General features: G+C 33.1%; 1 pseudogene; it reads right to left on the reverse strand.

Moving 5' to 3' along the window:
- Nucleotides 1–4,100: 4,100 nt before the first annotated feature.
- LOC148758460 (cleavage and polyadenylation specificity factor subunit 5 pseudogene) lies at nt 4,101–98,884 on the reverse strand (annotated as a pseudogene).
- Nucleotides 98,885–144,179: the final 45,295 nt, after the last annotated feature.

Raw genomic sequence — 144,179 nt, forward strand, 5'->3', positions numbered from 1 at the left:
GGGGAAGAGCCAGAAGTCACATGGTGCCAGCCCGATGAATAACACGGATGAGGACACACCGTAATGTTTTTATTTGACAGAAATTGCCTTACCAGAAGTGATGTGTGTCACAGAGCATTGTCATGATGGAGGATGAAATAAAGACGCTCACGAAAGAGGACTTCTGGAACTGCTTCAGAAAGTGGCAAGAACAATGGGATAAGTGTGTTTAAAGCGAGGGGGAGAATTTTGAGGGGGATTAATGGCAATGTGTCTTTTACTGTAATAATTTCTTTTATTTAAACTTTCACCGTATCTTTTGATCACACCTCAAATGTGTACTATTTCCAGGTTAGTATATTAAAAACAAAAACAATTTATTTATCATCAATATGTCATAAAAGTAATATCAAAAAGACCAGAAAAGCAACTGCAGTAAAATAACTATCAAATCATAAAGACTTAATTTTTAAGAAACACTCTATCATCTTCCTTGCTTCTCTAGCTTTGATGGAAACTTTATCATAGATTGGAACTTTTTCTAAGACAGTCAGGAATTTAGGAACCACAGTTTTGGCTTCTCTTATAGTCAGTCTATAAATATTGAATACTACACGCATTATGCCTTAAACATATATATGTGTTACCTGGCATCATTTATTGAATTTAATTATTACATAGGAACTGTTTTTATATTCTATGTCATAACTTTAACTTTTAGAAAATTAATCAAGCATTGTTTATTATTTTTTACTTTTTCTGTTGCTTAACATATGACTCCATCCTCTCAGTTTTGGGAATTGTAGCTTTGCATGATATATTGTGTGTGTAGGATTGATATAAATTTAACAAAATTACTTAAAAATAACTGCTCTTAATGATTTACTAGGTAAGTAAATCCAAGGAAAAATAACTGGAGATTTGTAATGTATAGTAAGATCTAGAACTAAAAGCATATATTTAGTGAAACTGCTTCCATTAGGTAGACACACTGAGAAGACATGACAAACCTTCACCTGTTTTATACCCTATGGGCAACCACTTCTATTGTTTTCCTATGGATACTTTCAATGTTCTTTTGCAGATATAAGCAGAATGCATGTTCCATATTTTATATGCTGATCTTTCTTACACAAAGCATGAAACTACAGACCTTCTTATGTACATTTTTATCACTTAATAAAAATACTTTAAAGATAATTCCATATCAATATGTAGACAATAACTTCATTCTATCTATTTTCAACATTTAATTAAGTGTAACAAGCCTAGAGAGGTATAGGTTTACACATTTTATGGAAATGAAGTCATCAATTTGGTATTATTGTCTGACAACATATATATTGGATGCCTTTTTAACACTTAAATGTTCATGTTTTATATATCAGTCCAGGAGAGTTGTTTTTAATATACTATGGTAGGAAGAGTTCCAATTTCTTATTGTTAAAGGTAAAAACAATTACTCATTATACAGTTACATGGTATTTCCTGTAAACCCGTATTAAATGTATTCTGGAAGCAGTGACACAAGAGTCCTGTAGATCTTGCCAGTAATGATGAGTAGGCACAGACATACAATATTAAAATCAATGGAAATAACTAAGAGAAGCTAATAAGTTCAAATGTTTTAAAATCCTAAGTGTCATTTTATTTAGACTAATGATTTCACATTAACTCAGAACATATGCCCTATTTACAAAACAATTTCACACTTATACCAATGATTCACATTAACAGTCCAGAAAAGGCAGAGCGGACTCCTAGCTGAAACAATTATAGCTTGTCACTTAGGATTCAGGCTCTGTGTCTGATACAGCTTAGTTGTATTCCAGGAAAGTCACAAACAAGTGGTAGAACTGGAGGAAAAGGTATATCCCTTCTAAGCTCCAGTTGTCTGATTTATGAAATGGAAACCTATTTCATCATATTATTGCTGTATTTAAATGAGAAATATATGTTTAAGAAATAACCCTGATAACAGTATACATTCAAAAGAAACTTAATATGACAGTGATGACGATAATGATGATGATGATGGTCAAAGCCCAGTGAGAGCAAAAATATTAACAGAAATAGAGTTAACACTGTAACTAAATTGTGTATAAGGTTTAACTCTCTTTGAAATTGGCATTTAAAAAAACTAAACTTAACCCTTAACCTTTGTTCAATTAAGATGAAAGTCAATTTCTATCATATATTTTTAATATAACAAATATTTTATTGAAGATTTTCGTGATGATATTTCTCAATGTAATTGAAATGTTTACTTTGTAAAATATTAATTTTAATAATGCTACTTACAGGGATGCTAAATTTTATAAAGATATAAAAATAATTTAAAATAAATAATTTGAAAATGAATGTAAATGTAATAATTCATAAAAATAACATATGCTTATTAGGTATATGTGCTTATATATATATGTGTGTGTGTATAAAACTTTAGTTCTGAGAGTGAAGACAATATGTGACAGAAAAATTTGAATATACCAGTGTGAGTTTTGTTAGACACATTGGGAGAGTAAAGTATTTATTTTAGATCTCATGGCTTTAGCATGCTATATTGTACCACAACTGCTTACAAAACTTAAAGAGATTTCTTAAATGTGCACCCAAGAGCATATGACAAAGTGCTGAGAAATGTATTGTATTTTTCATTCATAATTTGGTATCCATGGATTTAGGTATCAATTGCACATATCCAGGAAAAATATTTATTTACTTTTACTATTTTGAAAAAAACAAATTAATAATAAAAATAATAATAATATTGCTGTCCCTTACTCTGTCCCTTCTTCACGTGATCCTTCTCTTTGTACAACATCTAAATCTCACATCCAAGTGCTTTCAAACTCCCTAGGTATAACTTTACCATTCATTACAATTGCAATAGCCACTTAATTTATCTGCATTTTAACTCATGATCTTGACTTAATAAAATTACATCATTTGCATATGAAGTGTTTGCATACATTTCAGAAGGCTTACTTGATAATATCTGGATTGTCATCACAGTCAGTTTTTTAAAGGGAGAGGGAGTTGATATTTGGCAGAACTAGGTTAGACTCTCTCTTCCATTTACGAGTTGAGTGACCCTAAGTAAGCTATTTCAGCTTATTCGCTCTTGGAGTCCCAATCTGTAAAATGAGGCATTTTGTCTCAACTCATATCACTGTTATAAAGACTCAATAAGATGATGCTCATTAAGCTCCCCACACAGCTCCTGAACAGAAAAGTAATTTGGTGCATAGTAATTTTTACTATTATAGACATACCTTGGAGATATGGCAAAACTTGGTTCTGGAGCGCCACAATAAAGTGACTATTGCAATAAAGCAAGTCACACATTTTTTTTGTTTCCCTATACATATAAAATTATGTTTACATTATAGTGTAGACTACCGTGTTTCCTTGAAAACAAGACCGAGTTTTATATTAATTTTTGCTCCAAAAGACACATTAGGGCTTACGTTCAGGGGATCTCATCCTGAAAAATCATGCTAGGGCTTATTTTCCAGTTAGGTCTTATGTTCGGGGAAACATGGTACTAAGTGTGCAATATCATTATGTCTAAAGAAACAGTGTACATACCTTAATTAAATATACTTTATTTCTAAAAATGTTAACCATTACCTGAGCCTTCAGTGAGTTGTAATTATTATTATTATTTTTTTTTTTTAACTGGTGGAGGGTCTTGCCTCCATGTTGATGGCTACTGGTTGATTAGGATGGTGGTTGCTGAAGACTGGCGTGGCTATGGCAATTACTTAAAATAAGACAACAATGAAGTTTGCTGCATCTTCCTTTCACAAATTATGTCTTTGTGGCATATGATGTTGCATTTTGATATCTTGATAGCATTTTACCCACAGTAGAACTTCTTTCAAAGTTTCAGCAAATCCTCTCAAACCCTGCCTCTGTTTTATCAACTAAGTTTATGCTATATTCTAAATTCTTTGTTGTCATTTCAACAATGTTCACAGCATCTTCAGAGGAGTACTTTCCATCTCAAGAATCCACGTCCTTTCCTCACCCATTAGAAGCAACTCCACATCCATTAAAGTTTGATCATGAGATCACAGCAATTCAGTCACATCTTCAGGCTCCACTTGTAATTCTAGTCATCTTGCTATTTCTATTTCCTCCACATTTGCAGTTACTTCCTCCACTGAACTCGTAAACCCCTCAAAGTTATCCACGATCGTTGGGATCAACTTATTCCAAACACTTGTTACTGTTGATATTTCAACCTCTTCCCATAAATCACAAATGTTCTTGATGACATCTAGAATGATGACTTCTTGCCTGAAAATTTTCAATTTGCTTTGCCCAGATTCATCAGAAGAATCACTAGCTATGGCAGCTAAAGCCTTATGAAATGTATTTCTCAAATAAGAAGATTTGAAAGGTGAAATTACTCCTTGATCCATGAGCTAAAGAATGGATGCTGTGTTAGCAGGCATGAAAACAATATTAATCTTGTACATCTCCATCAGAGCTTTTGGGTGACCAGGTGCAATGCCAATGAGCAGTAATATTTTTAAAGGAATCTTTTTTTCTAAACAGTGGGCTTAAAATATTCAGTAAACTATATTGTAAATAAATGTGCTGTCATCCAGGCTTTGTTGTTCCATTTAAAGAGCACAGGAAGACTAGTTTTAGCAAAATTCTTAAGAGCCCAAGGATCTTTGGAATGGTAAATGAGCATTGGCTTCAACTTAAAGTCACCAGCTACATTAGCCCCTAAAATGAGAGTCAGCCTGTCCTTTGAAGCTTTGAAGCCAGCCATTGATTTCTCCTTTCTAGCTATAAAAGTCCTAGGTGGCATCTTCTTCCAGTATTAGGCTGTCTACATTGAAAATCTGTTGTTTAGTGTAACCACTTTCATTAATTATCTTAGCTAGATCTTCTGGATAACTTGCTGCAGCTCCTACCTCAGCATTTGCTACAATTATGTGCATTCATACAATTATGTTCTGGAGTGATGAGATTTCCTACTGTTTCAATTGGTGGAGCAGTCAGAATAAACATAACATTACTGATTGTTTATCATCTTATATGGGTGTGGTTTGTGGCATCCCAAAACAATTACAATAGTAACATCACTGATCACAGATCATCATAAAAATATAATAATAATGAGAACATTTGAAGTATTGCAAGAACTACCAACATGTGATACAGAAACACAAAGTGAGCAAATGCTGTTGGAAAAATTGCCCTGATAGACTTACTTGACAAAAGGATGCACAAACTTTCAATTTGTAAAAAAAAAGTATTAACTGTGAAGCACAATAAAGCAATGAACAATAAAATGAGGTATGCTTACATTCATACAATTATGTTCTGGAGTGATGAGATTTCCTGCTGTTTCCCTGAAAATAAGATCTAGCCAGACAATCAATTTTAATGTGTCCTTTAGAGCAAAAATTAATATGAGACCTAGTATTATATTATATTATACCCAGTAGTACATAGATTAGATTAGAATAGATTAGATTATACTCCGTCATATTATAGTAAAATAAGACTGAGTCTTATATTAATTTTTGCTCCAAAAGATGCATTAGAGCCGATTGTTAAGCTAGGTCTTATTTTTGGAGAAACATGGTACTTATTGGGGTGGGACTAATCTGTTTTGTTAGGTTAGAAGGCTCCCTTCACAAATGACCTAAGTAGAAAAGATGAAGAATGAGTGCAGAGGAAGCAACCAAATGGGAGTACAAGAAATTTATGTTGGGAGTAGTTTATTATTATGTGTCATGCATCCAGCAGAACTGAAAAATCAAATGTATACTCTCTATTCAAATTGTTGTACAAAATTTTAAAGATGAGTTTACTTTTTGTTAACTTTAGATAGGTATCTGTTGAATTCAATTTTTATGACAATTTACTCATAGAATTATGAGAATGAAGCAACTTATTTATGGTATCTCTCCCTAGAATTGATTAAGTGATTTGTGTTGGGTCTACTCTAAATAGCATTTGATCAATAGAATTCTATCATTTACATTACTACACTGGTTCATAGCTCAGTGGAGATAGAGTTAGCCCACTATAGACTATTTCTGTCATTGATTACAACTGAAAACTATAAATTAAATACATAAAGACACTACCCAAAGACTCTAAAAAATCTAGTAACAGCAGACATATTGGGGTGGAAAGTCAATTCGTGAAGAATGACAAGTACCGCAGTGAGTTTTCTGTTCTCTCCTTATAGATCTCAGCTTTGACTTGAAGGTAGCTGAATCCTAGAAATGCTTTTGGGCGTCAGTCTGTAAAATCTCTGAGAGAAACAATCTCTTTCTGACCAGAAGTCTGGGGAAAAGGCCTCCATGAGACTCTGAGTGTAGGGTAGGGAGGAATTCCTTGACTTCCTTGGATCTCTCTTGCAGCAGAGCATCCCCAAGCATCTCCAATGTCAAAGTCCCACTGCTGTTGTGCCAGGGATGGTAGCACCCAGACATCTCAATTCTTTCTATCTAAACTAGAAAAGGGGATTCTGATGTCAGAAGTGTATGGGAGGAAATCCTTGTTATGTTTTTTCCTTCTTGTCTCTTGCTGCTTCCGCCTGAAAGGGACGTTAGTTATATTAATGTCTTCAATCATACAAGGAGCTAACATCTTAAGTTAAACCAATTTTTCTGACCAGCATGCATTAGGAAAAGAGGCCTCTGTGATCTGGGGAGTCTGGAGAGGAAGAAGCAAGGAACTGGAAAAGGGGACACGCTAAAAGTACACCTGAGCTGAGGTCTCAGCCTTACTAAGCAGCACATAAATTGAACAAATAACTAGTAATATATCAAAGGCTTTGAGGATGGACTACAGTATGAACTCAAGTCTACCCAACAAGAGCACTATCCTTGGCTATAAAACAAACTTTATTAAGATAGCATACAAAGCCTGCTATCTGACAATAATGGAACTAAACTAGAAATCATTTATTCAAAAATATCTGGAAAACTAACATTTGGAAATTAAACAAGGTACCACTAAATAATCTATGGATATAAAGGTAATCCCCAAAGAATATTAGAAAATATTTTAAACTAAAACAACATGAAAATATATCAAAATCTGTGAGATTTTGGAGTTAAAAGGTTGCTTATAAGAAAATATAATATATACCAGCAAATTCCTATTCGAGAAATGAAGAAAGTTCTCAAATAAATAATCTAAGATTTCACTTCAAAAACTAGTAAGAGTACACTCAATTCAAATCCAGCAGAAAGAGATAATATTAATGAAGGTAAGAGCAGAAATCAAGGAAATTAAAAGCAAAAAGAATAGAGAAAAATCCATGGGATACAAAACTGCGTAAGTAGCAAATCATGGCCTAATGACAAAGCAAACAAGAAAATAGTAAACATAGGAGTGAATGAAAATATTGCAAGGGGCACAGAGAGAGTGAAAGTGATTGGTAGAGCTATCCCTTTCCCGGGGGAGGAACTCTCACTTTAAGCTGACATTTACAGAATCTCATACAGAAAGAATTCATGGAGAAGGAAGTTAATTGGATTGGGGTGGGGTGGAGAATGCAGTGAATATAATGTTCCTGAAGTAGGGGAGAGTGCAGTTTGCACAAGAATCTGAGGATGGTTGCTTACTGAGTGACAGGGATCATAGTACAAGATATGGGAACCGTGCATTCAGTCTTTTATTCAAGAAATATTCACTGGGTGGTACTACGTATTCTGGGTGCTGGGATTAGAGTAGTAACAAAACATTCAAAGCAATTGCTCTCACGGAGCTCGCAAATGTGAGGAACATGGTAACAAATAAATAAGAAATACATAATTTGTCCAGTGGTTATGAGGACTGTGGATAAAGTGAAGTGGATTAAAGAGATGGAGAGTGTGAATGAAGGGTGCAAAGTGTTATTTTAGGGTCCATGGTAAGGGAAGGCCTTTTTGATGAGGTAAATTTTGAGAAAAGATCAGAAAGAAGGGGAGTTAGCCATGAAGATAACTGGCTGAAAAGGTTTCAAGGTGGAGGAAACAGCCAGTGTAAATGTCTTACGGTCAGTACAGGGTTGATGTATTTAAGAAGCAGTAAGGAGTTGAGTGTGTCTGGAGGAGAGAGAACCAGAGAGGGGAAGCAAACAGCCAGATCACAGAGGGCCAACCAAATGGGCTGGGCTAAGACTCTGGCTTTTACTATAACTGCAGGATTTCTAGAGGAGAATCTGAGTTACATTTTAAAAGGCCCCTTCTGGCTGCTATGTGGAAAATAGACTGGGGAGAAGTAAAGGGTGGAGGGGAAGTGAGGGGAAGAAAACCATATTGGAGTGGGAACCATATCCAATGGGAAATGAAAGAAGTGTAGACAGCTGGCTTAAACAACTTTTAAAATCACTTTGCTGTAAATGGAAAAAGGAGAAGTGGGACAGCAGCTAGAGCAGCATGTGGTATGAAGGGAGGGTTATTATTTTCAGAGAGAAAATATGTCTGCAAATGTATATGTTTAGGGAAATGATCCAGCTGGAATTAGAGATGATGCAGAATATGGAGAGGGAGAATATTACTGTAGTTCACAGTCGAAGGGTTATCAAGAGTGGAGGGATTGGCTGGAAATACAGGCCCGGGGAGTATATGTCTGGCTAAGGTGAAAAGACAGATGCCGGTGGATTGTCTGATATGGTGTAGGGAATGTGTGGAATGTCTTTTCTGATTGCTTCTCTGTGTTTGTGTTTGTCCCCATAGAATTGGACATAAGTTCATCTGTTGAGATTAAAGTGCATGGAGGAGATTTTGGAGAACTGAGGTGAGATAAAATAATTTTGTTTAGAAGAGTTAGAGAAAACATTTAGTAGAGAAATACAGTATGTATGTGATTGTAGGTATACCGCAGAGGCTCTGAAATCAATATTTCTGGTTGCATCCTGGCTCTATCACTTAAGTGTCTGGCCCTGGGCTAACTACTTAAAATTCCTACATTTCAGTTTCTTAATCTATAAAATGGGGATAAAAATAGTACCTGTATCACAGGGTGCTCTGGGGATTAAATAAGCTACCTTCCTTTCCTCTTCCTCCCCCACCACCCCACACACACTTTCAGGAGAGTTCCTGACATACATAATGTGTTCAGCAGTCATTTCAATTTATTATAGTGAAGTTTGTATTGTAATAAGTCTTACTATTTCTGTGGTGATTTTTTCCCCCCTATGTCCTAAAGCACTTCCAAACTCACTATTTGATTTGAACCCCTGGGGAACAAATGGAGGTAAAGTTAGTTGGAGTCTCCACAGATCCATGGAAGAGTTAACGTTACAGTCTCAAGTCTGATGGAAGTCTGGAGGCAGAATTCCTTCTTTCTCAGGGAACCTCAATCTTTTGTCTAGGACCTTCAACTGATTGGATGAGGCCCACCCATGTTCTGTAGAGTAATCTGTTTTACTCAAAGTCTACTGATTAAAATGTTAAAAAATAAAATAAATTAAGAAACACCTTCATAGTAACATCTAGACTGATGTTTGACAAAAAAAAAAAAGTCGGTACCATGGTCTAGCCCACTTAACACTTAAAATTAATCATCACATGGTACAACCAGAAAGGAGGCTAAAATCTCAATCTTCTAGTTCTTACTCTTTTGTTATTTTCCCTAGTACATGTTCTAGAAAGCCAAATCAGAGTACTTGGTATGCAAATTTGGGCTTTCCCATCATTTCACAGAAATCTGTCTAGTAAATTTTCATTTTGACAAAAAATTAATAAAACTATCAATGGTCAATGTAGTGCAGCAAACATGTGGAAATTAAAACAAACATCTGACACATAAATAACTATTAACAAGGTAGTCTTACTTTATATCATGTAATCTCCAATTCCAACTGAAAAATTTAGTATTATGAGTTCCATATTATAGACAAGGAAGTAGATGCTATGAGCGTATATGATATACGCTCTACAGCTCACCTGGTGAGTCTGATATTCAAATGTGGAAATCTGTGATTTCTGAGTGTAAGCTCTTTCTATTCTGAAATGCTCTGCCTCCTGGTGGAAGTTGAAAACAAGAGGCAAGTTTGAGTTCAAACTCTACCAATGACTCACCATATTACTTGGCATATCTTAACTGATGTTAACAATTTCCCTCTTTATAAACGATAAAAATAATATCTGTCCACCGTATCTGGCAGTACTTTTTGAGGCCCAGATTTTTGGAAATGTATGAAAATTTTTTTAAACTTAAAATTATCAAAATCTTCACATGTGAGGTCTTAACTATTATTATGGGAAAGATTAGCACTTTCCTGGTGTACATTGTTCTGATGAATTATTTTAAAACTGGAGCTACATCACTACTTCCGATCTTGGAAACACACATAATTTTAAAAATAGAGTGCCCCAGGGTTTTGCAATGTATACTGATTATCGTTACCTTGATCATATTTTAACAAAGAAAAGTAAAAATTAATTCAATTTAAGGTAGGAAATGTTGACTACTGGTTAAAAATTCAAGTTTGTGTTCAATAAAGCACAACATTGCATTTCGACCCAAAGAAAAATACTAACAAAACACATTTTGATTTGAAAAGACATGTTTTCGGCTGGATGCTTATACTCTTACTCTGCTGACATACACCTGCCACATAATGCCGGAAGCAGAATTGGACTCGTATGATTAATAGATACATCTCACAATCATGTCTAGGGGATGGGCCTGCTGGGCTCCAGTCATTTGGGATTTATTTAACCTTAGTTCTGTGACAGGCCAGCAAGAGCCAAAGATATAAAGCAGTGAAAATGATGACAAAATTCTACAACTTACTTGAGGAGATTGTTTTTAAAGTAACTTTCATTTCCTCCAACTATAATAAATATGTCAGAGACTATTCTTTATATTTTATTTCAGTAATGAAATCCATAAATTACTAAATTAATAAAGTCATTCAGCAATAGAAAGTACAAGAACATTCTATTATTTGTGGTTAATGATACTTTCTGTGGTCAAAACTTTTTGTCTATGCAAAGAAATTTAATCACCAGATGGGATCATCTTCTTATTCTAATTATCTTCCTTAAGACAATTTAGTCATTCTGATATAATATGTTCAGTGCTGTGAAAACGAAAATTGGGTCATACACATTGGAATTTCTATATTTCCTTTCATTTCTATATTTTAGTTATGAAAATTGTATTTCACCTTTTCTGTTATACATTAAACCATATTAAACTGTATTTAGTTTACACACACACACACACACACACACACACACACACACTTCCATAAGGAATAAAAAAATCTAAAATGTAACTTAGGACAAGTGGGTAAACTCCAACAATCTAACTAATCCGGGCCTCTTTTAAACTGTGAACTAACAAAAACTGAATTTATGCTTGGTCATTTGCTCATCAATATATAAGTGGGAAAACATCTCATAAGAATGTGAGTGACATTCTACTGTAAAACCTCCTTCTTGGTGTTCTTTTATTTGTGTTATTGCCCTATGTATACAGAGTGTTTTATATACTTTTAAGCTATGCTTTATGTTCCATCTAGCTGGTATTTTTTATTATTATTATTCTTTTGGTAGTATAGATGATGCTGCAATATTCTTTTTGTTTAAATTGTATTTTTAATTTCTTTTTCTATTTTGGGTAAATATGCAACTAAAGAGTCTTGTCTTATCTTCTCTACTAACTCTTACCTTACAAGACACATGCATTTTTTTTTTTTGAGGGCTGAGTTACTTGAAATTTTATGTTATCACACATTCACCTGGTTTCATATCTTGAGATGGTTGGTGGGTCCCGATCTCTACGACTTTTCTTTTCCACATTGGTCCTGAGGTTTTTCTCCTCCAGGCCAGTGACTCATAACATATATATAATGACATAACACATATAGATATATAATATAGATATTTAGATAGATATTTAGATATATAGATATCTCTATATAGCTATCTCTATATAGATATCTATATAGAGATATCTGTAGATATAGCTATAGATATAGATACAGATACAGATACAGATACAGATACAGATACAGATACAGATATAGATATAGATATAGATATAGATATAGATATAGATAGTCTATCTGATTATAAGGAGGACTGAAAGTCTCATCCAGCTCAAGCAGAGATAGGATTTACAGGCACTTAGAGAGTCAGCTAGTAAAACACATTCACATTCTTGTCATGCTAAACCTCTTGACTTACCATGATATGTTTTTCTAACTTTATAAATGCTTTAGTAGCCCACCCTACAAGTAATCTCTGATGTCTGGCCCATACAATGATTCTTCTATAAAGATACTCAAGTCACATTTATAAAATGCAAATCACATTAATCTTCATCTGTTCTTTCATTAATTTAATTTTAATTTAACTAATATTTGTCGATCAATGGTGACAGGTGATTGAGGTACAAACCTGAATTTAATAGGGTCAGTGGACTTAACAGCTGATGGTTTAGGAGTAGATTCAAGAACACATACAGAGTCTTAAAAAATGTGGTCAATGTTATATACCAATCTTTCTTTCTTCATTTATTAGATCAGTGAGTATTGATTGAGTACTTAGGATATGTCAGGCAATGTGCTGGTAAAGACCTTGAAATTTAAGAAAAATATAAACACAGCTCCTAGTTTCAGGAGCAAACAGTCTATTAGGGAACATAAGCATAAAGAGGCCATTGGAATGCAATTTAGGAAATTCAATGAAGTGTGCCTATTGATTAATTAATTAGTCAATTCTATAACACAAATAGCTTACTTTTTATAGAGAATGGATTTAGAGGCAAACAGTGAGCGATATGTGTGTTAGAAAAATAAGTAAAGTGTTATTCTATCAATCAATAAAATGGTTAATAGGCATTGGATTGAACAGAAAATGAGCAATAAAGAAGTGTAGGCTACTTTGTGAAGTGTGTGGAAGAAAATGGCGAGGAACAGATTGAGGGGAGAAGCGAGTTAAATACAGTGATATTTATTTTATAGGCAACAGTATTAATAAACCAAGAAATTGTTGTGGGGGAAAAAAATTCCTTGACTTCAAACTCATCTTTGTCAGTTCCTTGGTGTGTGACCCTCAGCTTGTTACATAGTCACAGTTTTTATTTTTAGGGTAGGAAAAAAATATCCCCTCTTGGGCTACTGTGAAGAGTAATTAAGAGAAAGTAAGTAAAATATTTGACACAATCACTGACTCTAGGAAGAACTCAAAGGCAGACAAATAACAAGGAACTTAATGAAGATGATGAAGTATTTTGCTCTTTGAACTATCAAAACCTCTAACCGAATTCATTATTCACTTAATATGTCATACAGCTTAGTTTGTTTTTTCATCCCTATTTCTTGACACCCCTTCTTGACCTACTCCATTTCTACTGACCTGTGGGAGTTTCCCGGGACATAACAAAACCATTTTATGTCAAAACATCTCTAATCACATGGTTACTTTTATCTGGAATTGTCTCTCCCCCACTTTTGCAAAACTCACACCATTCACCTTGAATTCAACTTGGTTTTCAATAACTGTGAAGTCCTGCTGAAGCCCCTCTACCCTAGTTAGAACTCACCATCACTTTATGTTCTTCCCAATAGCACTCTACACTCATCTTACCAGCCCTATATGGTTTCCTTCCATTGTTTTACTTAAATAACTACCCCCTCACTTATCACTACCATAACAATAACCTAACCATCAAGACTTACTCAGTTTTCCAGCACAGTACCTAGTACACAGTAGGGCTAAACATTTCATTTTAATAAATAAAGAACTTTGTGTAGATTTGTGCAGTTACACTTACAGAAATTAATAAAACGAAAGAAACATAATGCATGAAAACAACATGATTGAGGAGGAAAGCCGAAACGAACCTGAGCAGTTTCAGCAAAGACAGGACAAAGAATCTTCTGCAACGATACACATCACCCCTCTTGATCACTTCATGCATGTCGAATCCATCAATACGTATGTAAATTCTAAACTTTACATGTGTCACCAGTCTTTTTTACTTCACTCTTCCTCTGCATTCATTCTATTTGGAGTGTTGCAATATCTTGCGACTATATTTTCCAGGTGACAATCTCACTCATTTGTCCCCCCAAACCTGTATCTCCACATAAAACTAGGGTGAATTTTATTAAGTGTGTATCTATCATTCTTAGGCCATGTCATTCTCCTGCTTAAAGACCATCATTGTCCATAAATGGTGTCTAGGTGAGCAAGAATAAAATCTACATTCTAACCAGGGCCTACATAGTCTTTGCTTACCTCTCTAATTCCATCTTGCAATGTTCCCTATTCTACATGGCAAATACTAATGTCATGAAATACATTCTGTAGTTCTTCCTAAGTGTAGCTTCTTCTTGACATTGAAGTCTTAGTTTAAATAGTTTTTCCTCAGAGAGACAGTTTTCCTGAACACCTCTTAGGACTGATTTTGGCTACATATAACCAACACAAAAGAAAACGTAATAAATAAAGATATGAATAAATAAAAATGGGCTTCTCACATAATATAAGTAGGCAGGGTAGGATTGAGGTGGTAGCGGGTCTGTCCTTCACTTACTATTTGAGTGGATGGGGAAAGATCCTATGTTCAAGGTTATCTCACAAGGAAGAGGGTACATCGATCTCCTTCCACAAAAGGCCCACATAACACTTTCAGTATTTCTCATTGGCCTGAACTTAGTCTCATGGTGAAGTAAATTGGTAAATACAATCTTTGAGCTTAGCAAATTAAGTCAGAGGGCTTTAAGGAAAGAAGAAATTAAAAGCACATGTTAGGTCAGCAGCTGGCAGTATTTGCCACAATTCTCTGTATAAATTTTCAGCATTTCCCACCTTGTGCAACTATACATACATCTTACAGTCTTATTTTATTTCTTGCATAGAACTTATTAATCCCTGAAGTTAGTGCATTTATTTTTATATTATGTGACAACCTTGAACCACTACCTCCCCAAGGTACATATCCATGAGAACCAGGGCCTGTCTCTTAATCCACTACGGTCCCCAAGTGCCTAGGCCATTACGTATATCTAGCAGGTCTCAAGTCCTATTTCATAAATGAATAAATAATCTAATAAAAACGTTGGATAATCTATACCTGAGATGGTACGTGACTTTTTGAATATTTTTGTTGCTTTTTAAAATTTATATTAACTAAAATGAAGTTTTTAAGTAGTTCCCTACAGTGCCTCAATTTTTATAACTAATTTTGTTTTGTTGTTTTTCTTATAAGTCCTCAAAAAAAAAAAAAAAATACTTCTCACTCTTTGTTACAGAAAGAATACTTGGTGCCCAGAATGTCAACACACATTTTATTCAGAATTTGGCACCTGAAAAAAGGATGTTAGTTTATTTGTAAGTTATTGAAATCCTATTCTGACGAATTTGGACCATAAAAAATAATATTACATAATTAATGAAGGGGTTGGAAAACCTAATTACAGGGAGAATGGTGTGGCTGCTGGGACTCAACATTAACTAGAAATGGGGACTTGAATTCTTTCGTGACCTCAGCACTAAGCTATCATTCTTTTGACCAACAAAAAACTTTCTCCTCATAGAGTTATAGGATTTCCAACAGGTTCAAAAGTTGATATTTTAAAACTTTTGCCTCCTATTTGAGAAAATAAAATCAAAGAAACTTATTCAATCATATTCAGTGTCAGGATCATGTAAGAACAAGAGGGTTGTCCAGGATTCATATGGTTAGAGCTTAGAAGAGAGCAGTTGTCAGAATCTGGGGAAAAAGAGGGAGACATCGGACAAGTGGATGCTGACCCCAGAACAAACAGCATCATGACGATGGACCGTATGTGAATACACTACTATTTTACTTAATGTTAGCTCATGAAATTATTGAAAGAGGGTATACTGATTCTCCATAAAGCATTAGGCAAATGCGTCAGAAACATGTAGGAATATAAATAACATGCCACTGGTGTATATGTGCCAAGGCATGGATTGAGTTAATTTGAAACAATGAATGTATAATGACGAAGCAATTATAACAGTATCTAGTAGTAAATTGTATCTAGCTGTATAAGCTAATATTGAGTCCCTCTCACAGAGCTTATGTTTGCTCTCATTTCAAACATACATACACACACACACACACACACACACACACACACATACACACATTCACTAAGAATAACACTACTTATCTTTTTGAAAAAAAGCCTGTGTTCTCTATTGCAGCAAGTTGCCTAGTGTATTTATTTGACTCCTGTAGCTATTTTACAGCTTTAAACTCAAGAGAGAACAGCAATATTAACATACAGTAAATGCAAGTTTAACTAAGCTAAGTTTACATAAAATTATTAATGTCAGTGTATAGTGAGATAAAATCTGTTTGATTTTGTCAACTGAGAATTAAAAGCCTGATGATGTGTAAAAAGATGTGTAAAGATGACCATTAGATTTTTATTAGAACATTGAAAGATTCAAAATAGTTTTCTAGTGTGTGGCTATAAAATATTTATATATGCATACTATACAGTGTTCTTAATATTTCAGTTTAGATATTTCAGTAGTTCGCGCATATTAATAGTATATCTGCATTTCTTTCCTCTGCTTCCAGCTATGAGCTCAAGATTGTTTCCTTCAGGGAACAAAAATTCCTTCCCAGTACTTTGTTTGCTTCCCCCCCACCCCTCATTTTATCACACAGCTCAGCTTGCTAAGAGATCAAATCCATATTTAAATACTAATGTGATAAAAAAATATATTTATCAGGGAAAGAAAGGGATATCCTTCATATTTGAATTAAAATTGCTAAAGACATTTCAAATTTCATCTAGCGTAAGAGAGAATACTTTGCCAATAACAAGTTGGAGAAGTCTCCAGAGCATACTGGTATTTGCCAACTGGAGGCTGGATTGAAAGAATTAGGGAAATCACCATGTGTGTGCTAGAAATGTGATCTTCTTACTCTGCACGTTACTGCTACAGAGAACAAATCCAGAAGGCTTGTCTTCCAGGCACTTTAAGATCTACCGTCTTGACTGAGCCATGGGGAAATTTTTCCTTCAGCTGAGAGTCATGTTGGTAAAAGTGAATCATTATGAGGAAAAAAGTCATGTTGGTAAAAGTGAATCATTATGAGGAAAAAACAAAATTAACACTCTCCTCATGGAAAAGCAAAACTTCTAATGAGCACAAAACATTAGAGCCAATTCACCCCTGCCCACCCCCATTTTCAATCACAGGATGTGGCATAATCTTTTTATAAGTCTACGGTGTTTTATCTTTGCACAGGTCCACTCAGGATGGGAGATATTAGGAATGAGGTAACGCTAAGGAACTAGACATACCTCATTGTGACGTATTTAGAAGTCTGGGGGGTCCGATGGGGGAAGAGGAATGTGCTGTATTTCCAACTGACTACCTAAAATTTTGGGCTATCTGAAGCTATACAAGATAACCAAGATAGATGAGAAATTTATCAAGTCCTGCCTGCAGTATCTCCTTGAAGTCTAATTATATCAAACATGTTTTCAAACTGGAAATACAATGGCCAGCTATGAAATTAATGTCAATACTTCCTCAGCTTGAAGAAATCCATTTGTCATGATTCTGGTGGCTTGATGGACATAATAGGAAACTTTCTTTTTATACCAGCTTGTCATTTTAAATCATTATTTATATGGATTTTAAAAAAGCTATTACAGTTTTATTTTTATATTTCCCACTTATTTCTTTACTTATGTGTCACATATAACCACCCACTTACAGTTTACGAAGTGTTAATAAAATACTTAGCAACGCAAACAGCTTCTGCCTCAGTAAGCTGGTTTTTGTAGCTAGGACAATGACTGTTTTCAGAATGTTATTGGGAAATAACTCAGAAAGGAAAGATAAATAGCGCGGACTTATTTGCCTCCTAGCCCCTTCTGCTTTTACGGCATACACATAATTTTAGCACTCTTTTCTTCCATGACAGCTTGTGACATGAGTCAATCAATACTGGGCTCATCTCCACTTCCTTGTTTGCTAGGAACTTTGGAGCAATTGTACAACACAATTGTATTGATCTATAAATAAATGGTAAATGGCTTGACTGGCAGTTTTCTGGTTCTGTAGAAATTACAAAATGGACCCAAATATTCCAAAGTAGCATGCCTCACTGAAGAGTAGATGTTTAATCCTCAATGGATACAAAAAGGAAGTAGAACCACAAGACCTAAGATTTTTCTTAAACAATAATTATATCTATAGGCCCACATGTTACAATTTTTAACAGGTATAATCTTGTTTAAATATTAGAATGTTGATATAGGTAATATTACTTTTGGTAAAACAATATTGAGGAAAATATGACACAAAAATTATGACTAAGTAAAATCCTAGAACCTACTACTCTAACAGCTCATACCGAGTTAGGATAGATGATGTATACTGTTGAGACCCTAAATAGAAAGTGGTGTATAAACAAGCAAACAAACAAACAAACATAGACAAGAAAATTCTGATACATTGATAGCTGAGGTAAGAAGGTTACAGGATGAGAAGGTAATACACCTTCCAGCTTCCACACATCGCTCCCCACCCTCCACACCCCAGGAAAGAAGTTTGTGGCTTTCAACACCAAGGAATGAAATGTGTCTACATAATTCCTATAAGTTTCTCAGACAAAGTGATTTTCATTTTCTATGATGGGTTGGTGAGTGGTATGTCTGAGGCAAAAGATGGCAGGAGAACTAAGATTATATAGGCGATAATAAAAACTGAAAGTTAGGTAGAGTGGTTTTAGTTTCCTTATCGAGATAATCCATTGTAGTAATTTACATAAGCTAAAGGAATTCAAAAAAGTAATTCTGTAAAAACCAGTTATCACAAATGTCTGCAGGAAATCCAATGTCCTGTTGTCGGCTTCACTAAGATTCTTCTTATCTGGTTATTGTTGAAAGTATGTCAAGTGATGATACACCTAATGAGTGTATATTTTTAACCCTCCCTAATTCTCAACAGATTATGAGATGAGATACACAAAAATGATATCACAAACAGAGGTATTAACTCAAATAATAAAAAGTGAACAAATTATATGTTTTGACTCTGGAAATTATTCATTTTTATTCTTCAAAGAAGGGATTTTAATTTCTGTTTTTTTCTTTTTTCAAGAACAATTTATGGTGTTTAGTACAGAATCTTCATCCTGAGATAATATTTTGTTGTCCAAAGATTAATTATGAAATTACTAATGCTTCATTAGTTAAGTTTAATATGTATATGTGTACATTCATGTGAATGTATATTAAATATATAGCTATGAACCATGTGGAATTGCTCAGCCATAATTTTTGACCTCCAAAATGGAAATTTGTATAATTCAACCTGTAATTGACAAGTCCATAAAATGGAAAGGAATTATTTTTTTCCATTGTTGCTCCTCAGTTTTCTGGCACATGGAAAGTGTTTAAAACTTATTAGTACTTCCAATTCAAAGGAAGCGGCCTAACTCAAACACATTGTTAGCAATGATGAACCTGACCTTCCCTAGCAGGTAGTTTGTCTTTCCACCAAAAGCAATGCATCTTGTCAACTTTCAAGAAGAAACATCTTAGAAATAAAAATGTTTTATTTCTCTTTCTAATATGAGTTTGTAGATGTGAACTTTTGTTGTTGTTGTTGCCACTATTATATAAGTATCAGTAATATTCTGGCTCTATTTTCTAGTCTGTCATCTTATTCCTCTAAATTACTGTGGTATTAACTTGAACAAAAGTTGAGAAACATAAATTTTCAAGTGTCAGTTAAATACGAATTGATTACAGATATTAATATCTGTAACTATTAAAAGATACAACATTCTTCCTATGAAATCACAGAATATTAGATTTGAAAGGAATTTATAAACAATTTACCTCAAACTTCAAGAAATTTATAAAAGAGAAAATCTAGAAATGATAGGAGATTACCCCAAGATCATGAAGCTAAATAATGGTTGAAATTTTCTGACTACTACCTAGGCAAACACGCTACCTACCATTTAAATGTATTTTGGAAATTCAAGTAAAGTATTTCCTCAAAAAGCTCCAAATTCTCAGTGCTGGTCATAGTGGGTGTATGTGTTTAAGTTTATTTTACTTCTTCAACAGTGATCCCATTCACTCCCCAACAATGATCAAGTGATTCCAATTCAGGTGTTTGTTCAACAACCTGTAGAACACAGCTTATCTCCAAGGCTGTGTGCATAATATGTAGTCTGCCTATCCCAGATACTGGTAAATCACTTCCCAATTACAGAAGGTGGGGTTCAAATGTCCACATGACCATGTAGGTAGACATCCCAGGTCTGCATGTCCCAAGCAACATTATATAATGTTATACATGTTTTATGGTAGAAAGAATCAGTGTTTGAATTCAGAAGTCAAATGCCTTTCCATTCAAATCAGATACATATAGTAAATACACTCTCATGTAAGATATCCAAAACAATCAATAAATAGTTAATAATCATAGGGTTATATATGTAAAGCTCCATGTAGCTATTATTTATTTAGAAAATTGCATTTCAGCTAATGGGTAGAGGGGAAACAGTCTAAAATTCTCAGATTTCAAGGAAATTGTCTAACCCAACTGTATGTATCAGCAATGTATGACTACCCTTATAATGTATTATTTCCTCTTTCAGAATAAAGGTATTTTAGCAAATTTGAAAACTCTTTTCTTCTACATAGCCATAGACTATTTCAATAACAGGTTGTTTTATTAACTTTGTTACATATTTGGGATTTTTTGTCCATTTTAATACTCTATTTACCAGTTGGCTATCCAGAATATGGACAAACTTTTTTTTTTTTTCCTAAATGGGAGAGAAAGAAAGAAAGAGAGAGAGAGAGAGAGAGAGAGAGAGAGAGAGAGAGAGAGAGAGAGGAGATGCAGAGCAAATAAGTAATTTCAATCATAGTTCTATTATTCAGAATTCTTTTCTTGCCTAAAAATCAACCAATGCATGAATTAAATATATATCAAATTTCAAGGCAAAATGTTTCCTCAAGGAAATTTCTTAATTTTCCCTGGACAAATGGATACATAGGCAAAGATCTTTTTTATAATTAAAAACAAAACTTGAAAAAACTGGCCATTGTAATATTAAGACCATATAAAATAATATTAATATATTCCATCTAACTATAGAATTAGTAGGGATAGGATTATACTTAGCATTAAAGAAAACTTCATTTTTTTTTTTTACAAAGTTGCAGAGGTCAAATTGGGTTTGTCAATTGTTAGTGCAAGGTTTCTTTTCCATTGAAAAACAATGACCCTAAGAAGTCTCTGGCCACTGATTTTTAACTATTTATTTCACAATTAACACATAGACAACAGCAATAACAAAAGGAGTCTGTCATTTCTTTTGGTGTATAAGAAAGAAGACAGTTGTTAAAATGAAAACTATTCTTAGGAGGTTAATTTCTTGATTAACTGAAAGTCCTTTGTATCTTAGCTCAAAATTTATTAACAGTTTTAAAATAAAGCAAGTATCAGAGGGAATTTTCAAACTATTTTGTTTTGAGAAATAGAAAGTTTCATGGAAAGCTCTTATGGCCTTTGAGATAATTAGCAGCAATTCTCTGTTTCTAAGTCTGTTTCAAAGTTATTTTTATATATTCCAAAAACTCAGGGTGTCACTTCTCGAAAAACAAAAAGGTTTGATAAGCCCTGACAAATTAGTCACTGTCACACTCACCTTAAGCAAAAACGCAAGAACAAGAAATACATCTTAACGATGATGGCTCCCAAGATTCACTCATTGATTCCAAGCACAAAGTGACCATTTAGTGCATGGAGGCACTATGTTTGCTTTGTGGATATTAAAAATTGAATGCATCACAGAATCTTCTCTCAAGTTGCTTGCATTTAAATATGGAAGATGTGCCTTACTCTGTCAATTTTACTAAGTTGATAAACTTTCCATCATTGAAATCTTATCCCCATTACAGGATTACTCCTTGATTGAGATCCTCAATCAGTTGATAACAAAATATAATTTACATGTCAAATTCAGTCTCCTGCTTCTTTGTGTATATAGCACGTGAACCAAGAATGCTTTTAGATTTTTAAATAGTTGAAAAGAATCAAAAGAATAATCAAATTTCTTTGTTCAAAACAGTTTTATTAGAACACAACCATACTAATCATTTTAGAATTTTCCATGACTCTCTCACATTTCAAGATCTAAGTAGTTGCGACAGAAAGTGATGAAATATCCTCAATTTTGCCTCTTCGCCTGCAAACCTTAACGTATTAGTCTCCAGACCCGTATTTGCTTAAAAAGTTTGTTGAGACCTGGCCTAGATTTTGAACTATCAGGTTATTCTCTGGTAGAAAGTAAAGTTTTGAGATTCTTTGCAGTTCATGTAATTTACATCAATAAAGTAGAAACCATCTTCTCTTCTGAATATCAAGTTATATAGGTAGTGAGGTTATATCTCTGACTCTTTCTTTAGAAAAATGCCGGCTAACATGCCCCAGTTTTTAGAAACGCTATTGTACCTACCATTTGGAATTCAAAAATAAATTATATTCCAATATTTATGTCAGGTATTCATTTCCATATTTGGAATGCCAATGACTATGGATATTAAGCTCAGCACTTCAGAAGCACTTCAATAAAGATTGTGTAAGTCTTGTATGTGTGTGTGTGTGTGTGTGTGTGTGTGTGTGTGTGTGTTTTCACTCCAGTTTTTTTTTAATCCTTAATTTCCTTCTGAATATTTCTTCTTTTCTTTCTCTTTAGAGAGTGGTTTCTGACTATAATTTCCTATTTCTAAAATAATTAAAACTATCTTTTTTTTTTTAAAGAACGTAGCTTGAACCTGTATGTTTTATCTATTCATTTCCTTAAGTTGCAAGTACAAATCAAGATAAAGTAAAATCTGAAGTTTTTTGCACCAAAAATATATTTAGAGGTATAGATAACAAATACCATGTTTTAAATATTTATTAATTTTCTGCAAAATTTAATTTTAATAATTTTATACATTTGTAAGACAGAAGAGGAAAAAAAATAATTTCAAAAAGAAAAAAAGAAAAAAAAATATATATATATATATATTTTTTTTTTCTTTTTTTCTTTTTTTCTTTTTATGGTCCAGGGGTGTCCAAACTTTTTTCAACGTTTTTTACCAAGGGCCATATGCGATAAAATACACAAACAGCTCGGCCACTCATTCGAGGTGAAGTACGTATTGCCTCACCTGGTTTTATTTAAGTAAACTAAATATATTTTTGGAATTTGCTGCGGGCCAATTAAAAATGGATTGCGGGCCGCAGTTGGCCCGCGGGCCGCAGTTTGGACACCCCTGCTCGGGCGTTCTGTAAGAAGAATTAAGAAGGAAGGTCACATTAAAATTGTATAATTATTTAATAATAATAATAATAGGCTACTAGAAAAAGTTGAGCAGTGGGTTTTTTTTTTTCAAATGAGTACATATGGATATAAGTATGCATGTGTCTGCATACGTGTGTGTGTGCATGTGTGTATACTAATTTTAAATATAAAGACTAGTACTTGTCAGGGAAAGCATGCCAAACAAAGGAGAAAAGAAACACTATGAACTTAATTTTAACACCAAAAATTTAGAATGTATTCCATTGTGTTTTTCAGGTAAGATATCATATACAATGAAAGGGACAATTTGGACACCATTTGGCAAAAAATAATATGACAGCGCTCTCTAATCACTTCTGTGATTCTTTTTATTTTTCACATTTAATATTATTATAAATTCACATATAAAATGCAGATGTCCATGTGGACAAAGAGATTCAATAAGGATATTCATCACTGTGCTATTTTAAAAAACAAAGCTCGCCCCAGGATTCCATTCTCCAGGGGTTTCTCAAGCAGAGCACTGTGTTCAGACACTAAAGGCGGATTCCAGAATGCTTGTGGTCAGGAGGTGTGTGGTGAGGAGGGTCTACTTAAAATTAAAACATGTATATTAGATGACTAGGTTTGAGGAGTATGAAGACATGTCCTAGTTTCTACTCCTACTCTGCCGCTGTAGCCTGAAAGCGGCCATAGACAATATGTAAATACCTGAGAACAGCTGTGTTCCCCAAAACTTTAGGATGGACATTTACTTTCAAACTTCACATCATTCTCACATGTCATGAGACATCATTCTTCATTGGATTGCTTTTTAACCATTTAAAAATGATAAAAATCAGGCTGTACAAAAACCCTGCAAAGGCCAGATATGATGTATGGGCCTTAGTTTGTCAGCTTCTGCACTAAAACCATGTTTATCAACATGTACTGAAAAAACATTACACTGAGTGAAACTGGTAGGCTCAGAAAAAGAGGTGAGTCATCTTTCCCCATGTTATGCTGAGATAACAAATAGCCTTCAACCTCAATGTCATTGCAACAACAAAGTTTATTTCTTTCTCATTCATGTCACACTTCAGGCTGCAGGTCAGTGCCCTTCTACGGGACATTTCCTCTATCCTGAGACCCTGGTTAAAGGAGCAAGGCTTACCATTTAAAATAAGCAAATGAAACAAAATAGATATCTAGTTATATATGCATTTAGTAAAAAATAGAAAAATATTCACTATAATGCGATCAACTTCAATTTGGGTTGAGAAGTAAGGGAATGGACTTGGAAAAAACAACTAAGTAAATTGTAGCTTAATAATCATTTAAAGCAAACATTTTGTTAACTTTTATTATTTGTGGCAAGAGTTCAGAGGCATTTGTCATAGAAAAATCAATGTTTTATTTTAGTTTCATATGCTCTTCTATTAAACCAGTTACTGTATTTATCAACTTTACTTTTCTATTTCTACAAATTTTAAAAAATTGCATTATGTGAAAAAAGAAATAATTTACGTTGCACCATAATTAACTGAATGCTGTGTAGGTTAACTTTACTAGGATTAAGTTACCTTTACTAAGTTGTCTGAATAAAAGATCTCTGATAGCTTTATCTTACCATTTTGTCCAAGATTGGTTTACAACTTCCAAGAATTAGCGGTAGAAATAATGTTTAATAAGAGGTATCACATGTGATTAGTATGGGGCATTTCACCACTTTTAATTTGTATTATTCTCTCTCCATATGATCCTATCCACTATGTCATTTCTCTTAACTGGCCAAAAAGAGAGCTTGAGTGGACTTTTCCATATTACTTTAAAATATGTGTAAATAAAGTAGTGATGTCCTTACCAAGGCTGAGTATGCATTTCTTTCCTAATAATTTAAAATTAATGAAAACAGAAACTTGAAGGTTATTATCAGCTATACTATCAGCTAAATATTTAAAATATTCAGAGCACTCTATAATCATCTTTCAAAGCAGTGTGTTCTTTAAAATTCCTTCAGAAAACGGATAATCTAGGAGCACGAACAAATATTATTTTTCCAGATCTTAGAAGGAAATTGTTCCCTCTCTGATTGAGTCTGGAAATGGCAGTTTGTGGCACTCTCTTCTTCAAAGCATTAAATCTCAGTTTCATAAAGAATCTTGAAAATAGTATGCTAGTGTGAATTGCGAGAGGTGGTATAAAAGCAGCAATTTTCTTATACACAGGATCAGATTTTCATTCAATTTTATACCAACCATTATGCTCCAAATGTTAAAGTTTTTATAAGTGATTTTAAAACTTGTTTTTTTTATTTTATTGTATTTATTTATTTAGTTCGATTTTGCTGCTGTCAGCTGAAATACCTGATCCTCTACCCCAATTGATCCTAGAGATAAATTATTCTACTTCCCTTCAGGAAAACTAGTGTCGTAGGAAGCACCAATCCATAAGTCCCACAACACGACATGGGGCAATTCAGGCCCAGTCTTTCCTCTCCCATCGTTTCACTCCATACCTTATTTCACTCAAACTCAGTCCCTTATTAGCCTACATGCAGCTGGAGGTCTCGTCTTTGCATTTGATTTTGCTCTTTTGCTTTACCATGGTGCCAGAACTCAGCATCACAAGTAGCATATTAAAAGTGCACAGCAACTATAAATATTTGAGGACTAAATGAATGGTTCATTCTTCACCTAAATTTACTACTCTTTCAACAAATCAATAATGAAAAAATTGTTCATGCATGATTACACACCCTCCTTTCACCTGTTACTAAAACTTATTTGAAAATTAGAGCATATGGGGCAGATTGAATATTATCTAATTTTAAGATTGCTATCAGTTTCTTAATCATTAGTTATATAAATAAATCATCTTAAGATTCAAAAAGCCTTAAGTCTTTTGAAAGCATCAATCAATAAACTCAACCAAATGAAGAAAATTATTGTCCTCTGAAACAAATATTTAGGAAAATATTTTCCAAGGAATACTTTCCAAAGTCATGCTTGGTTTGTATATAATGTGCAGGGATTTTACTTGTACTCAGCAAGAGGACAGTGAAAAGTATGTTTATTCCATCTCCCTGGAATGGAAGCTCCCGTGTATTGAGTTTTCATGTTGTTCATGGACTAGTTTTCTTTCTGTATGAAAGAGTTCCTTTTGCAACATAACAACAATTTAATTCAATCAAATTTTAAGATTGGATTTTCTGCTTAATTTGGCATAGGATTAAAATTATATTTAGAAATTTCATGTATGTATTCAGCCATTGGACTATTGAAACTAAAGTCTGTAATTTGTATGCAATGTTGGTTTAAGAAATGCCCTTTTGGATTATGAATACTTTCTTTCAAGTTGTTATAATAAAAGTTTCATTTGTAACTTTCATCTTAAAAAGAGTAGAGACCGCCTGATAGCTTTAAGGTTTTGCAAACTCTGGGTTTATTGTATGTTTCTGAAGCTTTCTGAATAACTTATTTAGCAGAGCCATATAGCACAGTAATCTTTGAAGCATAGAAGCTACATCAAGGAGTAACTAAATGTTATATATCTAATCAACATTTTCTTAGCTTTAAGGAATTAAGAAATTTAAGAACTGGTTTTGCTAAGACACACACATTTGCCTAGAGTCTTAGGAATAAACAATTAAATGACCATCCTAATATATATTTTAAAATATATTAACAACTAATTATATGCTTGGTAAGATTGTCCATTATAAAAATAACATCTATAGCGTGTCATTCAGAGCAACTAAATATTCCCTGGAAGTTTATTCAATAAACAAGAAAATGAAATTAGAAAAGTCATTTTCAATGAGGCAAGGGTGTCAATGCATGCATAATTCAATGATATATTGATAAATCAAATATGTATCTCTCAAAAATGAAGAGCAAAATGCTTCCAATTACTGTTACGCATTATGTTAATTGTGAAAATTTTCAGAATTAGTGTGGTGTAAATGATTGTGTCTCCATTATGTCAGAATGGTTGCTTACAAAATAAAGCATTCACTAATCTGCTTTTTTTCTTTAATTATTAATGTCAATTTCAGTAAATAATCTGCATTAATTTTATATTTAATGAAAAATAAAAAATTTGCCTTTGTTTTATACATTATAAAACAAATATCAACAAAAAGTAATTAAAAGATATCAACCTCACTATTATAAAAATGTAGCAATATAGCATCATAGTAATGGCATTGATTCAACTTAGCAATTTATTATTTAACAATGCTATATGTGATACTGGTTTTGAAAATGAAGATTCATTGTAAAATTGTGAACATCTGTGGGCATTTTAACTGACTAAGTATTCTTCCTTTCACCTCCCAGTTTGCTAATTTTTTATCATGAACTATCATTTGAATTTTATTAAATGTCTTTCCTGAATGTATTAATTTATAACTTGATTATTGCCCCTTTATATTGTTAAGGTACTGAAATGCATTGATTGACCTTTAAAAATGATAAATCTCATAAACATTATTCTGAGTAAAATAAACCAGACTCAGTATACTATAAAATGTATTGTTACATTTATTATATTTCCAAAACAGGTAAAACTAATGTAAGCTATTACAGGTCCAGGTGTGATCAGTACCTTTGGAGAGAAGGAGGTAGTGATTCAGAGAATGCAGAGAGACTTCTAGTTCTCACTCATGATTTGTATTCTCATGATTTGTGTTCCTTTCTGTATACATGTTATAAGAACTTAAAATAGTTAATACTTAAGTAAATGTGGATTAATCAATTATGGTTTAGGGAAGAGTAAAAAATTCTCGTAGAAAATACACACGTTATATTTTATGATACTTTGCATATGTTAAAAATGCATATTTCATTTCCTTATTCAGTCTTAAAATGAACATTAATGATAAGAAATAAATGGCTTAACTGTATTTATCTTTGCTTTTTAGGATATGGCCAATATGAATAAAATTGTCATTTCCAAAAGTGAAAAGATGGAATATTCCTTGAAATGACAAAAATCATCAGATTTCTCTAGGTCTACTTTTAGGAATATCTACATGAATTATAAATCAAACTAATGAAATCAATCAATAAAGTGTTTATCCAATCAATGAATAAGTGTTCCTAAACTTTTGAAAGTACTAACATCAATCAAATTAATTATTTTGCCCCATTAATTGATTTCAAGTTTATTTTTCAAAATGTGTCAGAAATCGACAAAAAACAAACAGTTGATATTTTTACTATTTTATGCATTTAATAATAACAATTTGAACTGCTTTGTATATAAATGACATTATTTTTATGTATAAAAATTTTGGATATATTCATTTGGATATATCCAACTGTCATGGAAAACGGGTTAAAATTACTTCAAATTAAAATTGCTAAGTTATTAGAAGTTAATTCTGGCTTCACCCCTCACTCTAGCTGTGTGACTTTAAGCATATTTCATGATCTCTCTGATCCTCTATTTCCTCACCTTTAAAATTAAGATAATAATATTAAATACCTCATTCTGTCACAGTGGCAACTCAGTGAGAAAAATCCATGAAAAACAACAGCAACAGCAGATAGCCTGCCCTATTGTGAATGTCAAATAGATGAGAAATAAATGGAACATTTATGTTTGACTGTATATTCTCTATCCAGATTTTAATATTATGAGTATAATAATAACTTTATAAGGAACAATCTATAAACAGATACCTCATTAAAATTTATCGCAGTCATTAGTTTGATTTCCCTAATCTTGAAGAATATGAGCAGATGAAGACCTTCTTGATGCAGAAGAAAATAAAGAAATAATTACCACTGATTTTTGGTCTCATTTTTATATAATTCTAACAGTCTTTTTTGATTTCTGCAAATCTTTCTGTTTTGTTACTACCGTGACACCATCAACAAATACTGAAGGAACAAATTGAATAATCACCGCTTTGCTTTCATAAAGAATTAGGCATTAACCTAATTCCTTAGAATACCAGAATAGCTTTAAACCTTGATTTGCACATTAGGTAGAATTTACATTTCCTATTTCAATCTGTCAAAGGCAATCATTCAGAATTTACATAAGAGGAAGACATTAGGTTGGTGTAAAAGTAATTGCGGTTTAAAAGGTTAAAAATAATTGCGAACACCGCAATTACTTTTGCACCAACCTAATAAAATACAAGGGCTTAGCAGTGCTGGTCAGTATGATAACAATACCAGTCATGTGCTTCATAATGATGTTTTGGTCAGTGACAGACTCTATACACAACAGTGGTCCCATAAGTTTATAATGGAGTTGAAAAATGCCTATTGCCTAGTGATTTGCAGTGGTGCAACACGTTACTGTTTCGTGCTGGTGTCAGTCTATCAATAGTAGTGCTACTGGCTAGAAATGCCTGGGGGTCACTCACCTGGGCACCAGTGCGTTTCCCCACAAACATCTCTCCTTTTTAAACTAATCTTAGAACTGAACCGACCCTGTGGTTTTATTATGATTGCAATATGCCCTTTAGGGATAGTCACTAGAAAACTTTGAATAAAAAGAGTTTATTACTTACAGGGCCTGAAGTGTACAAGGCATGTCAGAGGGCACACAATAAGGTTGAGGGGAGAGAGAGAGAGCTTGAGGCCTAGCGTTCTGCTTCTACTAGGTTTGGGGGTAGAGGCCTAGAGTTTTAGGGACTCACTCTTTCTTTGGTGAATTTAAAACAATGGAGCAGTGTCAAAGCAATCTTAAGAAAGAAGATGAACGTTGGAGATATCACACTACAGATATCAAACTGTAGTAGTCAAAACAGCATGGTACTGATATAAAAAAAGACACATAGATCAATGGAACAGAACAGAATAGGGGGCCCAGAAATATACCCACGCATATACAGTGCATTAATCTATGACCATGGAGGCAAGAATATACAATGGGGTAAAGACAGTCTCTCCAATAAATGGTGTTGGAAAAACTGGACAGATGTCACACACACACAAAAATGAAAGTAGACCATTTTCTTACACCACACACAAGAATAAATTCAAAATGTATTAAAGACTGAAATGTAAGACCTGAAACCATAAAACTCCTAGAAGAAAACATAGGCAGTAAACCCTTTGACATTCTCTTAGCAATATTTGTTTGTGTATGTCTCCTTGGGCAAGGGAAACAAAAGGAAAAATAAACAAATGGGACTACGTGAAACTAGAAAGTTTTGCACAGCAAAGGAAACCACCAACAAAATGAAAAGACAGCCTACTAAATGGGAGAAGATATCCTTCAACGATGAATCCGAAAAGGGGTTAATATAAAAAATATATAAAGAATTCACACAACTTAATACCAAAAAATAAAAAAAAACACACAATCCAATATAATAAAATGGGCAGAGGACCTGAATAGACATTTCTCCAAAGAGGACAAACGGATGTACAACAGACACATGAAAAAATGCTCAACATCATTAACCATCAGAGAAATGCAAATTAAAACTAGAATGAGAGATCATCTCAGAATGGCTATCATCAATAAATCAACAAACAAGTATTGATGTGGTGAAAAGGGAACCTTTTTGTTCACTGCTGGTAGGATTGTAAATCGGTGTAGTCACTATGGAAAACAGTATGGAAGTTCCTCAATAAAATAAAAACAGAACTACCGTATGACCCAGCAATTCTATTTCTAAGTATTTACCAGATTAAATTCAAAACACTAATTCAAAAAGAGCTAAGCATCCCTATGTTCTTTGCAACATTAATTACAATAGCAAAGATATGCAAGCAACCTAAGTGTCTGCTGATAGATGATTGGATAAGAAAAACTAGTACATATATACAATGGAATATTACTCAGACATGAAACAGAATAAAATCTTACCATTTATGATGACACAGATGGACCTAGAGTGTATTATGCTAAGTGAAATAAGTCAGACAGAGAAAGACAAATAACATATGATTCAACTTATATGTGGAATCTGAAAAACAATTAAACAAACAAAACAGATACAAACTCATAGATGCAGAGAACAAACTGATGGTTGCAAAATGGGACAAGCATTGGAGGCTAGGTAAAAAAGGTGAAGGGATTAAGAAGTTCAAATTGGTAGTTAGAAAATAGTCATGGGGATGTAAAGTACAGCATAGGGAATATACTCGTAGTCATTAATATTGTAATAATTATGTATGGTGTCAGGTGGGTACTAGACTTGTCGAGGGGATCGTTTTGTAAGTTATATAAATGTCTAACCACTACGCTGTACACCTAAAACAAATATAATATTGAATGTTAACTGTAATTTAAAAAATAAGAAAAAATTAAATACAACATAAGAGCAGTAATTAAAACACTGGAAGAATAAAAAACGAGTACCCCAAATGGTCAGTTACCTATAATCAACCAAGATCTCTACAACAAAGGAGCCTCAGTGGGGGGAGGCACCCTAGATCTTTATCTATGCTTGTGGCTGGCAATGTGTTTATTCTAGGTAGCCTTTGTTGAAGTCATGCCTCTTGAAATGGATGCCTCTTTGGAGGGGATGCCTAGGCAATCAAAGCTTAAGTCAGACACTTGCATTACAAAAAGAAATGCCAACTCTCAGGACTTACACTACAATTACGTTTATTTTGTTATTGGTGACGTTGATGTAAACAAACTACTCTGCTGTCAGTCCTATAAAAGTAAAGCACATACAATTATAGTACTAAGCTATACATACCATCCAGTTTTGTGTTAGAAACTCGGATGTTTGCACAATGACAAAATCACCTAAGCACTCATATCTCAGAATATATTTCCATTGTTAAGCAGCATATGACTGTACTATGAAGGAATTTTTTCCAAGGGAAAAGCATCACTATTTGATCTACTTGTTTAAAATATTTCATAACTAAGATGGTCAAAATATTATTTGTCTTAATTTGTGAGCGTGAACCCTTGGTAAATATGGATTAATTGGATGCATATGTAGCATTATTAATTTAATAGCTGGAATTAAAAGACTCCTATCCATTTCCAAGAACAGACATGAGTCCATTAAAAACAATAATCAGAAATTCTGGTACTAATTTTTCCAGTGAATGTGTTACACCTATTTAAAACTATGATGTTTTTCACTTCACTTCATAGCCTAGATCTACTGACAATAACTCATCAGCTTGGATGATTATATGATTATTACTAAATTTTAATGAATAATTTATGAAGTATGTTGAACTTTGGTCCAATTCATCTAATTAAGAGGAAGCTGAATAGAATCTTGAAGTTACTGAATTGCTCTATGTAAGCTAAGAAAACTATATTAAAGCAATATTCCCTTTAATTAATTGATGTATTTGTGGCAAAAAATTAGTAAATACAATGACTAGAAGTTTCATTGTTACAGTTGTAAAAATACATAAAAATCTGTAAATATAATACGAAAAAATTCCCATATTTTTGTTTACTTATATATCGCAAGTTTTAACATTTCACACACACACACACAATAGACATACGTAAAACATCATCAGGTGGTCTCTTTCTGAATCATCTGAGAGCAAGTTGTTAATACTTCAATGACCCCCAAAGCAAAGACACTTTCTTAAGAACACCCCATATCACAACATTAATACACACTATCTAATCCATAGACCCCATTCATATTTTGCCACTCATTCCAACAGGCATTTTTCCTCTCTGGTTTAGTATACTTTTTAGGAGCACGAGTTATATGTAGTTTTCTTGCCTCTTATCTTCCTCCAAAATGGAATTGTCTCTCAATTTCCCCCCCATTTTCATGTCTCCCATTATTTTAAAAAATACAGGCCTATATTCTGTATCAAGTCTCTCAAACTGGACCCACCCACTGTTTCCTCATGACCAGAGTCCTAGCCAAGCCATGCTTTACTCAAGAATATGACCAAACTCATACTATGTTCTTAATGCATCACATCTGTGGGCATCATTGATCTGTTCCAACAGAGTTGGCATTAACGTTGACCATCTGGACTTGTTGGTGTTCTCTACGTTTTTCCACCAAAATGTCACCATTTCTCCTTTAGGCATTGAGTATTATTATTGTAGGGAAATATTCTGAGATTAAGCCAATACCCTGTTCCTCATTTCCTTTCCAGAACTCCACCTAACCTCCATTGACAACCATCATCTAAGTCAATAATCACTCTGAGAGTAGCCAAATGGAGATTTTCTACTTCTATCACTGTTGATACATTTTTCTTTTAACTGGAATTCTACTAAAGACCTTTCATTCTTATTTGTTATGGTCTGAGTTGTTGTCCTTAAAATCATACGTTGAAGTCTTAAGCCTCATATTTCAGAATATGGCTGTGTTTGTAGAGAGGATATTTAAAGAGGTAATTAAATTAAACTTAGGTCATTTAGGTGGGTCTTATTCCAATATTACTGGTGTCTTTATAAGAGGAGATTAGTATAAGGACATTGCACCGAGGGAAGACCATGTGAAGACACAGGGAGAAGACTACCATCTACATACCAAGGAGAGAGGCCTCAGAAGAAACCAACCTTTCTAAAACCTTGATCTTGAACTTCTAGCATCAGAATTTCAAGAAAAATAAATTTCTGTTATTTAAGCCACCCAATCTATAGTAGTTTGTCATGGCAACTGTAAACAACTAATATTTATCTATTTCAGTATGGAATCATTGGCTCCTATTTTATTCAATGGGACTTAATTCATTATTATCATTATGTATTTGGATGCTTAAATTACCAGATTTAGCTAGGATGAGTAGAGGTCCCTTTTCAAAGGGGCTTTTCTAGTCTTTAGCACGTTTCAGTTGCTCTTTGAACACTTCCTTACTTTCTGGCACAACAAGATGTTCCAGAATCATTTCTACTCCAGTCCTGGAATTAGACATTTCTGCAAGGAATAGTAGTTGGTTTAGTGGAGGAGGATAAACAGAAATTAAGATCTGAATGTTCTGTGTTATCATTGGTTCCAGGCCTTCTCAGCAGGCATAGCCAGGAAATATGAGCACCTTATAAGCTCGTCATGATCATAGTCATAATCATAATTGTTTCTCTCTATATATCTATCTATTTATCTATCTATCTATATATGTATATATATACATGTGCATATATATGTATATGTATATACATATTTATATATATGTATAGAGAGAGATAGATACATAGATATATCTATATAGAGATATAGATACATATATATATGTTTGTATATATATTTTTCTATCTATCTATATATGTATATGTATATGTATATATATACATATGTATGTATATATATACATATATAGATAGATATATACATGGATAGTTATCTCTATATATAGATACATATATATATGTTTGTATATATGAGTATGTTAAAAAGTAAATTTGTATGGAATGAAAGGGAATAGTAGGACGCACCAGAAGGGATTCTGGGAAACAAAGGAGAAGAGGAAGAAAAATAGAAGTGAGGAAATAACTGTTTGCATGGAAAAAAAATAAGAAGGAATAAACCTCATTGAGATGACAAGTACATGTTTCAGTGGAGTATTTTTCTATCCTTGTTATACCAAATAAGAAAAGTGGCCTGGATAATGGTAGATTTAAATCTCTGTATTGCCATATACCCCATCCTATAATTCACACCTTAGGGGTAAGAGTGAGTAAGAAGTCTCTAGTTTTTTCTGTGATCTTATTCTGTAATCAAAGGAAGCCTCTTTGGTGGGGTAGCAAAAGGTTTATTTTACTTTATTGAAGAATAATTAACAACAAACTGCACCCATTTAAATTGTACAATTCATTGAGTTTGACTGATATATTCACTCTTGAAATCACTGCAGCAATTATGACAAACTCACAGACCCCATCATAAACTCTACGTTTTTATTTTCCTTCTATTTCCTGTGTGCTACCACTATTTGCCCTTTCTGTTAATACAACTGTGCCTAGGCTGCCCTGCTCTTCGTACATTCAGGGTTTCTATTTGTCCCTATAACATAAGAATTACTTAAAGCTCTTCTTTAGAGTCTTTCCTAATTGGAAACAGTATTGGCAGTAACTTCAAACATAATCTATGTTTATTAGAAATATGTTATTACTACCCTGCAAGAAATAAAAGTGGATGAGCCTTTATATCCTAACAAAAATCTGAGCTCTAGTTTTTTTCTCCAGAGCAGAGATTATATGTTCATGGGGACACACACACACACACACACACACACACACACACGCACAATCACTCACATACACGCACATACATTATAGGCACTTACTGGGAAAGTATACAGACCCATTTCATCGTTCATTATCTTCATTTCATTCACTAGAAATTTCATTCATTCAAAAATTATTTTGCATTTTCACTCTCTAATTTCCCCTCCAAGGAAGATTAAGTAATATTGACAGTTTATAATGAAAAAAATATAAGCCCCAGGGTTTGGGTATATTAGAAAAAGACATCAATGATTTATCTATATCCCTAAAGACAAAAGAATGCACCAGCTTTTGTTCCTATCCATTGGAGAACATCGACTATATAACCTAAATCAAAGAATTTGTGTACTCACTGGACTACAAAATCTTTGACATTTGTCCTTTGAGGAACTATTAATGATAAAGAAGCAAATAACATGGCCCCCTCTCTGTTGATTTCCAAGTGATCAGTGAGAGGTGTCCTTCTGAAGCCCACGGTCTTAGACACGTACCTTGTCTAATCATCATTAAACAAAAGTATACTGAGTGTCTACAATGTGAAAGAAATGATGGCAAAATAAGATATTAATACTGATCTCAAATTTATCACAGTTTCCTAGGGAGAACTGAAAATACAGTCCCAGTATTCACGGGAAGGTATAAATAAGGGGAAAATAAAGAATACTAAATGCTTCTGGGAAAACAAGTAATATTAAAAACTTAGCCACATCCATAGGGACTATTTTCATAGTCCATCTGTCTTTTTACTTATCATGCTTTCTTGTTGCTCCCTGTCCCTACATTCCAGTCTCCATTGGATTAACTCAGCTTTCCTCACTCTGTTTTTCCCTTATCTTGTTTGGATTTTGCATCGTTCAGAGAGAGCTATTGGTTTGGCAATAACTTTTCTTATCTTCCATAGTAATAAACCCTTTGGTTTTTAGGAGGGTAAAGAGCCATCCAAAGACTATTTGGTACCAAGTCTATGTTGTTGAGCCATTTGACTCAAGTCTTGCCAGAGAGATTGAAGCTGAGAATTTTGTATTGGCTTCATTAAAAGACAATTGGCAAGTGCCCTATGCCCACCTCCTCCTGCACCCCTCCCTTTTTTTTGTCCTTTTTGAATTCTTGCTGGATGGACTATAGGTGGATTCTGGAACTGGAACCAACACCTTAAGTCATGCAGTGAATTGGGAATTCTGGGTCAGGGGTGGAGGCAGGAGAGAAGGAAATCCGCTCCCTGGGGAAGGAGCCAAGCGGGACATCACAAAGCCTGAGTTATCTAACTATAGACTTACAAATGAGAAAAGTAAACATCTTCATTGTTTAAGCCATTGCTATTTTGAGTTTATTTTACTCTCAGACAAACCTAATCGTGTTAACACTTCTAAGCATAAATGAACATTATCCTCACAAGGCGTGGACTTTATCACAAAGTTACTTCCTTCTACCCCTCAACTCTTAACTTTCTATATTTTTGTTTCTACATTAGTATAAAAACATGTATTCATTTACATGCTTATTTGTACAAAACTGGGTTCATTCATTTATTTGCTTTCATTGCTTTTGGTATCTATTTGTTTTTCTTCTGTATTCATCTATTCATCCTCAGTGAAGTACATTTTTCAGAAACTTCCAGGGAGAGTCTGGTGGGGATAAATGCGATAAATATTTTACCTAGCATTTAATCATTCAAATTGTGGGATACAAACCAACTTGGGGGATGAAATCTCTAAAATCAAATTTCTTTTTATTCAATATTTTTTAGGAGATGCTCATGTTGTCTTAATCCCAATACTGGTGAAACTAATTTGGAAGCCAGTCTGATTCTTATTGCTCTGTGGGTAATTAATGTCTTCACTCTCCCAGCTTTTATGATATTTCTCCATCTTGAAAAAAATTATGACAATGCTTTGAAATATGTAGTGGTTTTGTTTCTTTTCGTTGTTTTTTTTTTCCTTTGTTTTTTAATTGATTTGTTCTCAGTGAGGTCATATCATCTGGGGATACTATCTTCTTTTCATTGTGGGAAACTAGAATTTTCATGACTTCAACAATTGTGGCATTATCTTTATCTTTAGTCTCTATTCTGAAACTCTGCCACAGAGAGGTTAGCACCTCTGTATCTATTCATCACGTCTCTTTCCTTTATTTACTTTCATGTTATCTTGGTGTGCTGTGTGCTGGGAAAATGTATCCCTCTAATTTTCCATATTATTAATTTCTACTCAGCTATATGCATTCTAGTACTTAACCCACATATTGATTTTTTTTTAAATTTCAGTAATTATGTTTTTCATTTCCAAGATCTCCAGTAAATCCTTCATTTAACTGTCAATTCTTTTCTTGTGGAATTGAGACCCTAATTTAAATCTCTAAACAAATTTATTGAAGCTCTTTTCAGTATCCATTTTCCTCGGATCTAACAATTTCTTGCCTCTGATGGTCCTGGCACACACCTCAATGATTGGGTAGTTATTGACTGAGAGTTCATTTTTGCAGTTGAGAATACCTGCTAGAGTGTGGGCTGTCATTACTTGTGATTTCCACCTTGGTGAACAGGAATAAATACTCTGGTTCTTGTGCTGAGCTCTGTGAGAGTAAGAGATGGATACGATGTATTATAGGATCTACTCTCAAAAGCTATTCTTTGGTTTAAATTTCTCATAACATTTCCAACCACGCAAGGACACTGTTCTGGAAAAAAGTAAAAAAAAAAAATACTTCTAATATTTATTGACTATTTATACCCCAAGTTCAAACAGTTATTCTCTCAATCAAACATATATTTTTACATCTTTATATAGTGCTACTATTAGGTAGCTTTCAGAATGCTTTCACTGAAACCTCACAGATTGGATTTTGAGGAAAGTGATTCTGTTTTGAAGAAGAGATAATTGAATTTTATGACAAATTGATTACTTTTGACAATGCAGCTACTGGACAAATTCTAATGTTTTTCTGAAGACTCCACATTAAAAATCTTAGGCAAACTTTAAAAAAATGTGCTAGCCACCTAACTAATAGTCTCCAAATGATTTCAAACTCCTACTCTCTTACTATATTAAATCCTTAAAGATTTATGCTTACATGGCAATATAAAGAAATTTCAAAACACAGATAAACTAAAGATCATCTGATAGCATCAACAGCTCTTCTTAGCTTGGGAGCAGAAAACTACGGATTCAAGTATTTGTTTATCAGTAAAAACAATGGCATTCTTGTCTCTGAAAGGTTTTCATGAGACCGTTACAGTAATATTACAGTTGCTAATATTACTATAATGTTAGACTTTTACAGTAATATTATAGTTAGTAAATAGTCCTTCCTTTTCATAGTAAACACATAGACTTGAAACTTTATCGATTTACAGTCATCTAGAAGTCCCCTTGTGCGTCTTCCTATTATTTTCAAGTAAGATGGAAATAATGAACTTCAATGTATAAATTCACATGAATTAAAATCCACATTCTTAATACACAGTTTGATGAGCTTTGGGGCCATCACCCCAATTAAGAAATACCACACTTCCTTTATCTCCAAAATTCCTCTCATATTTTTTATTGTCAATCAGTCACACCCCAACACAGTTAGTCACTATTCTGATTGTTACTACCATAACTAGTTTTATCTCTTATAGAACGTCATATAAATAACATCATAGAGAATGTACTTTTCTATGCATCGTTCTATTGCTCAGTATAATGATTTGAGATTAATTGATATTTTGCATGTAACAGTAGTTGATTCCTTCTTATTCCTAAAGGGCATACTACAATATTTACCTATTCATGTATTGATGGTCATTTGTTTTGTTTTATTTTTTTCCCAATTTTTGCTATTATAGATATACCATTATTAAATTCACATAGAAGTCTTTCGTGTAGACATTTTTTTTCTTTCTCTTGGGCAAATAGATAGGAGAACTGCAGGATCAAATATTAAGTGTGTATAACTTTATTAAAAACTACCAAACACTTTTTCAAAATGACTGTTTCACATGAGCATTCCATCAACTTAATGATATTATGCATCATTTCATGTGCCTGTGGTCCATTTGGGTCTCTCCTGTTGTAAATTGTCTATTCTAATATTTTGTCTATGTTTTGTTTTGTTTTGTTTTTTTGCACTTATTATTGAGTAGTATAAATTCCTTATAGATTCTAGATTGAAATCCCTGGCCAGATATTGTGATATTTTCTCCCAGTGTGTGGTTTATCTTTTAATGTTTCTAATATTGCTTGTATTTTTAAGGTATCATGTCTTTTCTGAATAATGTCTAATTCACATTGTTTTGTTTTTCCTTTGCCTACTCCAAAGTCTCAAAGCTTTGTTTGTTTTTTTCTTCTAAATTTTTTATAGTTTTTACTCTTGCATTAGGTCTAACATCTATCTCAGATAATTTTTCTCTGTGTTATGAAGAAGGGTTCATGTTTCCTTTTCTTTCAGTGTGGATTTCTAATTGTTCCAGCATCATATGCTATAAAACTTATCAATTATCCTTTACTTGATTTCATTATAAAATTTGTTCTGTTGATCTAGCTGTGTGGGCTATTCACGTTGTAAAAATTATAGCTTTACAGAAAGTTTCAAAATCAGATTAAAGTTCCTCAGTATTACTTTTATCAGATTTTTTGACCCCAAAATCATTTATTTCTTTGAATAGCTTTTTGTGGATTCTTTCTTATTGTTTAATGTATATTAGCACATCTTTAGTGAATAAAGACAGTTTTACTTACTCCTTTCCAATCTTTATAAATTTAACTTATTTTTCTTGCCTTAGTCATTGGCTCAGGTCTCTAGTACAAGGTTGACTAAAAGTCATGATAGTGGATATCTCTTTCTGCTTTTGGACTTGGGAGAATAATGTTCAATATTTCATTATTAAATATAGTTCTAGCTGTAGGAATTTCATAGATAGTCTTAATCCAATCAACTACGTTCCTTTAATTACCTGTGTGGTGAGAGTTTTTATCATGAACTTTTATCAAACACATTCTTTCTATATCGTTTGAGATTACCATATCATTTTTTCCTGTTAACATGTTCAATTATAATAATCGATGTTTGAATGTTAAACAAGTTTTGCCTTTCTGAGAAAAACCTCCTTGATCATTCCATGTTCACATATATGTATTTATTTATATTTTTGTATTCAAAATTCAAATGTTAATATTTTATTGAGAGATTTTGCATGAAAATTAATGAGCATATTAGTCTGCAATACAAACAGTGGTCTGTTTTTAGTCTGTTTTGTCCTTACAATATCCTTGTCAAGTTTTACTATCAAAGATATACTAGTCTCACAAATAATCTAAAAAGTTTTGTTTTGTTTTATTTCTTTTCTATTTTCTGAAAGTATTTATGTGAGATTGTCATTATTACTTTATTAAATGTTCCAGAGACTCAACTAGTGAAGTAAATTTTGCCTGGGATATTTCTGTTGAAAGGATTTTTATAATACATTCAATTTCTTAAATAATTATGTGGCCATTCAAATATTCTAATTATTGTGTCCAAGCTTTGGTAAGTTGCACATTTTAAGGAATTAGTCTGCTTTATGTAAGTTATTTAATTTATTGTCATTAAGCTGTACATAATATTCCTTTACTATGATGCTAATATCTGAAGACTCCATAATGGTATCCCCTCTACAATTCCTGATTTTGATCATTTTTGTTACTTATTTTATTTGTTAACATAGCTCAAGATTTATTATTTTTAAAATCATTTAAAGCCCAACTTTTTTTCCTTGTTTACTCTATTGCATATATTTTCAGTTTAGTTAATTTCCCTCTTTTTGAAAAATATAGTCTTTCTTTTACTTTTCTTGGGTTTAATTGCGCTCCGTTTTTTAATTTCTTTAGGTATAATCTCAGAATATTAAACTTTAAGCACTTAATTTTTTCCTAACATAACTATTTAAACATATACTTTGTGAGGACTATATCAAATGGATTCCACAAATCTGAATCTGTGGTGTATTCATTTCCATGTAGTTAAAAATATTTTCATTTTATCTTTGTGGTTTCTTCTTACATCCATGTTTTGTTTTGTTTTCTTAATTTGCAAATATTATTTTGACATAACATTCATTTCTATTTTAATTCCATTGTAGACAGATAATGTATCCCTTATTTTGGACCTTTTAAATTCATTGAGATTGTTTTATGCTTTAGCATGTGGTACATAGTTGTAGTAAAGATTTGCCATATTTCTCTAACTTGGTGGGGTATGAACTGCACAATCCACAGAAGTGAGCAGGAGTTGAAATTTCTGGTCAGCTCTTTAAGCTTTGCAGTGGTCTTTCCCCCTGTGATTCCTCGAAGACTTGCTCGCTCATCCACAATTCTTGGATCATCTATAGATTTGACAGAAGTTTACATAAAGGTTGCAAAGATTGTCCCTTTGTGGTTCTCTCATTTCTGGATTATCTCTCCTCATTTTTTTTTTCATATTAGTGCCCCCAAATGCCATCCTATGACTTATTTTGCCAGAAAGACTGAAAATTTCTGCTTGACTTTTAGCAACCTTATAACACAAAAATTGTGAGGTGCTCTCAGAGCAAAAGTTTTATAAACATAAATCTCACCCAGTGTGATATGATTCTATTAAGGGTCTAATTCCATTGTGCAGCTTTTAATCTGTTATTCATTCTAATAAAAGACTCCACAAGGCTTTTAAGCTATTAGTCACAATAATTTTTCTGGAATTCATAATGCTTATTTGAGGTAAGATTAGTGTGATAAATGCTACTCTGCTTTTACAAAAACCAGAACTTCCAGACTGAAAGTATTTTTACCTGGCTAAATGATAGTGGATTACAAGTTTTGAGCAAGTATAACCTTCATTCTTATTCATTACAGAATGTAGTTAAAGTTACTTGAAGATGGTTTGACTTTCTCAGTTTTAACAGGTTTTTCTTTATATCATTTCTCAAATGTCCAAGGATAAATAGACTTCTCTAAAATGTGTTTGTTTGTTTGTTTTTAAATTGTTCATGGTTTTCTGTTTAGTAAGTATATAATACCCATATAGAAATGTTGATATTATTGGGGGAAAAATATTATCAGCCAAATCATATAAATTAAATATCCCACAGATATACTTGTATAAAGATGTGAAATCTGTTTAAAGTCTCAGCAAGTTGACATAGATGTGACAGATGATTGAGAAATGACAATGTTTTGACAAACCAACTTGTAAGCCAGAAGCAATATTTTGTACTGGCAAATAAATAAATAACAAAAATTAACTCTCAGAGCTTTAGTGTAGTAATTTTACCAAATTTGCTTTGGTAAAAACAACAACAACAACAGCTACAACTATAGTTTTAGCAAGATTATTTAGACTGTATAGTCATAGCAAGACTTTTCAAAATCTAAATATATTTGGCAGATACTAGTACTGTTACAATGTCTGGTTAGAGATTCAGAAAGCTTGATTTATTTTTATCAAGGTGAGTTACACTGGAAGAATGACAAAATAACTTATGTCATGACACACACAGAAATAAGTTTAGAATTTAGGGTTTAATTAACAAATTCAAGCTTCAATGAATTTAATTTCTATTATGTTCATCTTCTCCTGTCTTAAGTATTAGGGTGAGCTATTTCTTTGATGATGCAATCGAATAAATAATTCAGATGAATAATCTTTAAAAAGTATAATAAGTATATTTATAAGTATAATAAGATGTTTTACCAATAACTAGAATATTACAATATAGGTTCAAATATTCATTTCATACGTGAAATTTTCTCTTTTACTCAAAATCTCTGTACTTGGTAACCCCCTGTCGAAATGGAGGATCTGTGTTAATTAAAATTTTGTTTTGTATCTCTGAATGGTCTTGGTCACTAAAATTAAAATATAGATAGAAAACAAAGTTACAGCATAAAAACTTGGAAATGAGATGATACCTTTTTAAGAATCCATTTTTAAGAATCAATTTTTCTGGAGGGCAGCAACAAGTATGGTTCAGAAAAGTAAGAGATTTTTGCATATTGTCAGTTTGCTTGAAATAGTATACTGAAACCTAGAGCACAGACCATCTACTGCTTTGCTGTAAAAGGACATTTTGATGAATTTGTATTTAAAAATGTGACAGAAAGAAAAAAATTTCTTTTCTTTGCAACATTTTGCAATCTTCCATAATTCAGGTTCTTACTAATGTAATAAATAAAGGAGTATTAACATGAAACTAATAAAGTATAAAGCTTCAGTAATTCTCACTTTTAAAGTCCCTTTCCAATGCCTTGGATGGGATTTTGCAATGAGTTCATGTTGTCAATTTAACTTTACAAAACTTTCTAATGTAAATTATTATATTTGCAACAGATTAACATTATAGTCTTTTTGTACTTTGACTTCTCATGTTAGCACTGAAGAGCTGGATTGGTGTTAGAGAGCCTACAGGATACTTTAGGGATCAGGCTTAAAGCAACATAGAGTTGGGGATATTTTTTATTTTGAATTAGTGTGAATCTCTATTTCCTAATATACAAAAGTGGAGATGATAATGTTTTGCATTTCTACACTATCACTCACTGGGTGGAATAACTTATATATAAATATATAATACATGTTATTTTACTAACATATAATATATAATATATTGTATATATGGTTATGGCAAGAATCATGATTACTATATATTCCTTTACAACAAACCGAAGCAATAAGATTACATAAGTTAAAAAAAATTACAAGACAACAAATATCACTATAAAATAATATTTCTTCCTAAAACAACATAATATTTATTGACATCTATTTAATCATAAAATAATGGGGTAATTGATTTACTTCAGTTTCCCCTGAATCAGATTAAAGGAGCCAAAGAATAGACCAATTTAAACAGTGTCACCTGACACATGAATTGCTAAGAAAAAAAATCATGGACCACTTAAAATTCCTTAATATCAAGTATTATTACCCTTGATAGTCATCTATGGTTGTTTTACAGGACCCTATCCTATCTGTATTAGCAACTATAGATATATTAGCCACACTATTTATGAACTCTTTTAGATTATATCAGTTGCCGCTTCCACAGAACTGAACTGGAGGCTGAAGTAATAATGGATATCTGAATTCTAGGAAGAAATGGATGGGGAAGGTTTATACATTTTTAAATGCCCCACATAAACACATACATTTACACACAGTAAACAGCAAGCTGAAACTTCTTAAAAATAAACCTCTTTTATAATGTGTATGTGGAAGATTAGAAGGTCCCACCATTTCAGATGGGTACTAGATTTACTGGGACGATCACTGAGTAAGTTATACAAATGTCTAGTCACTATGTTGGACACCTGAAACTAATATAATATTGTATGTCAAATATAATTGAAAATATATATATATGTGTATATATATAAATGTGCGTATACACACATACATATATATATATATATATATATTCAACAATATTTGACATACAATGTTATATTAGTTTCAGGTGTCCAACACAGTGATTAGACATGTGTCATATATATATATATATATATATATATATATATATATATATGACAAAAGTTTTATAAACATAAATCTCACCCAGTGTGATATGATTCTATTAAGGGTCTAATTCATATATATATATATATATATGACATATATAATACTATTAAATACTGTTATATATAATATATTATATATGATATATAATTATATATATTATATATATATTATATATATATAAATATATATATAATATATATATAAATATATATATATGTGTATATATATTATATATATATATATATATATATAAATAATACTATTAAATACTGTTGGAAAACTTAACTTTTTTCCCCCCAAAACGGGTCAGCAAACACAATTCACCTTTTAGTAGAAATGAGTGCTGGAACTGTTTCCACTTGAGTGGCATTAGCATTATCTTTGATTGTGTAGATAATTAGATCTGCATTCTATCCTGAGGTCCTACATCTGGTAAATTATTTTCTTGACTGAGTTAGATTCCAGTGTCAGCAAGGACAGCAGAAGGCACTCCATGCCCCGGGGCATCTCATCTGGCCACTTCTCTTTGACCTGTGACTGCCTACACAGTAGTGTCTTGTATTTTCACCAGCTGCCCAACTGTGTTTTGGATCCATGTGTGACCTTTACTAAGTTATTGAGTATGAATGAGCAGTTAACAGGGGCTCTCATATCTATAGTGCAATCAGTTCATTATGTAAGTGACAGATCATTTAGAGAACTGCTATTTAAACTATCTGTGTGAATATCTCAGTGCTTGACAGAGAGAATGGACCAATTTAAATATGATTATAAACAGTGAATAATAATTAAAGAAAAAATTATATCTATCTATATCACATATCTATATATCTATATATCTATATATCTATGTCTATATCCATGTCTATATCTATATTATTATATCTATATCTAAATCTATATCTATATCTATATCCTGCAAGAGGAAATATAGAGTATTTCTATGGCTGCTCTCTACTTCTAGAAGTCTGCTAATATGATAGTGAAATCCCAAGGGAATTGATTATTTGTTATCTCTGATATTGGCAATGTCCTCAGAGAGGACAATTAAACAATTTCTCTGGCATCACTGTAATATTAGCAGACTTTATTTTTCCATAATGGATAGTGAATGGAGGATATTTAAATCTATCTATCTATCTATCTATCTATCTATCTATCTATCTATCTATCTATCTATACAATACAGAGTTGAGATAGCTACCTCTGTGCTTTTAACACAATAATTTGTTCATAGACATGCCATGACATCTGATTGAGGGATTCACTTAACACAAGAGGTCACCACCAAATGGGACCATAATAGAGTACGACATGGAAAATCTTAACAACTTCAGCTAAACCCAATTGCTGGGTGTAATGGACATAGCAATTATTCTATTCAAAAACTATTCAGGTTCTTTGCAAAAGAAGATACTTTACAGGAGTACCCAATATTCCTTGCGCATGTGTTGTACCTCTTTCAGAATCAATTCATGTTTGGAATCAGGAACAAGTTGTAAATATCTAGAAGTAAAAAACATATCTAGCCAATAGGTTTCTTGAACCCTGAAGCATTTGGGTGAATTTCTATCATGAAAAACCAGATGGAACTGTAATTAGAAAAAGATCAAACACCCATTTGTTAAGATCCAAATATTTGAAGAAGGATAGCAAAACTAGTCACCCTTCAGACTTTTATAACCCCCATACAAAATAATTCTTCATATTTAATCAAATGAAGATAAGAGAAGAATGCAGAAGTGAAAAATCTTTTGACTTTCTACTTCTGTATAAAAAAAAAGCTGCTTCATAGGATTTATTCATCTGCATGGGTGTCTCTGAGTGAATTCCAAAGCAAAAATTAATGAGTGTTGAATCATGTGTCAGATGGAGAAGATCATACTGATTATTTCATAGAATCAAAAACTATCAGACTAAAGTTATTAAAGCTGAAAATAATATAATTATATAGTTCTCTACTGGAGACTATTCAAAACTTACTTTGCATTTCAATCAATTACATAGTTGAAGGGAAACTGTCATTGTTCTTTCACAACAATTTTTTAACTTAAAAGAGAAATTTTATTATTTGAAAAAAATATGAAGACTGACTCACATGAATGGGACCCTGGATTATAGTCTGTTACTTCCTAGCATGGTCAGGATCTCAATATGTTTGCTATTTAATGTTTCCAAAATCTGTTTCTCTAATTATATACTGTGGTCATTCAAAGTTTTGAGCCACCCCTATTTTTATAATAAAAATGCAATCATTCCGCAGATTAATTTTCAATTGAAATTAAATATAAAATACCCTAAGAATGATGAAAAATATATTCAAAAAGGTATTTAATTTTCACATTTCTCTCCCTTGCATATTTTTCCTGAAATTCGATTTTATTTTTGTTTCATGTGATTTTGACTAGAAAGGACAAGAGAAATCTTAGTCACTAGGATATACCTTCTCTAAACTCAGTAGCAAACCATCTGCATTGCTGCCAGCACCATCACATATTTGAATGTAATGGGACCTCTGCTCAGAATCATAGATACAAATTTTATAGATATTCAGATTTCTTAGAGATTTTTCAATTTGAAGGTGGAGAAACATCCCTGTCTAAACTCTACATATCAGCCTGGACCTGAGCACATGTGGTTTTAATCTCTGGCCAGTAATTGAATTTCATACATTTTACCTAAACTACATGTTAGAAAAGTTTTCAACAATCAAACTGGACTATATTACGGTAGGTTTTGAAAGTGACAATTTATTTTACTGTCTGCCTATAGAGTTCGATGTCTCAGCTTTCCATTTTTAGGAAAATATAAACAAATGTCTGATGGTAGCTAATGCTTCTTGGGTGCTCACTATGTCAATGATGCTTTTCAAAACTCATTATCAGTCCTCCCCCAAACCCTAGGAGGTAGACGCTATTATTATGCCTATTTTACATAACAGAATGAAGAATTCCTCCAAGAGAGCACAGCTGATAAGTATTAGAACAAAGGCAGTATGGTTGGATGTAGACGCCATCTCCTAGGCAGTGTGCTATGGTGCTGAAATCTATAAATGAAATCATTTATAGAAGATCCAGGAAAATTGGACTCATACATTTTTTCTATAACTTTAATGATATAAAGTATTTAAGATTAGCTAGCATTTATTAATACAGTAAGTCCTCAATGTCATCAACAGGTTTTTTGGAACTGTGGCTAAATGATGAAAAGCGAAACCAATTTTAACATAGGTTAATTGATATAAACAAGAGTTATGTTCCTAGGGCATCCCATCCACGTTTTAACGAAATGACAGTATCAAGGACCTGCTGTACAATTGTGTTACTTAGGTTACTTTGTTCATGTCACAAAATCAGATATTTATTAAAATGTTTAACGAATCTAGATAAATGCCTTTTAATTATAAGTTCTTACCAGAGAAACATTCCAGTTGTTCTGTTCACATGTTCACTTCAGAATCAGACAATGTATTTCCAGGGATAAGAAAAGGTTTGTAATTCTCCATCTCAGTAATTTTCACCTGAGCTGCAACTATGTCCATTCTAAGAATACAGTTGTTAGAGCCAACTTAGTCTTCTAAGTGTTACTTTTTGTTACTAGCATTTGAAAGGTATGTAGAATCAACTGGAATGGGAGAAATTAGGAGAATTACCAATTTCTTCATGTGCTGTACTCTTAGTAGATTGATATTTCTTCCTCCTCCAATTTCCCTTTATCTCTTATTTAATTTTTTCATATATAAGTATATAGGAATTCCCTCTATTTAAGGGGTTTAGGATATTTTCTCAGAGTAAATAATGTGTATGCATTATTGTTCACTTTCTTGAAAATTTGTCACATACTGAAAAATGATTCTTTAGGCATATTATATCTGAAACTACTTAAAGGAAAATTGATGTGATGAATCATATAATAAATGGCTTCACACTTTGTGCAGTATAATTATTTTAAATTAGAAGAATTATAAGTTGGGTACATTGGTTTTTAGTTGAGCAAGAATATTCTTTTCTTGTTCAATCAGGCAAGTAATATGCCATAATTAAATAATGTAATAACATAAATGTTTCAATTTCCAAACAGAGGAGAAGAGAACATAAAATTTGCCTGAAAGTCAAAAGATCATTCACATTCTAAACAAATTTCAAACAAAACCCATTATATCCAGAGTTCGAAATAAAGTCTTATCTCTTCCTCTGAGGAATAGATTGCATTCAAAGAGCTACACAATTTTTCACAAAATTTAAGTCCTTCCATTTTGATTTTTTGTCTCTTTCCTGTGAGAAAGCAGGGGTTATGATCTATGAAGTCATTCTAGTAAATAACACTAAATAGAGCAGTGCTTCTGCTGTCAATAGTGATCACTAATATGTCTTATTGCATGGACCACATATTCAATAAAATAATGTCTCCATTAAAACTAAATGTAATAAGTGGTCATTAGCATGCATTTTTAAAAACAAATAAAGTGAGCACTGGTAATGAGAGAACCTGATATGTTGTCACACTGAATTATTATACCTAGTTCTCCTGAAAAGATTGCAAGCTCCTTACAAGCAGGGACCATGCTCTTTGCCATTAAAATGCTCAATAGACATTTGATAAATTCATAGATGACTATCATTCACTTTGGTTTCCTATCAATGTGCATTCTTCCTCCTAGTCTCTTTTTCTGGGTACGATTTATGTGTTTTTAAAGAAGGCCTCATAGTGTGTAAAAGGAGGGTGGTCCCCACAACAGACAGAACCATGCTGCTTCCACTTTCCAGCAATGTGCTTGCTAAACTGAACAAGTTACTGAGTCTCCCTAAGTCTCCATTTTTCACCCCCTAAAATGGAGAAAATAATACCTAGTACATCGGATTACAAATAATGTTAAAATAAATAGCAATGGCAAAATGTTTGACACATAGTAAACGTTCAGTGAATGTTAACAATCTTCTTTAGTGTTTTTTGTTTTGTGTTGTTTTGTTTTTTAATGTTGCCTGAGAGATTATTTTTCACAGTACTCTTGTCATTGATGATGTTCCAGCCACTCTTCAACTAAGTAAAAATCTTTATAAACTAAGCCTGACCTTTGATTAGTGTTATGACTGAATGTTTACATCCTCCCAAAATTCATATTTTGAAATCCTAACTCCCAAACTGATAGTATTTAGAGATGGGACCTTTGGGAGTTGATTAGGTCATAAGGGTGGAGGCCCTGATGAATGGGATTAGTGCCTTTATAAAAGAAACCCCAAAGAGCTCCCTTGCCCTTAAGCAATGTGAAGAGACAATGAGAAGAGGGCCATTTATGAACCACAAAGCAGGCCCTCACCGGACACAGATACTGTTGGCACCTTGATCATGGACTTCCCATTCTCCAGAACTGTGAGAAATAAATGTTTGTTGTTAGGCCACCCATCCTATAGTACCTTTGTTATGGCAATTTGAACAGAGTAAGACATCTAACTTCAGTCATGCCTTCCAAAAAGGACCATCTTCCTCAACCAGATCCTGAGTTATGTATCACTGAAAAACTCCAGATTCCTTTAATATTAAACACTTCTTACTAGGTTTATTTATTTATATTCAATATTCCTTTTACAGTTGTGTTACTTAAGTTACTTTGTTCATGTCACAAAAATCAGATATTCATTAAAACGTTTAACGAATCTAGATAAATGCCTTTTAGTGCCTTTTACAAATGCACCAATAATGTACTATATTCTGAAGTACACAAACTCTAAACCATAATCCTTGTAATGATGTAAAAGTTCGTATCACTTCTAACCCACTAAGTAATACAGTGGAACCCTACATGGTTACGGAAGCTTGCTTATACTAAATAAATCCCCTTTCGGGAATCTGAAATGAATGAAAGGGAATGTTGGCATGAATTAGAAAAATATAGAGAAATGTTAGAAAACCTCCCTGCATTACACCCTTTTCTACATTCACACTCACCGAAAAACAGGAGTATCCCCCAATGGATTTCTGGAAGATTGTCGGTCACATTGTTTTTGCAAAAGTAATGGTGATCTGAAATGTCAGCAAAAACTGCAGTTCATGAAATTTAACCACATATTAGGAAACGTTAGTTTGTTTTTCATGTGGGGTATATAGCCTCTGAAATTTCCAACTGAAATTACATCTAAAGTTATGCTGATGAGCAGCTTCTAAAGTGAAAATATGCTATTGGTATAGTCAAGGAAGTAGCAAAAAGCCTTATTCTGAGGGACAAATGAGGCACTGATATGCATCAAAAATTATCTAATCACATCTTTATTGAAATACTATTCGGCCATAAGAAAAGATGAAACAGTGCCACTTGCAGCAACATGGATGGAACTTGAGATTATTATGATTAGTGAAATAAGTCAGACAGAAAATGTCAAGAACCATATGATTTCACTCATATAAGGGATATAAAACTGAAAACAGCAAAAGAGCAAGACAAACAAACAAAGATATAAAAACTCATAGACACAGATAATAGTTTAGTGGTTACAAGAGGGTAAGGGACGACAGGGTTGGTAGATAAGGGTAAATAAGATCGACTATATGGTGATGGACGGAGAACTGACTCTGGGTGGTAAACACACAATGTGATACATAGATGATGTATTACAGAACTATACACCTGAAACCTATGTAACTTTACTAATCGTTGTCACCCCAATAAACTTTAATTAAAAAAATCTAATCATATCAACAAAAAACAATTATTTTATATTTGCATTAAAACTACATTTTTAAATTAGTTTCATGTGTACAAATCAATGTAATAGTTAGACATTTATCATTTATATCCCTCACACAGTGATAACCCCCTTCCCCCCAATTGCATACAGCCATTACATTTCCACTGTCGCTATTCCTAATTCTGTACTCCACTACTTGTAAATATATATATATACAAACTTGTAGTTGACATTCATTATTGTTCAGCTTCAGCTTCAGGTGTACAATGCAGTGATCAGGCATCTACATCATCCCTGAGGTGGTCTCCCTACTGAGACAAGTGTCCATCGGATACCCTACAAAATCTTTACAACATTATTGATTACATTCCCCAAATTGACTTTTGTATCCCCGTGGCAATCTTGTAGTTACTGATTGTGCTATCTAATCCCCTCACCTTCCCCCTTATCCCCACCCCCTCTCCCATCTAGCAACCCTCAGTTTTTCCTCTATGTCCCTGAGGCTGTAAAACTACTTTTTTAATATAGAGATTTCTTATTATGCTAACTGTGAATGCATTTTATTTCTTTAATTTTTTAATGACAAGACTATAACTTAGCAATTAGACATTTATCTATCTGTCTATCCATCTAGCTATCCATCTATCACCTACCACCAATCCAATCTCCAGAATATGTGAGGTTAATCTGAGGACCTGTCTAATCATAAGTTGATATAGTGACAAATATGCTGCATCCAACTGACAAGTGGAGCATGGAGGAAGTTAATATAGAGAACCAGTGGAGAGATCAGCTTCTTTCACTCTCTGAATCTTCTGCTGAAGATGAGAAATATCTTTGCCCCAGTTTAGAACTAAACCACACATGACTGTTCATAACAATGTCAGCCAATATTGAGAGAACATGGCATGTCTTCAAGATATTCTCTATGTCTTCTTAATACTTCATGTGCTAACACCTCGGTACCTACATTACACTGCATCAGCATCTTCCTCTTCTATTCCATATCCTTGCCCTCTGTACTTCCACTCACTGGGTTATCATTTCTATAGCTATTTCAGTAGTGAAACACTGTGAACCCATGTAGCCATAAAGGGAACTAAAACTAATGTATAACTCAGTAAATGGACCTGAGTGGAACGGAAAATAGCAATAATAATGTCATAAAATACTCAGATTTGATGATATTAACAAAGTAGAGATAATTATTTGTCCAGTTTAAATGGAGCTATTGTTACTCTGGCTTTTTTACTGATAAATTTAAGTTTTAACCACTAAAGTAAAAAAGAGATAAAAGAGTTATTTTAGCTGAAATTCAATTAAGCCTCTAGTTTTAATCAATGATAGCCCTACACATTTTTAAATGAACAAAAGTTTAATGTTTTTAATGTGGAGTATCCTCTGTTCTGTAAAAAAAAAAAAAAAAAAAAAAAAAAAAAAAAAGTTGTATTATCTTAGGAAAAATGTAAAACCACTAGAATAGTGTAAGACCTTCTTAGTTTAATAAAGACTTTCTAGTGCAGTATAACACATTCTTATCAAAGACTGTCTCATAATTTAGATCGCCAATCAGTAATACAAAAGTCAGAGAACTTTAAAGGGGAATCTGTCTTCTTTCAAAGGATGGAAGATGCCTCAAGGAACTGCCTCAAAGGCAAACCACACCACCTAAAAAAATTCTTGGCAAAAATGGGGAAAGCAGCTGACTTGGAAATGTTTCTCCATGTTTTTAGAAACATGTACATAACTTCTTTGTGAAAAGTATGTCTCCATTTATTGGCGGGTTTTTGACATTGAGACACACAAACTCCCACAGTGATGTTCACTACCTCTAAGACATTGAGTTATGTGATCTAATCACTATGAATTTCTTTACCATTAGTTGAATAAAATAATGCATTTCTTAGAAAATAAATTATAGGCTTAAATAGGATTTCTACATGCTTAGCACAGGGTCTAGCACATACTACAGTGAATGAGAAGCAGCTTATTATTATGAAGGTCCTCAAAAAGGACCTTTTTTTTTCTATAAGAGTGGTTTTGGAAGAAATGAACTTTTTCTACAAAAAGTAGTTGTTTTTTTCCCCAATGATTCAGTGTCACATGTGAAAACTATTGTCAGACAATACTGATGAGAGTAAAGAGAGAAGGGGGCGGGAGGGGACGGAGAAAGAGAGAGAATATGATCGAGGAGAACAAAATAAAATTTAGTAAGCTACTAGTGATAAATGGCCAACAAAAGATTTTCGCTTAGAGGTAAGTTCATGGATATTTTACGAGAAAGACATTTTGTTAAGCAAATAGCTATGAATTCATTCTTCCCTTGGATTACAAAATTTGTTAATTTTCTGCTTAAAAGAATTAGAATATTAATATGAAATGCATGCTCTGAGGATTAACTATGAAAGTTGCTACTAATTATTGGAATTAATCAATGATTAAAGGACTATGACGATTTCTGTTACCAAAAAATTAGCTTTAAAAGGATAAACTGCTAAGAAGTTTATGATGACTATTATTTAATATAGAGGATTTATAGCATTGTGAAAGTCCATTTTACTTTATCGATTCAAAAACAAAGCAAAGCATTTTAACATCAAAGTTACTTCATTACCATGAAAATCAGGCCTTTAATCAATTTTTAAAACTTATTGATCCTCTGATTATTTGATAATTACATAAATATTCAAAATAATACTGGAGCTGTCCCATCTCCAATAGTCATTAAATAAATAGTACTGCCAGATAGTAAACTCATGCCTTGTCTTAGTTAAGAAAATTTTATTCCTGGAACACCTGTTCGACAATTCTTGTTTCTGTGCACAAAAAAAACTGACTCATTAAAAAATTTTTTCTGCTAAACAAAGGTCATTCCATGACCTTATTTATGGTTTAATTTAGAAGACATATTAGCATTATCTTAATTATTGTGAGACTTGCTCAGAGAATATATTAATATATCTATATATCACAGTCATATTTTTATTTTAAGTTATTATACTTGATTCAAACAAAGTTTGTCAACAGTTGATCTATTACAAATTTTTTTCATGCAAAAATTCATAAACGCCTCCTGCTAATGTTCTGTTTTAAGCTTAAAGTATAGTCTTATTTATTTCAATTTTTGAGCAAAAAGTATGCCTTAATGTCTTTCTATTCTTTATACCTTTGTATTTGAATAGTAAGTATTTAAAGTTTAGGTTTTTATTTTTTGTTATTTTTTTTTTTTGTCTTGTTTTCACTGTATTTTCTCTCCAAGGACTTTTAGTTTAATGTACTGGGAAGTTGGAGCAGCATAAGAAATAGAAAGAAAGATAAAATCAATCCAACAACAAAAAAATAACATCATCATATTTAAAACAAAATAAGTACTGTAATCCCCAGACACAAACTTTGTAGGAGAACGTAGACCTAGATGATATTGCCAATAAAGTTGACACATTCCTCCTTAGATCTTGAGCAGGCTATATATTTTCCCCAAAGTGAGTTTTGTTGATGTGAAAGATACAGCCATCAATCTTTGAATATAACAATAAACTATAGTGGTTTTAATTGGGTATATAAAAAGAGTTCAAGTACAGGAAAGATGTTAAACCCTCTAGAACACAGGCAGAATTAGAGAAGAGAGAAGTAGAGACTTGCAGTGCAATTTTAGTGCTCATTATCAGTGGTTCTCAAATTTTACTGTACATTAAAATCACTTGTAGGATTTATTGAAACACAGATTTGTGGAGCCTAAACACAATGTTTCTGATTCAATACTTAAAACATGGGGTGCATAAATGTGCATTTCTAAAAAGTTTCTAGATAATAAAGATATGGCTGATTCAGGGATCATAGTTAAAGAAATACAGATCCCCACAACACAACCTACTAACACAGGAAGAGCTCTACAAATGAAGCTGGATAGAGGAAAAGGAGACAGGAAGACACACACACACACGCACACACACACGCACACACACACGCACACACCACAATTATTTTGAAGGTAATGTGGAAAGCCACTTTCAAGGAAATAATCAGGAAGAATTCAACTATAGTCCTATTCAGAAAAACAGCTAAAATTTTTAAAAATGTATAAACAAAAAAAAGAATCAAGAATAACATTTTAAAAAAGCAGATTAAGAAACACATAAGAATAGCAAACTTTTTTATGTTCTAAAGTGTATTACAGACAAGGTGAACACTTAAAAGAAAAACCCGAAAGAACTGATTTGAAGGTTCAAAAGAGAAGAGAAAAGGTAATAAGACAAAGATGATTAAAACATGAGCTAGTGGAGCTTAGAGGGTAATAGAAAGGAAAACAAAATTTAATTAAAGAGATCAATTAATATTAAAACAACTAAAATAAAATGAATAATCTGAAAATATATGTAAATGCTAGCTAAACCTAGATGAAAAAACTCACATACAGAATGGACAGAAAATACAACAATAAAGGATAGGTATAAAGACAAACATAGACAAAACTGGGTTCATAATAAAACTAACAAATGAAAGGAAACATACTTAAATGCATAAGAAAACTTTCCTGAAATTACAGAAATAAAGTCAAATTTAAAAAAAGGCATTGTGCCATGTACAGAATATAAGCAGAAAGAATTAAAAACCCGTATGTGGAAAGAAAATATTATAAGTAGAAGAAAATGTATGAGAATAGATTAAGCACCTTGGACACAGAAAAATATTTTTAAACCAGATCCAAAAGGCACGAATCAAAATGAAAAGGGGCCATAGAATTAGCATGCCAAAATTAAAACTTCTGAACGTGAAAAAGTGAGATTGCATGCTGTATGAGAGGTTGTATCAGTTTTAGGTCCCCTCAACAGGAAAAAGCTAAAATATATACACACATTTGTTGTTTGTTTCTGGAGTAAAACATCTTGTCCTCTTGTTTTCAGTATGACTATTATATTTTAATGTCATTTTAAAAATACTGTACACATTATTCTTATATTTTTTGAAAAAGTGTCAGGAAGATTATACATAAAATTACTTCTGGATCTTTGTTGAAATTATACTAGAACACTATATACATAGTAAAATTTCAACTATGTAATATAAAATGTATTACATAAATTTGAAAATATTAGAAGAAATTAGCTAAAATGTACATGGTGATTTTTTGATTGAGTTATGAGTAATAAATAACCTTTCTCTAATGCCTAAATTACTATATTTCTAGTGAAGGTCTCATATATTTTCTTAGAGTGTGTTACAGCAATGGCTTTATGAAGTGCCAAGTCTTTAACTGTTTGAACCTACTGTGCAGGTGACAACTAAATGGACTGGAGGAATACATCTATAGGTCATCACTGGCCAATAAAATTTCTTTGACACCCATCCACCCATCTCTGTTCTAAGTAATGTCCAAACAGATTCTATTCTTTTTAATGGCAGACAATCAAAGACATAATAAACTGTGTTGAGAAAGAGCTGGTTGAAGTTAAGAATTCAATGTGGAATCAGCAGCATAACTTTAGCAATACTACTTTACAAATAACTTGAGCAAATTTGTGATTTGTAATATATAAGTTAACTTTATTAAGCTTCAGGTGTCTGATTCCAAAATGTGAATAATAGTACTAATAACCTCACAAGGTTGCTGTGGTAAGTAAATGAGTCCATGATGTCAAATTTGTTTGGTATAAAAGAAGCTTTCAATACTGAGGGTGCCAAAAAAACGTACACAAAAGGGCACTTTGGTCAACGTTGCTCAAGCAGCAGTTCTCCATAATCAGAAGTGTCTGGACGCTGGTGGTAACCACTTTGAGCACCTCTTATAATTGCAGAAGTCAAATGTGACATATTCATCTTCTGTTATTGGTGTATATCGAGTATTACAGTTTTAATAGTTTTTTTTTTTTCCTTTCTTAAAATTTGTATACATTTTGTTGGCACCCTCTGTATATGCTAAACATTTTCGTAATAAACACAATATTATTGGAAATGGAAGCAAACACTGAGGAGCCACATGTTAAGGCAGCGAGAGCCATGAGTGAGCCAAGGCTGGGTTAGAGGAAGTTAGTTGTGGGAGTCAAACAGTGGAACAGACGTGATTTTGATGGGCCCATAAAGGTGAACTGTAGAGCCTGGAGTAGGTCATCTTTTGCAAAAATAAAAGACATCCTCACCATTCTGTCCAACGCCTACTCTGTTTGATCTACATTCTACATCCATGCTAATTTGCTGTGTGTCTTGATGTATTTCAATTTTTCCAGTACTTTCCCATTAATTAAGTTCCCATTAATTAAGGCAATTACCTAGTCACATCTCTGCCTTCCAAACACAGCCTACTGTCCCTTCTGATAGTCATTTAGATGTCACTTCCTATTGAATATTCTTATGTATATTTTATTTAACTATTTCTCAAAGTCTTTTTTCCAGAAACTTTTGGGATGTTAGTTTGAAATGAAGATTTCTGATGTCACACTTCTGTATCCAAAGGTAAACCTCTGGAATTGAACCTCAGAATCTGATAGCTCTAATTTCCTATTCACAGAAAACTCAATACTAAATCATATCAGGGTTTATAGTTTTTCTTTTCTTCAACCTTTAACCAATGATTTTCAAACAGTCAGTTAGGGTTATTGGATTCAGTGTCTAAGAAATCTGCATTTCAATAATCATTTTAGGTAAACTGATGGAGCTTTCTATGGATCACATTGGGAAGTAATACTTTAATGTAATCATTTTATAGATTAGCCATCTGATAATACTGTAGCTTGAACTGTTATTTAAATTTTTCAGATGATTACATTTTTCACATGTTTTTTTTAAACAAAAATTTAATGGAATGCTGGATCCAAATCCTAAGCATTTTTTGTATGATCTATAGAGACAAATAAAGTGCTATTTATACTAAGCATTACAGGAAAGGAGTAATTGATAAAGGTTTCCAAGATTGTTGGCCCTCCTAGAAAGTAGGAAAATATTCTGTCCCCATGAGTTTTATTTGATAAATTCCTGAACAACCAGTTAGCATAATGAATTTTCTCCATATTTAATATCCAACCTAAAACCTTCAGTAAGAGATTATAAGGGTTTGTACATGTTTCCTACCCATGTGGAGGTAATAAACAGTGTGGAAAAACAGATAAATATAAGGCAAAAGTAGTATAGGTTGAAACAAAGAAAATGCTTTCTAATAAATGTCCTATGTAGAGCCTTTATTTTACGGTTTTTTGCATAACAAATAACATAGACATTTGCTATTCATAGAAGGGAAGATTACACATGTTTCAAATGTTCTCCCAACTGCCTCAGAGACCTGATACTGTATTTTTAGTGATTTATTAGCGTACATCTGTACATATTCCAAAAAATGTATATTCAACACATATACATAAAATGCAGTCTTAGATAAAGAGAATTTTAGCAAGTTGGAAGGGTTACTGTTTTATCACCAGTATTTAAGGTTTGTCAAGAAAAAGAAAAAAAAAAGTACTCAATTGACATTATTTCTTTGATATTTATTTAGTTTTATTTATTTAAAAAAAATCCCTCAAACCATGTTCATTCTGTTCAAATGTAATACATTTCATATATTTATTTGACTGAAATTAAAATACCATATTTTATTTGAATGACAACTGAATGACAAGTGCTAAGTGTCTTCAGGGGAAATTGTTTAACGAAAACCATATTTTGAAACTTCCTATTGAATCAATCATTTTTTTCTAACACTGAAATTTTCATAGGAATGAAAGATGAATGAGATGGTGATAAAGGCAAATAGTTTTTATGATATTATGGGGTTTTGCCTTGTTTTGTACCATGTTTGACAAACAGTGACATCTGTCTAAAATCTGTCACTATGATGGATGGGAGGCATAAATCACATTATCTTATGTCAACACTCCTCTCAGAACAATATTTTAACATAAATTCAGTGCTATGTCACGAACATGACCCTTGGGAAGAATAAAGAGAGAACATAACACATTCCGCTGGATCCTATTTACATAGTTATTTTTAACCTCTTTTGACTTAGGAAACCTAAATTTTCAAAAGAGATTTCAAATATATAAACTATAACCCACACAGTGTGAGAGCTGTTAATATATCAAAATGACATTTTAAATATACATGCTATTATAAAGTGTGTATCGACAATGACATTTCTAGTGAAATCATATTCTAAAAGTTATGAAATCAAAGCATTCAATGTGCAACTTCGGACTTTCGGCTAAAATGCATTTGAATGAATTTATAAAAAGCTCATGCAATTGTAATACCACATTGATACCAGTTTTAGAACTAATGATTTCTAGTAATTTATAAAGTGTTCCAAAACATCACAAACCTCCTGACCACTGAGAATCATCCCCTCAGATAGTCAAATATATATGTATATATTTTTTAATTTTTAGCTCTTTAATCTTACCAGTTTGTACATACATTAAATGTGTTCTAAATGTGTTTGGTTAAATGTTTTCTCATTCATCAGAGTATTGCCTTCTGCATGGGCAAGACAACTGGATTTTCACTTGTTTAGACAATGTTTTTTAGGGTTTTAGCATATATAATTACACCTTAATAAAATTATCCAGAGTTTTGATTGGTGTATCTGAGCTTCTTTACCTCAGTCCCCAAATTCATGTACATTTGAATGTATTTGGTTTATCTGTGATAGGGTAGGATGACCTGCTCCTGTCAATGACATTGAAAGAGTCAATCTCAGACTATATTTTGTTAGAAGAAGCATGGTCCCCTCATGCTCCTACTGAACTCAATTTTTTTCACTACACTGAGTAAATCAATTGAATTGCCTGCCTGCCAACAGAGAACCATCTTATCTAGTGGAGTTTCTTTCTATTGCTTCTAAGTCTCTTCCAGTTATCCTGAAGCAGTGATTAGCATGGCATGCCCCTCTAATAGTTGTTCTGTCTAAAGGAAGTTACCCTCAATTCTCATGGCACAAAGTGAAGTGATATTCTGATACTTTTAACCACATTATAATGAATGGAACCACCACGAATTTTAATTTAGGCACTGAAGCGTCACTGTTATTTTTATCTTTTTATTTTATTTGTTCATTACTAAGTCATCTGACTTCAAACACTTGCCAAAAACAAAAACAAAAGTGCACTTCATTTAGCACTGTGTAGTTTTAATAGCATTCTGCCTAATCATTCATGCAAACAAAAGAACTTCATTTTCAGTGGGTGTGATCACACCAAATAATTTAAACACTCAAACTCTGTTTTACCTCACAGTACTTGTCTATTTCTGTAACCTTGATAATTATTTAAATTTTATACTGAAGCTGGCTACACACATAAGTATATTTGAAGAAAATGATAATTTGATTTAATTCAGTAATATTGTAACTAACCTATAACTAAAACATAATTTGGATTCAACTAAGACATTTAAACTTTAGATTACCTTTTTTTCTTCCCTGATAGAGCTTTATATTCTCTGTCATGGTTTTCATTTATAAAATCACAACACAGGAAAGGTTATAAAATTAGGTAAAGATTAATTTTATGTCTTATAAAAAAAAATCCTGATTTGAGGATAACTATGACGTCCTCATGGTTTTGCCTAACAATGGCAAGTGACTCATGACAAACTATCAGGTCAATCTGGAATTCCCAAGACAAGACATATATTAGGTCAGGTAGGACAAGCCTTTGTGATGGATTGTCTATTTTTCTGAGATAAATGCAACTATGATTTCAAGTGTCTATGTCCCCTCGATGTTCTTATTGAAATTTCCAATAAGGCTGTAGTCATTTACTGAACCATAAAGGTGGCAATACCCTTGGATATAAAATAATAATAATAACAATAATAATAATAATAATAATAATAATAGTAATACTAATATATTGGGAGACATGTAATATAAATAGGGCTATCTGAATAACTTTGTTGAACTAATTTATTCCCAAGATCAAGGAACATTTGGATTTGATTTATAGAAATGTTGAGACCAATGTGTTCTCTCAAAATGGTCTTTTTGAGCTCTTTATAAATATGTAAAGGGCAATATAAATGAATAGGACAATACAATCTAGTAATTACTGTGAGGAGGATCATATGGATAGCCCATTTTTACTATGTAGAAAGCAATTCAAAGAGGAAAGTAAATTATTTTTAAATGAAGGAAACGTAAATAGCATTATGCCTTCCTGCCCCCCCACAATTCCTCATTGCTACCCACCCTCTCCAAGTTTGAAGAACACACATTACAGAATTTACAAGAGGAATTATACCATTATTTATGCGGAAACAAAGTCTGAGAAAATATTAACTGAAATTTTTTTTTTTAATAACTCATTTGTTAAGGGTGACAAGAGAGGAAGCCGTATTGTGAGCTGCATGATATGTGGATAGGTCTGTCCAATGCCTTCCCTGAACATAATGGCCAGGTAACTGTATTAAGTAACTACCTGCCTCAACAACCATGCAGAGCTTACTCAGTATTATGGAAGCTGTCACCTGAGCTAGAATCTTGAACCAAGATATTGACTCATCCTAAACAACTCCCAATACATTTCTTAATTCCAACTCATAGGTAAGTACAGTGACAATACTCGTATGTTTCTCAGCCATCTCGATGGTTTCAAAGAATATCTGTATGTTGAGTTAATGCAGAATGAGAACGGAGGTCCTTCCTTTTCTTTTATTTCTTGGTGACAAAAGGGAAAACCAATTAACAGTGTGACTTCATATCCAATCTTTTAATGTTCTAATTTTCTGGTGGTATTCATCTTCTCCCATGTGTGTCACTGACAGCACCTACAGCATAAATCCTAAGGCAGTAATGCCTGATTTGATTCATTGCTGTGGGCTGCAGTGCCCCTGAGAGCATTTTCAGTGTCCTAAAATTCAAAGAACAAAAATCTCGGGAGAATGTGCTATTTCATTTATGCATTCAAGATTGAGGCAGGGATAGGAAGATTATGAAACAGAAAGTTATCAGTTCTTTCCTTTAAACATGGGGGGTTGCTTGGATAAAAGCTGGTGACTTTATGAAGAAACTTATCAATATCAGGTAATTATGGACAGCTCATTGCTGACTTCCATGGCATATCTGGATTTAGAATAAAGATAAGCCCTATTAGGGAGAAAGGCATTTAAAGAGATGAAATTTCTTAGAATTCTGATTAAGAGGAAAAAACAGGATGTCAGGAGAAGGACATGCAATGTATTCCCTTCAGCATAAAAGCTGAAATCACAAATAAATCATATTAGAAAAGGAAAATTCCAGTGATCTGTATGACTAGAAGCCACTTTATCACCTTCTGAGTGGTAGGACCATTGTTACTCTTATCAGTTGCTCACAAAATGTATATTAACAATTTTTTAAAACAGGCAAATTGAAAGCCTTAAAGGCTGGGGGAAGGGAAACGGTGCTGTCACACTTAGGGCACTGATGGGGAAAAATGGTACCTGAAGAAAAGGAACAAGAAACATACATTCTACCCCTGGGGATGGAGCAAATATGTGCTGGGCTCTGAGCTACTCCAGGGAAGGGCAGGAGCTCTGAACAGACCACATCACCATGGACCAGGCCGCATCACACATCAAAGGTGAAGGCTTAATCAGAGGTACAGAGTAAAGGAGAGCCTAAAGCAGGGAGGGGAGAGGAGGAGCTAAAGGACAAAATACAATAGCCTTGGCACACCACCCCCTACCCTGCACCTTGGAGTATCACTAAAGAACTTGAGGATGGCAGTGACCTTAGCGTAACCTTATGAACTACAAATCTCAAATCCAGCCCACTCTTAATTAGATTAACTCCCCTCACCCCGCATACTAAAAGCTAAGCAGAAAGCATGGCTAGGTCCAGGCACAAAACTGTTTACCTTCATTGCATCAGCAAAATCCCCTTATGTCCCCTCTTCAAGTCTCCCCCCAACCCTTACAAGGTAATGTAACCACAGGAATAACATCCCATCATAGTCAGAGATGCCACACTCAAAGGGAGAGAATTATATGAAAATGTGAGTCACTGGGTCGGGAGCATCTTAGAATTCTGCTGATCACAGTATGAAAACCACTTATGTCAACATGTAACACATAGTAGACACATTAATTGGCTCTTATTCCCATTAATGGCAGAACACAGCAAGTGCAATAGCATTAGGAGTATTTCTCTTCACACTAAAAGATTCTGGTGAAGCCAAATTTTGACCCAAAATAATAATCTTTGGTTTTTGTACATCTCTGGAAATAAACCCAAAAAGAACTTCATTAAATAAAAAGAATTAGAGTCATGTATATTTTTTACTAATTGGAAAACAATCATTAGGTGAGGCCTATCATTCATGAAAGGAGTAGTTATTAAGCATTGCAAAATTAAAGATTAATCTCAGACCAATTCACATCCAAAATTTTAATTTTACTTGGACTGATTTTATTACACATTTGGAATTTGAAGCTGTTTACTGCATGTGGCATTTGCAAGCTATTACTTTGTCTATATACCTGCAAATATTTAAGATTTTTCTATGTGTGAAAACTAATCCAGAAACAATATTCCACAAAAATATCCACTCATACTTTATTAATAAAAATATTTATCATGCTAGGGGGAAATTACTGCATTAACTAATGAAGGGTACATGATTGTCAGGCATAGAGTCAGGCTTTGAAATCAAGTTACACATATAAGCATTGCATGGATTTTTTAATGTAAAATATAAAAACCTGAAAACAAAAATATTCAATCTCTGTTCAGAGAATAAAGAGGCATTTTCCAATTGTAAGGATCACAGAAGGTTTTATGGAAGAAACAGCATTAGTCAGGAATTTTAAGACAATGTGATTTGCATAATTAGACAGAAAAAGAACATTCTGTTTGAAGGGAAAAACATGGATAACCTAATAAAGAAGGAAGGTATAAATCATAATTGAAAAATAGCAATTAGACTGGGAATAGTAACAGGGAATTATCACTGTGGTTTATGTTGAAAACAATTTAACCACTACTTTCCCAAGGAAAGAGCTACTAATGAGAGAGACAATATGGGAAAGTTTTAGGTATTAGTACAGTACAGAAAGTATGGTTTCAGAGTACTTTACCAAGTAAACTCATTATTGTATGTAAAGCAAAATTCACTAATTTTTATAGAGGGCTTGCAAGGCAAATGGATGTGTGGGATTTAGGACAGTACAAACATTAGAAGTAACTATTTTTGAAATGTTGGCCATCCTTTTGAGGTTAATAAAGGATTTCTGAGAGACAACAAGAGTTAAAATACAGTGAGAGAATACATTTGTCATTTAATCTATTAAGGCTTCACTTTTTCTCCCTTTAACATACAGTCACCTAAGATAAGAATGAAATAAACCAGTAGGATTTTACCCAAAACAAGTGACTGACCCTTCTCTGAAAAACCCTCTGAAAGGCAATTAAGATCAGATAGATGCTATGAATATACGAAAATTGAGAAGAGTAAATAAAGAATGATGGTCGAAGAGGAAGAATTATATAATAGGGGATTATAGTTATCATTTCAAGGTTAAAGAGCTTGGAGGTACAGTGTTTTTAAACAATGGTGATGTACAGGGTTAGATCTAACTATAAATATTTCAAGTGGCAAAGACACCAAAACTAATTGAGGTGTACAAGGACCTGCAAGGTCAAAGAATTAAAAACATCATCAATATCTGAGTTGAAAAATCTGAAATATTGGCAGAGTAGAGTGGGAAATTATAATCAGGTGTGTTAATAACTGAATATAATAGAAGGAAGTGGCTAGACAATACAATATAGTTTTAAAACATTGCTATAAAAATGGTTGGTATGCACTTCAAAGGAAAAGGTGCTGAAATATTGAGAAGGTTAATGATTTTGAAGAATCAATGCAGGACTTTGAATTTGTTAAATCCTATCCGTCATCTTAAGAAATGGTGAATGGAGCGGGGAAAAATAGAATATTTTATCATGATGTGTGCTACATGAATTATACAGTCTGTACGACAAAAACTAAATGGTGAAACAATGAGTAAAGCGTGGTTCTCACCCTTTAGTAGTTAGAGGCAGTGAAGAATTCTCAAAGCATAGAGTATCGATATGGGAAGATAACGGCTTGTTGATGACAAATACTTTGAAAGAAAGTTTAAGTAAAAAGGTGGAGAATAATATAACAAGAACTTCAGAAAATAGAGAAAAAGTCTTCTTGACCAAGATAAGGAAGTAATTTTGAGAGAAAGTGAGCAAAGCCCGCTTTCAGAATAATCAGGCTATTTACTGTAGAAGACTGGACATACCTCATATACTTAAATGCAGGATTAATTGAACAATATCTATATGAAAATTGTGTAGCACTTTTGCCATCAAATATCACCTGACCTAGGAGATCAACAAATCTTTGAAGAGATGCAAATAACTACATAATAAGTACAGAGAGCAGATGACATACTACCATTCTCTACTCTAAGCAACTTCCTTAGTTTGAAGTCATGGCTGTATTCTAGAACAGATGATATCTTAGATGGAATTACCAGGTATAGAATATTGAAAGATTATGCTGTACTACGTAAAGAAATGAGTGGTGGAAAAGGAATAAGTAAATGTAAAATGTACTCCTATTTTTCTTATTTTTCATTGACATATAATTTTGTCCAGAACAATACTACTGTGTTTCCCCCAAAAATAAGACCTAGCCGGACCATCAGCTCTATTGCATCTTTTGGAGCAAAAATTAATATAAGATCTGGTCTTATGCTATATTTTATTGTATAAGATGCGATCTTACATTATAGTAAAACAAGACCAGGTCTTGCATTAATTTTTGCTCCAAAAGACGCAGTACAGCTGATGGTCCGGCTAGGTCTTATTTTGGGGGAAACACAGTAGTAACAATATCATTCTTTATAGTACACGTAAAAGTTAAACAATGTCACAAGGGATAGGAGGGAGGAATTATGAATATTTTTTCATAAAAAATCTGTGCTAACATGCGTGATTCACTTTTAAAGCCTTATAAAGACATTTTAAAACACTATATAGTCTAGCACATCGGTCATGCATCTGCAGAGTCTATGAAGTGTGAGGGGTATAAATGACTAACTATTACGTTGCTTTGTACACCTGAAATTAATGATAATAATAAAAAAGACTATATAGTCCATACCAAATATAGACTATGTAAAATTTGTAAACCCACAAGTTTCATCTTCTCCACTGAAAGATAAATGCAATAGAACTGATGTCTTCAGAGTTCACATGAATTTAGATTTTAACATGCATTTATCATTAAAATATAATTTCTGCAGTTACATTTTATATGACTAAAATGTTACTATATTTTATGTTATATGATTGTTATGAACATTTTTACACTGAATTTATAGACGTTTATTTTTGTACTTTCCATAAAATTTTATTAACACACAGCCATGTCAATATAGAGAGAATAAACAGTATAAAAACAGTTCTTATCTGAGAGGACTTTTTTAATCAAATTGCCACATTTTAACCTAGAAATATTATTTGAGAACACATTTTGGAAGATAGTACCAATAAAAGTTATATATCTCTAGTATTAATAAGTGTTATATTTTATAATAAATTGTGCAGAAAGTATGAGGGAAGACCTGCAAAACTAAATGCCAATGTGTTCTTAGATAAAATTCATGATATCTATATAATTACGGAAAAGTAAAAATTGAAGATAAAGTGTCATCACTCTTTTAATTACCATAAATATATTTGTAATCACTGGAATTTCTGAAATGATATGTGCAGGGAAAGGATTATTTTTAAAAAGACACTTTGAAGACATAGAAGACCATAATTTCTTTGAAATTACTTAAAATTCAGTGAAAATTTTATCCCTTTAGAGATATGAAAATGCAATTATATCACCATGCAATATGCAGCAGTAAAACATAGTAGTACATTACAAAATAACATAATTCATAGCTTCAAAATGAAAAATGTGTCATTGATTCTCTAAGCATATTCAAAGTTGTTTTTATAAGTTGACTGAATCTAAGGTCTTGCTTAAGAAAAACCAATTGGTGTTCATAGGCATATTATTCATATTCACAATAATATATGTATCATAAATTACATAGAACTTTTTCGATTATGAAATGCAAACCCATTGGTTATGCAGATGATGTTACAGTATAGAATGTATTAAAGCAATGCAACATTAGAAGCAGGACAAGATCTGACCTTAGAATTTAATCTTTGATGTTAAAAGTCAAAGAATTTCTTGAACTAGTGGGGAAGCTAAAAATCTCCAAAATCACAAGCAACAAATTATGTTTCATAATGCTTTAACACAATTGATAGTATTTCTAACTTAATCAAATTTTCATGCAACTGTCATTAATAGAGGATAATAGATAACTATATGTAGTGTATATAGTTGAACAATATCCTTCCTCCAAGTATATATGTGAACTCACTGATAAATAAATAGCTACAAAATTTTAAAATATGAATGAACATCACCATATTTGCTTTTTCAATGAAGAAACATGAAACTTTTGCCCACAGGGATTCAAACACATACCTTACCAGAATTTGTAGCTTTTATTTTAGATACTAATATTCAAAAATAAGAAATTATACTTGAAGGAGAAATTATAAACCATGATTTTTCTTTTCTTCCCACACATAATTCCAAATGTGGAGTGCAGAGTAGAGAGTAAGTGGTTTCTAACCAGTGTGTATTATTCTCTGATAAGAGAATCAATGAAACTGAGGTAGGTATTTTAACGTAATACTTTTGCAAAATTATTGGAAAAATAAGAAGAAGAAATAAAAATAAACAAATCTAGTGTTAAACAAAATAAATAGATAAATTGAAGGCAATAGTCACATGATGTAATAAACAATTTTCTGTTTTTTTTCACATTGATATAGGAAAATATAGAACTGTCAAATCAGACACATAAGAATCCAAGATCTTACCTGAAATAAAATTGACTAATAATTTCAAAAGCAGTTCAATGTGCTATTTGAGCCATAATCTAGTTAATTTAGTATATTTAAATTCTTCATGTATTTGAATATATAGGGCATGTACATATGAAGCAAAATGTGTAACACTAATTCTTTTTATCTGTTATATCATTATTTTAATTTAAAAATTGTACAATTTTATAATTAATAACACATCATAGTCATTTATAATGTATTTTTAAAATTATGCTTGAGTGAATTCAGTTAACTTTTATGACTCTTTCAATAGTAAATATATTTTATTTTGTTTAGATTTGCACAACCATTTTGGTTATTTATCTACAAATATGATAGTTTCTGTGAATTTGAGATATAGATCTTTTACAAAATGTATACCTGTATATTTCCGTTGCATTGCTTCTGATTATTTGTATTTTCCAGAGACATACATTAGAATTTTTGGTCCTGGCTTCTTGTGAACCTTTATATATACACCTAGTTGTATTTGGGTTCCTATGGCTTAAATTTCTTTTTGTTCTTCCCTCTCACTTCTAAAATGCCTTTTTTATATTAAAAAAAAATCTTTTTTTGTTAACCTGATTTGAAGTTGGCCTTATTTTACTAATTTGGGTCATTGCATCATTTTTGTCAGTTTAAATGGACCTTTTCTTTCCCAGGTGAAGTGGCACTGAGTGAATCCTGGCTTATATGAATACGTTTCCAGGTCAGTCTTTTCTCAGAGACCAGCTCTATTAACTGTCCTCATTTCATACTTCAAAGAGTCCACATATTGTCATTGGCAACATTCTATAAAAAAATACTTCACTTTTATATCTGTGTTATTTTATCCAAAATTAAATAAATATTATGTCAATTTTTACATGAAATATTAAAAACACGGAACATATTAGAGGTATTTTTATCAGGTAAAACAACTCTCTTTTCCCTTCATTTCTTTATCCAACAAGTATATAAATAATATTTTTATGACATTGTGTATGTATAGGCACAAAAATGAAGAAAAAGAAACAATATGCACTCTCTTAGAGCTTTGTCTAATAGCTGAAATTAAATATATGCACAAGCATACAATATAGAAAGTCATACAACATAAAAGAATAATATGTATTACCTGTGGGAACTGATCCACAAATGACAGGGATCAACACCTTTCCTATACTTTTCGATTTTTGAGTATTGCTCAAGTTACTATGTATACTGTTAGCAGGCCATCAAGTATCTCTTCAGGGGAACCCTTTGACATAAATTGTAAAAAAAAAAAAACACAGAATTTTCATGCTCTGATGTGACTTAAATTATTATTTGGTATGACAGTGCTCTCTTGGATTCTAAAAGTTAATTTATAAATTATAGCCAGTCAAATTATTATTTTGTAAACACATCATATGTGAGTCGTGATTTAGTGACAATACCGTGGGTATTTTAAGGAATGTGCAGTAAAAGGAGGCAGGAAGCCATGGAAGTGACCGTGATTAATAGCCTGAAGAATGTAGGGCCAGAGGTGCTAATTACACATCTACCTTGGTCTCCCAGGCCACAATCCATTGTGCAGAATCTTTCTGCTATCAGCTTCCTTAAGTGTTCTTGTTCTCAAGCTTCTTCCTGACTCCCTGCTTCCTGACTCTGCCCTCTGCCCCTTAGGGAACTTGCCCACACCCGCATTATGGTAGATCCCCAAGATCCCTGCCTCCTGGTCTATATACCCTTTATAATCCCTTCCCCTTGGTTGGGAGCTAGACCTGTAAAACAATGGGCTGTCAACTCCTCCAAGTATGTTACATAGCCAGTGGGATTTTGAAGATATATGGTGTTTCCCCGAAAATAAGACCTAGCCTGACCATCAGCTCTAATGTGTCTTTTGGAGCAAAAATTAATATAAGACCTGGTACTATATTACATTATATGTTATATTATATTATACCCAGTCTTATATTATATTGTATTATATAACACCGGGTCTTATATTAATTTTTGTTCCAAAAGACACATTAGAGCTGATGGTCTGGCTAGGTCTTATTTTAGGGGAAAGTCAGTATTTAAGGTCCCTCATCAATTGACTTTGAGTTCATCAAAATGAAGAGATTTCCCTGCTGTATATGAAGGCAGAACTGTGCTGGTATAGAGAAATCCATATGGAAGGAAATGGCAGATGACCTCTTGAAACTGAGAGCAGGCCCATTTAATACCTAAGAAGTTAGTAGAAGCCTCAGTCCTGTAACCTTCAGAACTAAATTATGCCAACAACCAGTGAGATTAGAGAAGATCCCTGAGACTCAGATGCACCTGTAGCCCTAGCCATCTTGATTTCATCCTTGATAGAGATTTGATAGAGACCCTGTTAGAGCACCAGTTGAGCCTTGCAAAACTTCTGACTTGCAGAACTGTGAGATAATAAATGAATATGTTTTAAGCTGCTAGGTGTTTGGCAACTTTTATTCGGCATAGAAAACTAATACATAGCTTTAACGGCAACCCCAAAAACCTAATGAATCACAAATATAAGAGACCAAAAATCTCTTCAAAGCTGCAGAACAATATTTAATGTTTACATACCATCTCTACTTGGATTATCCATAGAGGATTACAAACCAACATGCCTCCAACATTATCTTATCTCCTAGTGAATCCTGTACCTTGCACCTCTGTTCAGTGAACAATTCCAGTATCTGCCATTTAAGCCAGAAATAAGAGAACAAGGGAGTCATTTATAATTCCACTCTCTCTCCCCCCTTCTCTATACTTTTTCCTACTTTAATATGTCTTAAATCTAATTCCACCTTCCTATTCTACTGTCGTATCTGTTCAGGCCAGCATCAGGGCTCCCCTTGAGTGCTACACAGACTCCAATCTGGTTTTCCTGATCCTTACTTGGCCCTCTTTTCACACATTATTCAAACTGCAGCTAGTGTGATCTTTCTGTGGTATAAATATGAGTTCCTATTTAAAACACTGGTGGCTCCACCATGTTCTCAGGGGGAAAAAGATACAAATACTTTAACATAGTTTACAGGTTCTGTTGTGATCTTGCTCCTACAAATCTTTCAGTCCTCATATCTCGGCACTACTGTTTCCCATCCTCCTTACCTAACAAAGGACTAGTTTTTTCAAATGCTATGTCTCTTTTGCTTTTGGAATTTAATTGTGTCATTCCTTTTCTGTGCTTCAGAAATATGTTTATCGAATGTTATCGAACATATATGTCTTACTTCATAATGAAGCAGAGTATTTCTTGAATGACATTGTCATTAACTCATTCCGTTTTATTACAAGAGTTTCTATAAAATAGCATTGCAATGACAGTCTCTGAAAACACCAACCATGCTGATTCTAATTTTCAGGGCAACCCTCGGTGGTCTTTCCTTTTCTTTCATGGTTCTTTACTAACACTGCCTGAGGCCCCCATATTTTCTTGGGATGCGGAGCTAACCCTCCGCACTCACTACACTTGCCAATATCAAGCTCATCTCCTAAAGGGTTTGCTGTTAGGAGACTGTATTGCAGAAAACAACCCACTATACTATGTCACCATAGGCCATCAGTTATAATACCATTGCAATGCTTAAAGCTCTCAATAATATTTGGTTGTAAATTGAAATGCTAGTGTAAAATTTTTAAAACTAATGCAAAAGTATGTAAAGAAATTGATTAGCTGACCTAAAACCAAATCTAAGAAGTTGTCAAAATTAGAAAGAGCCCTAAGCATAAACTGGATGAATTTGGTTAGTTCAAATTCTGCTGGCTTCTATACTAATTCTCCTTAAACTTTCTTAATCTGTACAATTCTTTAATCTGCAATCAAAATATTTGAGTAAATAATTTCTGTGAGTATATAGACTTGAGGTATATTATTTGTCTTTAAGACCATAGGCCTAATAAAAATCATGAGAGATTTTTTGATCATGTGGCTCTCCTGACACACCACAATTCATCTCATTTAATAAGCCAACCTACTCTGGTAACCTAAGGCACATATATGATCTGTTATTTATTCCATGTTAAAGATGACATCTGCTGAAAATACCAAACTACATAAAAGGAATATGTCTACTAAATCTACAACTACAGTTGTTTGATTTGTTACACTAGCTAGAAATAGAGGAGGTCTCATGTATTCTAAGACAGATTTACCTCCCTTTAGACTTAAAAAAATGTGAAGGCTTCTTCCACAACAGAAAAATCATCCCTTGAGATTTAAAATGGCTAAAAATGATATACTCCAGTGATCAAAAAGAAAGACTATAGTTCCTGTTCTTTTTCCATTCCTGCCTTTTCCCCCCACTGTATTAACTCCAATCAGCTTTTCACAATCACATTCAGTCAATAGTCATTGAGTGTTTACCATTTCTATGGCCAATGCTGAGAAAGGAGCTTAAGCCAGCAGGCACTTGTACACAGCAGTGAGTAATAGATAGCAATGAAAGGTTGCCTGGGGGTAGCACAGAAGGAAAGAAGTACATATTTTTTAATACTCCCAAAAAACACCTCCCAAAAATGATTAATTCTCAGGCTTCCAAGAAATTTTATTTGGTACTAAGTTCTATAAATCATGAATTCCTCCCAAGAAAAGTTTTCATCATTCAGTTAACTCACAGTTTAGAGATTTGCTTAGAGTTTATCATTTAGATCGCAGCTGAAAAAGTAAACAGATTTGAATCCTTTGAATCTGAGTGGAACTGCATATGCAAGAGTTCTTTTCTTGGCATCTTGTTTGTAGCGAGTGTGTAGAAGTGATATGCTATCTTTGTGCTCATAGTTAGATAGCTGCAAACATGGGTCCCTAACCAGAGGCTGCAGTAAATACACACCACATGGGTACTTACATAAAAAGTAATCACTAGGGCGAAGCTGGCATCAATAGATATTTGTAATCGTAGATGTCAACTGTATACAAATAATATTGCTCTAGCTTACTATTAACATTTTTATGAGTTTTCAGTTATGTGAATTAAAAATTCCTGGGAAAGTTTTCTTCTCTTCCACGTGATTTTAAATTATTCTGTGTCGCAAAGTTTATGTCCTCATGATTACAGTGTTTTCTTTAACCAAATGGCACATATTAATGTACTCAGTTATGTCTCACTTATTCAAGAGCTTGTCTACTCTTATCATAATCCACCCCAAGCATTATTAGAAAAAAATATTCTTTCTACAAAAGATATAAGATGTTCTGTAGTTAATCAACAGAATGTCTTTAAAAATGAAGGAAATATTGATACAGTACTTCATTAGTACTTTCATTGCCAGGGTACGACTGAATTGTGACTACTGTTGGAAAAAGGTTTTATGGCTTCTCCATATGTATTACATTTGAATTATAGAATTTATGTTTAGTTGAAAAACATTTCAGGACACACAGCTATCTAAACAAATCTATCAATGCATAAATAATAAACTCTCCTGTATAACTATTGTGGCGTTAAAAATAGAGGAGAATATTTGTATAAACTCAGTGGTAAAAGGATAAAGCCAGAAATGAAAAGATTATGCTTTGACTACATGGCAATAAAACAGTAGTATAAACATAAAAGAAAAGCTGTATTTAATTTTTTTACTCTTTCCTTGGTAATCCATTATGAATTAAGAATGCAAAATTAGTACCAATATTGTCTGTTCTTTTCTTTATAAACTACAACCCACTAGAAGTTTTAATAGAACAAATGTAAAGTTTCACTTCTCTTTCTGCCAAAATTATTTTGTTTTGTTTTTAATTTTTATGGTTTTGTTTTGGTTTGTAAAAATCATATACAAGCTTTTTGCAAATTCTCTTAATTCTGCAGTTCATGGTACAAAACACCTCTAATCTTGAAACAGATGAGGGCCTCATTGCTCTTGACTTTTCTGGTGGAGGCTTTCAGGGGCCTGTAACATCCGGGAAATTGCAAATGCTCTGAAACAAGCACTCCAAATTTTCAAGTCATAAGTATAAGATATGAGATTTCCATAAGGGGAAAGTAGACTTACGAGATGACAAGTATGACAATATTTTAGGTTATTTTTATATAATGAACTCATTACATAGTAAATGTGTTTATATACACTAGTATAAATTACTGAAAAAAACTAAGTTAAAGATCAAGATGGTTTACTATGGTTATTGGTTTCTCCACAAATAAAATTCACTGAACAATGATTTAATTTTATGTCATGTTACCCATGCATCCAGATACAGAATTTCAAAAATATCAGTATTGTTAGTGGGTTAATTGTATGAAAATTAATCATCAAACCCTGTTTACACCTTCAAGTCACATTGTTTTAGTCCGTATTCTACATTGAACTATTAATTGCCAGGAAGGAAGGATTTTATATCTCTGTTCTTTTTCGCCATGTTATATACTTTCCCCAAAATTTTTATGAGGTGTATGTTTCCAATTTTGAGGAGTAGATATTGTTTATAGTAACATTTTATAAATATTAACATATCTAAAAATCAATCAGTCATTCCAGAAATGATAGAATAGGTGGCTTGTGTCAATGCTTTCACTGAGAATAACCAGAGGAGTTGGACTTAAATATAAAAAGTACATTTATTAAGAGTTTTTATATTAAATGTAAAGAGTACATTTAGTAAGATAAATGAGAAAGCTGCCACAATCCATAGAAGAATCATGCTGGAAGGCGTGTACACTATACAGAGCAGCTAGACACAATAGGATTTTCTCATTCCACATGATCCCTAGAAAATACTCAGGCTTTGGGTGAAATCTGGAGTCAAGAACTGAATCTAGCTTCCAATATTCCTAATCCTGGATTCGTATATGGTAATGCAAAGGTACTTGCTCCACTAGCCTAGCTAACTGTTAGAAAACAAGTAAATCCTTTCTGGAGTAAAATGTTATCAAGAGCCACAAATTATTAGAATAATTTCTCAGATAAAATGAGAAGCACACAGACAAATATGAATAAACAAGGAAAATGATTGAAAGCCAGGAGAGTAAAAATTATTAAAAATAACTATCTGGGCCTCCAGATAATGATATCAAAGATAGACTTTAAAAGACCATGGATACAAAAATAAAAGAAAATATAAAAAATTGGAAAATATAAAAAATAAGCAATTAAATTTATAAACTGAAAAAAGTCATTATATATTTAATGGTTAGAGTCAACATTACTTAAAAAAGAAATAGTTTAACAATCTTGAAAATAGTTCAGAAGAAAAGATCCACATATTAAGCATGAAGCGAAAAAAGTAGAAACCATAGTGAATATCATACATAAACATTATAAAAAAGGAGAATATTTCCAACAATTGTATGCCATTGGAATCTCAGAAAAGGGAGAGAAAATGAGGATATGCAGTAATTTGAGATAATGGATGTCAGTTTTCCAAAAGTGATGAAAAACATCCATCTTTGACTTCAATAAGTCCTACTAACCTACTTCTTGACTATAAATAAAGTCACACCAAGGAACATCATTACAAAGCTGCTGAACACTAAAGATAAATAGAAAAAGATCTTTAAATTAAGTAGATAAAAGGATATAATCTTATAAATTATAATAATAAAGAAATGAAGAGATTGAACTCCTACTGCAACAGTATAACACATCCTACTTCATCCTTAGTATAATTTATGTCATTTTCTACATATGTATTCTTTATGAACTTAAGGAAAAAAATGTTCCCGTTTTTTCCCATATAGTCACCATCTCAGCATTTGTTGCTCTAAATCATGGAGTACCTTAACCTCTACTCTTTCAACAAGGTCAGTAACTTTTAATCATAGGTTTAATATTGGGTATGGAATGTTTTATACAAATGGTGCCGAAAATAAAAACCCTGAATAAATATATAGAAAAAACATGAACCTTGGCACTTACTTCAGATAATGTATAATAATAAGTAATAGAACAGAGACTGAAATGTCAGTGTTAAACTGTGTAAAGCTTCAAGGAGCAAGCTTAGGAAAGTATCTTCACAATCTTCACATAGGCGAAATCAGTAAGAAGACAAACAACCTACTTTAAAAGTGAGCAAATACTTGAATAAGCACTTCATAAAAGAAGATAATTAAATGGCCTATGAATATGTGCAATGACTTTTTCACATCATTGAACCAACCAATGAAATGAAAGATATAAAGAGATAACATTATAGAGCATTAGGATGGCAACAATTTAAAACGTTGGTGATACCAAGTGTTGGTGAGAATGTGGAGCAATTGGAACTCTTACATCACTGGTGAAAATGTAAATTTGCTTAATTATTTGGAAGAACTGTTTGACAGTTTCTAATAAAGTAGAACACATGCCTACTCTCTGAACCCAGAATTCTACTTCTATACATATAAGATAATTTCATTTTCTTACTTTGAATCATAGACAGTAGTAACATAACTAGTAGCAAAGTTTCATGCTTTCTAAAAGCTCCCTCTATACCATTTTAATTCATAAACTCAGGAGTATGCATTTTATCAAAATATGTATTTATAAGACTGCCTTTAATTTGGTACAAACTTCTGCACATATGATAACCTATTTATCAATTATTTATTTATTTTATTTACTGATCATTACTTTTTCAAAAAAAACAAAAACAGAGCAATTTTGGGTGACAATCAAATCGAAGGCATATTTTTTAGCGCTTCAATTCAACAAAATAACAGCTCAGCAGAATTTTAATGTAATTTTAAAAGTCTCCCTAAGACACCAAAGAAATATCTATTCCAAATATAAACCACAGATAAATACAATCACAGCCAAACTTCTTACAATATTCTTTTGATATCATTTTTTTCTGCTCCACTCCACTATAGCTGCTCAATAACATTCATTTCTTCCAAATTCCAAAAAAATACTCCAATCAACTCAACCAAAATACAATTCCAATTCCTTCTCTTTTTCTCTTTTTCCCTCTCTTTTTCTCCCCCTCTATCTCTCTCCCTCCCTCCCTCTCTCCCTCCCTCCCTCTCTCCCTCCCTCCCTCCCTCCCTCCCTCCCTCCCTCCCTCCCTCCCTCCCTCTCTCTCTCCCTCTCTCTCTCTCTCTCTCTCTCCCCAGTATTCTCCCATGCATGATTTTATCCTCCTAAATTTTGGGCCTCTGCATTTTCACTTCCCATGCCCCTTCATTGAATGATGGGCAGAATGGTAGCCATGGAAGTTTTCACAGAATCTATTCCATCTCCACTGATTGGATCCACAACCATAATTCAAGCCTTAATAACAAAGATTCAATTAGCAATGGACTTGTAAAATGTCTTGACGCAGATCGCAGGAATATCTGGGTACTTCTGGGTAAAGCTTCCCATATCCTCCAAAGAGATCCAAGAAAGAGATGGGCATTGCATGTCTGTTTATACTTGCAAGTGCTGCAGCCATTTTTCATCAATGTGGAGAAAAAGTAAATAGCTTATGTTGATAGATAGAAGTTCTGAGTTAATCAACTCTAATATCTGCCTGCTGATGGATCATCAATTCTTATGTTAATTTTAAAAAATCTGTTGTTCAAACCAGAAGACTTGAAGGTTGTTATTTGCAATGGAATGCTTCCTAATTGAAATAGATTTTTACAATAAGGACAAAGTATGATTGAGCAGTATGGCATACTCCTTACAAGAGTGGAAGAGTATGTAAGGAGTAAGACTACCACATGATAAATCCCTCCATAAAAGTCTGGAGGAGTAAAGAGGAATATATGGTAAAAAGTCCTGTAGTGTTTTGTGCTTATAATACAATAAAATGATTAGATCATTTAATGAAATAAGTGCTAAAAGTAAGCTTTTTTTAAAATCATCAAATGAATATCAGAATTATATATTAACTTAAATTCGTACCAAAATAGTCCTCTTTCAATATTTGACAATTTTTTTAAAAAGAATAGCGTCATTTTGTATAATCCAAATATCACTCACATGTAACTTTTTAGCACTTTCTCCTTAAATTGATAGATATCTAAAACAGCTTCAGTAACAGGTCTTTAATTACCACAATTATATATTAATGAAGAAAAATTAACCTATCTAAATTAAGCTACTTTTATTATTTAGTAGCAAGAGTACTATTTAAATGTTTAAAAACATGCTCTCTTAGAACAAGATAAAAGCAATTGTACTTGTGTGTTAATGGGCAAATTAATTTTATGTGGTCAATATTGTTTTAAACCTCACAGTTAATTACTTTATAGGTACAAGAATTTTGTAAAGGATATGACATGCTGTATCTTACTTGATAGATAAAATTTCAGAATTGTTAAATTCTCAAGTGAAGCTCTTAAGGAAATACATTTTACTTAATTTTGTTGCATTTTTTAAATAATTGGATTTTGTTTATACAATAAGAATATTATCAGTCGATGTATGTAATTCTCTAAAAGTATCTGATGGAGGAAACAAAACCTTGGCTACATCTCATTGAATATTTTTCTAAATAGCCTGAGGCTGACTTGCATATTTAGAATAACAGAAAAAGCCATGAATTTCACAAGCATATGTTTACATTGGTGTGTTTGTATTTATCTAGTAGATGAATTATTCATATGCATAGATAACTTAATTTTCAAATGTACATTTGATATTAAGGACATATAGCATTAATTTATTTCCTGAAATTTATCATGACCATTTATTATATTCATGGATTTTGTATTTTTAAATGAGTAAAGACTAAGATTTCTAAATTATGTTAGTAGACTAAAAGTATCCATGTACCTTTCTTTCTTCCCGTCGTCGTAATGATGGTGAAAAAAAGACTGAATTTGGTCTCCTGTCTTAAATAGCTAAATAATTGGACAAAATATATTTAACAGCTATGTTTTCAGACAATGGGCAGCAAGGAGCATAGGGTGGGATAGATTTCTGAAGAGAGGGAAGCAGCTTCAAAATTATGCAATCCTTTGAATCTTCATTCAATACTAAGATATTAATGTATAGGGAAAAACTCCACAAGGTCATGCTGTAGGGTGACTAGCTACTAGAAGCCGAATTGTTCCCAGAAGTCACAAAGGCCTGAAAAGTATTTGTCTCTCCAGCAGATCAGACAGTCTTCAGTAATCAAATGAAACATGTATGAGAAACCGCAGAAGGACCAGATCTAAGTGATGGAGATAAATTACTCAGAGAGTAAATGCTATTTTAGACAATCTTAATAAAATGTTAAAATAAGCCTAATAATGATCGTAAAAGAACTTAACAGCTAAAAAGGAAAAAAAAAAAATCTGTGAAACAAAGTCTACAAATTCAGAGACACTCAACAAAAATCTGAAGTTATTAAACATTCTAAGACATAGAGAAATGTGAAAAATAACCAATAGAAGAGAAAGAAACCCCAAAATGATAGAGATGGTGGAATAAACAAATATAATAAAACAGGTATTAAATTAAAATCAAGATTCTAAAGAAATACATTAAAATAATAAATAGGGAAATGAGAGATATAAAAGAGCAACAAATGAACAAGACAAGCAAACAAAAAAAAAACTCATCGACACAGACAATAGTTTAGTGGTTACTAGAGGGTAAGGGAGGAGGAGGCATAACAGAAGAGGGTAAAGAGGGTCAAATATATAGTGACGGAAGGAGATTTGACTCTGGGTGGTGAACACACAATGCAATATATAGACGATGTATTAAAGAATTGTATATTTGAAACCTACATAATTTTATTAACTAACGACACCTCAATAAATTTAATAAAAATAAAATAAAAAATAAATAAGATTTAAATTCACTAAAACGAAAAAATCATTTCATAAATGAAGAAATTGTGATATATATATATGAAATTTATGAAATTATATATATATATATATATATATATATATATATATATATATATATATATAATGAAAAATCCTCCAGAAACTGGAAAAGGCAAGAAAATAGATTCTTCCTTTAAAGCCTCTAGAAAGCCACTCAGCCCTAACAACATTTTGATTTTACCAAGTGATATCCTTGTCAGACTTCTGACCTACAGAACTCTAAAATAATAAATTTGTATTGCTTTAAGCCACTAAAATTCATGGTAATCTGTTTCAGCAACTACAGAAAACTAACACAGGATATTTAATAAAGACCATTTTGCTACAGAAGAGGAGACTCTCCACATGTGCAGATGCCTATGTAAATCCCTGCTGAACCCTAAAGTAGATGTTCACAGGCAGATGACAAGCAGCCTAGATGAGAGTAAAATAACTGAAGATACATTCAGCTCCCACCCTTCTGAGGGGCAAAGAGTTTGTAGTTTGAGTCTAGCCACGGTAACTTTCTACAAAAGAAAAAATAAATACTTTTCAGGGGAACAAGAGAAAATTCAGTCTTGACCTAATATTATTTCCAAAATTGAGAACAAAACCCGAATTTAGAAGACATGAATAAGAAAAAATTAAAAAAAAGAACATGAGTCATACTAAGGGAAAATGTCCTCCATGAAGACTGACCAAGCGATGCTCTATATGTGGAATTAGCAGATATGTATTTTAAAGTGGCTGCTATCTCTAAACTGAATAAAGTGTTGAGCATTGCCATAGTTAACGGCTATAAAGGGAATCGCAGCAGAGAAATAAAAACTATAAAAATAATCAAATGGAAGGTAGAAGAAGTAATAAAGTGACAGGATTACAGACTTCTTTCTATGTATTAGATTGTAAATGAAAAATAATGTAAAGCCTACTATTTCTCATTGAAGACCTTTAGTGAAAATTTATTAATATTCCTTTTCATGTGCTGCCTTTTTATAATAACACTTAGTGAATCTAACTTGAAGCTTATTAAAGTTTGCATTGGTAACTCTAACTCTTGGTTTTTCTGACTATTTTCTCTATGAGGTCATAATTACCTCCACTAAAAATCTTTCTACTAGTAGGGTTCATAGAAACATAACTTGAGTCAGTTAGAGTCCTGGCAGAAAATAATGGCATATTCAAAAGAGTAGTATTTAGGTGACAGCGATAAATAAAACTTTTTTTTTTTTTTTTTTTTTAAAGAACAAGCTAAATGTAGGTATACCACGAAGGAGAATGCTGTGCCCAGGGTCTGGTGAAATTTGGTACAGTTACTGTGTCTCCTCTGAAAAGGTCGGGCAAAGGGCCACATGTTTATCAGAACTCAAAAGAAAGGGGGTTGTGTGGAGAGAGTTCCCTTTGCGGAGAGGGCAGCACCCGGTTCTGAGAGGTTTCACTGAATGGAAAGGGTCACCTTCATGAAAAAAGAGGACTGCACAGGGAGCGAGAAACAAGGTTAAATACCTTGACCTTACTCTCCTTTCCCTGTGTCTTCTGCTGAATGAAAAAAGGAAAGGAGGCTGTTGATTTTATCCATGTACATCACACTGTCAGGTACAGATCTGGGAGAAAAGTGAAGAAGCAAATCTGTGTTGCAAGAAATCACTGTACATAGAAAAACTCTCTCTTTTTAACTGAAACAGGCATCATCCTTTTAATACCCAGCATACCACTTTTTATGCGTTTTGACAACTTTCAAATAATATTAACTTGACTACTGATTAGATGAATTCATTTAGTTAGGAAAAATATCATGTTACATATATAATTCTATATGCCATCATTTAGCTCAATTACATGTAGCTATAATGTCTATACGGTATTAAAAATGACAATTTGCCATGATGATTTTTGACACTTGTAATGTAAATTTAATTGAAACCTTATATTAAATTTAAGTGATTTATGCCACACTCTTATTTCCTCACATATGCCAATGAATTAATGTGGATTTAATATGTATGGCATTACATATATTTATATTATATAATTTATATATCAATTCTGTTTATCTATGTAAATTTGTTTTTTGTGTTTCCATTGCTTCCCAAGTTTCTTCTTAACCATTGGAATTTCTTGTTAATTTGCATCCTCTTGACAAACCATATGTCTTTTTCAGTTGATGTTTTCATTTATATTAAAACAATTTTTTGGTACATAATATTTTCAAGCTTGTCATATGCCTTTGAAAGCTTCATTAATTCTTTTAGGACACTAGCAAATTACTACTTCAGTGCACGAAATGGTCCCCTTGTCACCTGAAATAGTTTATGCAGCTTCTAAAACTGTCCAACTTGCTCTCACAAAATTGCTTACTGCTGAGAGGCTGACTTTGAGAAAGAAGAGCACATTTCATGGAACATTATTACTTGCCAGTGATTTAATCCTTTCTCTCCTAGATGGGAGCTGAGGGAACTCATGGGAGGATCCATGGAAGTTTCCATATAAACAGAGAAAACATATCTCAGCCAAAGAAAGCAGAATGCCATTTACCTCCATGAAAATAGGGTGTGCAGATGTGTGGCTAGAACTTAGGACAGAAATCATACGGAGGTTCCCCTATGGGCTGTGCAATGACTTCGTACTGTTAGATACAGGGCAACAGATGCTTTCAAGAAAAAAAAAAAAAAATGAAAATGGAAGATATTTAAGTTTAACAGGTCTGAGGTGACTTCAAAGAATCTAATTTGGAAAGAGTCACCTGTGATGAGGGGAAACAGTAAACAGAATAAATTGAGAATCTTTCAGCTATGCAACTGACACAATTTAACTCAAATCTTTGAACAAATAGATTTGTGGCATATTTATATCGCAGAAAAATTATAAAATACAATCTAATAGCTGATTCTTCTGAGAGATAGCTGTCCTTCAATTGCATAGGGCATTATTTTCAATCATCAAAACTTTTTTTTTTCTCCAAACATTTATTGAGATTCAGTAGTATTCAAATTGATATAACAGCTGCAAAGAAGAGACATACGTTCTGCCCTAGAGAATCTTCCTGTCTAGGAGCGAAGATGAAGCTCTTACATTAATAAATGTAATTTGAGATAAAAATGATAAATGTGATTATTATTTTATTATCTAGAGGTATGATATATGTTTGGGAACCATGTAGGCTATCCTATTCTTTATACCTACTCCTCTCAAAATAACATTGATTTTATTACAAGAGATGATTGACTATTTTGATTTCTAATAATAAGGAAAGCTTTCTAGGAAAATAAGGAAAAAAATTTTGTAGAAGATTTTATCACTGATTAACAGACATTAAATGTGCTCAGTTGGAATAAGTTATGTATCTTACACTAGGGTTTGAATACAACAAAACTAATTTTACTTCCCAATTTCTACAACTATGTCTCTACAATTTGGGGACAGATTGAACAATTTACAGATTATGCATTGCTCAGGGTTCTCCTCTGCTATGTTGCTATCTTTCCTGTTGTGTCTGTCTGTCTGTCTATCTATCTATCTATCTATCTATCTATCTATCTATCTAATTTATCATCTATTTACGTGTTTATGGAAATAAAACAGATTAAATGTATCCTATAAATTATAATTTTTGGCAAGATACCAGAGAAAGTTGAAATGTATGATTAAAACTCAGATTTGAGTATTATCAAGACATCCCTAAAGATATGCCCCATAATTACATAAAAATGACCAAACTTTTCACACTAAACTGTGCATTTGTTTTTCACTGAACGTATTTTAGACATTTTTCCCAACAGCTCTTATAGCTCTTCCTCATTTATTCTGAAAGTAGCAGAGTGATGTACTATAACTTATTTAATTGATACATACTTGATAGATGGTTTTGTTGTGTCAAATTGCTTCTTATTGTTTGTATTAATAATAATAATAATAAGCAGTATTAATAATGAGTATCCATGTACATATATTCAGCAAATATTCATAAGTATAATTTGTAAGTAAACTTAATGTGGTCATTTGATCGAAGGGTTGGTACACTTTCAGGTTGGATAAATATTGATAAATTGCCATTAATGAACTTTAGACATTTTTTGACACCTTTTCATATTATGTAAGAATGCCTGCTTCACCACACTCTTGGAAATATTGGTTTGAATATAATAAAATTTTTAGATTGAAATAGAAAAATCCCTGAGTACCTTGTCACTTGCTTTTTCCCCAAGAAACTTCTGGTATGATTTCAGAAATATGCTACCCAATAAACACTTTTTTTTAATCGTCTATATTTATTAAGCAGTGAAAACAAACAAACAAAATAATAGAGAAAAGAGGAATCCACTTGAAGTCCACACAGGCAATCTAATGTACAACTATTAGAAGCCACCTGTGGTCACAGCCAGATGACTTCACTGGGAGATCAAGTTCATGGATCAGATGTGCCCTGAAAGTCCCATACGAGGCTCAAAGGAGACCAGCTCTATTTCAGAGAGCACGGATATTATGTGGGGAAATGTTGGAACAGCTGTCGTTTACATGGCAGCATCTGACAAGCAAAGGGCTTGGGCGTTTTCCTCTCAATGACCGTCCTGCTTTTCTCCTTTTATTCCTTAAAATTTTCTCCCTACTCCAAACATCTATTTCTAATATATTATCTCTGTTTCTTCCATGTGTTTTTATTTCAAGCTTATTTCATTTTACTTTGACAGTATTACCCACACAACTCACCCTCTCTCCATTCTCACACACACACACAAAATAGATTATTGAAAGATTAGTCCTATGACAGCTCAAATGGATTCTACCAATCTAGTCCTTAAAAGAAAATAATGATAACAAATAGTTGTCTTTTGCTCACTACTGCCTCAGAATAGCTCTTTTGGGTGAAGGTAAGTTATATATTCAATGCACATTTAATTTGACAAGATCAGAACTAAATTGCTTTTCTGAGTAGTCCTGATTACAATATATTGTGCTAAACTGTTGTGCCTAACTGTGTAATCAAATATACTATAAACTGTCTTTTTCTGAAGTATGCCAATGCCATACAAAAAGAAGTAGATAAGAAATATGCAGGTACAAATGGAAGTACTTTACTTGGGAAACACACACATGATTTTACGCAAAGGATTTCTTCCAGAATCTGATCAAATAAAGCTTTAAGCACAGCAGGGCAGAAAAAAGCAGTGTTGTACAGTAGCACGGTATTACTAAATACCACAAAGGCAAATAGAGAAGTCATCTCAAAACCTGCCAATGTATGCAATGTGTGTGCATCCAGATAGGTAAAGTGCGATTTCCTAACAATAGATCTAATGGAATGATATTACTGCCATCCACAGCATATTCTACTGTGTCAATTCTCTCGAATTAAACCAGGACCTCTTTTCAATGGAATAGGTACTTCTGTATTCAGTGAGGGAGTTTAAGACTTCAGTATTTTTGGTTTAAGTTCTTGTTCTGAGTCCTTTCATCCATTAGTTACTCCCATGAATTAATTTAGTTTAAGGAAATGGACAGAATAAATGAAAGCTCTCCAAGTCAAGTTTAATACTGTTGCCTTACAGATGCCAAACCGTTTGTTCCCCCACGTTCTTCCCAGGATTTCACAAGGGAGTGCTTCAGCAAACTGACGCCCAATGGAGAGATACCAGAAAAACTTCCTTGAGGGGATGTCTCAGCAAACTGAGACACGATGGAATAATATCGGTCCCTCCCCTTTAATGGATCCCCTGGAATTATGCGTGTGTGTGGAAGGCACAGAATGTGCTGGAGTACAATGGAGACTTTCGGAAAGACAGCCAGCAGGCACTTAATTCACAGACCTTGAGACTAATAAGCTTTTCTTCCTCATTTGTTACCCAATAAAAGCTATGCATTGGCCCAATTCAGGGCTCAGTCCTTGAGGCTTGAGTCCCTTGGCCCTGCTTGCACTCTACTCTTGTCTGTTGTCTGTCTTAACTATGCGCAGCCCTTCCCACTGGTTACAGCTCTTCTCATGCAGGACACAACAAATATGACAGTGTCCTCATGAATTGTCAGATAATGTTAAGAAGAGCAACCACTTGTAATCTCAAAGGTACCAAGATTAAGAGTGTATGATTATAGTGTCAACTTATTACTTCTTCTACACTAGATTTATATTCTTGTATTTTTAAACTATATCTGCAAATGTAAACCACGGACTCTCTGGAACAGAGTCACTGAGGGATGAAAAGTCACCCTGAAAGTCATGTACTAGAAAGTGTTGTGATTATTTTTCAGAGATAACTTTCCCAGTGGCCTAGGATGATACTGAATTATTTTCTGAGCACAGGAACAAGAAAGTATAAAACAAAAATTGAGGGTTACCACAGTGTTGTGGAAAGAGAATGGGTTTAGAAGTAAAGAAAATTGATTTCTAGTACCTCCTACAGCATAACTTTATATGTGATTGTCTAAAAGTCCTCCACATTTCTACTTCTCAGTTGAATTCACCTAAATACCAATCATTTTTCGGTTTCTTTTGTCTCTCTGATAATTTAATTGTATACATAATACTATGAGTGTAGACATTTTGATAAGGATCGCATTTTATTGTCTCAAATCATGGCAAAGGCTATATTCAGGGTAAATATTATTAAAATATCTTTGAAAGTGTTTAATATCTAAGACTTCCCTAAGATACACAATTTATTAAAGACTCTATCTTTAATATACTACATTGTCACAAGGCAAAGCTGAAGTGAACATTCTAGTTACATGTAAGTAGACTTAGCTTTTCATGCAGAAATTATCATAAACACAAAGATTTGAACAGATATGGAACTGATAAATGTGTGTGTTCAAGACATTAAAGAAACCTGAGTTTTAAAATATTTACAATAAATAAATAAATGATCAAACAAGCAAAACTTTCTTAATCTTCAGGCTATTAAACTAAATAAACGTGTATCTTATAAAGATTGAAGGGCTAAGGAGCAATATGGACATTTCATTAGCACCAAAAGATTTAAATACTAATAAAACTTCACTTAGGTATAAATCCAACAAACTATATAAAGAAAGTTCTACACTAGGAAAACTATAAAACGCTGATTAAAAATTAAAAGATCTAAATAAATGAAGAGGTTGTCCATGTTCATGGTAAGAAGACTCAATATTAAGATCTCAATTATCCTAAGCTGATTCATTAAGTCAATACAATCCAAATCAAACTCCCAAAAAGTTATTTTGTTGATATTGATAAACTGATTCTAAAGTTTATATGGAGAGGCAAAAGACCCAGAATTGCCAACAATATTAAAGTAAAAGAACAGCCCGAGGATTGTTAATACTTGAACTCAAAACTTACTATAAGCCTACAATAATCAAGACGGTGTGGTACAGTACTGGTTATAAAAAAAAAAAAAAAAAGAAAATAGACAGGTAAATGAGGTGAACTAGGGAGCCCAGAAATAGATCTATAAACATACAATCAACTGATCTTTGGCAAAGAAGCAAAGGCAATTCAATAAAGAAATCATAGTCTTTTCAACAAATTGTGTTGGAGGAACTGGGCATCTACATGAAAAAAAAAAAAAAAAAAACAGAAAAAAAAACTTAATTTGGACACAGATCTTACATCTTTCACAAGATTTAACTTAAAATGGGTTTCAAGTTAAAGTTTTTAGACCTAATCAAATCCAAAACTATAAGACATTTAGAAATAAGTTAGGAGAAAATCTAGGTGCCTTTGTGTGTGGTTATAATGTTTTTAGAGACATAATAGTGATTCATGAGAGAAAAAATTAAGTTGGACTTTATCAAAAGAAAAACTTTTGTCCTGCAAATGATACTATTTAAGAGAATGAAAACACAAATTACAGACTTGAAGAAACAATTTGCAAAATGTATTTCTGATAAAATCCCAAACAGAGAGAACATCAAATGCCAGCCAGGATATGGAAAAATAGGAACTCTCACGCATTGCTGGTGGGAATGCAAAATGGTACAGACACTCCGGAAGACAGTTTGGCAATTTCTTACACAGCTAAATGTAGCCTTACCATATAGTCCAGTAGCTGTGGTCCTAGGTATTTACTCAAATGGGTTGTAAACTTATTATGTCTATGCAAAACCAGCACACAGATTGTTTGTAGCAGATTTATTCATAATTGCCTCAAATTTGGAAGCTACTGAGATGTAGGTGAATGTTTTAAGCAAACCATGATGCATCATACAATGGAATATTCTTTAGCGATAAAAAGAAAATGAACTATCAAGATTCAAAAATATATGGAGAAAACAAATGCATATTGCTAAGTGAAGGAAGCTGTTCTGAAAAGGCTACCTACTGTTACTGTATGATTCCAACTATATGACATTCTGAAAAAAAGCAAAACTATTGAGACAGCAAAAAGGCCAGTGCTTGCTAGGGGTTTGAGGGAGGTGAAGGAGGGTTGAATAATAGGTGAAGCACAGAGAACTTTTAGTGCAGTGAAACTATTCTGCATAATACTATAGTGGCGGGCACATGACATCATGCATTTGTCTAAACTCATAGAAATACAAAGAGTGAACCCTTATATAAAACTATATAATAATATAGTTTTCAGTTAATAATGTGTCAATATTGGTTCATCAATTGTAATGAATGTATCACACTAATGCAAAATGTTAATAATAGAAGAAACTTCAGGTGGGAGGGACAGAGAGATTATAGGAACTCCAAACATTCTGTCCAGTTGTTCTGTAAACCTGTAACTTCTCTAAAGAATAATAAAGCCTGTTGAAAAATATGTGCATTCTATTAAGAACCTTTGGAGGGAAATTAGCTCAAAGCATGACAAGCAAGAATAAGCAACTATCTAACGATGTGTATCTAGTTCTTTGGTTTTGTTTTTAATCTAAAATAGAAGAATCAGAAAAACTCTAGGAATATTTACGAGATTAGTGACAAGAAGATGAATAACTCAGACTTTTTCACTTAGAGTATTTTCTGTGTTTATATAAAAAAGACGACTGCAAAGGGAAAGAGGGATTTATGCTCAGAGAACAAAACTCTCTGAGTTCATCACCTTCGTATATATCTTCTAACAGTCAGAGAAACTAAATATGTCATGGATTATTCAGATCAACACTTTGAAAATCAATGTATTCCCAAAGCTTATGTCCCTCTACCGAATTTCCCCAGGGTCTATACCCAAAGTAACATTTGATCTCTTGAATAAATAGATAGTCTTTGTTTGTGACTCAAGATCAAAGCTAGTACACAGATGGGGAATCTCATGGGAAAGGAAGTGGAAAGGATCTGTGGCTTATGCTAAGCTGGCTCTACATTTTCTGACTTCCCGAGTGTCTATAAAAATGTACTAAATCACCTGGTTATCGACATCACTGTGAAAAAATACTTTAGATATTTTTTTTTTATTGCATTTAGAATCTTGGGGGGAAAAAAGACAACTTTTATGTATTATGTTTTCATAAAAAGCTTCTCTCTTGCTAGCCTCAGTAAACATAATCCTTTTTTTTCCCATAATACCTTGTCTAAAGGGAGGTTATGTTGGTTATATGTTATGCTGATTAAAGCCACTGGTAATGTCCCTAAGAGTGAGTCATTAATTTACTAATGACAATTTTCAGTCTGCCTTTATCCAAAATTAGTACAAAACAATCCATCCTGTGTGTATGTGTGTGCACGCATGCTTGTCAGTGGGTGTACATTGCTAAAGTTGATTATATTCTAGCTAGCTTGATACTTGCTTGCCATCACTAGCCATGACCGCATATTGGGTACTTCCTAAAACACACACAACACAATCAGGTGGCTCCAAGAAGAAATACACAGAATAAGACACTGTGACCTTCTTTCAGAAGAGTGTTGCTGTGGGAAATGTGTTTGTGCTCTTGAAGGCACACTGACAAAATGAACTTCTGGAATACAAGTCATTCTGAGGATGGGGAGTGCCGGGAGGAAAAATTCTTACAGCATGGTGAGAATTAAAAGATTAATCTTAGGTCTCACAGTTAGTTGCTGCTTATATCAGGTGTCTAGGTCACCTGCCCTCTACTGCACTGCTCTTTCTACTAAACTTTGCTGCTTTTGTTCTTGGTTGCTCACCTACCAAATCATGTTTGACAAGCACCACTTAAGGTTACCATTGCAGATCACTAGAGTTCATTTCCTTAGCATCTCAAACCAAAGGGAAAATATGATAAAGAAAGTGAGAAAAAATAAATCCTTGGGTTAAAAGCAAAGCGCAGAATGCCATGCTTTCCCAGGGCTACAGATATCATTAATGCATAAGCTCTGCAAAAAATGAGCAGTCTGTGCTACTACTGATGTCGCCAGTTTTCTATGAAAATTGTGTGCATTGATCTACTATTGCTCGTTACGCCTTTGTCTTCTGATAGTCTGGTTTATTTTTAGATTAGCAATGTTATAAATCACATGGATGGTGGATGGAGAAATAGTTTGGAGTCTGTATCCATGTATTCTATACAGAAAAGTAAAGAACCCTGAGTCAGTAAGACCTGCTATAGATGAAGTCATTTCTAAGAAGCTTTTACTTTCTTTTTCATTCCATTTAGTACTATTCCCCTACCCTTGATTTCTTGTGCAGCCTCTTATCCAGGTAAAAGATTTGTCAAGTTTTGTCTCCTTTTTGCATTATCCTTAACTCATCCAAAGGGAAGCAAACCTTTTAAAGTGAAGAACTTCATGTTTTTAGGCTCGAATTCTTATAGAGGGTGATAGGATTATTTAAATTCTCATACAAGGCAATCTATATCCACCCAATATGTGACATGGGGGTATGACCATCACATTTTCATTAAATTGTTCTTATTCTAGATCAGGAGTAATCATTTTTGTTAGGATCAGATAATTCATGTAAATAACTTTGAACAGTGTCTGATACATGATAAGTAAAAGTAAGTACAACCATCCTTGCTTTTGCTGTGGTTATTATTAACTTGGCCGTTCACTATTTGCTGCTCCAAGTTAATTTCCTATCCTTCTCTGCCCTGTTTCAGGCTCTGGGAGGTTGCTCTCTGTGAAATATCTCCTCAGAACACCCTTGTCTCTGGCTTCCTGTGGGCTGCTGCCCATGGGCATCAGGGGCATCAGGGGCAGGAGGAGAGAGATGGAGGTACCGATTGCCCCTGCACAAGAGCTGCCTCCAGGAAATGGCTGATATCAGTTCTCTTTGGCCACAACGCTGTAGGTGGCTCATCACTTATGGCTACAACTATCACTGAGTTTGCATAACTCATTGCTAGCTCCAGGGTCAAGAATGTTTCCGGTGTTACTAGTCTCTTCATTATCTCTTATTAGTTCCATTCATTCTGTCTATGATCTATAAGTAATCCTTCAATGCACTTTATTCAATGAAGCCTTATCTATTCCGAGCTAGGAATTTGAATTCTGCAATATTAATACCCATCACTACCGCCACCATCACTCCACCACAACTACTAGAAAACTACCAGCAATACTATAGAAACTGCTAATTCTAGTAGTTACTACTTCAATTACTATTATTACTGCTGCTGCTGCTTTCATTACCGTTACTAAAAGTGGAAATACTGCCAGCAATAATATTAACGTCACTGGGCTAGGATGAGGATGTAGTGAAAGGAGAAATTATACTTATTTCCTTCCAGGAATGAAAGCACTCCAGCACTATGGCTTTCAAATTTAGGACACCACTCATAGTTTCTTTTATTTTCTTATACTGCCCAGTGACCATGGTAATGATACCCATTTTCTTTCTACCTCAGTAACTGCCTCATCTCAATTTACCTTCTGACTTTCTATCCCCACAACCACAGGTCATTCTACAGAAGAGTTTTTACATTTTGCTCAAATGAGGAGAAATAAATCAGCTGGCACATTCATTTCATACTCTTATTTACCTGGCAAACCAATCAAATAAGTTAGGTGATAAAAGTACAGAGAGAAAATCATCATAGTCAAGAAAAAATCAACGACCTCAGGCATGTGCAATGGCAATAAAGTGTGACACGTGTGACTGCCAGTTGATGTCATTCCTACCCGTCACATATTCTTTCTGATGAATTTAGTGTGGTTTCATCAGGACCTGCCCTACTTTGTAAAAATAAGAACTTAACAATGGGATTTACGAACCATTTCTATAATAGATGGCCGGAGAAGACCCTGCATCTGTGAACATGAACATGGCCGCAGATCTTACCTATGTGTGTTTACCAAGAATCTTACAGATGGCTAAGTGCTGGTAAATATCACTGGCTGGACTAATGCTGTAGGAATTTTGATCTCTTGAGACACTAGCTGACATTTAATCACACCGTGAACATTCTCTTTATTAAAAAACAAAAAAACTGTGTTCTTCAGTAGCAAGAGTGCTTTATATTGTTTTCATATTTTCTTTATCTTTTAATTCCTTATTATTTCAAAGGAGATATCATCAAGAAACATCCACTTTATAGTATAAATGCAACATCTATGTCTTAAGCTGTGATATTAAATTATCCTACTAATTACATTGTCTTTTCTAGTAACTTCAGATATTCCTATATTGGGCACTAGTTCTCAATGTCATCAGGAAGCATTCCTTAACAAACTGCCACATGTTCAAAACTCACAATCTCCTATATCCTGATAAAATTCAGTACTATATTCACAAAAAGTGATTCAAACTTAATATTAAAATTCCTTTCAGTCCCAAAATTCCACAGTTTGTCCTTCAAAACCAAGATGGTCATCAATACAAAAAAAAAAAAAAAATCACAGGAAGTAGTGTTTCGATTGACATGCCTACCTCATTTTTCATTTGGCAAGTTTAACTATTGCATTATGCTATATATGCTTCTTTTTATTTGTTTGTAATTGTGATAGGCATATAAATGACAGTATTAAAATGATTCTTGTTTTGGAATCTTGTTAGTTTGAAGCAGCTGTCAAAATCTCCCTTCTCAGAAATAATGAATTTCATCTTAAAACCTCTCCTGCACAATTTTTGGCAAATTGTGTTTTCCCTTACTTTCCATTTATTGATCCTTCCATTATAGTTCCTTGCTGATTAATTTATCTGGCCCTGTCCCAATTTTCTCACATAAATTCCCTCAAGATGTCAGTGTAAGGCCTTTTATCTCAAAGAAGGAGGTGACCTCTAGTCATGCAAACAAGCATTTATTTACAACTCCTTCATTTTAAATTTTAATCTACATATTTTTTTCTATCATTCCCCCTCTTATTTTAAAACTTTTCTTTCTTTTTTTTTTTTTTTTTTTTTTGAGACTGGGATAAAATGATCATCAAAACTGGACATAACCCCTGCCCTCAAGAGCTTTATACCATAATGAGGAAAATCATTAATTATATAATCTCAAAAATACATGCAAAATAATAATTTTAGGAAATGTAATGACAAAAAATGTGCATTGTATAAGAGCATATAACAGGGTGACCTAACTTGATCTTAATTTTCAGGTTAGGCAAGTGCTGACATCAAAGAAAGCTCTGTAACCCACTATGAAGATTTGACACTGTTTTGTTAAGCACATTGAAAATTCAATAATAAATTTAAGGAAGGTGAAATGTGATCAGATTTGCCGTTTTAATATTTGACTGGTTTCCATTTGGAGAAACGATCGAAGGAGGGCAACCATGGAAGCAGGAGAACATTTAAATAGCCTTTCTCAGATGCCAGGTGTTCTGTTTATCTATTAACCATCATACACCACCTAAAACTTGGAGTAAAAGAACAACAGTTTTTTTAAGCTTGAAAACACTGTGGGCCAGAAATTTAGACAGGGCACAGGGACTATAGCTGAGGGTGATTCCCCGAGTTGAGCGCTTGACAGCTAAAGTCACCTAGAGTGCTCTTCACCAACACCTGGCATGGGCTTAGTACTTGAAGGCTAGGTACAGCTGGGACGTTGGCCAGAACAAGTACACATGGCCTTTTTCCCTGGATTTGGCTTCCTTATCATATGGAGACTCATGTTAGTTAGACATATTTTTATTTTTATTATTATTAATATTATTATTATTATTAAATCTATTGGGGTGACATTGGTTAGTGAAATTATATAGGTTTCAGGTGTACAATTCTGTAATACATCATCTATATATTGCATTGTGTGTTCATCACCCAGAGTCAGTTCTTCTGTCACCATATATTTGACCCCCTAGTTGGACTTCTTACATGGTGGCTTAGAATTCCAAGTGCAGCTGTTCCCAGCAAACAAGAATGAAACTGCAGGGCCCTTTCTGACTTGCCGTTGGAAGTAACATGGCTTCACTTCTGCCATTCTATAGGTCAAAGTATTGACAAGCTCAGCCATATTCAAGGCGGAAGGATAAAAACATACACCTCTTAATGCATAAATGTCAAAGACTTTGCAACCATTTCAAAATTTCTATAATAGTCAAAATGTAATGCTAATCGGGATTAGGGAAGTTAATACAACATGAATAGGACATATTTGCAAATATTGAAAGAATTTTAAGATGTGAGAATGAGGTCCCTGATTCATTCCTGGCATTGGTTTTTCTGTTCCTCTCTTTCTTTAAGCAGTCTTCCTTCAAGTTGAGAATTACATTACATGTTTGAAATTAATCAATCTTTTGTATTTGTTAGCTTTTTCTGTTATACATTTGTTTTCTATTATAGGAATTGTTATCTTTATTATTTCCTCCCTTCTTCTAATAATTTGTAGTTTGTTTTCTAACGCATTAAAGTAGATGTGTATAATCTTCATGATTTCCTCATATATAAAATGTGTTTTGAACTCTACAATTCTCCTTAAGCACTGCTTCAATGAAATTCTTCCAATTATGTACAAATTATATTGTTTTCCACTTATTAAAAATATTTCATCATTTCCACTGTGACTATTTTTTTGACTATGATTTTAAAACTGCATTGGTTCATTTCCAAATACATGGGGATTCTGTGCTTCTTTTTTGCCATTAATTTCTAGTTTAATTTTGTTCTGTGGTCAGAGGACATACTCTATATTTTATTACTGTTTTGAAATGTGTTGTGACTTGCTTGATGGCCCACCATATGGATAATTTTTCATGGCTAACTTAAAACTGCAATTATTGAGTTTAATTGTTATATATATGGCAAACTACTTTATTATACTTTATAAATTCTCTATATATTTACATATTTTATGCTGTTCTATTGATTACTGAGAGTAGTAAAAAAGTCTCCCACTGATTTCAGATTTGTTTATTTCTCTTTTTAGTAGTAGAGATTTCTGCTGTATATATTTAAAACTATGTTATTAGGTGTATAGAAATTCTTATATATTCCTGGTGAGTTGACATCTTACAATATCCCTTTTTCTTTAAAATAATGCTCCTTGACTTAAATATAATTTGCCAGACATTTAAGATAACACAATATTTTTGTGTGTGTTTCCATGGTGTCTTTTATTTCTCACTCTTTATTGTCAACATTTAAGTATTCTTATATTTTTTGTATGAATATTATAAGTAGTACACAATTTAATGTTTTAATGTCTGAAAAAGTTTTTATCAACCGTATTCTTTATTCTATTATTTACTGATGAGTTGTAATTTAGGCCAAATCTTACCATTTGCTTCATTTCACACCTATTCTTTGTTCTTTTCCTTCTTATTTTTAAAAAATTTCATTAGAATTACTTGTTTTAATTCCACTTCACCTCTGTTAGATTTTTAGCTGTTCAGTCTTTAGTATATTTCACTTCTCAGATAACGCAGGTTACCACATTTTTGCTATCATTTACTCTATCATATGTTATGATATATTTCAATTCTATATTTTTAACATATCATAAAATGTTATTCCTTTGTTTTTTGCAGGAATAAATCTAAGTTATTTAGATTTATACACATGGTTCTCATTTCATCATTTTTCATTTATTTTGCATCTCTGATATAAAATCTTAGATTATTTTGCACCTACCTTCCAAAATAAATATTTCTTGTAAGTGTAGAATTTTAATTTGGCAGATATTTTTTCCAAATACTTTATAATGTCATTCCTTATTTTCTGCCTTGCATGTGTTTGTGTTAATAAATTAGCTGTTTGCCTTAGTTTTGATCTTTTAAAGATAATGTGCTTATATTATTTGGCTATGTTCCTAATTTTCTATGACTTTTAGTTTTTAGTAATTTGTTACAATGTGCCTAGATTTTTTGCCTTTTTTTCTTTTTCTTTTTCTTTTTTACACCTGGGGTTCTAGATTGGGCTTCCAGACAATTCAGAACTGTCAGCATTATTTATTCATGTGTTGCTTCTAACACACTATTCATGTGTTGCTCATTCTCTGGTTACATATATGTTAAAACTTTCTAATTTGATACAAATATCTCTTATGCTCTTGTATGTGTTTCCCTCATTTTGTCTTCTTGCACTTCAGGGTATGTATTTTCTTCTGACTTATCTTCTAATTGGCTAATCCATTATTATGCATATAGGTTTTATTTTCAATTATTATGGCTTTCATTTCCTGATATTTCATTAGCTTTCGTTTATACTATTGTTTAACACAGTATGTGTCAGAATTATTTCTAAAATTCACAACCATGTAATTTAATTACTTGGCAATTTCATAATATTTATTTTAAAGTCCTGCCATATCTGTATATACTTTGGATTTTTCCCTATTGTCTGTTATTGCACATGCTTTTTGGTCAATTCTTGTCTTTCTGTATAAGTAGATTAGTTTCTTTTTGTTGTTGTTTGGTTGTTTAGTTAGATAACATAGATGGAAGAATCCCAAGATATTATCCTCTCCAAAGAGGACGTACTTTTACTTCCATAAAGCAGATATCCATGCACAGTCATCTTATAACATATACAGATTGCACTAAATTGAACTTGGCCTCAGTGTCTTTCAGGATGGGTCAATTCCTCAATTCTCTCTCTCTCTCTCTCTCTCTCTCTCTCTCTCTCTCTCTCTCTCTCTCTCTCTCTCTCTTTCTCTGGTTCGAATTGAGCCCATTAGGGTTGGAATTGAGAGTCTGAGGTGATTATCAGGATCCATCATCTTTAATAGGCTATGAACACCATTTTTCATTTTCCATCCCCATGACTTTGCTGAAAGCTCTATTCACTCAGAGATTCCCAGTCTCTGATTTTGAATGAGAAAAGCCATACTGAATATTGGGATAATTTAGTGGACTTCCATTCCTTCTGGGATCTTGGTGTCACAATCCTTACTCCCTTGGTATTTCACATATGAGGTCTGACGCTTAAGTTCGCGAACTCATCCTAGAAAAAGTGCTACATACTTCATTGCTGAATATCACTATGGTCACCTTCAAACTACACACCTTGGGAAGCTATGCACCAATGCCAGCACCTAGTCCACCCTCCAAAGCAATTTTGGAACTCTCTTTCTGGAATGGCCATCAGAGCTGTTGTTGTATTACCCTTGATGTCCTGGATGTCATCAAAATGTCTTCCTTTTAAGATTTCCTTTATCTTCAAGTAAAGAAAGAAGTAATTGGGGGCCAGATCAGGTGAGTAGGGTGGGTGTTCCAATACAATGATTTGTCTATTGGCTAAAAACATCCTCACAGACAGTGCCGTGTGAGCTGGTGCATCATCAAGCTGCAAGAGCCATGAATCGTTGGCGAAAAGTTCAGGTCCTTTTCATCTAACTTTTTCATGCAGCCTTTTCAGCACTTCCATATAGTAAACCTGGTTAACTGCTTGCCCACTTGGTACAAATTCATAATAAATCCCTCTAATATCAAAAAAGTTTAGCAACATCGTTGCAACAAGTTCGCAAACTTAATTGTCCCACCTTGTAGATATATTTTTTGAAGTCCACTTTCTTTAATATTGTATAAAAACATATAAGTAGAAACAAAAGCAATTTAACCATTATCATATTTGTTTACACCACTATCTACTTCTTCACATTAACTTTACATTAAAACAGTAGAAAGCAAGTGGCAATTTAGGGATTGGACAAGAGATAAAACCAAAAGAACTTTTCGACCATGTGTAGTCTACACTGTGTAGAGCTGTGCTCACAGAGATTGCTTTTTTTTTTTTTTTTTTTTTTTTTCTGTTACTTCTCCACTCTGCAGTGATTCGGTTGTATATAAAACTGAACCTATTCAAAAGCTGAGGGACATTAGAAATTATGGGTCCATATCCTGGTACACTGTCATGCAATTTAAACAATTGTGCAGCTACCAGCTTACAATTTTTAGGGACTGCAAACAAAGCTTTCTCTTGAAGTTGAACCTCAAACAACTTCTTAAGTTTCTTAGGCTTTGTAATAAGTACAAGAATATAGGAATAGTGAGGTTCAAATTTTGGTCTCCACCAGTTATCAGTATAGTCATCAATGACTCGGTCTTGCAGGACTCCATTTTGACAACACAGTATGTGTCAGTAAGCACTTTAATCCTCCAGCTTCATCTTCTCTGGGGTTAAGTTCATCACCAAGTAATTTGAAGAAAGTTGTTCCTCACTGTAACAGTAGCACCTGGGGTAACTGGTTCTCATGTGCAATCAAAACACCTTCTACAGTCTTCCTCATTCCAATTTTATCAAATCCCTCTCACAGATGCTGAAATATGACTGCAACAGAGCTATCCTTCTCAAGGAGCCCCTTTGTACCAAAAATGTAATTGGTAAGAGGGTACAGGTAGGTCGTGTGCTCCAAGGAGAGAGGGCCTTGGTCTGCTGGATGTATGTGTTGTGGAACTTGTTGACTCCCCAGGGCCAGAGAGTCCGTAAGAGACTGGGAGGCATCATGATTGCACTGGCAAGCTAGGGCACTTGTGATGAGCAGAAAGGGGGAGGTGCTAGCAGCGGTTATCTGTGTCTACTCAGCAGCCAGTGTTCACCATTAACATGAGAATATAACAGCTCACATAGGAAATATGATCAATCAATACAGTGAATATTTAAATAAAATTATTACAGTAAAAAACATACTGCTGTTAATCCCCCTCAAAATACTCCCTGTCACTTTGAACACACTTATCCCACAGTTCTTGTCGTTATCGGAAGCAGTTCTGGAAGTCACCTTTCCTGAGTATCTTTAGTTGCTCTGTCATGGCTGCCTCAGTGTCCTGAATCACTTTGACTTTGGGTAAGAGCCAGAAGTCGCATGGTGCCATATCAGGTGAATAAGGTAGATGAGGTCACACCGTAATGTTTTTATTGACAGGAATTGCCATATACCAGAAACAATGTGTGACACGGAGCATTGTCATGATGGAGGATGATTTACAGCATACTTTAAAACACACCTTCTCTCAACCGTAGCTCACACCCAACTGACTGCACGAACAAGTTGAAACTTGTCACACACTGTAACTAAAGTTCAATGCACTGCTTCCTGTATTGAAGGTCCCTGCCTTTCCATTGGATGGCACTCAGCAGCATCATTCACTGTATTTTGTGATAACAACGGAAATATCCGTACTTTGCTTATGGTACATTACAGCAATTTCTGTCAAATAGAAACATTACAGTGTGTCCTCATCTACCTTATTCACTGGATCTGGAACCATGCAACTTCTAGCTCTTCGCCAAAGTCAAAATGACCATGAAAGGTAACCGTTTTGAATTCATTCAGGACATCAAAGCAGTCACAACTAGGCAACTAAAGACAGTCATTATTGTGTATATGCACCACATCTTCTTTATCCAATCATCTATCGAAGAACACTTTGGTTGTTTCCATGTCTTGGCCACCATAAATAAAGCTGCAATGAACATCAGAGCACATATATCTTCACAGTGAATGTTTTCAAATCTTTTGGGTATATATGTGGTGAACACACAATGTGATATATAGATGATGTATTACAGAATTGTATACCTGAAACCTATGTAACTTTACTAACAACTGTCACCCCAATAAACTTCAGTTGGAAAAAAAAAAAAAGACACTTACGAAAGAGGACTTCAAGAACTACTTTAGATAGTGGTAAGAATGATGGGATAAGTGTGTTTGAAATAGGGAGTATTTTGAGGGGGAGTAGCTCTTACTGTAAATTTTTTTTTTTTTTAATTTAAACATTCACCATATTGTTTGAACACACATCGTAGATTTTTTTTAAATAAATTGTTCTGCTTTTCTAGTTAATCTCAGTAGGAGAGTCAGTTAGAAAAATGTTTTCTACCATTTCTGGAAGCATAACATTCTCCCTGCTTCATTTTTTTTTTTTTTTTTTTTTTTTTTTTTTTTTTCATAGCTTAGGCCTTGGCAAAATGTTAGAGATTTATGCATTTACTTGCTGGCTCCTTTCACAATAACACAGAGAGAGGAATTTTATTTGATTGTTGCATATTTTCCCCTACTCCATGTTATATCCATAGGTTTGAGAACAATCGCAGTCACATACAACACAGGCAGCATACATTCATGGAAGTAGAATTTAGGCAAGAGGTCAGAGTGGAAGACAGCAATTTTGGAAAACATTGAAGTTTTGTGCTCTTAACAGGCTTTATTGCATATGTGGAATTCAACAGAACTTTGTCTGATCAAGTACCAGCACAATGTTTATGCTTAAAGAACACAAATAATGTGTGTACTATAAAAAATTATATTAGTGTGAAATCATGTTGTACACATATAAATATAGATCCTACTAACACTTCTAATGCATGCAGAGTTTATAATTTATAAAATGTAGAAACAGAGATATGAGTTCTCATAAGGTAAAAAGGCTAGCACATAATGTTTTTTTAAAAAAGAATACGTCATTTTACATTGCATTGCTTATAATTTTCAAACTTTTGATTACAAATACAAATCATCAATTCAATAAAGTTCTTTTAAATCATGCTTAGTTCACAAGTGTAGGCTTAATCTTTGCTATGTGCTCTATCATAATGAGTAATCAAATGTGTAATTTAAAATTTTTAATGTCTACCATTTTCATTGTTGACTTTTTAAAAATAATTTTCATTGAGATAAAATAACATGTTATTTTCATGTTAATAACATGAAATAACTTATTTCCCCGAAAATAAGACCTAGTAAGACAATCAGCTCTAATGCACCTTTTGGAGCAAATATTAATATAAGATTCGGTCTTATTTTACTATAACATTTTATATTAGGTAATATAAGACTGGGTCTTATATTAATTTTTGCTCCAAAGGATGCATTCGAGCTGATTGTCCGGCTAGGTCTTACTTTTGGGGAAACACAGTATTATTAAGAAATACTTAAAATGTATTGCCATGATGCTGAATGAAGCACTAAAATAAGATAAGAGCAGTTACATTTTAGTGGAAAAACAATCAAAATAAATAAATACAGAATTTAAATTAGGATACCAAGGAAAACAATAAAAGTAAGCCAGTATACATAGGAAAAGGGAACCAATAAATCTGAAAGCTGAAATAGTTGAATTAGCTCCTCCATACATCAGATTTGAAAAATCAAATCAAAGAATTATCTTTAAAAAGTTGATACAAATCAAGTATGAATATCTAAGAAATAATTTTAGAACACACAATAAAGATCAGAACAATAGAGAAAGGATACAAAACCTCATATATATTAAGCTTGTATTTAAAAATCTATGTGAAATCAATATTTTTCATAAGTATGGATTTCTGATATTGTCTCAAGAAGATAAAAAATTGGGGCAAAATGAATTTTTTTCAAATTTACTCTAAAAACAGGTACTAATTTTAGATGAATTCATGAAGTAGGACTGTAGCTTTGTGACTTTTATGTAGCTATATGCCACAAAGTTCTTAAGAAGACTATTAGTGAGAATAGGAAGGACGCTGAGAAAATTCTTCTAAGGAACGGGAATGAAGATGACATGTGCAGCAGAAATTTAGCAGAATAATGGTCTACAGTTATATGGAGAATAGAAAATTTACTTTAGATCTTTTAGATCTAAGGAGATTTCCAAGCAGAATTTTAACTGTGTATGATAAGAAGGAATACAGAGAGATTAGGTGAGGTTTGAAAAGTTTGACTTTAAGTAGAATTTAGCCAAAATATAAAAAACCCAGGACTTGTTAGGCTAGAAAATCATAATATTTTTTTCACTGTAAGTCTTTAAATCCAGCAAAAAACCTTTTAAAACAGGAAATAACATAAGGGCAAAAATAAAATCCAGGATGCTGCCTACAAAACAAAACCTTAGAGTAACTTTCTTATCACGGGGTGACTATAACCTCTTTTGTTAAGACATCATAAAGATTTAAGTAGTGCCTTGTAAGCCACCTCAACTAGACCAGTGTCAGTAAACACTTTTAAAACACGAGATAATAAATATTTCAGATTTTGTCAGTCATATAATCTATGCAGCAACACTCATTCTGTCAGTGTAGAGAGAAAGCTGCCATAGAAATACATGCATAATGTATATGGCTGTGTTCCAAAAAACTTTCTCTACAAATAAATAAATAAATAAATAAATTTGTCCTGTGGGGGACATAGTTTGCTACTCCTGAACTAGATGAAAAGATATCAAAGTTTCATAAGTGCATGCCTTTTAGACTTCCTCTGATAAACCAAAAGTCTTTTAAGAATCCTAAAGTCATCCCACATCACCCTGACTCTTAGTCCATGACAGAAAGGGCCTGTCTCAAAGAAATTTGAGGGTGTGTCTTTTGTCCAATGGAGTAAATCTTGATAATAACCACACACACACACATAAAAAAAAAGGCATTGTTTTTAAGAGAATTGTAAAATTCTCTTAAAAGAGAACATCGTCATGCTGTAATAAAAATGACAAAGGTGGCTCCAAATGAAAGAAGCTTCTTAGACTCCAAACTTCTATGCACAGGAAATGGACTGGGAAACATACTCTCTAAAAACAGAGGTCATTTCTGATTAAAAAGGAAAAATATGACAGTCAGAACCAAGGGTCAGAAGGCAAAATGAAAATCATAGAAAGCCACTTCAAAGGGGAAGGACTGGGCCCTAATAAAGGAACCGGTGCATGTAGCTGGATGACTTTCAGAACGGTATTGTACTAGTGACTTCTATGGACATTCCCTTTTTATTGTTTTCTAATATGAGTATGTAAATGCCAGCCTCATCAACACCTGTTGAACATAGGAGAGACAGATACGTTGCTTTTAGCTCAAAGGTGTTCAGATGAGAGGAACTGTAGACTAGCAGATTTGATCCTAAGGAGTCTCTTCTGCTCCTCAACCTAACTGAGATGGTGAGATCCTGGACATTTAGCTGATTCCTGGACTTGAATTGATGATGTAGTAGTATATTTTAGAGGAAAGAGGGAATATGTTTTACATGTAGGAAACATGTGAATTGTTATGATCAGGGGGAAGACTGCTTCAGATTGAGTTTTGCAATGAGAACTTCAACAGAATCTCCTATTATGCATGTTATTCTGCAATATGATTCTGTCATTCCCTGAATAAGAAGAATGTAGTTCACCATACCCTTGAGTCTGAGTAGACCCTGAGACTGCTACTAGCAATGGAATACAGTAGAAATGAGGTTGTTTTACTTTCAAGGCTGTGCTTTTACCTAGGCCTTCTGGAATACTGATTTGGGGATACTCTTTGAGAACTCAGACACCATATTGTGAAAGACTCAAGCCAAATGGAAATGTCATTAGTAGCCATGTCAGTTGCCAGACCTAACTCAAGTATGAGTCAACAGTCAGCATCTACTTCCAGCCATGCAAGTCTGCCACCTTGGACATTCAAGTTCATTGGAGAGCCTAAATGTCCCAAGCTACTACCTGATGGCAATTACCATGTTTCCCTGAAAATAAGACCTAGCTGGACCATCATCTCTAATGCACCTTTTGGAGCAAAAATTAATATAAGACCTGGTCTTATTTTAACATAAGACCAGGTCTTATAATATAATAAAATACAATATAATATAATACTGGGTCTTATATTAATTTTTGCTCCAAAAGACACATTAGAGCTGATGGTCCAGCTAGGTGTTATTTTCCAAGAAACACAGTATATGAAAATCTAAAATAAGAACTGCTTAGCTGAGCTTAGTCAATCCACAGAACTGTGACAGACAATAGTAAATTTTTATTTAAAGTTATGAAATGTTGGGCTGGTTATGCTGAAATTAAAAATCAGGATATAAAATGAGTTAATCCATAGATGATATATGATTGTATAGCTCAAAAACTCAATTTAATTAGAAGTTATTTTTCAGTATAAAACACAATGAGTCAACAAAATTTTTAATGTTTTTAGCAAACCATCCAAATCATTAAAATGAAGACTATGAGTTGGCAGAAAAAATAGATCATATGTACTAGTGGTCATTTGAGACACTTTGTTTAATTAAATATGATGAAAGTTATAGCACTGGTGGTTAAAAAGAGACCATCATCAGCTATATGTTTGCAATTAAATATTATTTGACAGATATTTCTCTAAAAGAATGAGGAAAACTGACAGAGGTTTCATCATCCTGCCATGTGACAAGTATTTGGACCTTCCACCAGGAAGGCTCACTCATTGAGATTCCTACCATTAGTCGTCTGATGACTTTTCGTGATACACATCTTTGACAGGCTTCTGAACTTTGTGCACTTGTGATAATCCAGAATCAACTTGTGAAACAGTAAAAAGCAAACAGATAAAAAAAACAAAAAAAAAACAGAAATGATCACAGATTTAAATGAATTATGGTTCTCAAAATATTGTGACAAAAGTAAAGAATGTAAACAAGCTGTGTGTCATATCAGTCAAAGAAAATCAACTCTTTTTAATTGTCTTATTCTTCAAAAGTTGATAAGTTTAGGGAAAGAACATCTTTCACAATCTTACATCTCTCATAACCAATGGGAAACACAGTTTTTTAGCCTTTTTCTGGTACCAACAAATATAATTTCTTACATTAAAAATGGATATAGTATATGGGAGCATAATGTAAGTGACACAAGTCTTCTAATAGATTTCTCATTCTCTTCATGAAAATTAGAATATGCACTTGCTTAATTTTACCATTTGCAGAACTTTGAGGAAAAGTTTTAGAAACACAGGCATAAGGCAAGTTTGAAGAATAATAAAATATTTATTTGATTAAAATACAGCAAATGCAAGAGAGTAGAAATGATAGTCTGAAATACCAATCTAGGGTAAATTATTGAGGCACCTGCAAGTCCAAAATTTAGAAATATTTCAATAGGTAATAAGAAGCTATTTTATAATGCATTTTGGGAAATGAATTTGGAAGACCAGAATTTTGTTCTAGGAAATTAAAGTTGATGATATTATGCAAGACATATCGTTAAAGCAAGATGGAGAGGGGTGTACTACCAGCAGGAAAACTAATGTCTGAGCCAGTATACACATCGTAGTTGTTTATGTATTGGCTGGAAGAAGAAAGGAAGGAGAGACGGAGAGATGTAAAAAAAAAAAAAAGAGAGAGAAAAGAAACAAAAAGGCAAGAGAAAGGGAGGGGAAGGCAGGAGAGAAGAGAGGACAGGAGATAATAGGAGAAGTGAGAAAAGAAAAGAGAGGATAGTAGAGACCAAAACAAAATATGAATTATTTATTTATTGGCATGCTATAGTTTTCAAAAGTTATTAGCACACATAATGTTCCTCGGGCAGCTCTGACAAGGCTATTTTAAAAGCAGAGAGATTAGGACTGAAACTAACAGAGATGAAAAATCCAAAATCCATCTTTACTTCGCCTTTTAGCTTTCAGCACCCGAGCAATTGTGCGACTACATGAAAACGCTTATCGTGAATTACTACATTCTTCTCCTTGAATTCTTCTCCAGTCCCTGGCCTCTGCATCTGCCTTTAACATACTTTAACGTCAGTTTAACTTCCTTGTTCATTTTAGATATCATCTCTCCCTTTCGGTCTCACTTCTTAGCACACTAGCTTAATTTACTGAACACTTGCTTTATCATCAAGTCTTTTCTAGGACCAGAGAGACTTCAACACCTGATTATCTTCCTCTGTTCATCTTTCATCACAGGTATATTCACTATTTCCATATCCTGGACTCCCATCCCCCTCATAGTTACATGCCTGAAAAAATTTGCTGCATTTTTCTCTCAAATTGCTGTCATTGGCACCAGTTTCTCTTACATTACAAATTTATATACCTCACCATGGCAACTATGATTTTATTATTTCCCCTACTATTTCTGAGGATCTGTAGATGGGCAATACAATGACATTGAGATGAATGATGAAGAATATATTGTACTCCATTGCTTTTTAGAAACTCGAAGATTTCTTTTATTCTATGCAAAATATTTCACAGAAACAATGTAATTCTATTAAAGCTAGAGCTGGAAAAATAAATCCATTGTCAAGTACTACTGCAGATAACCTATTAAAGTTGAATGTGGTTGAAACTTTTGCAGACCTTAGTAAAGTATTTAATTGAAGATAATGAAGAATCAATGACATTCTTCTGCTTTTAAGATTATAAACCAAAAGAGATATATTTTTGAAGTACAAACTGTACACCAGTCCAAACATAATATTGATCCTCTAACACTCCAAATACAGGATTATGTGGTGTCTTAGACTTTATTTTAATAAAGTCTAAGATAGTAAGGTCTATGAGGTATTTGGATATAAATATTTCTACATTTTAATCTCTGATTTTTTTTGTTTTCTCAAAGGGAATAAGTGGTTTTATGGAGATACTGCTAAATATCTGATACTAAATAGCTGAACCACCAATTTTAGCTCAGAAACCCGAGAGTTTCTCATTCCAACTATTGCAAAGACAGAGATTGGATTAAAACATTCTATGAATGTGTCTTTAATGTAATATGTTCAACATTAATAAATACATGAGTAAAGAAAAATACAGCAAGTGAGGATACTTTACTGTATGTTTCTGCAATGAAATTTAACTGATATCCATTTCATTCAAAATGGAATTTCTTGTCAAAAAGGTTAGTGGAAACATAACAAATCGAAATTTGTTCAACATACCAAACCACAGCCCAGTGAAATGGGGTGGAATCACAAGACTTGTGACATTTGTGTCTATATAGACTTGAAAATAGGAATGTACTACGGATACTGATATATCTGAAATGTCTCCTTTTTTTCATATCTCTAGAGAAAGAATAGTTAGGCTGAAGTTGTTTTTTGGCAATCCAATGGCAGTCATACTTTCAGTGTTACTGGTTGACAGGACAAGAGCAGAAATGCTTTGTCACTTTGCCATGCTCATTGTCTGCAAATATTTTCCTTTCAACAACTATTGAAGAAAAAAAAAATCTACCCTTGGAAATAATTTCCAAAGACTCATTTATGTGCTAATTAAAAAAAAAAAAACTGCTCAAAATGCACTGTGCAGTTTTTTGTTTCTGTTTTTGTTTTTTGATTTATTTATTTCCCAAGAATAAATCTCACCAACATGAAGGAAGAATCTGTATTTACCAAATGAGGGTAGTAGAGGAGCATGATACAAGTTAATAAAAGGGTCATGTTGGGTAGTCAATAATCCTAATTTAAAAATTTGGAATTCAGAACTGGGATCAAAGGTAAATAAGAGTTTGAATCAGCAGTGATAGTGTTTAGAATTAGCTTGGGAAAGAAGGACCTTAGCCTTCCGTCCATCTACATATTTATTGTCCTATCATCATTTTAGGAATGTGCAATTGATTTTATTAAAATTAATTTTATATAAAGTTCTATTCAAACACTTTTTTTACACTATGTTTACAACAAGATTGCTGTCCCTGTATAGAAATTCTCAAGATGCCATTCCATTGTTCATTTTAAGGATTGCAATATATGATTTTACAGGTGCCAAGGGTTAAGGCAGCACACAGTCATGACATTAACTCAAAGATCAGAAAATATTAGAATAAATAAGTAAATAATCTAATCTACAAATGCATTCCTCTTTTAATTGGAGGCGTACCACTGAATTTCAAATGTCTCCACTTCTGGAAAAAAGACACGGTAAAATTAAAATATATATTTTAATCAAAATGAAGTATTTATCAAACACCTAATAAATTACTTGATAAATACTCATTCTTCTTTCCAATTCCTCCTGTTATATTGATCGACCTCCTTTGCCTATTCTGATTTTATAATACACTGTAAGATCTGGAGGTATGGTTGCTGAGTATTGTTATTTTTTTTGGCATTTTACTTTCTATTGTTTCATGTTTCTTTTTATTTCAGATTATTTTGGAATGATTTTATTTTTTAAATTATTCTACCCTCTCCCCCCCAAAACAATAAAACGTTAGGATTTTTATCTTACTTGTACTTAACTGGAAATTAATAATTCTGAATTTACTCAAATTTTGTTTTAGATATCTCTGTGAAGAAAGTTCATTTTTCTATATTTTATACTTTTATCATAAAATTATTCTATTTTCATTATGTAGAATGGAATTTCTATTCCTACAAGGATGTTACTAATAATTAAAAACTTTCTTAAATTATTAGTATAGATATATATATTATCACTTAATAAATAGTTTAAATAATTACAATGAATTATTGATTGGTTTTGTGTGCTACCATTTGCAGCAACATAATAATCTCATTGTGATTTACAGTGTAATAATTTTGATTTATATATCATTACAAAACTACTACATAAAAATCTTGAAAGTAATTATATTGAAACTTCTGGTTACCACATAACTTTCATTCTCCCCTTTCTTTACCAAACCAAAAACAAAAACAAACAAACAAAAAAAACAGCAAAACAACTTAAATTGGTTATTTGCAGTGATGTTAAAACCATCAACTTCCTAGACTTTCTTGTAGCTGGAAGTGGCTATTCATTTCTAATCCATAATATTTATATGGAAGTTACTTCTGGAGAAAAATCATCTTTTAAAAGTAAGCAAATCCATTAGGCATGCTTCTGCAGTCTTTTGCCCCCCTCTCGTCCTCCTGTCTGGATTATGAAAGCAGAATCTGGAGGGGGTGCAATTATTATTTGAAGGGGTTTTCTATTGTCTACTGATAAACACATTCTTGATCAATGCTAGTGTTAGCATTACATTAACCTTTGGTTCAATCATTTTTTTCTAGAATTTGATGGGTGAAAAAGATACTCGGCTAGAATATGGATTGGGAACCATTAGCATTTCTTTTTATGTATTACCATGGTTTTTAAATTATTGGAGTGGATGAAATAAAGCAAGAAAATAATAAAGAAGAATCTAGAACATTGACATCTATGGTTCAGACCATGAAAATATCTTGTATTGTTCATTACTCATAACTTACATTGTTCATAAATGAATTGCTCTTGACATCCCAAGAGTTTAGTCCTGTATTTCTAAAATCTTATTTTAGATGTTTACTTCACGGGTTTAAGAGAAAATGGGAAAAGAATAGTAGGCAACATCAGATACAGTTAACAGTTTTGAGAGGTTATTGCAAAGGGAAGCACATAAACAAAGTAATAGGCGGGAGAAATGGAATAGGAAAAACAATTTTAAACAGAAGAAACTGCAGAATGTGGAATGTTAATGAAAGTGGTCAAGTACATGGGCAAATATTAATAATGTAGGAGAAATAGGAGAGAATTGTAGGAACTATGCCTCTGAGTATGTGCGAGCTGATGGAATCTACTGCAAATATATGACAGGAATATAGATAGTTATTCTGCAGTAACAAGAAGAAATCCAGAGTAGATGAATACAGATCCTGGTATGTGATGGTGGTAATCTATGTGTTCTAGATTAAACTTCCTGAAGAAGAGACGTAGATGGAAGTGCTTGGGTCATTACACCAGCCTCCTCACATCACTGGCAAATGACCCTCAGCCAATCTCACTGACACAGTAGCATGGACCTCACTTGATTTTCTTACATCCTCATAGGTTTTTCTCCTGAGAGAATTCACTGGATAAATCATTCATTTGCATAAGAATCCCCATCCAAGCACTTCCAGCAAAGAAAACTTCTATGGTCAAGGACAAGTCCCTGGAGAACTGTACAGTGATAAACAATTAGCAGCCAATAGTCACAGAAGCTCAGATTGGATGTATCAGCTCAAGCAGGGACACCAGCTACTACACTATGAGAATATCCATCTGATTATTTCAGTTTTCTCTGTGATGTAGAAAGCAAGGACATTAAATGAAAGAAAATGTAAAAGACTGTGGTGGATATTTGAGGAGAAAAGGTAAGATGTAAACCTGCCATCTAGGACATCGGGAATGTGAATGGACAAGAAGCATGAAGAGCTCACATGATCTCTTTAGTCATTAACTTAACATTAGACAAATCAGTGCTTTTCTCCAGCTGCCTGCACTTGAATGGTTGCAGATGTGTGTGCAGAGTTTGGGTGAGTTAGGTTTAACCATGGTTGTGAATCTTCTCAGTTCATATGAATAAGAAAGCAGGGTACAAGGCAATTGAACACATATATTCAAGGGAGTGATTACATTGATTTACTATAAAATTTAAACTGAATAAGAGAGGAAGAGAGAATATGAAAGGCACAAATGTAAGTGAAAGAACAGATGATCAACATGAGAGATCTGACTGGAGTTAAATGAACATTAGAACTCAGAATGGAGATGCATTGTACCAGCCAGGATTCTCCAGAAAAGCAGAAGCAGAACCAGTCATCTGTGTGTGTGTGTGTGTGTGTGTGTGTGTGTGTGTGTATCAAGCTCCTGCTAGATCTATCTATATCTATTTATCTATCTAGCTACCTATCATTTATCTATTTAGATATATATTTACATATACTAGATATATATTTACATGTACTTGATAGATGAGATAAAGAGAGAGAGATTTATTTCAAAGAATCGGCTTATGTAATTAATTTCTGGGGCTTGCAAGACTGAAATTCATAGGGCATATTGGCAGAATGAAAACTCTCTTGGCCAAGAATTCATGCCAAATCCTTGAGGCAGGATTTCTTCATCCTTAGGAAGACCTCAATTTTTCTTTTAATAACTTAACTGATTGGATGAGGTCAACCGCATTATCAAGGCTGTCCTTTACTTAAAGTCAACTAATGGTAGATGTTAATTATATCTATAAAATACCTTCACATCAATACCTATATTAGTGTTTGATTGAATAACTGAGTACTATAGTCTAGTCAACTTGATACATGAAACTATCAAATGCATGAACTTGGAATCATAGTAGGGTTGCAGTTATTGGTGATGACAAACTTTAGAATATGATGGTAGATACTGGTCAAATAGGGATGGGAAATAAGATCACCAATCACTAAAGAAGAGCAGTTTAAGGAGCTAGGTTGTGGAAAGGTTAAGTGAATACTGAAATTTCCAAAAATTAATATAGGAATAACGTTGGAGAGTGTGATAGTGATTCTAAAGTCCCAAATCATCTATATATTGGAGAAGTAAGCCGGGGGGATAGACTATCCCAATAAGGAAAGTTTATGAACATGTCATAATCTGATGGTCCAAGCTGGGAGCTAAATAAAGTAACTTAAGTGGGATCTCCAGTAACCAGAAAATGTGATTTGCATTCAGTCACCTATTCTGATTTTACGCTTCCTGCCTAATTACTAAAAACTGCCTGCTTTGGAGATAGCCAGGACACAGTTATAGGTCTGCGAGTCAGAAATAGGCCCCTTAGTCCCTTCTCAAAGTGGTCAAAAATAATAAATCGGGGTCTCAATCCTAATGTAATCTAGGAAGTTAATTTCCATTTCAAGGTAGTGATATTAGCCCAAGAAAAAGACACAACATTTTTACTAGGAAAAACATTCACAAATGGACTTTGTGTTCATGCCTTTCTGAAAGTCCCCCATCTAACTATTTGGTAGTAATATACCAGGAGACGTTTACACCAGAAATATGGACTTTGTACAAAGAAGAGCATTTATTTTCACATCCTACCTGATTACCGGTTAATTGATTGCCAAGCCTTGAGTATTTCTCCAGTTTGTTCGCTTGTCTCTATATTTGTTATCACTGTTGTAGTACAAACCACAATAACTATTTCCTGGATATACTACAACAATCCTCTCTTGTGCTTTCAGACTTACTTTTCACTATTTTATTTGAAAAGCACAAAGGGGATTCACAATTCTCCTTCTTAAAGCCGATCACTCTTATTTTTGCTTTTAAGTCCAATGTTAAAAATATTATGATCTGATCTTTGCCTCTCTCATCTATATCTTATGACACTCCCTCTGTCTTGTTTACCAGGCTCTAACATTACTAGGCTTGTTTTAGTTAATCAAATGCTTTGTGTTTGTTTTCTAACTCAAATACTTCAAAAAAGCATTTGCCTCTGCCTTCCCATTGTCACCTCAATTCACTTTTAAGTATCAGTAAAAGTGTAGTTTTCATTCAGGAGCATTATGGACTGAATGTTTGTGTTCCCTCAAAATTCATATGTTGCAGCCCTAATCTGCAATGTGATGGTATTTGGAGATGGAGATGGGGGCATTTGGGAGGTATTTAGGGTTAGAGGAGGTCATGAGGGTGAGGCCCTCAGGATGGGACTAGTGCCCTTATGAGAAGAGACACCAGAGAGCTTGATATCTCTCTCTCTCTCTCTCTCTCTCTCTCTCTCTCTCTCTCTCTCTCTCTCTCTCTCTTTCTCTCTCTCTTTCCTTCCCTCCCTCCCTCCCTCCCTCCCTCCCTCCCTCCCTCCCTCCCTCCCTCCCTCCCTTCCTGCTCACACACAAAGGCAAGGCTATATATATGCAGTCAAAGTGAGAGGGTGACCATCCGTAAGCCAGAAAGAGCTCTCATCAGGAATACAGTAAGACAGCACCTTGATCTTGGACTCCCCAGCCTCCAGAACTGAGAAAATTAATTTCTGTTGTTTAAGCCACTCAGTCTGTGGTATTCTGTTATGGCAGTCCAAAAGACAGGGAGTCATTCCCTGACTCCTCAGCTTTTGACTTCTAGGGTTATTCACTCTCTATTTCCCCTTTTGAGTAAAGTTTCCTACTTGCAATTCATTATTGGTAAAATAACTCTCTTCTCTAAGTGCATATAAGGTCTGTAGGGGCAGAGAATGTGCCTGTCTTGAAACCTAAGCCTTAGCACAGACAACTTGGTTCAAAAAAAAAAAAAAGAAAGAAAGAAAGAAAGAAGAAAAAATACTCAATACTTTATTCATAGAAAAATAGATGACTAAATGAATGAAGTAAATTTCACTCATTTATATTGACCATAAACAATTGTGAAGTTAAGGGCAATATGTAAAATAGATACTAAAATTTACAGGTGGCTAAAATGTGTGATGAATAAAATTGTGGAAGCAAAGATTTTATCTGAGAAGTTTACAGGGAAAGAAAATGACATGCAGATCAAATTGGCATTGCTAAGATACAGTAGGGCCTATGCATATTTGGAGATGATGGGAAAGTTGTTAGAAATAAGAGAGAGACACAATCATGTTTGAAATGGCATCCTAGAGAAAGTAGGGCATAAATAATGTTTGCAATCCTAGAAGAATTTATGCTCTAAGGAGGTGTCATATATATGGTAAATAGTGTAATATGCCAATATTTCAGAAACTGATATAGTTGTTTACTTACAGAATTTTATTTTAATCATATCTCCTTGAATCTCCTACTTGCAATTATTTGTTATGTTAAAATTAAACGTAAGCAGTGGACACTATAATGTATAGAATTAATATGGGGATTTCACATTGAGTAGAAGACAGTTTTAAATATCCATTTCAAATCATAAATATGATAATGGTAGAATCTCTCAGAAGTACGACACAAGAATCTATAAATGTATCCCTCAGTAGACAAACCCTTTCTTTTCCTTTTCTTGAGGACTGAATGTGTTAAATTGATTTCTTGCAAATTACTCTTCACAGGTAACAATTGTCCATGGAAAATTAAATTATGATATTACAGTTTTTAGATATTTAACTAATTTAGGAAAGATGATCATCAACAAAGAATGGCCCCAAGATATCTTTATATTATCTACAATGAAAGTTATTGCCCACTCAGTCTTCTAGAAAGCAAAACCAAAAACACATTTCTTTTTAGGGACAATTTTTGCTAACCAAAGTCATGTTTCCTCAGATGTAGAGTGAAATTCAGTTGGTTACAATTTCCAGATTTTGCACAAGAATTTTCTAACGAGAAAATGTAGTATTAGGATCAAAGGTGTAGGTGGCCATTTCTTCAGTTAATTTTTTCATGAGTTTTGTTACTCCAAAAATCCTTGCAACTTATCAAATACGATGGGATTGTTACTCCACCATACCCCTTATTTTCAGATCTGAGGGAAGCAACAAGAAAAGGAAAAAACAAAAACAAAAAACAGAATGATGTCAAAATGATATAAAGGTCATACTCATGCATTTACCTCTCAAAAAGAATATGGATGCAAAGTATATAAAACAGTCTTTGCCATGAAATGTATACACATACTCCCCTATTTTAGACGTTCTTTTGAAATAAATAGTGGTGACAGAATAATTGAAAATGTGCTATCATCATGTTTTTGACAAAAACAAGATGATAAATCTAAAATTCTAAATATTACTCAATTTCTCAATTTTTCTTAATTGTCCTGTTAATCAAATGGAAATATAATCAAGGAAAATTGAGTAACATTTACAATTTTAAACTTATCACCTGGCTTTTTGTGTGGCTAGAATGATCTCTCTCTCACTCTCTCTCTCTCTGTCTCCCTCCCTCTCTCCTTCAAACACACAGACACACACACACATAATTATATTCTTGATTATTGATAATGTGTACAAATAACTCTAGGAAATAGTTACAAGACTAATCTATATACTTTTAAAAGACCTTTTTAATTTCCCTGTTTCTAAGTCTTAGAAAATCCCAGTAAAAGCAGTCAATATTAATCTGTAATACCTAAGGGGGAAATGTTTTTACATAGTAGAATCTCCATCCAGCTATCACCCCGATAGATCTAGTAACCATCTAACACCATACATACGTATAGTTATTACAATATTGTTGACTATGTTCCGTATGCTATACCCAGCCCCATGACTACTTTGTAACAACCAATTTGTACTTCTTAATCCTTTCCTCTTTTTCACCCACCTCCAACCCCCACCCAACTGGCAACCATGAAAATGTTCTCTGTATCTCTGTAACTGAGTAAATTTATTACTGTAAATTTTCCTGAATTGGTTCAAAATATTTTCTTACTACTTATTTCTATAATTTATGTCACAAAAGGTTTTACATTCAAAAGTCAATGTTGAGTCCAAGACTTTTATCCCTGCTCATGCCATCATAATCTAATATTAATGTGTTTCATGTAGAGATGTATATCTAACCCCTGGAGTCAGCTCAATTAAGTCTTAGTGTGAGTTAATTCCTGTTTATTGTCATTTTCTCTCCTACTGCTATGATTGATTCAGGCCAGTTATATTTTGAATAGACAATTTGATTACTTTTATAATTAAGTAAACACATATGAAAAACAATGGGATAAAATTTTTCTATTGAAAATAATACTTCTAATAAGATTTTAATCTATTAACCCTAGCACCAAGACCCTAAATCTTTATATGTCAATTATATCTCAATAAAAATAAAATGTTTTTAATGTTTTAAATAAAGAAATATGCTTCCATTCATTTCACAAGGCAGTTTCTGTGTTATTGATGTAGCTAAAAATAATTTATTCCATTCTGGAATCGATGTGTTGGACTAAAAATTGTATTAAACTTACCCAGTACTCATTACATGTATTTAATATTTAACTTCTAAACTTCTCATTTTCCTTTAGAATAATGTCTTATTTTTTTAAGATATTGTATTAAAATATGGTTAACATACAACATTATATTAGTTTTAGGTCTACACTATAGTGATTCAACATTTGTATTTATATTGTATTATATTATATTTATATGTTTACATACCTAAAGAAATGATCATCATAAACCCAGGAACCATCTGTCACAATAGTATTGTTATATTCCCTATGCTGTACATTACATCCCCATTACTTACTTGTTTCATACCTGGAAATTTGGACCTCTTACTCTCCTTCACCTTTCCCCCCCTTTTTTAAATTTTTCAATTACAGTTGACTTTCAATATTATTTTATATCAATTTCAGGTGTATAGTATAGTAGACATTTATATTATTTAAGAAGTGATCTCTCTGACTAGTCTAGAACCCACTTGGCAATATACATCATTATTCCATATTATTGAATATATTCCCTATGCCTTAATTTACCTCCCATGACTATTCTGAAACTACCAATATGCATTTTTAATTCCTTCAACTTTTTCAACTTGTCCCCAAATCTCCGTGCATCTATCACCCCGATAGATCTAGTACCCATCTGACACTATACATACGTATAGTTATTACAATATTGTTGACTATGTTCCGTATGCTATACCCATCCCCATGATTACTTTGTAACAACCAATTTGTACTTCTTAATGCTTTCCCCTTTTTCATCCACCTCCAACCCCCACCCAACTGGCAACCATGAAAATGTTCTCTGTATCTCTGTAACTGAGTTTGAAATCATATTGCATCTGTCTTTCTGTCTGACATACTCTACTCAGCACAATACCCTCCAGGTCCATCCATGCTGCTGCAGATGGCAAGAACCAATTCCCTTCAGGGCTGAGCAATATTCCATTAAGTATATATATCACCTCCTCTTTATCCACAGAATGACATGTTATTTTTATGTTTATAGCTCTATGTTATGAAAATATTATATCTTTAAGAAAATCTTATGCCACGTTTTAAACATTATATCTGCTATATCAGACATAATATATTTAAAACATACAGACTTACAAAATATTTTCTCTACCTTATTTCTTCTTACTATATAGGCACAATTTGTAAGGACTTTTTGTCCAAATGTATATATATATATATATATGTGTATATATATATATATGTATATATATATATATATACACACACACATACACATATATATATATATATATATATATATATATATATCCATAGTTAGTAAAATCTGCCAACTGAGATAACTATGTATCAATTACCAAAATATAAATACATCAGATTTTAAAATATGCTTCTTTATAAGTGTTTCTATTTTCAATACCATAACTAAATTAAATTGTTTGGATTTTGAGGGCTTTATTGTAGATTTTAAGAGTAATTACTTAGGACAATGAATCAGGTGATTTGGCCATGATTAACCCCTTGAACTTTGTGACTAATCTTCTCACAAATAGTATACACAATAGAATAGGGATGTACACAATATATTTTCTACTGTTTTAGTTTGCAAATGGTTTGCTTTCTTATTAACATACCACCATATGTTAACATTTTTACTTAGTTTTAAGGTGGTACTAGTAGCATGAAATGTTATGCATATATGCCTTTTAAAAACCTGAATTAAATGGTACAATGCTGTTGTACTAATTCATATTTGATATTTACCCAGGATCTTCACAAAACTAAATAAGACTAACTCACACTGTGCCTATGTTACTTTCAAAAACAGTATAGAATATTTGTTGCCCCTTTCAGCCCTCCACAGTTCATTGTAATCAGTACTACATTGGTATAAAAGTGTCACCTGGAGGACTAAAGACACACATGTGTTACTTACAAGCTTACTAGCAGAGTATATTGCAGGCACTAAACAGAATATGAATCATGAAGTGACAAGTCTGGAACCTTCTCTTCTTTCAGCCCCATAAAATGCAACTCTCATTCAAAGTTATGCAATAATTCACTTTTAGATCCAAGATCCCTTTCAATAATTGAATATTAAATAATTTACTATTTACATAAATCTTACAAGAGTTCTTGAGTTTTCTAGTAATCTCTGCTCCTTTTTATTGATGGAGCTGAATATACTTGTAAGTACATGAGTATGAACCCAAAGAAACCAAAGATAGTACCTCTATGCCTTTTAGCATATATGTGTGTGTGTATATATATATATATATATATATATATATATATATATATATATATATATATATAGTTTTTTATAGGCATAATTTTGAAAGTGTTAAGCTAAAATATCAAGAAAAGTTTCAGAAAGAATTTGTGTTAGTATTTTTTCCATTTTTGTGATTTATACACATAAAAGCATTGTGACAGCAATGAAAAGAAACTGACATTAAACAAGCAAATATACATAAAACCCAGATTTAACATTTGTCAGGAAGTTCAACCAAAGAGAACCTAGGGGAAAAAAAATCAACAGAATTAATTTTTCTAAAAGACCAAAATCAGTATTTCCTATTTTAAATCAGTGCCCAGTTACTAAAAGAAGGACAATGAATTAGAAAGTCACATGATGCAATTATGAAATTTACAATTACAAACAAAAACCCTGAAACAGAAAGAAGGAAGTGCAAATGACAAAAACAAAATAATGTAAAAATAGCTTTCAGAAAAAAATTAAGAAACCGTGTAAGAAGTTTGAGGAGGATGATTAGATGAAGTATAAATGGAGGGAAAGTGATATAGTAATTGCCACTAGAGGCAAACATCAGCTGAGCAATCTGATAAGGAAACCAGAAAACAATAAAGGTTTTAAAAGCTAATTTGAACTTCCAGTTTTACCTCCAACAAGTAAAGAAGCTGAAGGTTTTCATTCTCATTATTACAATCTGAAAAATTAAATAAATAGATAGATGGATAGATCAATCGAAAGATAGATAAACTGAAAATCTTTTTTTTTTCTTTCACACATCAGAGAAATGACCTTGTAGGTGAAATTTTCATCCTGAAATCTGAGAAGAGACAGGTAAATCCAGAAAGTCACAGCCAAAATCTACTATCTGGAGCAGAAGCTTCTAGAGCCATAGCCTGGTAAACTTCTGGAGACTAAGGGAGACTTGTGTGTAAGTAAAACACTCAAGACTGCCATCTTGGAGGAGCCAAGTTACACTTTCCTGGGAACTTCAGGAAATACATCAGATTGGTAACTCCAGTAAGATACTAGAATGAGTCCTTTGGGTCTGTGTTACAGGCAAAGGAAGAGCAATCCTTGTGAAATGCAAGCAAAGACTTCTCCACTGAAATGGCCAACTATCCAGGAGGAAAGGCTTTATCATTGACTTCTTTCAGTGCCATGAGGGAAGGGCATTCCTCCCACGCCAGTAGTCTCTAACATTCTTATCCCATCAAAGGTGGAAGGAGGAAGCTATTCAAGGAGAAACACCGGTGAAGATAATAGACAAGACACACAAGACTCAATAAAGACTGAGATTTAACTGGAAAATTACAGACAACTTGCCTCCCACCAAAATTTACTATAACAATATGGTGTAGGACTTCAGTACAATAATAGTGAATTACAGGTGAGTTACAAGACACAGACACTTTCTGGAGAGACACTAAGAAGGAAGACAAAAACAAAGACAGGAGATGCAGTTGTGGCCTCAGGCATCTATACCTACAGTAACCATTAAACAAAACCTAACTCCTAGCCATGTTCATATAAATCCTTAACTAAGTATGATTTACCTCAATGTCTATTGCCTGATAGAACATTTCTGAATATCAAGAACTTACAAGGCCTGCTAAAAGACAAGACAAAACACAGTGTGAAGAGACAAAGCAAGCATCAGAAGGAGACTCAAATATGACTTATATTTTAGAATTTTCACACAGGAATTTAAAATAATTTTGATTAATATATTAAGGGCTCTAATGGAAAAACTGGACAACATGCAAAAACAGATGGGAAATATAAGTAAAAAATGGACACTAAGAAATAATCAAAAGGAAATGCTAGAAATCAAAACCACTATAAGAAAATAAAGAATGCCTTTGATCAACTCAGCATTTTATTGAACATGGCTAGGGAAAGAGTCAGTGACCTTGAAGATATATCAATAGAAACTTCCCAGATGAAATGTAAACAAACAAAAAGAATGAAAAAAGTAAACAGAAGAAAATATCTACTATCCAAGAAGAAGTAAGAGAGAACACAGAAAAATAAAGTACTAATGGCAGACAGCTTTCAAAAATTAATGGCAGATACCACACCACATACCCAGGAAGCTCAGAGACCACCAACCAGGATAAATACCAAAACAAATGGCAACAAGCTGAAATATTTATAGAACTATTTATAGAAATACATACATATATATATATATATATATATATATATATATATATTTTTTTTTTTTTTTTTTTTTTTTTTTTTTTTTACTATACACACATATTTCCTCTTGAGAGGTCCTAGAAGCAAGCACACCCCAGAAGTAACAAGCACACCTTGCGCCCAATTCTTAGTTTCTATTACTATTTACAAAACAGAAACCAGGGGTCCTTGGAAAAAGTGACTGATTCTGGGACCAAAGCAGGAAATATGATGAGCCTGGAACAATGTCTAATGTCAAAAATTAAGAAAATGCTCCTCCCAAAAAAAACCCCACAAACATACTGATATAAATAAATAATTGAATAAAGAAATCAATAGGGTAGATTTTTAAAATTCCATGTTCAGAAGAATTCTAATTTATGTACATACTCCTTTCTTAAGATGAAGGAGCATAAACTCCCACTCTCCAAGTTCCAGCTACACATAGTGACTTTCTTCCAAAGAATAGAGTATAGAAGGGGAAAAGAAAAATAGTAACTTTACAGTAATGAAGACTGACAAACACTATGTAAAGCTATTTGATCAAGGTTAACATCAACTGTGATAAATCATATTTACATATTATATCATTGACATGCTGTGATAAGAACGGCACTTTACCTTTGTGGTCTTACTCCCAATCTAATTATGAGAAAAACATTAGACACATCCCAGTTAAGGGGCATTCTACAAAATACCTGACCAGTGTTCTTCAAAACTCTCAAGGTCACCAAAAACAAGGCAAGTCTGAAAAAAAGTCACAGACAAGAAGAACCTAAGGAGACACTATAACTAATGTACTGTGATATTCTGGATGAGATCATGAAACAAGAAAAGGACATTGGGCAAAACTGAGGGAAAGTGTAGCGGGTATAAACTTAGTTAATTATAATTCATCAATAGTTGTTCATTAGTTTTGACAAATGTACCATGTTAATATAAGTTGTTAATAAGGGAAATGGGGTGCAGACTCTTAGTACTATCTTCACAATAATTCTCTAAATCTAAACTTTTTTAAACTAAAAAGTTTATTTTTAAAAATGATACATGTGAAATTAAAGACGGTTGGTTCAGCTCTTTTCCAACTCTAATATGAATAACCCATTGTCACTTTTGAATTCCTAAAAATTCTTCCTGCTTCCACCATCATTTTGTACCTTGTTCACCTGGTCCTTCGTTTAGTCTTATGTATTCTTTCCCATATATCTGTGGTACAATTCTATCAGAGGTGACCTGATTTTCAATGTGCTTTCAAAACAGCCAATGCAGAACATACTGGATTCTCACTCTGAAAGAGCTGCAGTGGGGTGTTCTGGGATAGAATTGGAGGCAATCACCAAAGCCTTTAGGTGAATAAGAGAAAAAAGGTAAAAAAGAAAATAAATTCTGGTTTCTAAGGATATAAGAAAGACAGGTATAGGATTCAGAGAAAAATAATTATCACAATCTGGAGAAAATAATTTTAACACTAGAAAAAGTACTAGTTAATCAGAAAACACTAATTTTAACACTGTAGGAAAATAATTTTAACACTCATAGAGTTTACTTTCTTTGAGAAAATAAGCAATATCACTTATAATGAATAATGCCAATCCTAAAACATTTAAAAATAATGGTTCTCATTTGTCCTCTAACTTAAAGACACTACTCAATAGCTTCAAATGTATTAATAAAAACACTTCATAATATTCCAATATCATTTCTGTATGTCCACTACTTCCGTAAAATAATGACAATACAACTCAGAGCCAGTAGGCCAGCATTATTTTTTGAGCAACAGTAGAAAATTAGATATACCAAAACTAGATGTTTAGGACAGCAGAGGGAGTTGCCACGGGGAAGGAGCCAATCACATCAATTCTAATTTTCATGGCTGAACAAGAATGGGTAATAAAGATTCAAAGGCAGATATTGGGAAGATACAAACCAAGTGACAAAAGTGCTTAAGGGTACATATGTGCCTTCTTTCTGGCTTTGTGCAAAAGACTTGTGGATTTGAAAACTATATTTCATAGTATTTTTAATTCACAGCTAAATGAAATATATTTTCCTCAGTTGTACTATAACAGAAAAACTAAAACAACCTGTGTATGTCTTTTCATTAAAAGAAAAACAAAAAGAAAGGAAAAGAAAACATGTTTTATATAAAGGTTATTACAGTGATATCTTTTTTTGGATTAAAAAGAGATGTATCTAAATTCAAGTTTAATATCTTATGTGTTCTACTTTCATATATGTATCCGTGCATCTCCAGTTACTGCCTTTTATAAATCAGTTATCACTTCCTGGTGGAAAGGGAACATCTGTTTTTACTTAAATAAAAATTAACTAAGCAAATTTTTCAAAGCATAATTAGAAACGCACTCAAAATTCCTGCCATTGTACAAAATTCCCAAGTATTTTTTTGTACAAAAGGAAACAGAATTTTATAAAGCATGTCATTATTCTTTAAATAATTTGCATTACTTGTTAAGTTTTATAAAATTCTCAGAAAATAATGTATATTTTGTTATAATCTTATTTGTGTATGATACTGACTAACAAAAAATATGACTTGTTCTACTTTTTTTTTCCTGCTATGCTTACCACAAGATTTACTCTCAAAAGAACATTAATTTAACCTTTTGTTTTATTATTTCTTAATATTATATCACTGGAATATTTATATATATATTAAATGAATGTTTACTATTATTTGTATATTAAACCTATATTTTTCTTCTTTTTTCTCCCATGCTCTCTTGTAACCTATTTTTTCTCTAATATTTATTACTTTAATTATTAAAGAAAAGATGTATTCAATTATAATTCTAATCAGATTTGAAAATTCTATGAATTTTTTTAATATTTAGTTGGCTTAGATGTCTTTTTTTAAGTAACATTCTACATTAATACTGCAATCTATTTTGAAATTTCTCCATCTATTTTTTTTGTCATCTTTCCTTTCTATTTGTCATATCTGTTCCTTTTAAAATTTGTTTCTGTACATGGAGACGCAGTAAACTGATAGTAAAGACAAGTCCATTATTAATCTTTCCTTCTTTCTCTACTGCAATCATACTCATATTTTGTGTCATCAGAATCTATTCTCTGAAGTAACCAAGAAAGTTACAGATTCTATCCACTAGTGACCAAGAATTTACTTTCACAGGATATCTCAAAGAAGTATAGATCGTTTTATTATATATATATAAATTTTATATATATATATATATATAATATATATATATATAAAATTATATATATATAAATTTTAATGGAATTTGTTACTTAATCCATTCAGAAATGTTTAACTTCTTTAAAAACAAGCAGATGCCAAGTGGCTTTTGACTAAATAGTTCAGCTAATCTCGCCTAAATAGTTCAGTTAATACAATTGTAATTTTGGAAGCTTTACATAGACACTAACAGAGAAAATATCCCTATTTTTCATAATAGTGATTGTTATAATCTCACTCCACTTATAACAGAATCTTGCTTATAGAGGTTTATGTTGGCTGTGTATTTTGTAAGCATATGTGGCTGTAATCATGGCCAATTCTCTTGCTGTGAACACCACTAGAATTGAGAATTTTAGTAATCTCATCATAAATCTTTCCAACTGTTAGACAATCCATGATTGTAATAAAAATGAAGCCTTATTCATAAAGAAAGCATGATGAGTTCTACCTCCCCATTCATAACATATGCATCTACTTAGAACCACAATGCATCAATCTATTCAGAATAATTATTTTCACAAAGTTGTAGAAATTCCTACTTAGATTTGGAGAAGATATTACAGGTATTTATTCAATAACCATTCTTCAGTAACTATTCTTTCCATGAAAGACCCTCAATGAAATATTTCTTCCTGAACATATTTTACAGTTTTAAAGCAATATTAACCATTTTCCACGTTTTAGTCATATTTAGTAAAGTCTAAACACTTCACATTACCTCAATTATCTAAAGTTAATACTTTCTGACCCACATGAAGAAAGTGGCCATATAATTTATCATTCATTTCAAGATCTAAAAGTAATTTACAACATGTAATAACATACAGATTTTTTCACAGTTCTTTTGTCTTCATTTAAAATAATGTTTTTAACTAATAACTTTGTAAAACAAACTCATCGAAAACCTCTATCTACTTAAAATTATTTCTAATATTTCACCAAAATGAAGTGGAACAAAACTGTAGATCTTCTCAATTTCATTCCAGTCTAATACAAGGAATAAAAATCATATGATCATCTCAATAGAGTCAGAAAAAGCACTAGGCAAAATTCAACATCCATTTTTTATAACAACTCTAAACAAAGTGTGAATAGAGGGAATATACCTCAACATAAAAAGGTCTATATAAGACAATTCCACAGCTAACATCATTCATAATGGTGGAAAGCTAAAAACTTTTTAGGAACAAGACAAAGATGTCTATTCCTACCACTTTTATTCAACAGAGTATTAGAAGTCCTACTCATAGAAATCTGACAAGAAAAAGAAATAAAAGTCACCTAAATTGGAAAGGAAGAAGTAAACTATCACCATTTGCAGATAATACGATACTCTATATAGAAAACCCTAAAGACTCCACCAAAATATTATTATAACCGATAAATGAATTCAGTAAATTCACAGGAAACAAAATTAACATGTGAAAATTAGTTGCATTTCTATGCCCTAATAACAAACTATCAGTAAGAGAAATGAAGAAAACAATCTCATTTACAATTGCTCAAAAAGAATAAAATACCTAGGGATAAATTTAACCAAGGAGGTGAAAGACTAGTACTGTAAAAACTGTAAGACACTGAAGAAAGAAATTGAAGATGACATAAATAAATAGAAAATATACTGTGCTCATGGATTGAAAGAATTAATATCGTTAAAAGGTCCATACTACTGAAAGCAATCTGCAGATCCAATGCAATCCCTATTAAAATACCAATGGCATTTTTCACAAAACTAGACCAAATAATTCTAAAATTAGTATTGAACCACCAAAGACCCACGAAACCAAAGCAATCCTGAGAAAGCACAAAGTTAAACATATCACACTTCCTAATTTCAAACTTTATTACAAATTTATAGTAAACAAAACAGTATGGTGCTGGCACAGAAAAAGACACAGAGATAAATGCAACAGAATGGAGGGCCCAGAAATAAACTCACTCTTATATGGTGAATTAATCTATGATAAAGGAGGTGATATATACCATGGGAAAAACGGGGATATAATGTCTGGCATGGTAAATATACTAAATATTATTGTAATAACTTTGTATGGTGACAAATGGTTACTAGATTTACTGTAGTGATCACTTCGTTAGGTGAATAACTATGTTGACTAACCATGTCATTTACCTGAAAATAATGTAATATTGTATGTTTACTATACTCTAATTTTTAAAATATTAAAGGACTAAAAAGAAAATACATAAAACAATTTTGTTTTAATTGTCATATACTAATCATACCTTTAGTTTATGCCAATCTTACCCCTAACTGAAATTTCTATTTAGTTATCCTTATTGCTATTAAAGTCTGCTTCTCCTTTGGTCATTTATGTTGTCCTTCTTTTCTCCTCTTCTTGTTTTCTTTTTGTTGTTTTTCTCTGTACATTGCTACCTATTTTTAACTGTAAACTTTTGCATTCAACTCATCTTTCTAGACTGCAGATATTTTTTTGAATGCTGAATTTAAAATATCCAAAATAACTACTTATATTTCCAACTCCATGTCTGAGCAAATCTAGTGAAGATGTGATCAAAGTTTGCATCCAATTCATTGAGACAGTAAAGATGGTCAGAGGAAGATCAAAGAACGTGTCAAAATGACTTGAACTTGAGCCTTGTTAATTGTTCTTTGGTTCTATTCATTCACCTATTGTACCATGCTCATATACATTTCTCCATTTTTCACAACAGGATATATCATGTGAGAGTCTGTCAAACAGCTTGCTGAAAATCATTTCTACTCAGCACTTTTTTGAGTTCATAACCATATCAAAAAAGACAATTGAATTAGCCTAGTGTAACTTATTTAACGAGCTTGTATTAGTTCCTCGTCATCACCATTCTCATTTATAGGTGTTCCAGCACTGTTCTTTTATTAATAGACTGTGGGAAATTATTCAAAACTGGCATCAATATCCTTGGTCTGCAGAACATGCCTTCTATTTGGCCTCAAAACTTGTGTGCTTTGACCATCTAATTTCTCCTATGCTTCTCTGCTAATTCTTATTGGCAATGATTCTGCATTTTATTGTCATATTTTTTGTACTTCAGAATTTAATTCATAATGTGTAGAATATGAGAAATAATGTAGTTGCTTTCTTATAATTTGTCCTCTTTGTTTGGATTTGAATTTTACCAATAGAAAGTGCTATGTAAATTTTCTATTCCAGTGTGACTCTTTTCTTCAGCAAGAAAAATGAGGGCACAGCAGGAGTGGAGGGAAATTTTTTTTTCTCTCTCTCTCTCAGTGTCATCATTGCTATTATAAGGTATTTCTTAATGAGTGGCTGAAAGCTTTCTGGCTCTTCTTCCTCTGAAGATAACTAAAATCATGTTTCTTATCCTTTGTTAGTTTTCTTTTGTTTTCGCCCCCATAAATGCCAGTTCATTACGTGGGATGTGACTGAGTCTCGATTTTATTATTTTCAGGTTTTACACAAAAATTTCAATCTGAGCTTAATATAGTGTGTGTGTGTGTGTGTGTGTGTGTGTGTGTGTGTGTGTGAAATCACATCAAGCTCTTCAAAGTATTTGTTTACAATTTATACCTTGCTTTTTTTTCTATCAAGCATTTAATGTGACTATATTTCAACACCTTCTATAATTTTTTTCTCAATGGAATTGTTTGTAATTGTGCTGTCAGAATTATTTTCTACAAAAATTTCCAGCACTGTTCTACCATGTTCTCATTTAGAGACTCAGCGGGAACTAATATGCTTTCCTAAAATTTAGAAGTACAATTTTGTGTGCATCCTTCTGCTGCTTGCTGACCATTCGCTGACTACATGGCCAAATTCCTCAAAGGAATTTACTGTCACCAAGTATTTCTCCTCTCAGTCCACACCTAGACCTAATGGAGAATTCTCTATGACTAATTGACAACAGAAAATAAATCAATCTTGTTTTATATATATGTTTCTATTACACTAGCACATTTTAGAAATGGATCACTGCAACATTACAGTCTGACTTAGGCCAGAAGGGTAGTGCTGATGTTAACTGCACTCCATAAATGGAACTTCAAGCAGAACAACTGTTCACCTGCTGGGAGAAGAGATGAACAGAAGTATGAATTTACATAGCCAATGATGTGGCTAGATCACAGGAAATCAGAACGAGATTGGTGCTAAGAGATTGAGGAACAAATATGTAATTGGAAACTCAAAATGTTCCCTCAGGGTAAGGATATGTGTTTCCTATTTGAGTGCTCCCAAAGGACAACCACTGCAAAGGATGCTGTTAATAATAAATCATCCAAGATGGCCTGTTCTATTACAGCCAGTGAACCTGATTCTCTGTCCTCTTCAGTGGTTGTCCATAGGACTTACAGGACCAGAGTAAGAGAGATGGAAGTTAGGCATTTGGTCAACAAGTGAACTTCCATTTGCCACTGCTGATCACTTGCCAAGAACAGAGACCCAAACTGAGTTTCTAATATGCTAATTTTCCTTGAGGGAACAGACCACTGATCTGATATTAGGTACATTTTATTGAACTCTTTCCATAATGCAGGGACACTGAAAAATATATGTGTGTTCCTCACCTGCACTTGATACTTTTGTCAGCACCACCATCCATGGACCTTCAGAATCAATGTACAAAAATTGATTGCATTATGATATTCTAACAATAAAATTTCAGAAAAAGAAATGTAAAAAAAAAATTCCATTGACAACTGCAACAAAAAGAATAAAATACCTAGGAATAAACTTTAAAAAAGATGTGAAGGACCTATACACTGAAAACTATAAGACATTCTTAAAAGAAATTTAAGAAGAAATGGAAAGATACTCCATATTCCATATGCATGGATTGGAAGAATCAAGATAGTTAAATGGCTATATTACCCAAAGCAATACACAGATTTAACGCAATCCCCATCAAAATCCCAATGACATTATTTTCTAAAAATAGAACAGAGCTCTGAGCTCTGGTCTGAGTTGTATGTGACCAGCAATCCCTCTCCTGGGTATATAGCCAAGAAATCTGAAAACAGTTATCCATAAAGATATAAGTGCTCTGATGTTCATTGTCACTTTACTTACAGTGGCCAAGACATGGAAACAACCAAAGTGTCCTTTGATAGATGATTAGATAAAGAAGATGTGGTATATATACACAATGAAATATGATTCTGCCATAAGAAAAGATGAAATACTGCCATGTGACAACATGGATGGATCTTAAGATTATTATGCTAAGCGAAATAAATCAGACAGAAAAAGTCGAGAACCATATGATTTCACTGATACGTGGTATATAAAACTGAAAATCACCAATCTTTTTGCCATTTTTTTTTAATCATTCTTTGTTTAAGATTAAGTCCCTTCTATAATAAATCTTTTACAATAAATTCTTCTGGAATTGCTCATGGGTACAATATTCACCAAGTTACTTCATGTCGAAAATAGTTTTTCTATAGTCCTCATATTTTATTTTGTAATTTGGCTGAGGAGAAAATCTTTGGATTAAACTTCTTTTCCTTGAGTTCTTAGAAAAATGTTCTAAATGCTCTAAGGTTGTACATGCTATTAAGTCATTTTGTAACAAAGTTGACTTTTTTCCCTTTTCTTTGATGTTTTGCCTGAATGCTCAAAGACACTATTTTTTTTTTTTAATGTCAAAGTTTAATGGTTGAAAAGGTTATGTCTTAGTCAATCTTTCGAGGTTCATTTCCCTAATTGCAACGTAGGTCCTTTGAAAATATAGTTTTCTTTGATTTCTGAAAAGTCTTTTTTTTTTTTTTAACTTATTCAATATTAATTACAAGTTCTATTAATTTTACATAGTGGTTGTTTCTGTTTTTCAGAAGATCCAGTTATATTTATGTTAGAGTCTTTTTATTTTCTTTACCTATCACTTTGTTTCTACCTTTTAAATATTTATTTTCCTGTGTAATTTTTGGATCTCATTATTCAGTCCTTATTAAACTATCAGTAGATATATTCAAACTTTGCAATTTGTTTTTATACATTAAAATGCTTTTTTTCTTTATTCTTCAATATATTTCCTGAAATTTAATAGGTCTTATTTCACATTTTCCTCAATGTACATATATTTTCATATGTCATTTGCTTCATTTATTATTAAATTTGCTTCATGGGTTGTTATATGTGTGTGTCTATATGTGCACGTTTGTGTACGTTTTGCTAAAGGCTTTTAACTTAATTTTCATTTCTTGTTATAAAATTTTATGTTTAATGTTTTTTTGTGATTAAAATCTTTAAAAAATTTTTTAGACTGGCAATTTCAAGGAAGACTATAAAGGGTATGGGGGGGTTAATTTCTCAATTTAAGAGAAAACTCTTCTCTGGCTAAAGTACTGTTTCCCTAATCTACAATGCTTTCATTTTTTTTGTTTGTTTGTTTCTCACTTCTGCTTCTTTTGTTCTATCTTGTTTTATTATGTTCCTTCAACATTCACTTCTTTATTCTATCACTAAGCCCACGAGGGAGCTCTTCTCCTTCCAAAATATTTTCTTATCTATGAAACAGCATCTTTCTAAGACTGCCATCTTACCGACTTTCCAAACTCTTTCTTGCTAATCACCAATGGCCAAGGCTTTGATCCATTAGGTCACAGAACTGCTTCCAGTATTTCAACTCATGGAAGAGTCTTCTCCTTCTGAGAATAAAAATTCATTAATGATATCTTTATTTTCACCTCTAGTAGCCTAATGCACTATCCTTTCTTTTCTGTTGTTTGTCTGAAAGAAACATATGTCTAATGTGCCCCTCATATCCACCTTTGTAAGTCTCACATGAGTATTTCCCCACCTAAATGTGAATAAAAGTTGATCGTCACTGTGCTCTAGAAACATAAAATCATGGTCTATGAATTATTTTATATTCTCTTCTTTTGGACCTATATGTGTTTTAGGAAGATTTGTTAACAGTAATATATAATTTAGACCAATTTAGACCAATATATATTATTGTCTTAGGGAAATCTAGAACACTTTATCTTTTCATTTTTAAAGTTGATTAAAAAAATGTTAAATAAACTAAATACATAAATATAACCCATGGTACCAAAATCATAACATAAATCATCCAAATGACCACAAGGTGAAAAACAATAAAACACAGATTTCATCATAAATTTTAGTAAACAATTAACTATACTTCAGTATCTGTTTGGAAATATTTATAAAACTACTACAAAGTAATTAACCAAACAAATATTAACTTTGGATCACAGTGCAATTCCCAGAAATATATGAATTTGAGGATTAACATTTAAAATGACAAAAAAATAAAAAACACAAAGAATGCAAACACTGAAAATCGTTCTTCACCAAATAAAAAAGCATCAAAATTTATAAAGCTAAAATAGAAGGAACTGCAAGGGAAATTCAGCATAACATCTATAATAGGAAAATATAACTTATGGCCATAAATTCAGATAATAAAGAAACACTGCTTCCAAATAATGTAATGCATTGTTCTAGGAAAAATACAGATCACTCTTTAAACCCTGATGACAGAGATTAAACAGTTTTAGGTGCCATAAAATATGTATAAAAATTCACTGGAAGCAAACCTCAATAAATTTCTTAATGTAGAACTATTCCAGTTCTTAGCATTATGCTGATCTAGCAAAAACTGCTGGCGTTCTCCCCAAGACCAATCCCAGAGGAATTAAAGGCTGAAACAACAAGTGAGGAGAAACCCCTAGAGAAAAAGTTTGTCTTTGGAACAGATCTACCTTAGTGATAGAGGCTTTAGCTTGTGGCAAGAGATGGACAGGCACCAGTCTAATAAGATAAAAAAGGATTCTATGGTATCACTTCTTATACCTAACCTTACATTACCTTGGAACTGTCAGTGTCTGATCCCACACCTATGTAAATCAGATGTCTGGGGTAGATGTATTCCAGGATAAAATAAAAACGAGTTGGGTAAATTGCTAGGGGAAAAAGAAAAATTGTGAGGGCTGACCAGCCTGTGGAATTTGCTTTCCAAACACTAGTTTTCTGAATTCTTAAGGCTGGTGAAGAACATTCCAAAGAGTTTTCCCTAAATCTGCTTCTCCCTGAAGGTGTAGGGTAATGCCTTGAAGTGACAATTGTTCCCTTGGTTTAAGAATGGGTTAACTGTATTATTCTCAAGTCTGTAGATTTCCATGGTAGGACTCATTCTAACTTAGTTTGAATTCACTAGGGGATAGAAGTCTGTTGTTAGGAGATTTCTCACACATATTACTGGACATAGTTCCTACTATTCTCAATGGAAATATAAACTCACAGACAAAAATAATCTCAATCTGAGTGGTTCAACTATTAAAAAACAAAACAAAACAAAACAAAACATGCCATCAGAAGCAGAGATATTAGAATAAATGGATCAAGGACTTAAAGATTATGAGATAATATTAGCAAAATGAAAGAAAACCAAAATAAAAAAAAAACCACAAAGGAAATAAGAAAGATTTAGGTCAAGGAATATAATAATTGAAACAAAGAATACAATAGATGGTGTGGAAAGACAAGTCATTTTTGCCCTGGATGATATTTGTAACTCAATCAACTGGTTGACTCAGCAATCAGCTAAAACCAATGGTGTTATACAAACTTCTTGGTTCTGGTGTCCAAGAAGAGAATGCTTTGCACAACAGCAAGAATGCAACACAAAGTGTAAACTTCAGGCATTTCCAAATCTCCTGAGTTATTCTTCTTTCTCTCCCTTTTGGGCACAAAAGTTTTTAAATGTCTCCCTGGAACTTAAAGGTTCATACACAATGTCAGGTCCAAACAGTCAATTCAGTGTGATGGCAGGATTTTGGAGGACTACATGCATTTTATTGAGCATCTTCTTCCAAATTCCTTCACTATGCCAGCTTTATATGTGCACATTGTATAGGTTGTAGTGCTTGGATTATTAACCTGACAAGTGCAGTTAACAAGTGCAGTAAACTATGGAATACATTTGAGAAATAAATTAGTCTACTGACAAAGAGGATTTAAAAACTCATTCAGAGAAAGAAGAATAGGATAAATATATAGTAAATACACTAGAACAAGAATATAGCAGAAAACTAAGCATTTAGTAATAGAAATCCCAAGAAGAAAAAAAATGAAAAGGAAAAATATTTGGAAAAAAAATAGAGATAAATTTCTCAGATATGCCAAATGAGAATAAACGTACGTGATAGAAAACAAAAGGGAGCAAATGAGGAAAAGCCCACAATGTATACTAATTTTGAGAATATAAAATACAAATAGAAAATTTTAAAAACTTTCACAGAGAATAGATTATATACAGAATGATAATGTATTTTTCATATTATTATTAATTGAGGAAGATGAATGAATAGTACTTCTAAAAATATAGATGGAAAATATATTTGAATGAGGATTTTGTAACCAGCCAAACTGTAATTTAAATATGAGATCATGATGAACATTTTCTTAAGAATATAAAATACAAGCTTCAGAATTTTTATATACAAACACCTTCATGGAAAAGAATTTTGAATAAAGTACTTAAAACTTATTCGGGAAAAATATACTTGAAGACCAAATAAACTTGAAGACAAAACTTCAGACACTGGTTTTGTCTTTAAAATGAAAAATAGTGACAACTAAGACAACCCCACAAGTTAAAAATGCAAAGAAAATGTATACATAATAAGCAAAAGTTTACATTTTAGACAACCATCAAAATGGTGTCTAAGGCAGCCACGACATCAAGGCAGCCATGACAGCGCAACTAAAGACACTCCTGAAAGACAGTTTCCAGAACTACTTTAGAAAGTGGCAAAAATGAGGGGATAATTGTGTTCAAAGTGAGGGGAAGTATTTTGAAGGGAATTAATGGCAATGTGTCTTTTACTGTAATAATTTTTAATTTAAACATTTACCACTTTTTATCACACCTCATATATACACACATTCATATACCTATATAAATGTATAGGTAATACATATATATTTACTTTTATAGCTATATCTTCTGAACACAACGCCAAGATTTTTTCCATGTTCTACCAACTTTCAAGAAATCATATTTTACAAATTCTTGCAGAGAAAAAAAAGAGAAAACATGTCCCAATTCATTATAGCCTAACACTGAAAATAAAACCAGAAAACTGTGTTATATCTGTGTGAGAGGTTGAGAAGGAAACACTGAGGACGGCTATAGGATGAGAGATGCCTCAGGAAATTAGTTGAACCCTCCATCACCAATGGTAGGAGGCAGGGAATGAGGTACTGCTGTGCTCCAGAAGTGGGTGTGACTCTATGAATAAGTGTAATCTTTGAAAGAACTAATAGTTGTGAACTTGTCATAAGATGGAGCATGACCTCCAGGCCCATTAGCTTAGAGAAAGTATAGAAAATGATGTTTGTACCTTTTCCTAGTCCAAACTCTTCCTAGAAGGAAACAAAAAATCTTGGATAAAAACAAAAGGAAAGACCAAACAGCAAAGGAACACAACCTTGTTCGTCAGCCCAAAAGGAATTTCTGAGCCAAAATCAGAACTGAAATTAGGATAAAAATCTACGTAAAATTGGATATGAAATAAATGTTTTCAATTGAATAAGCTTAGGTTTTTAATGCTGAAACAGGCAAAAAGAGATTTCTCATTATTGAAAAAATTAAATTTCCTCTTATTCCCAAAATATTAGGGAAACTGCTCAAAATGTTCAGTGGCACAGAAAAGAAGTTTGAACCTTAGTGTGCTTGAAACTGTGCTGGGAGGGAAATTTTTCTTCAGTTATTAATGCTTAGCAGTATGGCTTTTATGGTAGAGCGAAGCTGTGGGTTTCCATTAACATTTCAGGAGAAGCTTTTTCCTTTATTCATGGCAAAAACTTCTGGTAACTGTCTTTCTTTTTCTTGTTTTGTTAACTAAAATGTAATATTAATATTAAACTTGATGAAGTGTATCTGTACTCTTATGTTAGTTTAATCCCAGTGGTTACTGGTCAAATTAAATTAACAAATAAATGAACACTTGTAGCATACTAACACAACCAGCAGCTTATCTCTAGGAAATATTTACACTGTCGAAGTAAGAAATGTCCAAACCTGTAGAGAATTTTTATGAGCTATTTGAGCCAAATTGACAACAACTGCCAGGATGCAAAATCTCAATGGATTAAGAAAATGCTTCAGAGAATGCAGGTTTGCAGCTTATTTTACACATTAAAATCAAAGGCGGAGATGTAAGGAGAGTTACATGAAACCCATTGGTGGAAGATTAATGGGTTGGAAGAAAGTAAAATGGGAAAATCTCTGCGATTGGATAAGAAGTAATAAGATGCATACTTCTTTTACATTGGTGAGTACATGCTAGTTAATAACATTTACAGCACATAGAGATGTATTTGGAAACAAGATAACAGTAAGGGGTTCTGTGGTCTCCTGCTCCTGTGCAAGGTTGTGCCCTGAGGTGTCCGAATAAAGGGATTACTCTGACATTCCAAGGGTATGTTATTTTAGGTGCAAAAAGAGATAGACAGGCTCAGGTTGACCTTAAGGTAAAGGTTGCCCTTTGTCAAGAAAGCTACAGCATGTGACTACCGGTCATGACCTGCTTTTAATTAGGAATTTTTATGTTCAGACCATCCTATGTGGTTAATTTTGGTCTTTGAAATTAGGGCCCAGGATGCTGGTCTTCTGTGAGCTTGTCAGGTTTAGTAAATCGCCCTTTTTTGGTCCACAATAACAACCTTATTTGGAGTAAATTATTCACACGTTTATTTAAATGAATTTAATAGTGAAAATAATTTCAGTATCACTTAGACTGAGCTAATCTTTTGATTTCTATAAAAGTGTGTTTGGGATGAATGAAAATATGAGATGTGTTGATTTGATGAGTGCTGTTAAGTTGGTGAAAAAGTTTCTAATCATCAATACCAGTTTTCTAAAGACTAAAGAAATATATATCTAATCCATTAATGTATCTTAATGATGCTAATTGACACATAAGCAATTCTGTTAATGGCATCAGTATCAGTCTTGTAAAGTTGAATTGGCATTCCACACTGTGACGCGGAATTCATTCAACTAACCCTGAATTATTGAATATTTATTATGTACAAGGCCCAATTTAGAGTATGAAAAATAAGAGGTTATTCGTAGAAGGACTTTATATAGAAATTTTCGTTGTGTCAAGCTTAATGCTAGGTGTGTTTTCCATATTTCACTCTTGCATTCAGTAACTATTCATGACCAATTATGTACCAGGCACCAGGCTAGGAACTAGTAATATAGTGGTGAGCAAAACAGATAAGTTACTTACCCTTATGGAGTTTAGGGTCCAGTGAGGAGAGACAGGGGATAAATAAGTAAATAGTTTAGTAAAATCATTTTTGATTGTTCTAAGCACTCTGAAAAAAATTCAAGTGAAAATATGATAGTCTGATGGTCAGCTGGAGTTGGGATTCAATGTATAGTGGCTAGAAGGAGCTCCCTGGAAGGCAATATTTGTGGTAGATATAAGGGGACCGGATTTGGTGGGGATCTTTTTTGTTTTTTATTAAATTTATAGCAGTGACATTGGTTAATAGAATTATACAGGTTTCAAGTGTAAAATTCTATAATACATCATCTGTATATTGCATTGTATGTTCACCACCCAAAGTCAAATCTCCTTCTATCACCATATATTTGATCCCCCTTTACCGTCTTCTACCACCCTCCTTCCCCCTTACCCTCTGGTAACCACTAAACCATTGTCTCTGTCTATGAGTTTTTGCTTGTTTGTTTCTTGCTTATTTGTTGCTTTCAGTTTTATATCCCACATATAAGTAAAATCAAATGATTCTCAACTTTTTCTGTCTGACTTATTTTGCTTAGCATAATAATCTCAAGATCCATCTAGGTTGTCACAAACGGCAGTATTTCATCTTTTCTTATGACTAAGTAGTATTCTGTTGTATTACGAGTATGTACCGCATCTTTCTTATCCAATCACTTATCAAAGAACACTTCTGTTAAAGAAAGTACTTGAGGACAAAAGAGCTGTGTGGGTTCTGTGAGGGATGGGAGGCAGGGAAGGAGGGAGCAGTGCAATAGTTATTATTACCCAGATACTTTACAGATAAGAAAACTGAATCAATTCAAATAATTATCTGAGTTCACACAGCTAGTATATTTTACTAATTCCAAACCTATTTTTGACAATAAATATTTGTATTAATAAGTGTAGAGTAAAAAGGTGTCATTTAGTTGAATAGAATCTACTATATACTATCTGTGAGCAGACATAGGTACAAATTCTGAACACACTGTTACATAGGTGTTGTTTGTTTGTTTCATTGTTTGTTTTATTCCAGTTTGCAATTCTTCCCTAATTAAGAACTGGAGAATTCCTTCGCTAGCATGGATCTATTCTGATACAATATGTATTTTCATTATTATTTTACACTATGAAATATATATACAAAACAACATGTAAGTGTGTATGTGAGGATGTGAGTGTGTGTGTGTGTGTGTGTGCGTGCGCGTGTGTGTGTGTCATGTAGCTGTGTGGGGTTTAACAAATAATGGTAGAATCATCCACACACTCAATACTGAGCTTAAGAGAAAACATCAATATCATACTTATAATTAGGTATTTACATATGCTCTCCCTCTGGTCTGTGGGTTCATAAAAGGTAGAAATGCCTCATTATTCATAATCTCTGCTTTTAAAACAGGTATGTCACATCTGTTTGTGTTTAATAAATATCCTTTGATGATAAAGTACACATAAATACAGCTGTATATAAGATATTTTCATAATTTTTTTTAGGTTTTTGTTCAGGTCTATTCTTCTCTGTGCAACTCCTGCAACATAATAGAGTATTTGTAGAGATCTAAAAGAGTTCCCTTTGCTTTAGAAGCAAAGCTAAAACCTATTTATATACCATAAGTTTTAAGATTTTATAACTGTTATAACTGCTATTCTTCTCTGTCATTTTAGGCATAAAATTATGTCTTCAGGTCTTTTGTGTAAAGACAATAAAGTATGCTGAGGTTTTTATGTACGGCATAGAAAGTCAGTGTATGCAAAGGATCACACAGTCACATGAGTCAATGACATACTTCTAGAAAAATAACCTGATGTAAGAAATAACAGGTAGATATTTTAGGGTCAGCTCCATAGAGGTCATCTAATCTTTGTAACATTACTAACAAAATGGTTTCTTTATTAATTTTCCTTTAATTGGTCTTTATACTTTCATCATTTTATTATTTGTCATCTATAATAATTGTGTTACTTGGCAATACATATAATTTGTCAACACGTTCTTTTCTGCATGTGTGTGTAGTTTCTTTAGCAGATAGGCTCCAAATATCAGGGAAGCAGCTGGAGACCTTCTGTGTAACAAAGGTACGATTATGGTTCCAATTTTATGTGTGTATTTACTGATTAAAACATCATCCATACAACAGGGGAGATAAAATGGCTGACAGAACTAAACTGCCCTCACTAAAGAACGCTTATGGCTGCATTTTTGGCAACCTGAAGCAAGTTTCATGATTAAAAGGAGAGAAAATAAAAACACTCATATTTCCACAGGCAATTGAAAACATATCCTTTGGAATAAATTTAATGGTATATAATCATAGCATTTCATAACATATCTTAAGAGTTACCAGGATCTCTTTTTGTTCAAAATTCATCTGAGAGTTAATTCCTCATGTTTAATAGCTGAAAGCTATCATAACTAAAAGGTTGGTAATAAAGACAGTCATTGCATTATACGAATAAATCCATCAATTCAGAAAATTATCTGAAAGTCCATGGATATTCATGTATGGACTTTGGCATCAAAGCATTGCATAAATATTCAATGCTTTATGTTAGATATATATGTTTATAAATATACATTTCATATTTAATGAAATGAGTAGAAATAGCAAAGGCTCTATTAACATCTTCATTCCACCTAATTAAAAACAAAATACAAATGTACTATAGTAATCAACTGACTTACATTAATCTTATTTTTTGAGACTAAAGTTAGAAAATAATGCTAGTATTTATATACAAATGCAATATACTAAGGAGGCTGAATATTTGTTATATGAAACAAAGTTCCAGGAGATAACACACAATACGAGAAAAGAGTCCACTGGCTGCAGCTTAATAAACTTGTCAAGGAAATGACCAAAAGAAGGGTAGCAACTATTTTGTAGCACAAAGGTCTTATTGCTGATCTGTTGACTCATTTCACTGGCACAAAGCAGTAGCTAGTCCTGCATTTCTCTTTCCCTTCCCCCTCCCTGGATCTTTCCTAATTTTCTCTGATTCGTGAACTAGAAGCAAGATGTCAGCTCCATGAGGAAGGGCATAACTTCTGCAGGCTCATTACCAAGGCCAGAGACAATGACATGGAACCTGGCTACAGTTCGTGGTTCTAGGGTTCTGTCTCATGTTTTCTCAGTTTCAGCTCATGATTGTGTGGTCCCCAGCTTGTGCTCATGGTTGCAGCCTGCACTTTATGCTTTGTGCTTCAGTATTGAGATGGACACTGCCTTGCAGGGACTGCTTAGCCAGCCCCACATTACTTTATTCAACTTCCTGTACTATCATCTATCTTTCTTTCTATCTAGCTATCCATCCATCCATCTACCCATCCATCTATCATATGTCTCTCATCTATTTTTCTCCTACTAATTCTACTTCTTTGATTGGACACTGACTGGCATGCGAGGTCGGACAATTAAGTTCGCGAACTTAACCTAGAAAAAGTGCTAGATACCTCATTGCTGAATATCACTATGGTCACTTTCAAAGCACTCCCCTTGGGAAGCCTACACACTGATGCCAGCACCTAGTCCACCCTTCAAAGCAATTTTGGAACTCTTTCTGGAATGGCCATCAGAGGTGTCATCGTCATACTACCCTTGATGTCCTGAATGTCATCAAAATGTCTTCCTTTCAATATTTCCTTTATCTTCGGGTAAAGAAAGAAGTCGTTGGGGGCCAGATCGGGTGAGTAGGGAGGGTGTTCCAATACAGTTATTTGTTTACTGGCTAAAAACTCCCTCACAGACAGTGCCGTGTGAGCTGGTGCATTGTCGTGATACAAGAGCCATGAATTGTTGGTAAAAAGTTCAGTTCAGGTCGTCTAACTTTTTCATGCAGCCTTTTCAGCACTTCCAAATAGTCAACTTGGTTAACTGGTTGTCCAGCTGGTACAAATTCATAATGAATAATCTCTCTGATGTCAAAAAAAGGTTACCAACATCTTTGTAACACGTTCTCGAACTTCATTGTCAGACCTCGTATATCACTAATCCTGAAGAATGAAAAATGTCCATGATTATTCATTGTTAACCTCATTAGCTGAGTCACCTTCAAGTCATAAAATTTAAAAGTTTCCTAACGTTAATAGTTCCTTAATGTTAATCATCTTTAGTAAGTATGGTGCATTTGTCAACATCAAGAAATTAACATTAATGCATTACTATTACCTAAACTTCAGACTTTATTTAGACGTTACCAACTTTTCCACTATTTTTGTGTCCCAAAAGAAATCCAGGATACCTCATCACATTTAGTCATCACGTTCCCTTAGTCTCCTCCAATCTCCAGTGGTTTCTCTTATACTTTTGTTTTCTCCCTTTTTTTCACCCATCACCTTGACAGTTTTGAAAAGTCTTAGTATTTAAATGTATTTATTTAGAGCAACACTCAGTTTAGGTTTGATTTTTTTTTTTTTCCTAGATGAGATTGCAATTATAGGTATTCAAGAACACCACAGATCTGAAATTCTCTTATCATGTTCTATCAGGGGTATATTACATCAACACAATAACAACATAATTTATCACTTGCTTATGGTAGTATCTGCCAGATGTCTCTATTGTACAGATACTATTTTTTCTTTCCATGGTTAAACAGGATTTTTTTTAATGCTTTTTCAGAATTAGATGCAATTCTGCAATAAATGCATCCAAAAATGGAAATTCAAATAAAACTAAATAAAAAAAAAAGTAAACAAAAATTCCCTAAAAACTAAGTATATATCTGATCAATATTAAAAGAAAAACCAAACAAGAATGGTGGGTGAAAGGACTGGGAAGGAAAAAAAGAAGGAAATAAATATGATTATTCAATGAGACTATTAAGCAGACATTTGTTTATGGTCTACTCTTTAATAGATCTCTAGAGAGCAAAATAAACAAATATAGAAGTTATATGCCCTCAAGGAATTTACAGACTAAAAAATTATCTGTAAACATCATCAAAATCACCTTGGAAGATGGTCAAATCACCCTCATTTTTCTCCTCTCCAAAATGTACACAAACACACACTGTACCACACATACAATGCACACATCCATATACAATGAATGCTATGCTAGTACATAGATGTCTCTGAAGAGGTGAGGTCAGGATTCCCATAGCGGATATTATGGCCCATCACCCAAATGCCCACTTTTTAGGAACTAAGCACTCATTACCCTAGATGCCTGCTGAAAATGTTGCTTGCTGACAGCTTGTATGAGTCCCTCCCCAAATACTGCCTTTTCCCAAGGGCACCACCTTTCTTGAGGGCAGCCTGAAGCCAGTGATCACATAAGGCCAGAATAACCGCTAGCTGATTGTTTCATAAGGGTGTCTGGAGGAATCACATATTCCAGTGTGATAAAGAATGGGCTGGTGAGATGGGCACCAACATCCTTTAGAAGCTCAGTGGTAGCTTTTATTTGTGTTGGCCTGGGTTTTTGGCAAGTGCTATTATAAAACGGGGCTCCTTGTTAGCACTAGTGGTGATGGTGTCCTAGGAGGCAGGTCTTATGGATAAGAAAAAAGCTAAATAGAATTATAATAATAAACGAAAAACTTGGAGTGGAAGCTAATGGGTTATTATCAGTAGTGAACTGTGGAGACATTTAATAGAACACAGAACTCTAAGGAGAATTTAGGTGGGCAGCTAACAAGGGTATTGCTCAATCTATACAACCAAAATAAATGAAAGGAAAATGATCAAAGGTGAGCTTGTTGCTAATTAATGGCTCATAGCCCTGGTCTTTCCTGAAAATTTTGTTGGCCAGATGGAGCTACCTCAACTCCTCCTTGGAACATTTCACATCCAATGACTACTGGAAACAATAGAATTAAAACTTGATTTCTTTGCTTTAAGTCGGAACTTTCCTAAAGGCTTCAGTCAAAGTTACTCTTGCTTCTTCCTTCTTCCTCTGGTCAATCCAAGTTCTCTCACTCCTTTATAAGTGTTTTGTTTGTTTGTTTGTTTGTTTGTTTGTTTGTTTGTTTAGAGCACTCCTCCAATAACCATCTGCCTGCAAATCTCCACCTCAGCATCTATCTCTTGGAGAGCACAGTCTTGACGTCAGACCTCTTGTCTCTGTCTTAGAATAAGAAACTCTATCAGGAGTGATCATGACTATTACTTTCACAACACACACAAGTGTACCCTGCAATTAACTCCATACTTTAACCATATTCTCATTAAGATTATTAATCCTGGTTCTACTTTCTTAATATTTATATTCTGTGGCAAAATTTTTTTTTTTAATTTTATAATTCATTGGCATTGACTCCATTCACTATACTTTACCTCGTCACCATTGTTTAGTGCCAGAACATTTTCATCACCCCAAACAGAAACCCTGTACCCATAAACAGTCACTCCCCATTCCTCACTTTACCCCTTGCCTGTGACAACCACTAATCTGCAGCCTACATTTATCTACCTAGTCCGACTTTTTATACAAGTGGAATCATACAATGGGCAGCCTTTTGTGTCAGGCTTCTTTCACCACCACAATGTTTTTAGGGTTTATCCATGTGGAAGCATGACTACCCTATTATATGAATATATCACATTTTGCTTAGCCATTCATCTGTTGACCGCCAGCCATTTGTGTTTCTACATTTTTTTCTTTTCTAAATTAAACAAAGTATATATTTAAGATGTACAACATAACATTTATGTATAGTGAAATGATTATTACATCCAAGCTAAGTAACATATCCATCTCTTATATAGTTACTACTCTTTTTTTTCTTGCGGCATAGATTAAAAAGAAAAAGGAAAAGGAAAAGCTTTAGGTTTCCTCACTGAGGTTTCAATAGGAACAAATATTCCGGGGCAAAGTGAACATAGGAAGACTCTTTCCATAGAAGAAATATTTCACTCTTATGTTTCATTTATTGTAGTTTTTCAGAAATGTCCTCTGTCACTGGCAGCTTCAGAACATGGGGCAAACGCATTCTTGGCTTACTGTCAAAAATTAGCTCTTTCAAGTTGCTATTGTTCAAGGGAAGTAAAAAAGATTTTAAAAAACTCGTTTGTAAAAAATTTAAATCTTTTCAACTTCTCATGACCTAGTATATAAGGATTTCAAAATCAATTCCTTTCAGAGAAGGTACTTTACAAATTAACAAAACATTTTCAGATGGCCTATTTCAACTCATTCATGTTGCAATGTTAGAATGAATTATTATTTAAAAGCATCACTTCTATAGTTCTGTTTCGGGCCTACTAAACTCCAATTTTCTATTTGGACTGTCATCTGCCCACAGCCTTTCTAGTAGCATTTTAGCAGCATTTTAGCAGCATCTTACTAGCTTTCGAACTCTTTTTCTTCAGTATCTGTCTTATTTTTCAAGCCATGTGTTCTTTCCGATTCTTTTGATGTTAGAAAAATAATAGCTATGTGAAGGAGGATCGCTGAAGTTTTATAATGCGGACTCCAGCAAAACAGAAACTGAGATTAGGTAAGGGAAAGGAACATACACAGAGTCACTTGAGGCTGATAAATGATGGCTACAACTGTAGCCAGTATCATTTAAGTACTCTTTAGTTCCTGATGATAAAGCGCTGGCTTATCACCATGCTGACAACTGCAAACCCCTGTGGCCCTCAGGTTCTGTCTTTTCTATTCATTACCTAGTCAGCCACATGGAATTTAACAGCACACACAGTAAAGCATCTTCCCAAGTAGATCTCAATAAAAGACGTGGGACAAAGTTAGTAAGTGCTTATGTCTTGTCTGGTGAAGAAATTGTGTCTTCTATTTAAGTACCACCTCCCTATTACAGAGAGACAAAAATTAGTATATTGTCAGTGAATATCTCTCTTTTATTATCTGTTGTTATAGAGGATAAAGAAGAGCTGGAATATTGAAAAGTAAAAGACTCCATATGTAGTGTATAATTTCAGAATGTTTATATATTTTTGTTTCCTGGTTATCACTACTTGAAAAATATATCTTCATGTCTAAAGGATAAGGTGGAAAGAGAACTGACACTCTGGGTGGTGAACACACAATGTGATATATAGATGATGTATTACAGAATTGTACACCTGAAATCTATGTAACTTTACTAACGATTGTCACCCCAATAAACTTTAATTACAAAAAAAAGACTTTTTCTTCAAAACTTGTGTTTTAGTGTAAAATATAGGGTTTGAAATTAAACATATGTATGTGTATATATATATATATATATATATATATATATATGTGTGTGTGTGTGTGTGTGTGTGTGTGTGTGTGAGTGTTTGTATATGTGTATATATATATTTAATTTCAAACCCTATATTTTACATATATATGTATATATACATATATATATTCCCTTTCAATTATGGATTCAACATTCTAATTAAGAATGAGGATAACAATAGATTAAAATAAAAGTTTTGATGGACAATTAAACTGCCTCATTGGCCAATATTAAGATCTTTATCTGTTGTCGATCAATAAAATATGCAACCTGGGAATATACCGAGGATGCCAAAATATGCATACACATTTTAAGAAAGGAAAAAATTGTATTAAAATGGCATACAATGAATGACACTAGCATTCATTTGATTAACACCATCTTCTGAGCAAACGTCATACTACACATAGCTAGTATAATTCAATTCAACTTC

Source organism: Rhinolophus sinicus, chromosome 3, assembly GCF_057876585.1.
Source record: "Rhinolophus sinicus isolate RSI-liver-muscle chromosome 3, RSI-T2T, whole genome shotgun sequence".
In the NCBI taxonomy this organism is placed as follows: Eukaryota; Metazoa; Chordata; class Mammalia; order Chiroptera; family Rhinolophidae; genus Rhinolophus; species Rhinolophus sinicus.